We start from the raw sequence: 130,349 nt of genomic DNA, 5'->3' as shown, positions 1-130,349 counted from the left end.
CCCCAAATACATGAACTCGTCGACTACCTCAAGCTCAACGCCGTCTACGAAGCCTTTAGTTGGAAGGCTGATGTTGTTCTCCTTGGAGCCTCTTGCTCGCATGTATTTCGTTTTCGGCGCAATTATTCGTAGTCCGATTCATCTTCGCTTCGTCTTTCTGTTGGGCGTCAGTTTCCCGGGCCGTCAAAGTCGTCCGTGAAGCCCAGCAGCTAAACAGATTTTGTGAAAATCGTGCCCCTCGTGTCGAAGTCCGCCTTTCGGATAATACTCTCAAGGGCGATGTTAAACAGTAAACAGTAAAGTCCATCATCTTGTCTTCACCCTCTGCGCGATTCAAAGCGGCACGCACGCACGTAGCACAGCACTTGCGCCATGGTGACCTTGATCAATCGAGTCAGTTTATCTGGAAATCCGTTGTCGTACATGATCAGCCATAGCTGTTCTTGATCGACTGTATCATAGGCCGCCGTGAAATCGACGATGATGTGATGTGTGGGCACGTTGTACTCGCGACATTTCTGTAAGATCTGTCAGATTGAGAAGATCTGGTCTGTGGTAGCACGGGCTTCCACAATGCCCGCTTGGATCTGGCACACATACCTCCAGCTTGTCGCTCTTCTTTCTGGCGGCCACCTCGCTGGCATCCGTGAGGTGGTTCTCATCCGCGTCGTTACACATGTCGGCTTAAAGGACATAGCCTCATTCTGGCTGGTTTACCTTCTCATAGAACTTATCTCTCTTAACTCGCGTATCACTGGCACAGTACAGCTGCTGCAGCTCCTCGTGTTCACGATCCTCTTGCTGGCGCTTTTTTCGTCTGAGAATCGTGGTCATGTCGTTCCGTTCCCGTTTATAAATGGACTTATTATCTCTCTTTGACATGCCCAGGTATATCGCCCAGGTTCGGTTCTTCTTTTCACCGCTACCTCGCACTCCTCGTCATACCAGTCGTTTCTGCCACTCCGTGTTCGTGGGTAGTACCGCTTCGAGATGTGCGCGTATTTCTCCGCAGCCTGGAAGTCCCGGAGCTTTTTGATGTTGAGCCGCAGGGATCAGCGATGTCGCGCGTGGTATACGGTCGACAGTTTTGAGCGCAAAGATACCGCAACTAGGTAGTGGTCTAAGCCGATATACGCACCGAGATTGGTGAATGTCCTTTCTGGGAAAGACTGCCGTTGACGTATCGTGGCCGTTGTCGTTCATCACGGTGTGCAGGCTGTGCAGACCGATTACAGGCTTGTATATGTTTTCCCCACGGAACTAAGCATTCATGTTCCCGATGACGATCTTGACGTTTCTACGCGAGCAGCTATCGTAGAGTTTCTCCAGCTGTGCATAGAACACTTCTTTCTCTACATCAGGTATTCTTTCATGAGGGCAGTGCACATTGAGGATAGTGTAGTTGTAGAATCGGCCTTTTATTCTCAACAAACACAACCCGTCGCTGATCGCCTGCCACTTGATCACACGAGTCTGCATCTCTAGCCTCTCTGGTCACGAATCCTCCGTACCTTCTCTCCTTTCCGGCAATGCTCCTGGAGCACAACGATGCCGAAGTGGTGGGGTTTTATCTGATCCAGTAAGATCCGGTTGTCACCCGGGGCGCTCAGCGGTCTACAGTTCCATGTACCGAGCTTTCGATCGTCGTCCTTATTTCGTCGCATAGGTCGTTGCCAATTGTACTGGTTTGAATTCAATTCTTGACTGTGCGTAGTATTTTAATTTTTCGGCATGCGGTCTCACTAGGGCTGGGGATGCCTAGTCTCGCAACGGGACTGCCGTCTTGGATGTAGCTGGCGAGACATTTCATAATTTAGCCGTCCGCTTCGGATTAGACGCTGTTGGAGTAGTGTTGTTAGTCTCGCTCATAAACAGCATGCAACACCTCAAGTGAGGTTCTTGTTGTACATATTACACACTGGACTATTCTCCATTCCAGCTATTTCTCGTTCTTTTACGTTGACTTTTTTGCTCGCATTCGCATCCGAGATCATATGCACATACTCGCGTCTACTCTCCTACTCGCGTGTACTTCCCTACTCTCGAGCAGAGACAACCGAAGACAATTATTTCAACATGCATTGCGATGGTTGCGGAGGGACAGAAAAATATTTCAAATAAGGTATCGGACTACTTCGGTAGCAGTTTGCTACGGCTGGTTTTGCAGTAGACTGCTGTAAAAAACTTACCAAAGCGGTCCGATACCCTACCCGTCCAGTATGCGATACTTTACAGATTCTACGCCCACTTTCGGCTGTCACAAAGCAAAACCGGGTAGATGAAAAAAGCATTTTCGTTTTCGAGCACATTTTCCTGAGCACTCCTTTTAGTCGAGCAATTTTAGTCGAGTACTCCTACTCGCAAGCAGAAACTCGCGTACTCTATAACATTCGCTGAGAAACAAAACAAAAGAGTTTTTGCGTGCCGGTGAAGCAGCAGCAGCTACTCCGGCGAGTGCATGAAGAATAAAGAGTATCTCGAAAGCGTGTATGCAAAAGACTTGAGAAGCGTAGCATATGTCTCGTTCTCAAGCAGAAAAGAGAAGAATGGTTTTGCTTCTCGCTCGCGTTGCAACGCTGTGTTTGTCATACTCTAGTAAAATATTCCAAGACAGGGGGTACAATTGATTTGGAGCACATCGCCAAGGAGTACGCGGAAGAAAAATGGCTGGAATAGCATAATATTCACCGCGAATATTGGATGAATATCGCAATGAACATGGGCTCTCATACTTCAGCCATATAAGTTAGAGCATTGCACTATTCGGCAAACTTGTAGCACTATTTAAAGACTACAATTGTTTTTCAAAATTGTACTAGTAAAGTGAGCTATCGGCTCGCGGCGAAGGAACACCCAAAATTCAATATGCAAACTTGAGATACGGTATGTATTGGGTATTTGAAAGGTTTTTTTTTTCTTCATCTATAATTTATTTGACACGGCACAAATACAATTTAATGTTTAACGGCGCCAATTATATCTGGTAGCTTACTTTCTAAAGTATCTTAATAACTAAAGGCAAATTTTTTATCCTCGCTGCCGACTACGAGCTGAAACTAAATCTTACTTTAAGCTAGAATGTTTTGCATTAAAAGCACTGATTTGTTGTTTGATGGTTTTCCATCGCCATAGGTAAGCAGCATATTGAATATGTTCCGCTGCTGGGCCAAGATATTACCTCGGGACCTGAGAGTATCGTGCGGGTCTAGTTGCTGTTTCCGGATCCGGGGTCTTAACGTTTTCTTGTCGTTTGGTTGAATGTAGGCGGAAGGGAATTGGATTAAACTGGGGCGTGGATGGATTTCAGGAAAACGTATATAAGGGACATGTAGGATAGGTCACGGCTCGCCAAGACATCACGAACAGGAACAGCCGGCTGCCTACTTTAGGCCTGCAGGGAAGCTATTAATTTAGACCTGGCGTCACGGTGTACAGGGCATGACAAAACCACATGCTCTATGTCGTGATAACCCTCACCACAGGCACAGATACCACTTTCCCCGAGCCCAACACGACGGAGATGCGCGTCAAATCTATAGTGATTGGACATAAGCCGGGACATCACGCAAATGAAATCCCGACCTACATCCAACCCCTTGAACCACGGGTTCGTCGATACTTTGGGGATTATAGAATGTAACCACCTTCCCAATTCCCCTCTGGTCCAAGCATTTTGCCAACTGATGATCGTATTCTGACGTACAAGTGCGAAAAATTCATTAAAAGCAATTGGTCTTTCATAAATATCACCGTTTGTTGCGCCCACCTTAGCCAAAGAGTCCGCTTTCTCATTGCCCGGTATCGAGCAGTGAGAAGGGACCCACGCTAAGGTAATCTAAAACGATTTTTCGGATAAAGCACTCAGATGTTCCCGTATTTTCCCCAGGAAATACGGAGAGTGCTTAACATCTTTCATCGATCGGAGAGCCTCAATGGAACTGAGACTGTCCGTAAAGATGAAATAATGGTCCTTGGGCATTTTTTCGATAATCCCTAGGGTGTACTGAATTGCAGCTAATTCTGCGACGTAAACAGAAGCAGGATTATCGAGTTTATGGGAGACGGTTAAATTGTTATTGAAAATACCGAAGCCAGTGGACCCATCAAGAAGTGATCCGTCAGTGTAGAACATATTGTTGCAGTTGATGTTTCGATATTTATTGGAAAAAATTTTGGGGATCTGCTGCACGCGTAAATGATCCGGGATTCCACAAGTTTCTTCTATCATGGATGTATCGAAAAACACAGTAGAATCAGAAGTATTTGATAAGTCGACACGATTTGGAATATTCGAAGAAGGGTTAATATTTTGGGACCTGTGATGGAAATACAATATCATAAAACGGGTTTGAGAATTAAGTTCGATTAACCTTTCAAAATTTTCAATCACGGGACGGTTCAAGACCTCACATTTGATAAGAATACGAGAAGACAGGATCCAGAAGCGGTTTTTCAATGGTAGTACTCCAGCTAAGACCTCCAAACTCATCGTATGGGTCGACTGCATGCAACCTAAGGCGATACGCAAACAACGATATTGTATTCGCTCCAGTTTGATCAGATGTGTGTTTGCTGCGGAGCGGAAGCAGAAACACCCGTATTCAATAACAGACAATATCGTTGTTTGGTAAAGCCTTATAAGGTCTCCTGGATGGGCTCCCCACCATTGTCCGGTTATTGTACGAAGAAAATTCACTCTTTGTTGACATTTTTTCATCAGATACCTCACGTGACAACCCCAGGTGCCTTTAGAGTCGAACCATATACCAAGATATTTGTGTACCAAAACCTGAGAAATCGTTTTACCCATTAATTGTGTTTGAAACTGAGCAGGCTCATGCTTCCTAGAAAAAACTACTATCTCAGTCTTCTCCGGAGAGAATTCGATTCCTAGCTGTAGAGCCCAAGCAGACAAATTGTCCAAGGTATCTTGCAATGGTCCTTGCAAATCGGCAGCTTTGGCTCCTGTAACAGAGATTACACTGTCGTCTGCAAGTTGTCTTATCGTGTATGAATTTGCCAGACATTCGTCGATGTCATTTACATGAAAGTTGTAAAGAAGGGGGCTTAAACATGAGCCCTGGGGAAGACCCATGTAGCTAATGCGAAAAGTTTCCAAATCGCCGTGCGTAAAATGTATGTGCTTTTCGGACAACAAATTGTGCAAAAAATTGTTTAAAATTGGAGAAAATCCTTGTCGGTGAAGTTTACCCGAAAGAATGTCAATAGAAACGGAATCAAAAGCCCCCTTAATGTCCAAGAACGCAGACGCCATTTGTTCTTTGCGAGCATACGCCAGCTGAATATCTGTTGAAAGCAGCGCAAGACAATCATTCGTCCCTTTGGCACGGCGGAAGCCAAATTGAGTATCCGATAGTAGGCCATTTGATTCGACCCAATGGTGTAAACGACGGAGTATCATTTTTTCCATCAATTTCCGGATACAGGAGAGCATTGCAATCGGCCTATAAGAGTTGTGATCAGAAGCTGGTTTCCCTGGTTTTGGGATGGCGATCACCTTCACTTGCCTCCAATCCTGCGGTACAATGTTTTGCTCCAGGAACTTATTGAACAAGTTCAACAAGCGCCTCTTGGCATTGCCGTGAAGATTCTTCAACAAGTTGAATTTGATTCTATCTAACCCAGGCGCGTTATTGTTACAGGACAGGAGGGCAATTGAATCGTAAAAGGTGATTCTATCGCGTCGTGGCCCGGAGACGCATCACGAACAATATTTTGCTCAGGAACAGAGTCCGGACATACTTTCCTGGCAAAATCAAATATCCACCTACTTGAAGACTCCTCGCTTTCGTTGACCGTTACGCGATTCCGCATTCTTCGGGCTGTGTTCCAAAGAGTGCTCATCGATGTCTCCCTCGACGTCTCGTTCACGAACCGACGCCAATATCCGCGTTTCTTTGCTTTAGCCAAGCTTTTAAGCTTGGTATCAAGCTCCGAATACCGTAAATAGTCGCCAGGTATACCTCCCTTCTGGTAGGCCAAAAACGCGTCGGATCTTTGCGTGTAGACATCGGAGCACTCTTGGTCCCACCACGGAGTGGGAGGCCGTTCTTTAATCGTTACGCCGGGATATTTCTTCGTTTGGGCTTGCAACGCGGCGTCGAGAATCAAGCCCGCGAGGAGGTTGTATTCTTCAAGTGGTGGATGATGTTGAATCGAATCGACCGCTTTTAAAATCTTTTCCTCGTATAACTTCCAATCGACATTCCGTGTGAGGTCATACGGAATGTCAACTGGTCGCATGCGAGTTGACCCGTTATAAATTTAAATAAGAATAGGCAAATGGTCGCTACCGTGAGGATCGAGGATTACCTTCCATGTGCAATCCAACCGTAGCGACGTCGAACATAAGGATAGATCCAAAGCGCTTGGGCGCGCTGGAGATTTCGGGATACGTGTCATTTCGCCGTTATTTAAAATAGTCATGTCGAAGTCATCGCAAAGGTTACAGATTAAAGAGGAGCGGTTATCATTGTAAGGGGAACCCCAAGCCACACCATGAGAGTTGAAGTCTCCCAAAATCAAACGTGGCGAGGGAAGAAGTTCTATTAAATCAAAGAGCAGCCGTTGCCCAACCTGTGCTCTGGGAGGAATATATATTGAGGCAATACAAAGCTCTTTACCTTGTATTGTCATTTGACATGCGACAACTTCGATGCCTGGAATCGAGGGGAGGTTAATACGATAGAAAGAATAGCACTTTTTAATCCCTAAAAGTACTCCTCCATATGGGGTGTCTCGATCAAGGCGAATAATATTAAAATCATGGAAGTTGAGATCAATATTTGAAGTAAGCCAAGTTTCACAAAGGGAAAATTCATCGCATTTGTTTTTATTTATCAAAACTTTAAACGAATCATTTTTTGGTAAAATACTTCTACAATTCCACTGTAAGACAGAGATAGAATCCTTCTTATACGCAGTTGAATTAGGCATCGAAGGATACAATCGCTGCAAGGAGGGGCCATTGGGCAGTCAACTGCTTCAAAAATGATCTAACTGTTGGGAGGAATGCTGTAAGAAAAATTTTAATTGGATCGGGTACATGGAAAGTTTCAAAAATCCAGTCCACAATGTCAGAAAATTTCACTAATCCAGAGTTTGTTTCATCAACTGGGAGTGCAAAAGGAACAACTGGGGTTTTAGATGTTCCTGGCAGTGCTGGGAACTCCTTCTGGGACTTTAAATTTGCAAGCCCAGGAAGAGTTTGCTTCGGTTTTTCCGCAGCACTGTTTGGTTTGCTTGTAACTTTCATTTCACTTTGAGAAATCTTAGAACCTTTTCTGGGAAGTTTAGGAGAGGAAATATTTTTCCTCTTTCTAGACTCCCCAGGATTGGCGTAAGATGTTCCCGCTGGTGAATCGTCAGAATCGGTTTCATCAGAGGACAACAGATCATAAGGGTTTGATGTAATGGGAGAAGTGGTAACGGTCTTCTTCAGCATCTCAGCGTAAGAACGCTTCGAACGCTCTTTGAGAGACCTCTTTATTTTATCCCTGACTGCATGTACACCGCACATGACGAGAGCTCATGCTGACTCTCCCCACAGTGAATGCATTTTTCAGCATTTTTACTGCAGGAATCATCCGCATGATTCTCCCCACACTTGCCACAACGTGCCTTATTGCAGCAGTAGGCGGCGGTGTGGCCTAACTGCTTACAATTCAGGCAGTTCATGACGCGAGGCACATATAATCGCACAGGGAGACGAACCCGGTGGATCGAGACGTGGCTTGGTAGCGCTGACCCGGCGAACGTAACTCGAAACGAGTCTGACGGGGTGTATACTGTTTTGCCACCGATGATCGATGCTGACCGCAATTGCTTGCACGGATCAAAAGATCATTAAGGCTCTTTGAGGGTGATTTAACGGGTCATCTAGGTATTCTAAAAACTATTTGTATCAATCCCCTAGTGATAAACAATGAAGACCGGATGGAGAAAAGATACAATTTGAAAGACGATTTCGAATGTTTGAACCTGAGCGTGATGTTTGGGAACGCGGTGGTCCTGATCTCCGCCCAGGATCAATCATTTTCTACACAGATGGTTCAAAAATGAACAATCGAGTGAGAGCAGGAGTAACTGGCCCAGGAATAGACCTGTCAGTTCCAATGGGCCAATGGCCAACTGTCTTCCAAGCTGAAGTCCAAGCAATACTAGAATGTTCTGAAATATGCCTACGCAGGAAATACAGAAACTCAAACATTTGCATGATGTCCGACAGTCAAGCAGCGTTGAAGGCTTTGAAGTCTGCGACATGCACATCAAAACTAGTTTGGGAGTGTGTTCAATCACTCCAAACACTGGGTTGTAATAATCAAGTAGACTTATACTGGGCTCCTGGTCACTGTGGAATAGATGGGAACGAAAGAGCCGATGAATTGGCAAGACTTGGATCGTCTCATCAGTTCATAGGACCAGAACCCTTCTGTGGTCTATCCGCTTGTTCCCTTAGAATGGAACTAAAAGCATGGGAAACTCTGAAAGTGGAATCCAACTGGACAAACACCTTCATCGGTAGGCAGTCGAAACGGTTCATCACTCCGAACGTTTCTATGACTCGTAAAATACTGGATTTTTCAAAAAAAGATCTAAGCACGTATACTGGTTTAATAACAGGGCATTGTCCGAGCCGTTATCATTTGAAGGTTATGAAAAAACTTCAAGATGATACATGTCGAGTATGTGGCATGGAAAAAGAAGACTCGGAACATCTGTTATGCCGATGTCCGGCAATTTTTATCAAAAGATATAAGTTCTTCGAGAGAAGTCTTCTGGAACCCTCTGAAATCTGGAGAACAAATCCCAGTACGGTTGTGCGCTTCATACGAAGTATAATACCGGACTGGACTAATGCTATTGGCCAGACTATAACGACCACTTCCAATAGTGATACGTTATCCTGACTAAGCAAAATTAAAAAGGGGGAATATGTCACAAAATATCAAAAAATTGGTCGCAGTGACGAAAATACCCAACACGGAAAAAAAAATTGCTTGCAGTCGAGCACCTTTACATCGGGACAGGTTTTGTTCTTTAAGCACCCTTTGGCACTTTCCAGTATACACTCGACGGACAGACTCGAATCGGTTATGACACCGTCGATCTCCACGTCTCGTGCGGGTATGTAAACGCGATACTCGCGTGTGAAGAGCTCAGAGCAAGCTATATCGTTGGCCTCTTTCAGGTTACTGACCACGACACGGAGCTTGTTAGGCCGGACCTTGGAAATTTCGGTCACGCCCTTGTACTCCTTCGTCAGGTCTTTAGAAAGCTGCAAGAGGTTCAACTGTTTCGATTTCGGTCCCGCCTTTGGCCGAAAATAGACAGTATAGCTGCCCTGGGCTCCGTCTGGGTAAAGCCTGGAGCGAGGGGGGACTGAAGAATGAATAGGGCAGGGGGTAACAGAAGGGTAAGGGTCAGAGGGGTTCGGGGATGGTGGCGCGGGAGGCGAGGGATCTACATCCATCCCGCTAAGTCTAGCGCACTAGCGCCGACAAGAGCACGTACCTTTTTACTTCTCCCTTCCAGTAAGGTTGGTTGTCCGATCGTTCGAAGTTGCAGCCGTTACAGCCAGCAGCACCAATACAGCAGCACCAAACAGCCACCAGCAGCGAGCCAGGTGTGAGATCACTCCACACAGCGATACAACTCAACTGTCAACTGATGGCTTCTTCTTTTTCCTCTTTTGTGTCTCGTCCACTGCTGTAGCACAATTCAGCCAGCAGCCAAATCGGCTTACGCACCAGCTGGCAGTCACGATGCGAAACAGTTGCACAAAGGCGCGACCTTGAACCCGGATTTATTTCACTCGACCAGGCAAACAATGCCAACACTTGTTCACACGAGCGATCACCAAACACGTCCGATACTGATGCGTGTTCGGCACAGAATGAATTTGAAAGGTTGTTCTTATAAGATGAACGTATAAATTAGCTTAAAACTCGTCATTTTCGGATGATTTTTTAGGAGTTTTTGTTTATTCGCTGATCAATGGACAGTAAACACGGTGATGTCTCAGGAGTGAGCTGGTCCGATCATGATACAAAACAGGCCTTCGTGTTTCACCAATAGCTCCAATTTTAAAGCAAATATTTTGTATAAAAAGTAAACCTACATTGAATTCAGATGTTACAGAAGCGTATTACTGGCAAATATACTGCAATCTTTAAACATTTGATTCTAAAATCTTTGTTTGAGAACTAGACTTGATAACAATAGTAAGGGCAAATTGTGCACGAAATAGTTTATTTTCTGAAACATTTTTAATAATAGTAATACTTAAGCAATCTGCATTAAACCTTCTTAACATCATCAAGAGAAGTTGTTTGACGATGATGCTACATATCTGATACAGTTTTTTATTCAATAGGTGAGAAATCTCGCATACAAAAAATGGTCCGATCATGGTACATTTTTTTGTTTTTTACAATTGATAATAACTGATTAAAGAGAAGAGTGAAACTTTTGATCTATAGTAAATGCTCAAAGCAAAGTAGTTTTTAAAATACTTTTGAAGCAAATCCGACAACAGCTAAGTGAGAAGGTGCGACGCGATCATTGGCGCGTAAACCATATTCCGGCGGTAGAGGAAATGCTTCGCCATCCTGAGCGTCTGTTCACCAAGATGGTGCGGCTCAAAACAGCGTCTGATCTCCATGTTAGGAGCGGCTGATCAACGTCCTGGTGGCAGCGTGGGACTCTAAACAGAGCTGACACGATGGTCCCCCGGCGAGACAGGGGGTTGGGGAAGGCCCAACAAGCCGCCCCGGAAAACAACATGTTACAAACAACGTAAGAGATAATACGAATCGGAACAATCGGCATAGACCTAGGCAACGAAATAAGGACTACGATTGGAAACTTGGGACATGGAACAGCAAATCGCTCTGCTTTCCAGGATGCGACAGGATAATCTATGACGAGCTACACCCACGCAACTTTGAAGTCTTAGCGCTGCAGGAACTTTGTTGGACAGGACAGAAGGTATGGAGAAGCGGGCACCGGGCGGCTACTTTCTACCAGAGCTGTGGCACAACCAGCGAGCTGGGAACCGGCTTCATAGTACTGGGTAAGATGCACCAACGCGTGATGGGGTGGCAGCCGATCAACGCAAGGATGTGCAAGTTGAGGATAAAGGGCCGGTTCTTCAACTACAGCATCATCAACGTGCACTGCCCACATGAAGGAAGACCCGACGACGAGAAGGAAGCGTTCTACGCGCAGCTGGAGCAGGTCTACGATAGCTGCCCGCGACGGGACGTGAAAATCGTTATTGGGGACAAGAATGCTAAGGTAGGCCGGGAGGCAATGTACAGACCGGTAATCGGACCAGATAGCCTACATGCCGTGTCTAATGATAACGGCCATCGATGCGTGAACTTTGCGGCCTCCCGTGGTATGGTAGTCCGAAGTACCTTCTTCCCCCGCAAAGATATCCACAAATCCACCTGGAGATCACCCGACCAACAGACAGAGAACCTAATCGACCACGTTCTAATCGACGGCAGGTTCTTCTCCGACATCATCAACGTTCGCACCTACCGCAGTGCGAATATAGATTCGGACCACTACCTAGTAGCTGAGTGCATGCGCTCAAAACTATCGACGGTGTATAACACCCGCCGAAGTCGAACGCCGCGACCAAATATTGAGCAACTGCGGGACGCCGAGGCTGCACAGGAATACGCGCAGCAGCTGGAGGCAGTGCTACCCACGGAAGAGCAGCTTGGCGCAGCTACCCTTGAAGATGGCTGGAGGAGCATCCGATCCGCCATAGGTAGCACTGCTATAGCGCTACTAGGTACAAAGGCCCCGAATCATAGAAATGACTGGTTGGACGGCGAATGCAAACGGTTAGTCGAGGAGAAGAATGCAGCACGGGCGAAAATGCTGCAACACCGCACGAGAGCGAACGTGGAACGATACCGACAGGCACGGAACAGCCAAAACTCAGTCCTCCGAAGGAAGAAGCGCCAGCAAGAGGACCGAGATCGCGTAGCGATGGACAAGCTGTACCAAGCTAACGACACTCGGAAGTTCTACGAGAAGCTGAACAGCTCCCGTAAAGGCTTCGTGCCGCAAGCCGATATGTACAGGAGCTTGGATGGCAACCTCCTTACTGACGAGTGTGAGGTGATCGAAAGGTGGAGGCAGCACTTCGACGAGCATCTAAACGGCGATGCAGTAGAGCGTGAGGACGGTATGGCAACTGATCTTGGTGCACGAACAGAAGACATCAGAATTCCAGCCCCCGATCTTCTGGAGGTGGAGGAGGAGATTGGTCGGCTGAAAAACAACAAAGCTGCTGGAGTGGACCAACTTCCCAGCGAGCTATTGAAATACGGTGGAGAAACACTGGCTAGAGCTGTGCACTGGGTCATTGTCAAGGTTTGGGAGGTAGAACGAGTACCGGAGGAGTGGATGGAGGGTATTGTGTGTCCCATCTACAGAAAGGGCGACAAACTGGAGTGCTGCAATTATCGGGCAATCACTCTGTTGAACGCCGCCTACAAGGTACTCTCCCAAATACTTTGCCGTCGACTATCGCCATTTGCGAAGCAGTTCGTGGGGCATTACCAGGCGGGATTTATGGGTGCCCGCGCCACCACTGATCAGATATTCGCGGTTCGGCAGGTTATGCAGAAATGCCGAGAATATAACGTGCCCACACATCATTTGTTCATCGATTTCAAATCGGCGTACGGCACAATCGGTCGGAACAAGCTATGGCAAATTATGCACGACTACGGTTTTCCGGACAAACTGACGCGGTTGGTCAAAGCGACGATGGATCGAGTGATGCGTGTAGTTCGTGTTTCGGGGGCACTCTCGAGCCCCTTCGAAACCCGAAGAGGGCTGAGGCAAGGTGATGGTCTCTCGTGCCTACTGTTCAACATTGCCCTGGAAGGTGTCATTAGAAGAGCGGGGATTAACTCGAGTGGCACGATTTTCCAAAAGTCGGTTCAACTGTTTGGTTTCGCCGACGATATCGACATTGTAGCTCGGACCTTCGTGAAGATGGCGGATACGTACATCGGATTAAAGGTTGAAGCCAAAAAGATTGGACTGGTCATCAATGCATCGAAGACGAAGTACATGAAAGGAAGGGGTTCACGTGAAGACAGTAACAGTATCAGTAACCTCCCACCTCGAGTTCAAATTGGTGGTGATGAAATCGAGGTGGTCGATGAGTTCGTGTACCTGGGCTCACTGGTAACTGCCGACAACGATACCAGCAGAGAAATTCAACGGCGCATTATGGCAGGAAATCGTGCAAACTTTGGTCTCCGGAGGACGCTTCGATCGAGTAGAATTCGCCGCCGCACCAAGTTAACCATCTACAAGACGCTGATCGGACCGGTAGTCCTCTACGGGCATGAGACATGGACTATGCTTGTGGAGGACCAACGCGCTCTTGCGGTGTTCGAGCGGAAGGTTCTGCGTACCATTTCCGGTGGACTGCAGATGGAAAACGGAGTGTGGAGAAGGCGAATGAACCACGAACTGCAGGAGCTGCTTGGGGAGCCATCTATCGTCCACACCGCTAAGATAGGCAGGCTGCGGTGGGCTGGGCATGTTGTAAGGATGTCAGACGACAGCCCGGTAAAGATGGTTCTTGAAACCAATCCGTCAGGGACGAGACGGAGAGGTGTACAGCGGGCAAGGTGGATCGATCAGGTGGAAGACGACCTGCGGACCCTACGCAGACTGCAGAGCTGGCGAACTGCAGCCATGGACCGAGTGGAATGGAGACGACTCTTACGTACAGCAAAGGCCACACCACGACTTGGGACTGTTTGGTAAGGTAAGGTAAGGTTTTAAACACAGTGTTGCATTCATTTAGCAAAAATGCATTTAACTTCTTGATTTTTTTTCAGTGTAACCAAACTGCAAATAGTGTATACAAAATCGCACATTTTAAGGCTTGATATTGTTAGAAGAGTGCATCTGGAAGGCTACGCAACAAAATTGTTATATAACACTGTGCTACAAATGAAAAAAAAAATGCAAGAACTTCTGAAGTGACCTAGTGTAGGTTGTAGGTCTTGTTAAGTGTAACATTCGCTCATACTAGAAATTTTCCAAACACCCCCAAAATCTGAACTTATGGTCAAAATACGGTTTTTCGGACCTCAGCGCATATAATATTTTTTAACTCAGTCATTTATCAACCGATTTTCAATATTAAAGCAGTTTTAGAAAGAAGACAAATAGAACTTTCAAAATATATACAGGTTTGTTCTAATATCAATAAAACATGTTAAGTTATTTGAGTGTATATCTAATTTTATAGACTTTTTTACGCAATTTTTCAATTTACTTTTAAATTTTCCGTCTTTTTTGTAAGAAACATACCACAAATACACTATAATTTCGAAAGTATATTCAATTCCGAATCAAATGAAAGTAGTTTAGTTGAAATCGATTGATGTTTGGCTAAGTTATATATTTTATAAAGAAAACCAAAATTTTTGGCTTCTATCGTACATTTATTTCACGGTGCTACAAATGATGAAAATATGCAAGAACTTTTGATGTGACTTAGTGTGGGTTATAGCTTTAGTCAAATGTTACTTGCGCATTTGAAGTTTTTCAAATGCCCCGAAAATTATAAGTTATGTTCAAAACCCTGTTTTTTACCTTAGCTCACATTTTTATGTTTAATACGGTTATTTTTCAACCGATTTTTTTATATTTTGGGTGTTTTGGAAAGGCGAAAAATAGAGCATTTGAAACATATAAATATGTCTAAAAAGTTTACCCATATGTGATGAATAGTTTTAAAATAAACAAGATGTTTTATGTTATTTTCAAATTTTTCCAAATTTATTCGCAATTTTTCACACATTTTTGTAATGATGGAACTTCAATTGCTGTAAAATTTGGAAAATTCTTTTTAGTACCAAACGAAAACAATAGGTGTTGTTAATTAAAATATGTTATAATTATGCTGAGAAATGATTTGATGAAATCTAAGTATATGGTGGAAAACAACGTTTTCGTTTGGCACTAAATGTACTTTTCAAATTCTTTAAAAATAACATAAACTATTTTATTTTATTTTAAAACGATTCATCACATATAGGTTAAATTTGAAAAAAAAATATAAATCATCTTAATTTATTGAATATAAATCACCTTATTTTATTTAAAACTATTCATCACATATAGGTAAACTTTTTAGACATATTTATATGTTTCAAGAGTTCTATTTTTTGCCTTTCCAAAACAGCCAAAATATAAAAAATTGGTTGAAAAATAACTAAATTAAACATAAAAATGTGAGCTAAGGTAAATAACAGGGTATTGACCATAACTAATTATTTTTGGGGTTTTTGAGAAACTTCAAGTAAACGCGCAAGTAACATTTGACTAAAGCTATAACCCACACTAAGTCACATCAAAAGTTCTTGCATTTTTTCATCATTTGTAGCTCCGTGAAATAATTGCGCGATAGAAGCCAAAAATTTTGGTTTTCTTAAAAAATGTATAACTTAGCCAAATATCATCCAATTTTTACAAAACTACTTTCAATTGATTTGGAATTGAATAAACTTTCAAAATTATAGTATATGTGTGGTATGTTTCTCACAAAAATAGACGGGTAATTGACAATTAAATTGAAAAGTTGCGTGAAAAAGTTTAAAAAATTGGATTTAAGCTCAAATAACTCAACATGTTTTATTGATATTAGAACAAACCTGTATATATTTTGAAAGCTCCATTTGTTTTCTTTCTAAAACTGCTTTAATATTGAAAATCGGTTGATAAATGACTGAGTTAAAAGTATTATATGCGGTGAAGTCCAAAAAATCGTATTTTGACCATAACTTCAGATTTTGGGGGTGTTTGGAAAATTTTTTGTATGAGCGAATGTTACACTCAACAAGACCTACAACCTACACTAGGTCACTTCAGAAGTTCTAAATCGCTGTAGCACAGTGTAATTGATTTCATATCCTATTATAAATTTATTAGATAGTTCATCTCCCATAGTTTATTGCTTCGTCAAGTGGTTCATTTGTCGTGCTCTATGCGCTGGAGACCCCCAAGCGAGATTCAAAGCCTTTTGCATTTCATCGGTCAGTGGTGGGATAGAACCACGAGGAATTAGGAACGTGGACAAGTTGAATAGATCGATAAACACTTTATAACGATCACTGAAATATTTAACGTTAGCTTTAGAACATGTTATTGTTCATTTTCTTCGTAAACGTACCTGAGAGTAGAACGCAAATACTGATATCCGGACGAACCGCCGGTACCAAGTTGCTGAGAACCAATCATTCTTTGTACCATAATTACATGATTGTCTGTAATGTCATAATCGATTGTTTAATGCTGTAAATCACATATTCAATGTAGCCAACTTACAACGCCATTTCGTAATAAGGGAATCGATATCCATTAAGAGCATAAGTAGCTGATGCGGTTGGCTAAATCTAGGCTCGTCACGGTAGAACGTGATCATGATAGCTCCTTGGAGAGCTCTGTGTGTAAATCTACGATCTCCACGAGTGACGAGAGCGCCATGCACGCTTGAGTCGAAAATCGATTTATACACCTCTCTACGTTTCTCGATATCCATCAAACGGTAATTTTTCACGTGTTCGAACTCTTCTTTCTGTATAGAATTAAAAATAACAATCATCGAGTTTCTTAATAATACTTGATTTTGAGTACCATTGCGCTTGTTTCCTGATCTGCCAGTAGTTTTTCCACACTCTCCTGAAATTTTCCCCAGAAATTGAAGCCGTCTTCCTCCAGTCCGGGCGTACGCTCGAGCCATTTTTCAACCAAATCGGCTAACGACGGTTCACTTTCGGTCGCGGCAATCTTTTCCACTGCCTTCGGATCACTGGCGAACACTTCCCAATATTTCTGGTTGTACTTCACGCGGTGTTCGGTTTTTACACCAAGCTTATTTTCTAGCAGCCGAAATTGCAAACTTTGGAAGCCCGATGCTGGTGATAGATAGTCACGAAAATCCATAAAGTCCAGCGGTGTCATCGTCTCGAGGATAGGAACTTGATCTACCAGGAGCTGAGTATTGGAAGAAACAATTTAAAACGGGTAGGATGGATCGAATTTTAAAAAGTACAAATACCAATTATTATTGGATAGACGATTAAAGCATTTTGTTCCAAGAGCTCCGAATATTTCCAAATTTCCAATTTGTTTGCTTTTGAAGAATTTCTAGTCCGAAAATCTATACGCAAGAATACTGACTAGTACTTAATTGCAATAGTCTTAAGAACCGTAAAACTTTTTTATACTCTATTAATCTCACTAGAGCAAACTTTGGGTTTTTGACTCGCCGGAAGCTTTCATTTCCAGAACAATAGCGTCTGACCCAGAGCGGAGCTAAATCATGAGATGCTGTATCTCGCCAGCTATACCTAAGATGGCAGCCCCATCAGCAGGATTAAGGTATCGCGATCCTGGTAAGGTTGCATACCGAAACCTCTCCTAACCACGAATAATGAAATTAGAGATGCGGAACGGAACAATCGCCAAAGACATCAGGCTACGAACACGGAAACAGAAAACTGTAAACGATTGGGAATTGGGTACTTGGAACATCCGATCTCTCAATGAACCGACGCGAGCTGGTTTGCTTGCTCGAGAACTACAGCGGCAGGAAGTCGAAATCGCAGCGATAAAGGAGGTTCGATGGCCAAATTCCGGAGAAAGGGAATTTTGTGCAGTAGACCCTGTTGCACGCACTTCTTTCAAGTACCACATCTTCTACAGTGGCGACAAAGTAGCGAAACGGTAGTGCTAGGAAATCAGAAAACAAGAGTCATTCGGTGGAGGCCCGTAGATTCTCCTTAGACTACAGTTTAATCAAGCACCGACAAACGACAAATCCGGTGACGCCCAAGATGAGTTCTATGAAAAGCTGGAACGAACCTATGACCAAAACACGACGTAAAAATCTTCATCAGAAATGCAAACGCGCAGTTTGGGAGATTGGAATTCTTCAGTCCTGTCATTGGAAGGCATAGCCTTCACTCGTCATCAAATGTAAACATCCTGAGGCTGATAAACTTTGCCGCGGCCAGAAGAATGGCCATATGTTCCTATTTTCCACGTTTAAATATTCGGAAACACACCTGGAGGTATCCAGGTAACGTCTATAATGTCGCAGTGTTTGTTGTAGGCATTCATGATGCTCTTAATTGGTCCATGTTTGGCGCACAGTGACCGGTAATTATTAATAGTAAAAATATTGCGCGTTCTTAAAGGACGAGAAGGAGCATAAAAGTTAAGAGTTTCCAGCAGATTTGGTGAATTGACACGTTGTGAGATTATATCGTTTACAAAGGAAAAGGTAGTCGACAGATTTCCACGCAGATTACTTCATAGATTTCGCGCGAACCGAAATCAGCTATTTATAAGCACTCAAAGCCATTCCTCGCACGGTGGTTGTGTGTATTTTATCCCGACGAGTTCTGGTTTGGGTGACTTATAGCAAAATTTGCTTGGAGCGATTCCACACATTCTGCCTCTCATGCACAGCGCTTCATATAGAGAAGAAACAGCTGTGAAGTCGGATACGGGGGGTTATTAGTGGCAATGGACATTGTTCAGTGTCATACCAGCAATGGGAGAGATTGATTCCGGACGAAACCATTCCTTTGAAGAAAAACTCACGTATAATTTGATTCTTACCTCTGTTAGAAGGTATTTCCTCAGTATTCGCTCTATATTCCCGAACTGGGGGGCTATACCACTATATCATGCGTGAAGACAGACTACCCACCCCCAACTCCCGACAGTACACTGCTTTTTTCGGGTGTAGTCCAGGATAGAAAAAGTGTAGTCAGAGACAGAAAAAGTGTAATCCGGCAAGCAAAAAAAAAATCATTTACCGGGTAAAAAGTCCGAGTGTAGCTACACCACGAAAACGAATTCGACATAAGATTCGCGCACGGTTGTCGAACGTGCTGAAATCTCACACATAGTGAACAATGCGTTTCAATATACAGTGGCTAAAATCTATTCTACTTACAGCGGTTGAAATCTATCTAGCTATCTCATAAATGCGCTGAGGAGCAATATTTACAGTACCATTGAAACGACTGCGAGAGATGTGGTAGCTACGACGCGTGGAAAACAGCATAACAACTGGTTTGACGCTGAGCTGCCGAAGAGTTGTTGAAAGGCGATAAGTGAGCTGAAAACGGTAAGGCTGCTGGGAAGGATGGTCCCGGCAAAACTTTTACAAGTCGGAAGCGAGCGGCTGCACTATGCGATCCACCAGATTATATTAAGAATCTGGGTGGCTGAACAAATGCCGAACGACTAGTTGGAAGGCTTCATATGCCCAAACTATAAGAAGGGCCATCGACTGGATTGTTGCAACTCTCGAGGCATTACGTTGCTCAACTCCGCATACAATGTACGCTCCCGTATTTTGTTCTTCAGATTGAGACCGTTAACGGTATCCTTCGCCGGCGAATACCAGTCTGGTTTCCGACAGGGACATTCCACAACGGGTCAAGTTTTAACCCTGTGACAGATCCCCGACATTTTCCGGGAGTGTAACTTGCAGACTCACCATTTGTTTGTTGATTTTAAGGCGGCATACGACTCAGTAAAAAGAAACGAGCAGTGGCAGATGATGCTGGAACACTGGTTCCCGACGAAACTAATTAAGCTGAGTCGTATGACGCTGGAGGGATCGAAATCATGCGTGCGGATAGCTGGCGAGACATCAGTCGCGTTCGTAACGTTACATGGATTGAAGCAGGAAGATGCGCTCTCCAACTTACTGTTTAACATCGCCCTTGAAGCTGCAGTACGAGGAGCAAACTTGCAAAGGAACAGTACGATCATCACGAAATCTCACACGCTAGTACGGTAGTATCGACCGTAGAGCCGTGAAGGACCCGAGCAGGAGAAAATATCATTATAATATAACAACCAGATATTGAAAATTCACCTCATTTTGATCTTAATATGGTTTACATAGTTGGTAAAATAACAAAAAATAATACCAAAATATTGTTCCTCCAAGACAATATGAATAACAAACCTTGATATTTCAATAACAAACCAATTATTTGCATTAGAAATCACGAAAATGACCAATTCAGATATTTTCAACTTATTGAACCTTGAATGTATAACTGAATATATTATAAATAATAAATAACGAACAATTTTCACTTAAAAACTTACTTTTTATGAGATATTTTAAAATCAACTCAAATATGTTATTGAAGGTATAGCGAGATATAATATCAAAATTTTATGATATTTTCATATGCATGTTTGAAACGTAAATATCTTTCGAATAACACGATAAGTCTTCACAGCTAAATATGTTATTGATGAGTTATTATTTTGTTATGCTCTCCTGCCCGGGGAGGCCTTTTAAGAGCCAGTTCGCGAGAACCGCAACCACCTTTACAAGGGAGGTTGTATCGGGGTTCTCCGATCGGACTGAAACTTTCAGGGTTTGTTTATCCATATAATAGAACAATGTTTTGCATATTATCAGATTTTTTGAAAAGGGGTAAGTGGGATAAAAAAGCACGTCAAAAAATGGTGTCCAAAAACTGCTAAAAACGTAAAATTGTTATAACTTTGTGAAAACTGAAACGATTTTCATGAAAATTGGCATGTTTATTCTACTCTATAACGGAAACGAAATGAGGGTTATTGGAAGTTGCTATCGTGAATACATGATGAGATATTCGCATTTTTTTTAAAAAAGAAGGTGATTTTCACAGCAGTTTTTTTCTTGCCAACAGATCTAGGATCAAAACCCAAATAATACGTTTTGTAGTGCAACTCAAGAGCATCCATTAGATATATTCAAAAAATGCGCCGTTATAAAGATGCCTGAGAAAATCCATTTTTTCTATAACATGTTATTGACCATAATTTCGAACCCATTGTGCGAGAAGAGAAACTCCGTTTTGTGTCATTGTTCTTCCATTGAGCTATAATTTTCAGGTTATGTTTGTTTATGCTTTAATGCAATAGTTTGCAAAATTTTAGATTTTTGGAAAAGGGGGTAGTGGGGTAAACAAGCTCTTCAAAATCTTATATTTAGAAACTGCTCAAATCGTAAAATGACTACTCTCGGCTTACATTCGAAGTTACTCGATGGAATGAGTGGTTACATTTGGAGCCAACAAGAGAATGAACAAGTATCAATAAAACCACGAGATACTTTCTGTTGAGCCTTTTTTAATGTAGGGCACATCAAAGAATCAAATTACCATAAGGAAAAAAGTTTCACCGAAAGATGCTCATAAAGGAATGAGGTTAAAAGTACACCCTTCTGCAGGAATTAGACAATTCAAACCGGAAATGTATTTATCTGTAAAACAAATAAAATCGTTATTCGCCCACTTTTCTACGTTATATAGGCAAAATAAGCTTTTGCTAACACAGACAGTCTGTATATAATAAACAGAAAATCGAGCTCCGTATCGGAATGTAGCACCAAAGCTTTGCTTTTTTTCAGCTTGAGCTAATTCAAGTTAGTAAAGATTAAGCATTGATAAACGTACGAGAGCGTCATGAATATTGGTTGTTAATAATAAAATCAATCAATTCTCAAACATTGTTTTTATAAGGTTTGTTTTGCTTATACCAGAGCCACAGGAAAAACTGCATTCTTTGAAAATACATTGAGTGCAATCACTAATATGTTCGATGAGTGGTTTGATGATGATAATTCAGAATTGAAATAAAGATAATGAAATATAGAGTTTATTTGATTTTATACTACATTCGACCCCTTGGTTATTAAATTAATCAAAGGAAATACTAAAAAAAGTTCAACAAAAAGTATCGCAGGGCTTTGTTGGAATTCATTCTACTTCTGTTAGCTACAAAACTAACCTTTCATTTCATCGTGTAACTTCGGGTGTAAGCCGATTCTACGGTTTTAGCAGTTTCTGAATACACGATTTTGAAGAGTCTGTTTACTCCACTAACCCCTTTTCCAAAAACCTCAATTTCCGCAAACTATTGCATTAGTGTATTAGTGCATAAAGAACAATGACACAAAACGGAGCTTCTCTTCTCGCACAATGGATTCGAAATTATGGTCAATAACATGTTATAGAAAAAATTGATTTTCTTAGGCATCTTTATAACGGCGCATTTTTTGAATATATCTAATGAAAGCTCTCGAGTTGCACTACAAAACGTATTATTTGGATTTTAATCCTAGATCTGTTGGTAAGAGAAAAACTGCTATGCGAAAATGCGAATATCTCATCATGTATTCACGATAGCAACTTCCAATAGCCCTCATTTTGTTCCCTTTATAGAGTAGAATAAACATGCCAATTTTCATGAAAATCGATTCAGTTTTCACAAAGTTATAACAATTTTACGTTTTTAGAAATTTTTGGACATCAATTTTTGACGTCCTTTTTTACCCCACTTACCCCTTTTCAAAAAATCTGACATTATGCAAAACATTGTTCTATCATATAGATGAACAAACCCTGGAAGTTGCAGTCCGATCGGAGAACCTCGAAACAAGACCTAGTTGCGGTCTCCGCGAACTGGCTCTTAAGAGGGAAGCGGCGAGGTTGGGGCTCAACGTTAACTCTGCCAAAACAAAGTACATGGTAGCTGGCAAGAAGCGCATGATTACCGGTGGTGTTGATGCTGAAGTGGGAATTGTGGGTAACGATTTGAAGAGATTGATGAACTCGTTTATCATGGTACGCTTGTGACACGTGACAGCGATATGAGCCGCGAAGTGAAACGGTGAGCTGCAGCTGCGGACAGGGCCTTCTACGAACTACGTAACCAGCTGAGGTCCCGTAGTTTGCAAACTCACACTAAACTAGTACTGTATAGGACGCTGATCCTCCCGGTGGTTCTTTACGGACATGAAGTTTGGACGCAGAAGAAGGCTGATCGACGAGAGCTCGGAGTATTTGAGCGCTAAGTACTGCGATCGATACTTGGCGGTAAATTGGAAGATGGGTTGTGGCGCAGACGCATGAATCACGAGTTGTACCAGATATACAAACATGCTGATACAGTGAAGGTAATACAGCGTTGCAGGCTTCAGTGGGCTGGACATATGGCCAGAATGACGAGAGAGCCGCCAAAACTATATTCAGCAGAGAACCAGGAAGAGGCCATCAACTCCGTGGTAGGCTTCGCACTCGGTGGATGTGCGCAATAAAAGAAAATGTACGATCTGCAGGTGTACGAGGTGACTGAGAACAGCTGAGCCCAAGACAGAAAATGCTGTAAAGCTCTAATTCGTAAGTCAGTCAATTTGATGAATGCACAAATGACGATGATGATCAAAATAATTGCTAAAAATATTTCTAGTATTATTTTCAGAAACAACCTTTTGTACTGGAGTAATTTTTAACCTTTTTGTACTCGAGTAATTTTTAATTTACGATGTCCATTATAATATTGAATTTCCGTGCAATAAAAAATGTTGCTGATTGAAACAGGGGGTGACCCGCTATTTTTAAAATAATAAATAAGAGCAAGAAAATTATAACTAAAACAGAAAATTTAAAAAATTAATAAAATCTGAACCAGTGGTACTACATATAAAGAGCAAAGAGAAACTCGGCCATTCGTGACGAGATATTTTTCACTGTCTTAGTTTCCCTGAAAGTGCTATTAAGCATAGGTGATTGGATGAAATTCACCTCACAAAATTTCATAGAATTATGAGAGAACGCTGCTTAGAACAGTCCGGAAATCGACATCAAGTGCAAAATAATTTCTTTATTAGATCGATTCACATTCACATTAGAAGAACGCTTCTTATTCGTGCTCTGTTTGATTTTTTTAACTATATGGATTGTAGTAGACCAACGAGAGATTACCATGAACTACTTGTGGCTTTCCGTTGTCCTACATATAAGATATCTACCCACAAAGAAATTAGCGGTTTGCATCAAAGCTGTTATAATACCACACTCTAGATCATGATATGAGAAACAGTGGGTCATATTTTATTTTTACATACCAATGTAAAATCATATAATCATGTGTAAAGTTAAGGTACGAATGAAACCCTGCAGCACTATAACGACGAATAAAGCCCAGAATCGCTTTTCAACCGCCGTTCGCAACACGCCGAAACATTCGACTTCATACATGGGCGGTAAACTTTTATGTTAAGATATGCTCGAATGAAAAGATTCCATAGAAGTGCGATGCTTTCAAGTCACTTAGAATGAACGTCGTTGGCGTGCTGCCAAGCAATGTACGAAAAAATACTGCAGCGAATGTTGACATCACGGCTCGCTTTTTAGGAAACTTCAATTTCGAGAATCCGAAATGTTGTATTCTTTTGGATTGACTATCCAATATTTATGGTAGAATTGCTAAGGGTATGAAATATGACACCCTGTGGAAAGACAGCAGCGATGGGCTTCTTTACGGCCGAAAAATGCCATTGGAAAGAAACATGAGGAACAGCCAAAGTGCAACAAATTTTCAAGTCATTCACTCCAGGATACTAGAATGTAAAGTTTATACTTTCAAAAAAAATAAAAATACTGCGATATTTGAATGTGTGAAACGGTTAACATTATTCACGATTTAATTATAACCTACCTTCAGTATCAAAACGATTCGATTGAGACGTTTTAATATTTCCAACGTTCTCGACTCTTCCATGTGCTCCGTGCTGAATAAATATCGGATAGAATCCAGTTCAAAAATAATCTGCTTGAACCACAACTCGTAAGCTGCAATTAAAAAAACAGATTTCCAACCTTGCACTTAGCAGTTAAAGTAGAATCTTGGTAAACCTTGATGAGTAATGATGAAAAGGTGCTCATCGTGAACTGGTTTATTACTTTCGACCGACAGCATTCGTTGTGCGCTAAGGACTTTATCTAGCATTAGATACTCCCCGTACAACATTCCGGCTTCTGAGCCCAACCGCTCACCACTCTGGGCATCGCTGCAAAAAATCACAAAAAAACACCACTGGTTTAGCTCGTTTTCGAAATGGACCATCTACATTCTATATGATCAATTCACATGCGGCATGGTTTCCACGAAAGGTTGTTTGTAGAGTTTATCAATGTCAATGTCAACAAGACTAAATTAAAAATATTTTTGCAGTAGATCACTTGATTACACTTGATAAGACGGATGTTACTGCGCCTCCAAAGCAAGATTTTCAAATCGCAATTGAAAGCAACCAATACAATTTCAAAATATTACATGGAGATTAGTAGCTTCTGTTGCAACGAAAAGAATTAGGTTTCACATGGCCACTAACGGGTAGTTGAAAATGTCTGTACTCACCCGTTATAGTTTCCCATGGGGCAGCTCATGCTGGAGGATAAGTTCTTCTCTAAAGTTGGAGCCACTAGATTAGCTACAAAACGAACTGAGCACGACGGCTACCAAATAACAACTGACGCTAAGGTAACATAATCCTTCTATTGGTGCAGAAAGCAGTACATATAGCATGATAAGGAGAGAAAAGACAAGGAAATCTTCCCGCTCGTAGAGTTTTGCATGACTTCGTGTACTCAGCAAAGAGACATGTTCCAATCGTGGAATGAATTGTAGCAACAACAAAAAAAAAACAACAAATAGCACAGTTTACGGAATTATGTAATAAAACTTCTGAATGAATTACGTCGGAATACTCGTGGTACACTAGCCCACTCGTAGTTGAGCATTGAACTCATCGTACCTCGACTAGAATTGAAAAACAAACTAACACAAGGTGCATTTTTTCAAGTCCATGATTCGAATTTCGATTTTCAATTTCCAAATAAAACTTCAGATGCGTGAATATCGATACTCTTTGATATTATTCTGTTTTATTGAGGTTTTAACTGGCAGTCATTCGCCTCAGCATTGATAAATAATTCGTCAACTTTACAGAATTGTAAGATACAAGATCTGTCTAAAATATCACAAAGCCATCGCCAGGGTATGAGCGACGTTTAATTTTTTTTAGATATTGGTTCACGTAGACATCCACCTTCATTGATCCTGGCACGATGCAGTAAAAAAAATTTCGCACGAGAGCAAACTGTGTGCCGAATAGTCAGCAAAAAATAAATGAATTTGCTACATTTACGTTTTTAAGTTTACAGGGTATATAGTCAAATCAATAACCGTTAACTGAGAAGCAAGGAGAAACTCTCCATATTTCTCATGATCACCATGATAATCATGTCACTTTCATTCTAGGGAAAAAGTATATCATTGGCTTTACGTTAGGAGCCTAAGCAATTGGAAAAAATGAATTACGACTAATTTTCGAAAAAGGTTTTTTTGTGGGCCTGAACGGCATTGGACATAAATGCCAATGCGACAAGTGTAGTTGTCTCTTGTAGCTGACCCTGATTTCTGTACACAGATTACAAGATGCTCGAACTCATTGATGGAGTTGAGCTTGTTGGTTGCAAACCTGTGCTCGATCCTTCATTGTTCCACATTGAGCGAAGAAACGTCCATGTTGGGCTTCGCTTCCATTCAGTAAGAGACTGTTATTACTAAAGGTGTTAGCTTGAATTCCTTTAGGATTCTGAGGTGACCCGTTAGGTTAGGTCGCACCTGCTCCTCGTGCTCGCGATTATTCCGACGGTGAGCTCTATTTTGAGGAGCTCTTGCCTCCCTGTATCTCTCTCTTTTCTGACGTGTGGCCACAATGAGCACGCGGTTCCTGGCACGGTTTTTCTCATCCGTCGCTTCCTGGCACTCAGCATCAAACCAGCTGTTGCGCTGTTTTCCACGCGTCGTACCTACCATCTCTCTCGCAGTCGTTTCAATGGCACTGTAAACATTACTCCACAGCCCATTTATGTCTTCCACTCGTTCCTCCTGCTGTTCTGCTATCCGTTGATCCAGCTCTCTGGCGTACACTTCTGCCAACCCATCAGCTTTCCACCGCTGTATATTGAAAAGCAACGTCCTGTCTGTGCAAGATTTCATCACGCTCGACAACTGTGCGCAGATCTTGCAAACGACGAGATAATGGTGAGAGTCTATGTTTGGACCCCAAAAAGGCCTAACATCAGCAACATCCGAAAAAAACGACCGTCAATCAGCACGTGATCGATTCGGGAGCAAGCTTCCTTATTTTGATGCCTTCAAGGGTGTTTCCGAGAATTAAACGTGGAAAATAGGAGCTACACATGACAAATTCTCTAGCCACGACATAGTTTATTAGCCTCAGGCCGTTTTCATTGAGTGACGAGTGGAGGCCATGCCTCCCTCCCAACCTTGCATCTCCGATTACGACTTCTACGATGTGTTTCGGGCATTCGTCATAGGTTCGTTCCAGCTTTCCATAGAACTCATCTTTGACGTCATCGGATATGTCGTTTGTAGGTGCGTAGGTGTTGATTAACCTGTAGTTGAAGAATTTGCCCCCAACTCAACACACATTTACGGTCATCTTCGGACCTCCACCGGATGACTCTTAATTTCTGATTTCTCATCACTACGAAACCGATACAGGTTCCGCCGCTTTGCTGCCACTGTAGTAGATGTGATACTTGAAAGGAGTGCGTGCAATAAGGTCTACTGCACGGAATTCCTTTTCTCTGGAACCTCCTAAATCGCTGCGATTTCGTCTCCCTACCACTGTAGCTACCTTACCAGGATCGCGATACCTAAATCCTGCTGATGGGGCTGCATTCTGAGGTGTAGCTTGTGGGATACAGTATTTCACGATTCAGTCGTTCGCTCCGGGTTAGAAGCTATTATACGCCACCCCTAACACGGGAACACAGTCGCGTACGATATCCTTTCCTAGTCAGCGATCGGGTTGGTTACCCAATCTTCACTAAGGTTATTCCCCAAGCAGCACCTGCAACATATTTTGAAATGATACTAGTCAATATTTATTGTTTAACGGTGCAAGAAACTTTTTCGGTTGCTTTAATGAAACTCAAAAGAATTGAGCAACATTGCGTTTTTTATGTGTATCCATCTCGTGATTCAACACAAAATGTTGCTTAGTAGTTTCCTGCAATCTACTTCCAACTGCATATTTCATGACGCTTTTGAATAACGATAATGTCACATGATATTGCGTATTGTTGTTTCACAGATGTTTTCTTTTAAGGAAAGCAACCTTGTGATGAAAATGTATAGCAACATCGTGTTGAACAATGTATTTGCTAAAAATGCCACAAAGTAAACAGCCATATTTAATATAAATAATGATACATGGTTATTGTTGGAAATATGGTTCGGTATCTTATATTTCGCGTTTAAAACACTGCATGTTCACTGAGCATGGTTTTCTTAACGATCTTTGTTTATAGTTTGAACTTTGGACTAATGAACTTTGTGTATAAATTGGCGAATTTGAATCATAAAATTTAGTTTAAAACGCTTCATAAGATGAGCGTGAATAATTACGAAATAAAAACATTTTCTGCACGGTAAATTTTCAATCGCAAGTATAATTGCATAACTATCAGGAGTGAAAGTAGAGAAAAATTCCAATAAACTTGAATGATTTAGATTTTTTAGAATATGTGTAGTCAGATGAATCTCCGCGACACAACCACCAAAGAGCAATGAGAATTAAGGTAAACAAAATTAAGTTTTGTTTTTCCTTTCTTTTCCTCCTATGCTGCAGCGGTAATCGATGCTGATGATGATTTCACATAGCATTGTTAGTTGCTTATAGGCTCAACCTCCTGCGCTTTTTCGGTTACATACAAGTTGATTAAAAGTAACGGATGCGAATAAATACAATCTGTGAATGCTACATTGGGAGTTGCATTTGCTGCATTGCAACAATGTGTGCTGCTTGGGTCGTATCCCGGTCGGCACCTCGTGGAGATTGAGATAGGAGATGCTGGACAAATGTGAGTGACCATATTAGGGTCTCAAGTCACACGTGTCCAGCCATTTACCACGCTCGTTCCCTACATTGCATACATTACGGTGTTAGAAGTAAAGTATTCAAGCAGGTACTCACCTCATGTGTTGACATCCGAGCTGCCCCAAACTGTGTGGTGCGCGTTGGCATTGCAGCCGACGATGAGTGGCTTGTTGATGCTTCGGCAGTACCGCACAAGCGCTGTGACTCGGAATGGTGACATGTCGTCTAGGTCCCCCGGGAAGTAAGCGGAGGCAACAACCATCTCTTGTGTGAAACCGACTGACTTCCCAACACTTACGGCTGGCAAATGTTGCGGCAGAGCAGGCCCTATTGCTGGTATCGCAGGGTCGGCTAGCTACCGGGTAATCAAGGTACAAGTAAAAGTACAAAAACCAAGAACCTTCACTTTACTTATATATTTCGTGTATTTGTAGCGTGTAAGTGTAACAATGGTGTGGCGTGTAGTGTCTACTCACTAGTATTTGCCGCTTAACGTTGTTTATGGTGACGCAGGAGTCCTCTCGACTGCGCAACCCGATCTCGTACCGGTACAAGGCGGATGGCAGGATAGCGGGAACTTAGTTATCTCGAACCGAATCTTGCAGGCGTCTTCCCTCCTTGACGTAATCGGCCTGACCGCGGCTGACCGCAATGGCCAGAACCGAGAGGGGACCCTCCTTAACGATTCGGACCTAATGTCCGAGGGTGTCGAAGCTCCTTTACGGGTTAGGCGCGGAACCTTTCCAGGTTCACAGGCCGAACCGTGTGCTGCGCAGTTCTCCTGTAGCTGCGGGCCAATCTGCAAACGCACTACCGGTAGCCCAAAGGGGGGTGGGTCCAATCTCTGGTCTAACTCACTGCTGAACAGCACACGAACGCCTGATGTAGAAAAAAGCTCCCGAGTCTGCAAGTCCACTTCCTTTTATAGTCTCAGAAAGTCCACCAGTTCCCTCCAATAGTTTTGCGCCTAATTTAAGTCTTCATTTTTGAAGCAATTTGCGCACCTTTTTCCCTTCACATGGTGGAGATTCGCCTGAACTACGCCTACGCTCCTCACATCGAGGTCAACATTTCTTTTATCGAGTCTGTTTAACCCTCTAGTTCCCAGTGCCGCCTTTAGACGGGCTTCAGTTGAACCTCTAAAAAGCTTCAATCAATAATTAAAAAATGTTTTTAAAGTTTCAAAGTGATTTTTTCGAAGCCCGTCTGAAAATTAATCTGGGCACTAGAGGGTTAAGATCCTTTTCTGCATTTGCACCAGAGTCTTTCCCGCCTGTATTAGAGGACTTTACGCTAACCTGCCACATGCGTGCTTAGCCGTACCCGAAGCTCTATGCCGCTAGCAGACTGTTGGTCCAGTTCGACAATCCAGTAACGTTGCGATAGCATACTCACCATGCACGTGTGGCGAAACCATTGCTCTGGTATTGGAGTAGACGGAGATTTATATCATTCATGGTGTCCACATTTTTTTGGAAGAACTATATGAATTCGGGAGATCCTTCGTGCGAAACACTTGAAAGCGTGCTCCCTCTCACGGTTTAAGAGAAGACGCCGTGATCTCCAGCCATCTAACGTGTCGTTGTTGGTATAGATGAGTTGTAGGATGCCTTTTTCAGGTGGCAACTCCTGAACATGGACCTGGTGGTAGGTGAGTCCTGGTCCGCAATCCAGTCCGAATGGAGTCACGAACAGTTTTTAACTGTTCAGGGATAGGTCATAAAGCTAGATAGTCGAACGAGGTGATCGACAGGCTTGTGGCCTCCAGCACTTCTCTATAGGTTACCCCTGATGTTTGTCGCGGTGCAGATGACAACGCGCTTGCTAGATCCCGAAGCCTTTTGCTGATACGGCCCTAAACGTTAGAGTTTGGCAAGGTCGTGTAAATCGGCCGAGGTCGCTTGTTTGCGACCTGACCCGAACGGTCAACCTGGTCGACTGCTTGACGAATTGAGTCGGTGGCCTCCTCGCGTGGGTGACCCCGTGCTTCTCCGGATCGGGAAGACTGTCCGTCGGGTTCTCCTCTTTCCGACTTGGCGAACTAAGGATTAGTGATGAAACTGAAGGCCCTTTGTCCAGCGAGTCACCGTCAAGGTTGAAGTTCTTCTGCAATTCCATCGCCTTGGTCTCGCCTGTTGCGTGCAATCTTGTCAGGCTGCACGCCATGGAGTGTGTTAGCTGAATTTGTTCCGGCAAAGTAAAGTTGCCGGGATCCGGGTTTGAGGCTTGTTGCTTTATTTTTATTTGAATCCAGTTTGATCCCACGAGTTTGTCACGAAAGAACGGAATCCTCTGCGTGTTACGGCAGAAGGCTTGAATACTGTGGTAGGGCTCATTCCACAGACTCCGTTTACGGCTGTACGTAGAATCGTATAGAAGAATACTTTACTGTATTTCGCTTACACCACAAGCGAAAATGTAAATGTTAAGTATATATTTTGGCAGTTTCGGTGAACGCTGTGCAGTACGCCCGATGATGGCTTTATCTACCAATCTCTTACAAGAAGGGGGATTCAATGTTGTTTTGAAAAAGGTGATTAATTACAGTAAAAAAGAGCAAATCTATTTTAATGCTTTTTCGGGTGCCAAACAACTGTACAAAATTTGAAAACCGTTACTATACGGCTTTCCGCATTGTGTTTGAAAATCACGTATCCATCATAGAAAATTTCAAAAACTGCGTTATAAAGCAATGTGCAAATGATCACGAACTTACTATTAGAGATGACCTAGCCATCGGTACCTATAATTCATAGTAGAGCCATTCCACGTCACTTCGAAAATCGTTCCGAAAGGATTATTCCCGATTCAATTTTCACGGTTGTTTGGTTTTAATTAAGATGTCATTTTTGATATCAATTTATCGTTTAAGATCAGAACTTTTTCCAAAAAAAGAACTGTCAAAAATAAATTTAATAGAAAAATTGTGAATTCAATTATTGGTGTTTTCGGTAAAGTTGTAGATAATAGCATTGTAGTTCTGAAGGTAAATATACACTGAAATTAGTTTACCATAAGCAACCCCAATCCACTGACCCAGTGGAATTAAAAAAATCGAAATAATCGTCGTTATCAGTAGAATTTATTATTCACCACAGAGAAATAAACAAAGGAGAACTTTACCTTGAAAGGTGACTTTCTTTTTGTACTAAATAAAGTGATCATTTGTAAAAAGTAGGAAGAAATTGCATAACTGCATTATTATTACATACATGTCTATGTGGAGAGCGATCTACGTTTTGAAGCATCATAAAACTTATCATGTAAACGATTTCCAGTTTGCGACGATTTGCCTCTGCTTTTTATTTTTACCAACAGAGCAATTTTAAGCAGGCTTCTATTCATAGCATAAATGTAGGCTGCGCTAACTACGGCCAGACAAAACAAAAAGGCAAACACTGCTGCCAGTGCTATCCATATCCAATCGGTTGCGTTCGCTTTGCTTGGAGGCGATGCTGTGACAACCGGTTTGAATGTAGAAGTCATCGCTTGGTTAGCTGACGATGTGCTTTCGTCTCTTGGAGAATTTGTTGTTGAACTCAGAGTTGTGCTCTCAATGAAAGCAGTTGTAGAAGACGCACTAGATGAAGATGTACTGGTTGTAGTAGAAGTAATGGTAGTAGTAGGATTGCTTGTAGTACTCGTTGCGTATGTAGTAGAGGTAGTAGTAGAAGTAGTCGTAGTAGTAGTAGTAGTAGGGAAGGTAGTAGTAGGGATGGTAGTAGTAGGAGTAGAAGTAGTAGTAGTAGTAATAGGATGAGTTGTAGTTGTAGTGAAAGAAGGAGTAGTAATAGTAGAAGTTATCATTGTTGTTGCGAATTCATCTAAGGATCTGCAATCATCTGTTTCTATTTCATAGTTAAAAACGGTGAAATACTCAATAGCAAGATCACTGCCAGAATTCATATTAGCTTCGATTTGTATCTGCAAGAAAAAAAACATGTGCCTATTAGAGAAATTGGTTATCATGTTGTATCATCAATTAGTGCAATGATGGACTGTTTACTAATAAAGCAGTATTAAGGTATGAATATTGCACGTGTAAAAACGTTTTACTCCAGATGTTAACTAGAGTATCATAGTATCATTTTTTTTTTTTGTACGTGTTGCATTATTTCAGTACCTCATACTAACCATTTATTATTGAACTGCAGAAACATAATTTATATCATAAGTTAATATGGTATACCATTTTCATAAAAAACCATCATTAAGCACTTGAAATTACCTTAGCGCGTTTGATAACCAAATCCATCTTCTGTTGAAACAATCCCCAGCCGCGGGTAGCCTGTTCGGTTTTCCATCGAATGACAACCGTCGGGTTTCCTTCGCTATCAATACGATCTAAGTCCAATATCCTAACCTCCAATGACGCACTCAAATCAAAAATTAAATTGTACACCATCCTCAGTTCAGTTTGTTCATTCACACTGAAACTCTGCACTGTTTCACCACATGTCAATCCTTGCCACTGTTCCGAAAGGTAATATTCAGCAAAATCCCGGTACGGAGTAAATACCGTTGATGCGTGATATGGCTTTACGGTAAATTCCTGAATATAGGAGCAACGTGACAAATACGTCAATGTCGCTTGATCAAAATCGATTCTGGTACAGGAAACATCCTCCGCCAGAATGCACACGCTAAAGCTAAGCACGATACCGGCTAACAGGAGCCAAAATTCCGGTAGGCCGAACATTGCGTGGTTCCTTTCAGTTTTGCGCTTGACGAAGATAAATCGTGACTGCTTTCGATCTTGTATCAACGGAAATGTATGACCGTTTACAAACGGCCCGTCAATCAATTGTCATTCACTGTGCTCTGATTATCAGCTGATACAAGATATATTAATGGTTTATTGAAAAGACATAGCAATTAAACCTCAGTACTGCTCTTGGCTGCAGACGACGCAGAGCTTTACGCTTTGAGGTTCAATGGCTGTGTTGATGACAGTGTAAATTTTAGGATTATTGAGAGCCATTCTATCAGCTTACTAGTCAAGTGTCAGACGCATAGTTTATTGCATTAGAAACAATCTGCCGATGCAAGATATAATACTGTTATATGTCACTTTATGTTATCACAGACGGAATACTATCGTGCTCTAACGCCACAAACAACGAAAATTTCGAAAATAAATAATACAAATAACGCTCGTTGGCCAGCAAGTTTCTTTTTCAATCTCTCAAACTCTCTATCTTCCTATAACTCCATCTGTTTAGTTTTTCTTATAGCCATGTTTTTACCTATCTTTATCACAGTTCGACTCTTTTTTATCTCTTTGTTTTTAACTTTTTCTCTTTCATTAAGTCTTCCTTTCTTTTTTTTAAATTGAATAAACAACATAGGGAAATATTTTTCAATTGACGTATACTGCCGCGCATAGCAAGTCAGTCCCATTTGCATTTTCAGTAAAATTGAGTTATTACGCGTAAATGGTAGCTAACAATGCATAGTTTCGTAACAATGGATGAGCTCAACAACTCTGTTCTGAAAAGCTGCTGGAAAACATCCAAACATATTGTCCCATCTCGTAAGAAGCAATGTTATAAAATCATATAAAAACGCGTTTTTCTCGGCTTGCTGAATATGCAGGTGGGACTGACATGCTATGCGCGGCAGTATAGGTACGAGGAAATATGTTATAATTTCATCTCTTTGGTGAAAGATTAGTGAATCAGCAAAGTATATATTAAATACCAAAATGATTAATCTTCGAAGCTAGTCCAGATTTTTTTGAGGCACCCTTCAATTACCCTAGAATACAGATCAATCGTTTCGGCGTAAAATTTCGAATTCTCTATCATAACTGAAAAAAAAAACACATCAATATATCAAACGGATTAGTGACCCCGGTATGTGACAAATCAGCATATCTATAATTTATCAATTTTTATATCTCAGACAAAGGAAGCTTAAGGTGTGTTATCAGAAACGTTCGAAGGCTCCCGCTACTCGTCACCGAAATCAGTACCGGTTGAGTTTCGGCGATTATACGTCCCCATGCAGGCAGTATCGCTTTCGGCATCTGAAAGCTCTACAATAACGAGCGAATAACATTCCACCAAACAATTATGACATCGTTTTCGGCTCCAAGTACCATCATACTGATAATACTTTTAACATTCCGCGGTCTCTGTTCTGCTGGTCCATCATCAAGAAGGTTACACATGGTACTGACAGAACCGTTACAAGCTGAAGAAACACTGATAGCAGAGCAAGCTGGCAAACAGTTCGAGGCAGCCATGGTAGAACCGTACGCGTCAACCCCGGAGCAGGTCGCCTGGATGGTGACGGCAATCATATTTATCGTCCTGTTTTCCCTGTCAATCGTCGTGATCGGATATTTGTGGTACTTGCGAAATTCTAAGCTCAAAGAATTAAGGGCACTGCAGATGGCCCGCGACGATAAAAACAATCGGAATGTGTGGTACGGTGGTTCGTACATGTAGATAATGAAATTGGTAGTGATAACTTACTGGTGGTGTAAATATAACTCGTACTGTGACTCACAGCGTTTAGTTTGAATCTAAAGTGAATGATATCATCAGCTTTGATTTTCGATTTAGCTATACTTACTTTAGCTATACATATTTTTACAAACTTTAGAATTATTTCAAAACTGCTCAATAATAATTTTACAATCACTCATACCAAAGTTTACATCCGCTAGTATAAACCATCGTGCCGAGAAAAATTCGTTCAAATTAGATTCATTTCAAAGTTCTTGTGAATTCAGTTGTTCGGTTCAAATAGAAGAAGCTTTATTTTTTTGTCAGTGAAATTAATTTTGCTTAAAACACAAATCTCATGGACTTAAAATGAGCGGCAGTGTTAAAATAAGCATTCCAGAATTAATCAGTAAAATACGTTATATAAAATACAGTGTGAAATAAAAATTGTCATTGATGTTGTTTTCAAGGCCGAAGAAAAATATTTTGTACACGTAAAAGAGGCTGCCGTGCTATGCAAGAAACTATTGATTACCTTGTATCACACTTGTATTATATACTAAATTAATTCAAAAAAAGTTAACGAAACCTTTTGTTTTTATAAATAAAAGTTCAATTGTTTTCAATTGTCTCGAAAAAATGAATAATGTTTACAAGAGCTGTGCAAATACTTTAATGTTTATATTCGGCGAAATGACACGCTCAAAGTTTATTCAACATATTTTGTTGAGCACAGATTATTGTAATGTCAAACGATGCACTTACATTCACTTGTAACTGTGAAAGTGGACGGGTTTCCTACGAAAAGTTTCTTCAACCTTCGTAAAAATAGAATTAACAACTTGCCTTCAGAACACTAATGCCTTCAGAACACTAATTGCAAGTATTCGTAAATATGCTGGACTCATGTTCAGTTGTTGGGCATCACTCTGCTCCTGTTCACGATACTCTGGTATAAAATTCATTTTCGTTAAACTTCTATGAAGTCTCCTTTGAATAAAACTTCTGCTATCAATCGTCGCATCGAAAAAAATCTAAACTACCTAGGTATATCTGAAATTTATTTGTGAAAGTATTGCCATAAACCATCAAAAATAATTAATTTAAAGCATTGCATATTAACATTTTGAATGCTTATAAACACCTTGCATTTTTATTGTGCATCTTCATTTTACGCAGCCAGTTTTACGAACTCTTACGTATTTAATTCAGATAAAAATCCTACGAAAAAATACTAACAATGTTAAAGACAAATTATGAGTGTTTAATGAAATTCAAATGAAAAATTGAAAAAATAACATAATATAAAATAACATGGTATGTTAGACACACAATGAAAAATACCAAAAAGGTAAAAACATATCACTTTGCAAACAATTTTGACTTCAAAAAGCTAATGATGCCTCACAGACTAACAGACATAACACGTCGTACAAATTTTCAATAAAATCATCGTTTGGATGATTCCAGTACTTTACGTTAGTAACACTAGCACCATCTGCTGCCGTGTTCGCGCTGCGTCATGTAATTCGACATCAGCGCCAGCGTTACTGCATGTGTCAAATGGGGAACTACAAAATATGTATGAGATTGCTTGACAGCGCCTTAGACGACGTTTGCGCGCGATGACTGTTATTCGATTGAACATTTGAAATGAACGTTTTTTGCGGCGATGGAGCTAGGTTCCAATGTTACGTCTGTTAGTCTGTGGATGCCTTTTTATCCATTTGTGTTGGGGCATGTAAATATGATAACATATAGCATTCCCCAACACATTTGATCATATCCTAAACCAGATTGGTGCATACAGACTTAATCTCAAGTAATAAAACGATAACTGTTCGAATACCTCGATAGTTGCTACGATCGAGTCGAATCCTTATTTTAGATAAAGCAAGTCAGGTTTTCCAAGCAGCACTTGGAACTTTGTATACGTTGCGCGAATGGTTGCGATGGTTGCACAATAAGGCAATCCACGAGTGACGTTTCTCTGCTTGTACGTTTGTTATTGTTGCTGTTTTTCAAGCTGCAAACCCAAAACACGACCAAAACCGAAATCTTTTAATGTCGGCAATAATATCAAAAGTGATTTTTTAATGTTGTATTTAGAATTGGCACTCGCGATACTAGAGCTACCGATCAGATAACATTTGATTTTCACGCTTCTGGATCTGGATTGTATCCAAGTTGCGACTGATCAAACATACATAAAGCTGTCATAAGTTAAAAACAGATTGAATCAGCTGATCGCAACTGTCTCGTGGATTGCCTTTTTCGAATTGTCACAACACGAGTAACTTTATGTTATTTACACGTTACGTTATCGTTTTTCAACTCCTGCCAAAGTATCAATTGCTTAGTAATGTTCTATACTCTACCTCCAACTTCGTGTTTTCATGATGTTTTTAAATAACGATAAATAAAAAAAAGGAAAACAATATTTTGCTTAAACACTGCTTCCATATGTTACTGGAAATATTTTTTGGCTTTTTTTTATTATATTCTATTTTATAAATAACAAATACAGGTTTTTGTAATTCTGATAATATCAGCCGATGATTTGGAATACCCTCAATTCAAATATATCGATGTTGTAACCTCCAGTTAGGCTACAAAACTAGTTTTTCTAGCATATTTAGCTAAATACAATACGATACATCTTATTATTGCAACTTTTCATTTGTTTTTAGAATATTTCTTGTTTATTTCATAATAACTGTTGTACGTTATTCCAGTGAAATTAGAATTTGAATTTCTTGTATAAAGATTCCCAAACCCCCTCTATCCCTGGACCGTAAACATTAACCATCACAAGCTGGGCGCATTTCACATGCGAGTTGTCAAATCGTGCTCAGATCGTCAGATGTCAGCTCGACCCAGCAAGTACATCACGGTATATAATACCCTGGACAGGCCGAGGCCTCTTATATCATCTACTTTTGGCCAAGTAGCACCGCCCGGTTTCAAACCTTCGGGATCAGTATCCCCGCTCGCTAAAAGTTGAAAGTAAAGTGAACCGTTTTTGGACCAGTGTGGTCAGTGTCTCCACCTGTGGACGCGTGAAGTGTTGGGATCCCCGGCTGGACCGTTCCGGGTTAGAAAAGGCCCTGCTGCTGACATTCGTAGGGCTGTGTACGTCAGCTGGATCCTGGGATCGTGACGGACAAACTCCGAACCTCGACGAGTGAAATAGCCAGGTGCTGTGACCAGCGTTTCAGACCGTGGACGACTCGCGAAAAATGGCGGTGCTTATTCCGTTTCGATCGTGGACAACAACCGCGCTAACTCAAGGATGTCTGGTACTATCATCGTAGAGCCGGCCGGTAGGGTGGTGCGCGGCGTCATCGATAAAATGTAAAGCGGCTCGTAAATCCCAAATTATACTTTCCAAACCATTCCTTTCCAATTGTGTAAAAGTAAATGAATAAAATTGATTTTGTAGTGAAATGAACATTAGCTAAGAATTAATGTATCTAATGAAAGGTCACTTGATTAAAATCTTCCTCGTATTGCTTTTTTTTTCGCCCTGAGTGGTTCCTAAAGGAACAAAGAGAATACTTACAATGTCCACGCGAATATTTCCAAAATATCCTTTGATGTTGCTAATATGATCTGCCGAAGAAAACTAAGAATAGTATAAAACTTTATTATTTTCATTCTAAGATTAATTCAATATCTCTTGCAAAAAATGTGTGTATATGTGTGTGGTTGAGTATCAATAGCATTTCCAACTTTTAGAATACTTTTTAGAATAAAAATAGCGATCCACTAGTGCAAGAGTCTGCACAAAAAAATCAAGCCCTAACCAACCAATGTGTCTTTTCTTACTTACCTTAATACTAGCGACAGATCCAAATATCGCGCAGATCTGTAAGCTGCAGGACCTAATCTGATTACGTTTACGCAATTTGTAATAAACCATATTCGGTGTCGCAATCCGTCTCTTCACTTCGTTTTCACGCGGTACAAATGTACTAAAAATAACCACTTCGAAAGTATTCCAATCTACCCGTCAAGGGTCGCACGACTCATCTCGATCAGTTTGCTTGGAAAACCATGTTCAAGAATGATCTGCCACAACTTGTTGCTTTACACTGAATCGTACGCTGCCTTGAATTCTATGAACAGATGTTGTGCCTGCCACTTTCGTTCTCAAAACTTTTCGAGGATCTGTCTCAAGGTGAACATCTGGTAGGTTGTAGATCGTCCTACTCGAAAACCGCACTGAAATTCACCAACAAAGGCTTCCTGCAACGGCGTTAGTCTATTATTCAGGATGCGGGCGAAAACTTTATATGCGGAATTGAGAAGGGAATATGCCATGATACTTGCTACAGTCGAGTCTGTGTCCTTTCTTATAGTTAGGGCATATGAGTCGTTACAACCAATTTATAGGTAGTTTTTCCTCGGACCATACCCGATCAGCCAAGTGTATCAAGATTATAACATATCCTGATATTGTGTTACGAGCCATTTTTGTATCAACTTGTGTTCTAAACTTGGTCTCGTTAATAGTTAAAATACCAAAAATTCTATCAAGTTTGTTTAGTGATTATTACAAATTATAGCAAGATTTGTTAGGTTTTCTGCAGAAAAAGATCAGAATTAGTTAGAATTTTTAAACAAATTTTGTTAAAATTATGCTACAATATTATAACAGATTTTGTTTCAATCGTGTTATTTAAATATACATATTAAAAGGTTTTCTCAAAATATATAAATTCCTTTTTTTACCATCCTCATTGGAGTATTATTTATTCTCTTATTATAAAGATATGTTTAATAAATTTAAGTAAAGAAAAATGAATAAAATGACTGTTAAAGGTGATCATTGTTAGCCACGACATTTCCAAAACATTAATCTTCAGTGATGACCGCTTGTCACTTGCTTTCCGTGATAGGAAATCACACGTGACATCAATCGATTACATTCTTCTGCATTTATTCTTGCTACGGCTGGAGAATCGCCCATATTCAGCCTATGTTCATATAATCGTCCTGAAAAAAAAATATTCACATGTTCTATCCTTAATTAACTTGATAAAGAAGGTACCTGCAATATATTCAACTTTTTCCGGCTCCAACGCAGTCTTGATTGAAAAGCGATCCTGCTGTGAGCTAGCTGAAGACGTATGGAGTCCTCTACCTAGCGGATTATTCGACATGCGCCCCGTTACAGAGCGACCGCTCAGACCATCTGGCCAAACTTCGAGCATGAGAAGTTTTATAAAAACGTAGTCACTCTTATATCCAGCGGTAGAGAATTTCTCCAACTGATCACGTCCAACAAATCCTGGAACTTCGGTAAAAATTGATTTGTTTGTTGGGTTAAGCAACTTGCTGCTAAGAGCTGCTGTTCCGGAATGCCTATTTATTATGGTTTCGGAGTAAACTTCACACAAGCACACAGTTTTAGAGAGTTCTTTTCATCTTACCGATGCGCTGAAATTCGTCAAATACATTTTTACCTGCAACTCCATCAAAACTAACGGAACACTCTGATTGCGTGGACAAAGATTCGTTGCTTGGCCGTCTGCGACGAATTACTTTCTGTAAAGATTCATATTGGGGCTATAAACTCTGGACACGATATTGTTGTGGACTGTGGTATACTTTTAGACAACCAGCGGCGATTGAAGCGGATTTGCGTGTACGGTTAGTGACACCTAAACGTATGGAGTAGAGGCCGGACACTTCGAAATCGAACAGTGAACTACGTGACTAAAATCATTCTTTATTTCTAGTGAGTTCTCATCCAAAACGAGTCCTTCGGAACTGCTTCCTTTTCGTTTTTCATTCCAAACGACTTGTTCATGGTGCTTCCGTTCACTAATTTTATTGGCCTGCGGGGGAACGATACATTATAATCTTTTGCTCAAATATGGATGCTATAAATACTTACGGGCTTAAGCACAGCTACTACTTGTTTCTTCTGTCGCCGAGCACTTACCATTTTACTCTTTTCATTTTCGCACTTTGTATCCGAAATGAAAGTCAAATTGTGCACACGATAGTAACTTTTTCTTTAACGCGCTTCTCCGTCCGGCCATTTTGATAAATACAAGACACAGTTCAAAGTAATGAAATTTAGGTACTTGATTCAACCACCTCGAATATCACACTTTCATAATATTTACCAACATTAATTTGTATTTCACCGTGTCAAATAAATGTTGTTTAAACAAAACAAAATAATATTGACTAAACTTATATCACATTGTAATGAACTTAATTGCTTCAATTTTAAGAACTAGCATCACACGAATGGCATTGTACGAATAAAAGACAAAAAAGGAACGCAATAAATTTTCCGTTTTCGTTTCGGTTGTTGCTTTTAAGGACTTTTAAGAACTTTAATTGAATTTGTTCTTCCGCGTTTGCTGGCGAAACGGGTGCAAATTTTAATTAGATTAAATTCAATGTACCAGGTTTTAATCTTGTTGTTTTGAAAATTTGTACAGTATTAATATATCCTGTGCTCTGTGTTTTTATTGCAATCACAGTTTCATACTCATTCAATTTTTGACAATTAAAAATGTAGCTCGCAATAATAGACCTTTAGAACATTACATTGAACAAAATCAGACATAGGGAGGCAACATCGCTGTCAAATTACGTATCACTTACATCTCTTGACGTTAGCGATACATGAGAAAAGTGCATTTGTCTTCAAAAAACTTGCCCTCTGGTAAAGGATTCAGATGTTAGTGTTACCTTTCGAAAGCGATAACTAACACCAGAATTCACTTCTAAACAGCTTACTGATTTCCAATGAAACTTGTACGATGAAAAATCAACTTTGTTTTAAACCTGAACTTTTTTAGATGTCACCCCCTCCGGCAAACATCATGTCCTCGAGCAGAGTTGCTAGTAATTCGAATCACGAACCACAATTTGTAACACATCTATTTGAGTAAAATACAAAACTCTTTGAAAAACTCATATATATTTTCAACTTTCCAGGGGTAAAACTCTCATGAATTATTTTCGGAAAGCTCAGAGCGCAAATAACCGATGTCATCTTCAATGCACGAAATCATATTAGCAGCAGTGGGTAACTTCACGAAGGGTAAATGTATAATACTTTGCACAAAGCATTACCATATATTCGTGCGTCAATCATCTGTTGTATAGCTGATGCTGGCGAAAAGTTTTTGTATCTTGTTGTATATGAGTAAGACAGATTTTTCAGTATGTTTGGCAACTCATATACCTGACCATGAATCCATATAATTGCCATTCATGTTATTGTCTGAAAACCAACCCACTGTCATATAGTTGGGATTTTCGTAGTCAATTTATGTGCATTTCTTGAATTGGCTACAGCATTAAAAGTAATAGTATTTTTGCTGTTAACCTGCAGCTACACGCGAAACTAAAATTTTGTTGATTGAATTTGGCTATCGTTTGTTATTAATTTTTCGTCATTTAAAAAATAAGCTAAATAATTGCGAGTACATATACTCATTCGTTATATTGATATGGTTACCAGAGGGATGGTACGCTGTCATGTTTTTAGTTTGTTTTTGTTATCGCACCCATCGAGTCACGACCGTATATAGTTCGATTGATTAATATATAGAATGAATCATAAACGACCCGTCATCACTATTTGATCAGTCCTTGGATCAACAAGACCTATATAAAAAAGGTTAGCATCATATATTTATCGGTTAACTAACATTAATTGTTGTTTCACACCTAGAATCCTGCTACAAAAGCAATAATCACGGCAACTGGTATGGCATCACGAAATTTATCAGATTTTGATTTAACTGTTCGTGGAGCGACCGATATTACCTCAGAGCATATTCAAGACAAAAGGGCCACTTTGTTCAACGGAAGTTCTTGTGAATCTTTCTGCAGTGGTGATAAAAGTTTTACTGTAACAGTATGTGCAACGGTGAAAAATCGGGCTGGAAGATGACATTCAATGTTTTTCAGAATATTAATCGAGACGATGTTTTGAATTGCAACGAAGTACATAATACCGATAGTAACTTCGCCTCCCAGATGATGCTAACAATGAAGTTGAAAATTCTATAGAAAGTTTACCTCAACTTGAAGAAGAGGATGTCGGAGAGTTTTTAGACGAAACGGTAAGACAAGTTAAAACGCTGAATGATATGTGTTTTTAAGTCGTATGTATCATAACATAAAAACATTATTGTATACCTTTTGTTTCAGATTTTTTTTGACGGCAATGATTGCATTCAGTTTGCAGAAAGTTTGTCTGTAATGGATGTTTTACTAATGGTTCTTAATTATAACATAGAACATAAACTCGCACAAATTGCCTTAGAAGATCTACTTTGTCTATTGAACGTCTTTTCCAGGTTCATATAATATGAACAAAAGCTATTTTTGTACTAACTGTTAATATGGGTGAGTTTGTAGACGAATAAACTATTACCAGAGTTAAATGTCATATGGTCGGCGTGCGACCAGATTAAACCAAGCCCCAATTTTTTAAAAATTGAGTTATTAGTACCAGTGGATAATGATCTTATAACAAAATTATGTAAAATAAAAACACAGGTAGATTAAATTATATTATCCTAGAATCTAAAATGTTCTTTGATTGATAGAAAACACTACGAAATTTTCCATCTAACTTGTTATCGACGAATATCACTCAAAGCAGCCTAGCATCTCTAATTTCTGACATAACTTAGTTGATTTGATATGCTTAGGACAGTACTTTCCTTTTTTCTTCAAAAAAAAAACACCATTAAACATTCAAGTTAATGATTACAGAATTTGATATAATTCTGTTCTTATGATTTATCTGTGATATCAAAAATATTACACGATTTGATATTTCTATCAAATTCAGATATATTTGTGTTACCCGTTTGTTATAATCGTTTGATCGGGTACTCTCAGGATAATCTAGTGAATTGCAGTATGCAGCCGCTTGCTTCGACTTTGAAAAGTTCGGACGGTAAGCCGTCCTCCTCAGCGGCTTCGTGGCTCTTCAGCTCTCTGCAAGCTTCAGACGCATCTTCCTCTTTGGTCGTGAGCTGGGCGCGAATCTTTCCTGGCACGAGATATTAAATTGAATCCACGTTTGGATCCGTAAAGATATTGATGATATTTGGAAAGTACCAGCCGTCAATCAGCATGTGGTCAATCTGGGAGCAGCCCTTTTCATTGCGATGTCTACAAGTGAGCTTCCCAATGTTCTAGCGTGCAAAATAGGAATTACAGATAGTCATACCAAGGCCGCAGCGAAGTTTCCTAGCCTCAAGCCGTAGAGATAGAGTTCCTTACCAATAACGAGGCGAAAGAATTCCTCCTGCACGACTTGTGCGTACATATCCCCATATATCGCGTTGTGAACACTCTCCTTTCGTTTTTTAAAGGAGCTCGTCGAACTCCTGCTTTACGTCATCGGTTTTATCGTTTGTAAATGCGTGCACGCCCTGCACCTAATGACACTTGATTTGGTTCCCTAGTAACACTAGTTCACGCCGCCCCGATATAATAGTGGTGGTACTTGAGCAACGTGCCCACAGTCGAGTCTACCGCCCAGACACTTCGTTTTACATATACCGTGCTGGATCGAAACCCGTACAGTATCGAAATCCGTACACCTTCATGTTTTTCTTCAGTTTTAAGCATTATAAAAATGAAAATTCATATGACAGTTACGTGTACATATTCGTTGAGCTGTTGGCCTTCTGTTAAATTAAACTATGCACCATTAGGCCATGAAATAAAAATATTAAAAATGAAAAATCAATCGTGTATCGGTTTTAGTTGTCATTTCGTTGTATCGTTAGAGAATTTACTAAGAAAACGTTCTTCAGATAAAATCGATTTTCAAATGGGATATAAGTGTTTTACTCTGTGAATCTTTTTGAAATTGATGAAAAAAGTAAGTCTTTGTCATTTTCGAGTTGTATATTGTCTGGTAAATAGTGTAAATTGTATTTATTCAACAAAAACTGTGCCGTGCGGATTTTGATTCTTGTTATTTGCTTGAATCGAAATCCGTACAGCGTGTGTATCATGCATATATTGTTGAACTTTCTTCTTGTTTTCAGCATATAATGGAAGAAAACAAGTATATGTATACGGCAAACAATTTCGAAGGAGCTGTGACTGAGGTGCGCGAGGGAAAGTCGTACCGGGAAGCTTCGAGAGGTTCCGGCGTTCCGGTTACTACGAAACGCTACGCAAATTGCACTATTTCAGCTGATATAAAAAATTAGAAAACCGTGTAAAACTTCAGGAAGCAATTGATCCTCAAAATTTATTTATTCGTAAATTTAAAGATAAATTATAAATAAAAGATGTTCATTTTTGTACTTCTATATCTATACGGATTTTGATTTATTGTTGTATGAACTTTGATCCAGTCTATATCGCGTGTGTGCGGATTTCGATTCAAAAGTGTACGGATTTCGATTCAGAACATGTTCTATTTAAACATGATTTTTTCGAGTTTCGGAGTGATTTGAATCATTTTGCTTGAAAATAGTGATAGAATATAAGTAGACCTATAAGTAATCATGTCAGTTTAAAGCAATATGTGATTTCTTGATTTTATGTTGACCGGCGAAGATTATCATGTGCTTAGGTGTACGGATTTCGATCCAGCACGGTACAGCTATTGAATGAGTAACATGCATATGATTGCTCTATGCAGCGTTAATCATGCTATTGTGCCATGGAAATGCCAATAGATGGATCGCTCCATGCTCTTGTAGATAGTCGGATGTGTCTTCCCGCGGGATAACAAATATCAAAATCCACAACAGGAAGCTGTTTCTACTAATGGTTACGCAGCCATGATCACCACCCAAGCTATCGAGGTGCTCTTTGTTCTTCAAATCGAAATGCTATCGAAAAGTATCAGTTGCTGAAAAATAGCTTCATAAGAGTTCACTGCGAGAACAGTGCTGAACCATACGACTTCATACATGCCAGCTACCCAGACATAGTGCTTTTTGTTAATTGTAAAGAATATCCTAGGGCAACCGGTCCCCGTGGTTCTGTAGTTAGCAATGTCGGTCGGCTAGCTCTCCCACACGGTTGTGATATCGGGTTCGATTCCCGATCGAGTCGAGGATCTTTTCGAGCTGGAAATTTTCTCGACTCAGCACTGGGGCACGGTGTATCGTTGTACTTATCCTACACATGCAAAATGTGCCAAAAACAATATCGATAACGAATTCTCTCAACTAATCTAGTTGATCGAGACCGCTATTAGCCCCAAGGCTAAGCGTGCGATATTGTTTTTTATCCTAGGGCAACCTAGGATATCCTAGGGAAACGATTCATACCCAGTGCAACAAAAAAAACATATTTGAATGTTTCAATTTGCAGTATAACTTTATTGCTCTTATCTTAAACTATCGTTAACCTTTTGAGTGTACATTATGTAGTTTCGATGGATAGTAGTTACATTAGGAATAAAGACAACAACAACATCTAGCGTTTTTGTAAGTCATACCTACCAACGAGTAGAAAATGTTTCACTATTTTCATACAACATCTGTACATGTAGTGCAAGCTAGTATCACATTCTGATTTGGTGTTTCCGATCACTTCACTTGGCATCTCTTTTTTTTTTGTCGATCATGTATAGTCACTCAAATCAGGCAATTTTCATTGTACCAATGGGTTTATTTTTCATTGTGCTCGAAAACGTTTACCGCTATGTTTGGAAGACAGCACAACTGCATGGGGAATGATTGTAGAGTTTGTTGATTTTGCGCCAAAAAATCCGCAACTAAACTAATTGCAAAGTCAAACTATAGAGCTATCGCTGAACAAGCGCATAATGTTAAATGAGTTGTAAATTCTACAGTAGGTAAGTGTATGTAATAGATAATATTTACGTAAGCGTCAATTCAGTATTAGAAATTCATTAAATCTTAACCGACACAGGTGAACACTCCTTATTTTGACTTCTTCTTCATTTGATCAGTTTGATGTTTCATGGCATAAGTTGCATTATCTGCTTTCGACAGTAATGAATCTAGTTTGTCGAGTTGAGATGTCATTTTTTTACCCATATCTTGAGCTGCTGACTTGGCAATTTTTGCATCCGATGCTGCCTCCACATCCTTCATAGTATCTAATGCGTCCAGTGCGTCATTGATGGTGTTCGAAGAGGCTCCTTCTGCAGCTTCGTTGGATGAGGTTCCTGCGTTTGGTGTCGCCGGGCGCATTTTGAGCAAACTAGTAAGACTGCCGCAGGCAACCTACGGTTTCATCCTGTCAGAATATTTTACAAAATTTTCTATAGAACAAAATACCTTAAATTTGTTTATCCGTTGTTGCGTTATTGACAGTATATTGTTCAATTCATCCATCTTCCCGGTAGTTCCATGTAGTTGTTCGTCGTGCAGGTCAATCTCCTACGAGAGATCAGAAATTAAACCCATTATCCTATATAATGAAGTTATGACGACTCAACCGAAACAATCGTACAATTTCAATCATGCTAATTTATCATTATTTGTTTTCAAGATACCAACCTGCATCTCCTGCGTTAACGGTTCTTCCTGTTCAACCTCCCTTCGAAGCTTCATACTCGCTTCGAATTCTTCGCGATTGGGCTTTTCGACACCCAACAACTCAGCCCTCATACATTCGTATTCATACGTACCCTCGGCCATTTTGATTGCAATGAATAGGACAGTCTTTGTGCTAACGTAAAGTTTCAAATGGCAACTTGTAACTGCTAATGTTTCTACACTAGAAGATTTTTATCGAAAGAATGCGTTCTTAAAACAGACACCAGATGAAAGATTTGATTGTCAGAATTATTGATTTTCGAGTATTAAGGGTGGAACCAGTCATTAGTGTAACCTTTCATCGATAACCCAAAGAGGAGCATGCGCAGTAAAAAAGGTTTCGTTTGACTGTTTGAAAATGCGGTTCTCTGAACCCCGGGGTTTCACAAAGAATCATTTTGTATAGAGATATGTTAACAAATGATATAATTTCATGTTTAGAATTGTACATAGCACAAACACAGATTTTACTGTATCTTGATCCAAAATTTTTAAATACAAAAAGCCATTCCAAAAGTTACATAATCCATTATTCTATACAAAACAAGTTGAAAAATTGTTTACAATCTCTGATGCACAAAAAAACGAAGGAAGAGAGGTAGCAGGGAATAGAGCAAAATAAAAAGTACCCACACAAAAAAATCGTGATAAGCTGTGTGAAAAAAGCATCAATAAATTACGCTTCGCTAGAAATTGAAAATTTTAATCTGCTTTCGAAGAGACTAGAAATTTAGCGAAAAAAGTTTTCTGCAGTAATATTGCGAGCTTTAGCAAAAGAAATTTTAAGGCTTTTGGGTTTACGGAACATCTGTAAAACTTATTCAATTTTATCGAAATATTTTGCTGTCATTGTGATAATTCGATTAGTTGTAGGAAATTGCTCAAATGACAAATTAAGTAAATGACTTCAAAATAATAAAAATTTCCCAATGCAACAGTCCTCCTCCTCCTCTCCTTTTTCAAAATCTTCTGGCAAGATATCATCCATATCAGATTGCAACCACGATGTTAATTAGTCAAAAATCCAAATCAATATGTCTGGCAGTGTGATCTTGCTTTTCGCAGAACAAAAATGTGAGCAAGAAATTTAACTTTCACAAAGTAACTCAAAGCCACCTCAAAAATGTTAACAAAATAAATAAAAGAGAAAACTTCCAAGATTCTAAATGATAGGCATTTGTTAAAAAACGTGAATACTTAGGGAAGTTCTAAATTCTTTTCTCTCGTGTTTTCAAACCAACAGACCTGCAGATAGGCTTAAGTGAAGTGGATCACATAGAAGTCCCGAATCATACCGATATTACAGCAACGTTGTCTAATACCAATCAATTATTGCAAATTACTCTTAGCAACAAATTTCCCGTATCAATAAATCTTGGAATTGGATCTTTGATTACAATATACACGATGATACACATTTTAGCAGGAAAGAACCCTGTCCGTTATGATAAGTGCCGATTATAAATAAAATTTAAAATATGTATCAATATTTCATATCACAAAAATATCAAAAGTCCATAGGCGTAGCCAGAATTTCGAATAGGGGGGGGGGGGGGGGCAAGCTCTTCAAAATTTTAGAAGTAAAAAAATGGTACACTAAGGTCGCTTTTAACGCGGTTGTTTTTACGCGGGTTTTTTTACACGGTTTTTTTTTGCGTGGATTCCGGAATTTACGCGGTTTTTTAACGCGGATTTCGAAATTTTTTTACGCGGATTCCGGGATTTACGCGTTTTTTAAGCGGCACGTATCCCTCACGTAAAAAGCGACTTTAATGTGTTTTGAAAAATAGAAATAAATACTAGTCGTTAGTGATTGTTACATCAAGGCAACCAGTGAAAAGTTGTCCTTAACATTAGAGTGGAACATCATCGAGTTTGTCTTCGACGAAGAAAACGGAGTTACGTTCGGACATTGTTGTTTAACCGCTACCAGGACCTCTTCGAGAACGATGCAGGCCAGCTGAATGATGCGGCGAAGATACGTTTACTTCTCCGAAAGCTGGACACCCATTCGCACAGCCGCTAGCTCAACTACATCCTGTCAAAGCTTCCCAAGGACGTCAAGATTGAAGACACAGTCAAGATTCTCAATAAAATCTTCGAGCATCAAACGTCAAACATTCCGGAAGCGGTTCATGTGTCTTTTCACGATTGTTGTTGACCATCTGCCGATGAACACTCAGCAAGCAGAGAGCACTCAACCGCTGTTCAAATATTGTTGACCTCAGCCAGGTTTTTACCCGACGTAATGTGCTGAACGAGCGTTAAATCGTGCATGTTTCCATGGTAGAGCAAGTGCAATTTGAACTGCTTTCTCAGTCACAGGGTAGAAAGAACGGACTTTAGCTAGCAGGTCTATAAGATCCAACTCTTCCAAGTTCTTACGGTCTGCTCTCATACTGCTGCAATGTTAATGCAAAACTTCCACCTCTCCAACAAAATTGTCAACTTCATAAAAAATTACGAAATTTTTGGTTTTGCGCGTGAACTCTTCCAACGACATGCGTATTACGTTAGCGGGATACAGCAAGGACAATGCGTAGGCAGGTGCACTATCTTCATCGAACCGTGTTTCCAGTGAGGTTACAAGAGAATCAAGGTAAGGAATTGTCACAGCTCGGTTCCAATACTCCAAGCTAGTTGATGCAGGCCGCTGCAATATCCTTGGTGGATCAACTGAAAAACCTGTGCAATTACACACAACAGCGCAAGCATTTCAATCAATTGTTTTTGATCTGGCTGGTACTTAACACAGGTGTTTCTATGGGCTAAAGATGTCGTTTTGTGCTATTAGAGTTATTGAAAACAAAATTTTGCACCAATGTCAACATTTAGGGGGGGAGGGCAACGCCCCCCCCTGCCCCCCTCTGGCTACGCCTATGCAAAAGTCATCGAAACATTATAAAACAACCAACTGAGACTACCCTCTTAATGTTTAAAAAAACGTCACACCGGTTTTCTTCTCAATCATTTATTGTCAATACATCCAGGTTTACAGCAGACACGTTTAAATTTATTATCTGATTATTGCTATAAGGCACTTCAAAACATGCAAGTATTCCATTATTCTACGTGAGCACGGGCTATATAGTTTTCGCTATGTAGTTCAATCTGTTGCAAGGGCAGCAGCAGTGCACCCTGCATTGGATAATTAAGCACATTTATATTACAGTCGGCCAACAGATCAATGTAACCACACCGTTTTTACATGAGTATCTGCAGATGAAGCTATGGTGTATTTAATATGGATTAACCGCAGCCAACCCAACTCGACCACTGCTTCGGGAAACTGGCGGTGGCCTTGGCTCTGCGTAGCTATGGCGATAACCTTTGTTCAGATTTCCAAGGCTTTTGGCTGGCATTACACGAGCTGGCATCGATTCGTGTTCCAACACCGGATAGCGATCGCTGGTATCTATCTCACGATAGCCAGCACTATTGGTTGACCGGGGATGTCCTCTTGGCGAAATTTCTTCCTCATCAGAGCTCCAATCGTTGCTGTCACGCGAACTCACGACAACCGCTTCGAGGGAACTTCTCCGAGGAGCCTCAGCGACTCGCTTTGCATGAAGCATTTGTTCACGTTCTTGACGTTCGCGTTCGATGCGTTCCTGCTCGTGTCGATCACGTTCCATTTGTTGGAACTTTTCTTTAGCATTTTGGAACCTATCTTTTGGTGATATTTTACGAATCGTAGATTCTGGTGAGCTGGTTTTGATTTCAACTGTCTTCATTCGGGTTTCAGCTTTCTTCATAACGGGAGACTGTCTGATATCTTCACGATAACGAGGAGCAACATCTCGATATTTATCATCCCCGACATTGTCTTCCGGATACATGGGCTGACGTTCCCATCGATCATCATACCTATCCCGAATACGTTTGGATTCCTCTGAAGATTTATAGCGTGTCATTGGCAATTTGCCATTCTTATCAACTGGATCTGGGCCACCAACCGGTTCGTTTTCTCTATACGGTCTACGATCATTGAATCCCGCTCTGTACCGATCATCAGGACTATCATCCCGCACGAAGTGATGTTCTCTGCCCGACGACGTTCGTGGATGATCACGTTCGCGGAACTCACGTTCAATCTTGAAATCTCGATGATCATCATAATTCGGTGAGTATTTGCCTCTACCATGTATTCTTTCAGGGGAATACTCTCTATATTCGTCTCGATATCCCACCCGCTTGGGAGACGCATCGCAATATTTCGAACTTTCGGAAATGATTTCTCGATACTTTTGGCGATCAGTAAGGTTCTCTCGATAATGAATTTTATCGTGATCATATCCATCGTAGTACTTTCCGGTTGGCGATAACTTCTTGAAGTGATAGTTTTCTTCTTGTTCGTTCACGTGATATCTGTCGGAATGGTTGGATTTTCTTCGAAAATCCTCTTGCTCGTAGCGCTTCTCATCGATGGTGATTTTCTTTTTGCGATCTTCGACCGCGTATTGATCAGCGTTGAATGCATCTCGGAAACGACCATGCAAAGAAGTTTGTTTGGTGATAATAGGTTTCACTTCCTCCTCACGAGAATTGACAGATCCACGGAGACTGTTATCTTCTTCTCTACTGGAAGAACGCTGGAATCTACCATCTATCTTATCTTGTCGTACGTTCGGATACAAATAAGTTGTTGGAGGATCACGATACTTGCTAATGCGTGACATTGGCTCTTCCAAGTATTTCTCCTTTGCTCTGGTATTCGAAACACGTTGATGTGACGAACTAACTAAAGAAGCTTCTGGTTCATTCACCCATTCTTCTTCTGCAAAAAATGTGTATTAGTAGGTTTTAATAGGGCTAATCCAACTCTTACCGCTAGAGCTATGAGCATCCTGCCGCTCTGGGCTTGGTGCCAAATCGGATCCGATGCCAGATGACCCACGTGACGATACTCCTTGCTTATTACCAACCGATGTTACAGATCCAACGATGCAAGGATTTCGACATCTAGAAATGAAAGTTTGATAAACATTTATATGCGAGTTACTCAACATCGGAAATGTTGTACCTCCTCGAATCGTTTCCAGTTGATTTATCACAATCCTTGGCCGGTAGCAGTAAAGGAACGCCTCCACTCAGCTTTTCCCGCAGCTCCGCGGCCAATGAGTCGTATAACTTAGACTGGCAAGAAATTGGTGATAAAGGACTGGACGGGGAGTGTTGCTGCTCCTCACTACACTCTGACTCCCGAGTACTAGTACCGGTGTCGCTTCCGTGGGATGAATCAAATCTACGTGGCGAATCGAATCGTCTCGGCATCTGCTGCTTCGATTGCTTTCTTTCTGGAGCCACAGCTACCACCGATGTTGCTAATTGCGCTGGTAAACCCAATCTGAAACACGGGAAAGACAGTTTTGGTCAAACAAGTTTTCAAGAGAAATGTGAAAGCTATGGATCAGAATATACAAACAGACGAATGAATGAAATAAACAACACAGTCACATCGCTATGCTAAATCGCTAGCTGTACCTCTCATAAGTAAACAACCGAAAAAGGTATAGCTCAAGCCACTTGTGAGAAGCGCACCAATGATTACACCTGATCTACTCTATCCCCAGTGAACAGCGGCTTCGAGTGGTGCGACAACTCAATTTTTGACAGCACTGTTCGAAAAACATGTTATAAGATTCCAGCTTTTATTTTTTTAGCACATGTTGATCACAATGCAAAATCCTAATCTCTCTATTGACTCAATTCTTGAAAAAATATCTATGCATATGGGACAAGTAAATAAACCACATAAATTTTTTCATAGTGTAGCATAATGGTATTCAAGCAAATGATCCACTGCACAATACCTCGATCGCAGGTTTGCACGCAGCAGCCGAAAATATCTTTGGTGACCCAAATCACCTAGCCATAAGACTGCTACGCTATAGCGGGAATGCGGGATAAATGAGAAAAAGTCACAAACCGCTCAATCGCTGAATGCTACGATTGCAATAAATGACATTCATTTCGTCTGCCATAATAGTCGCTAATATGTCGAACGGTACAAACCTGTGTCGAAACGCGACAGCTCGGTAAAGGAATGGAAGTCGAATCAGGATTCAGGCAATGAAAGGAAGAGTGAAACCTTTAGTCAGACCAATATATTTATTTATTTTGACGAATTAAAACTTTCGCTTTCGGGTACGGTTATGACGTTGTCCACGCCGCCGGCCGTATGTATGTGTGCGCTCATTCTGTGGAATGTTGAATCAGGCTACGTGGAAGTGGTGTTAATATTACGTATAAATCGAATGTGCCCTGCAGCTATTCCGGCAACTTTACAGCAATATAATCTAATTTGGAGATATAATTATTCAAAAGTATGGATAATTGTACAATAACTAAACTGATTGATTTCTAATATTTTCTTTTATGAAATGTAATGTCCAAAGTAAAGGAGCTTGATAAAGAAATAAATTTTGTGACACATGTCAACTGAAAATACAAAGTAAAATGCAACATATACATAGTTCAATGTAGTCAGAATAACTCGTGTATGATTTAATAGCATTTTCATGATCACAATGAGCGTACAACATACATGTGCTCTATGACATGAATTGTTGTAGCAGGTATAACTGACTCGATCTGCCTGAAATGAAACCATTTGAATGTGAAATAATTACTCAAAAGCTTTACCACGGATTGGGAAACGGACAGGGGTTTCGCGGTGGATGTCGACAACGAGCAGTGGGCAATCGCTGGCTATCGACCCAAGAGCGAGCCTTGGATAGCCTTGAATTTTGATAACGTTCGAGAAAAAAATCTCTATCATTGAATAATGTATAAACTTACCAAAAGACGTAGGAAGTCTAGGTGAAATATTTTTTTGCGTGTCATTTCAAAATTCAGCCAGAACGGTGATGTCTTCGGTATTGTTGTAGTGCAAAGTGCATTATGATAAAAAATTGTTTTTTGTGCAAAACCGGCTTATTTTGATTGGTATAGTATCGACAGCAAAGTTGTAGATAATGATTTTGTCCATCCAAAAAAATTATACACAGTAAAAAAATCTTTTGCGAATATTCATTTTTTGTTTCGCTAACTTCGTCAACCGTCAATGTTTAGCTAACATTGTGTAGTTTTCGTACAAAAAAAAAGATTTTTAGAAAGTGAACATTTAATTTATTTATTTTTTTTTTCTATTTCAAAAATGGTTCTTCTCATAATATATAAATACACTGGAAGCACAAAATACTATCTACAACTTTGCCGAAGACATTACACCAGTCAAAAAACAACGCTAATGTTTTTCTAAGCGAGAGTTTTTGATGAACAAATAAAAAATTGTTTTCATTCAAAACCCAATTCGGACTCTGCATTCCAAAACAACATGCGAATCATATATTTTCTCGTATTTATGAACTTTTGGCCAGTATTGCTCTAGAGTCTTCCCACTGTGCAGCGGATTGACTTGGTAAGTCGTTTGCGTTTGCGTGCTCTACAGATGGGAGACGAAAAGAAACGGCACCGATGAATTAATTCGGTCGCAGCGCACTCATTGTGTCTTATCCAATCTGCTGACAAATCGAGGCCACCATCACGACGTCAAGCAACACGAACAGAAGACCTTAAGCGCGCCTTAGGGCCAACTTTATGCCAACCAGGTTGACTTAAACCCTGCAACGCCCACACGGCTTGTTTTTTTTTTTTTCTTTCACATTACTCGCTTGTGTCAAGTTCACAATCCATTGAAAGTGAACGAATCCAGGCGACCTCAAAATTGTCTCACATAACGTGTTATTAAAATGTCAGCAACTCATATCATCAATGCCAGACTCATCACGCAGTGAAAGTTATTCTAACAACCATGTTGTTTCTCGCTACTCTCCCGATTTCTTAAATTAAATCAACCAAACCAGTTTGAACCCGGTTTCAATCATGTCCGTCAATAAATGCGATTCAGAAGAAGCGAAGCTTGAATTGTCATCATGGATGACACACATTTTTTCTGCCACCACGCCTGCTAATCAATAAGTTATAAGATTAATGAACACTTTGGTTATGTACTACCAGCTGGTTGAGGTGGGAAATCGCAATTCACAACTGGACAAATATTTTCCGTATAGTGAATAATATGTTGTTGAGTATTGCAGAAGCACCATGCTCTCATTAAGATAAAGTGAAAGTATCAAAGAAAACTATCAACTTCATTTCCTACAGAGAATGAAAACTGAGATATGTGAAGGATCATTGTTTCAAGTGTCAAAGATCGATGAAACATATAAATGAAAAAGAATTTCTCAGTTCATGTTCATCTTCTAGTCGAAGGAGACGTAAGTGCTATTTGACCGCGAGAACCATACACTTAATGGAACCCTTTGTTTCATCGATTGCCGAACATTGTGCTTTCATTTATTCATATTCCGAAGTGTTTTTTTCTCGTCTTGTGTGAATAATGGACGCTAATGTCGAATTCATTTTTGCAGCTATGCTCCGAGCAAAAAAATTCAGAGTAGTTGCATCAGTGTGTGTAACTGTTATTTTTTGGTATAACATTTTACGATATGACATTTACAGCCGAACAGCTTTAGACACCAAACTGGTCGGTGGTAAGTCAGACCAGGCCAAGTAACATTTTGATAATTTCGAGAAAAACGAATTTAAAGTGTACTACCCCTGTGAACCATTTTAAATTCTGGGGCAACGGTAGAACCACAGACTAACAGACGTAACACTGGAACCTAGCTCCATCGCCACAAAAAACGATCATTTCAAATTTCCAATCGAATAACAATCATCACGCGATAACGCCGTCTGGGGCGCTGTCATGCAGTCTCATACATATTTTGTGGTTCCCCATTTGACACATGCAGTAACGCTGGCGCTGATGTCGAAATACATGACGCAGCGCGAACATGACAGCAGATGGTGCTAGTGTTACTAACGTAAAGTACTGGAATCATCCGAACGATGAATTTATTGAAAATTTGTTCGAAGTGTTATGTCTGTTAGTCTGTGGTAGAACTATCGAATATTCACGAAACAAGACACAACACTTCCCGGAATCAGTAGCAGAAACAAAGAGAAATAAACCAACAATGATGGAATAAGAAAATGCAGCATCACAGATGACAGCCAGAGCAAACCCGGCTCCTACCACTGCCCGATGACTTAAATCGTGAACAAAATGGAATAGACAAGTTCCAACTCAACAGAAGAACGTTTCGAAAAACAGTAAAGATTAGAAAATCGACTCGGAAGCCCCGGAAGGCGGTATGAGCAGAAGTTTCCTCACCTTCCCGAGAAAAGTAGGTACTTACTGAGGCAGTCCACACTACTTCGCATATTTTTTAGAACCGTAATTTTATTACCTACAATTTGCTGGAGATACCATATCAATCAAACAAACCGTTTTCTAATAAAGAAAAGTTCATGTTGTGAAGAAAAAAAAAAAAGTTCATCCATCAGTCACATTTTTGAATAGGCCTTTTTGAAACAGCAGTCGTGAGTCTACATGTAGAACTGATAACATAAAATGATCTCTTTTTTAAAAAGGAAACAACTGTACAAAGTTTCAGCGAAATCGGAAATGAATTTCTACACTATACTAAGGTACATTTTGGGAAAACTGGATTGAACATGTAACGTTTTTGGTTGGAATGGAAGATTTCAAATGCTAATAGCGCTCAAACAACTGTTCCGATTTCAATAGTTAATATACCGTTGGAAAGCTAAAACATACAAGATTTGTATAACATGATAATTTTAGTTGCCATTTTCTCAATACTCCGTGAAAATTGCGGGAAAGTTTGAAGGTTGAATATCCACATACATTTTTCATACGATTGGCATATTTCCCTAACGCAGACTTCAAAAACATAGACGAAATGATTTCACGCATTCAGTCATTGGCTAGCAATGCCAGCCAATTGGCATCGCATTCATCACCCAACGTAGGCGACGAAGAAAGAAAGCAGAGATGCTTCCACGTGATTGGTTCTTCCCCCAATCACCCATGTTCCCCATACTGAGTGACGCTATAAAAGGACATTCCGTGTTGAGAGAAGATCATTCCCTGGTCGACCGTCAAAGCGAACAGTTCGGCTTCCCTTCGATCTGAGTTGGACCCCACCAGTGGTAATCTAACTCAGATATCGATGTTGGAATACAACCCGAAACTGGACGTGATCGGCACTGGGGACCATTGGAAGCCGTTGGAAGGGACCATTGGAAGACTTGGAAGCCGTTCGGATGCTGCCGATAGTAATTTGTGTAGGTATAGTGTGTTGTATACCAAGTGTGTGTGTGTGTGTGTATGAGTACCGTTAGCGTGTGTATGTGTGTGTGAATAGCGTTAGCGTGTGTGAGTAGCGTGTGTATGTGTGTGTAGGTAGCGTGTGTATGTGTGTGTAAGTAGCGTGTGTATGTGTGTGTGTGTAAGTAGCGTGTGTATGTGTGTGTATGTGTGTGTATGTGTGTGTGTAAGTAGTGTATGTGTGTCTCAGTTGTAAATGTGATTTTATGGTGTGAACTATTTCTTCTTCATCAAATACAGTGCAGATCAAAAATACCGTTATAATATTCAAAATTATATAAAATATTTAAACACCCAGGGAATTTATGTTTGATTAAACATAAATAATAAATTTGACAGTAAATTATAATCAATAAATTTATCATTCAGTTTCCTTAAAACAAGAAAATCGTTTGATTTGATCGGCCATGATTTGTTTCAATTCTCTTTTTTGTCTTGCTCAACGATCTTCGGTTTTATTATTATTATTTTGATCATCGTTAATAAGCTCAGATCAATGTTTGAATATTTCTGTTTTACTCAAATTTCAAAATATATTATTTAATGCGTGGTTTAGTTAGGAGAATTTTTATATTATTTTCTCTACTACAATAATCAAGATGGTGACGGCGATTTTTTTTATAGATTGTAGTAGCTTTATATAGCCTTGCTTAATTGGTTTCACGATTCCATCTCCAAATTGTGGCAGAAATTACTCCTCGCTTGGTTTGCTAAAAGAGTAAGAAAGTTCAAATAATTAGTACATAGTGCATGACATCTTAGTTCACCTTGATGTTTCAATGTTCATTTTTTTCAATTATTTTGCGATATTTTTACCGAAATAAACTTTATAGATAGTGGTCATATAACGGACAAAATCTTTGGGCAATCGGTGAACCCATTCAACGAATGCTAATAATCAACATGCTGTCTCGTTAGCGCAAGCGGCGTGCTAAAATAATATTCAACACCATTTTTCTGTGCTAAAGGCACGTTTCATAATATAATCCTATCGAAAATGTATACCTGAGGCTCATTCCTCTAGATTTCATCTGTTACTTTTTTCTTTATTTCAAATTTAAAAAAAAATATGATATTGATTACTATCATATTGTGGTTTTTTCGAAGCGCGTAAATTTTAACGAAGTACATGGCAAATATTCACGACAAATCTGAAATCGCACGTAGATTTATTGTATTTAATCAATATACCAACACCATATATCAATGAATTGTATTGTTAATTTCTCAAATGAAGAGCCATGATTATTTTCGTGGGTCATCTGTTTTGTATATTTGTATATGTATTAGAAACAATCATCAGCGAGTGAAATTTCAACTCATTTGTTTATGACCTATTAATAACAGGCCACCATTTGTTGGTACTGGAAATGTAAGAGTGGTGGTTATAGTCGTTATAAAGTTGTTTTATATAAGTCGTGTGAACAATTCATTTGAAGTTGAATATATGTTTTATATTGGCTCCGCCCCTTGCGCTTTTTAAGTTGTTAACAAGTTGTATACAAGTTTATACGTTATTGTTATAGTGACGAGATTTGTTATATATCAATTACCTAAACTTATTAAAGACTAACCGTGTTACTTGGGGTGTGTGTGTGAGTTGCATGTGTGTGTGAGTAGCGTGTGTGTGAGTAGCGTGTGTGTGTGTGAGTAGCTAAAGCTAAAGACTGTTCCGATAATTATGAATACACTAACGACTAACCGCCATTTCAAATAACGTGCAGTATTCGACCAAAATTTGTCTGTGTCCCGCTGTTTACATCCAAACGAAACAAATGTTGTCTTTTTTAAATATTTTACGCAGAAGTTTAAAAATGTGGGGCCTTTGTCCCGACCAAAAAAACGAATTGTGGAAAAATGAAGCACCGTGGGCGGAATTTTGATCGAAACAAAAGAAGAAGGTGTGAGTGTCGGAGCAGTTCAAACTGCATGATGGAAGTATGGTGAACAGTATACGTTAGGGAGCATGCATAAATGACGAAGCTTTTTTTAGGTTTTGTGAACCCCCCACCTGTACCATTTCGTCGCAAAGTTGCAGACCCCCTCTATATAACAACGTAGTTTACCTTGAGTTGAGCTTTTGGAGTGCACCTTTGTTGACCAGTGTAATCAATTTTACTCACCCTTACTCGTACGGGTTCCCGGTGATTCCAATCTAGACGAGATTCGCGTTAGTGCGAATGGTGTGTGCGAATAAGCTTATACCGTGCTGGATCGAAACCCGTACAGTATCGAAATCCGTACACCTTGACGTTTTTCTCAGTTTTAAGCATTATAAAAATGAAAATTCATATGATAGTTACATGTACATGTCCGTTGAGCTGTTGGCCTTCTGTTAAATTAAACTATGCGTCAGTAGGCCATGAAATAAAAATATTAAAAATAAAAAATCAATCGTGTATCGGTTTCAGTTGTCATTTCGTTGTATCGTTAGAGAATTTACTAAGTAAACGTTCTTCAGATGAAAATGTTTTTCAAGTGGGATATACGTGTTATACTCTGTGAGTCTTCTTGAAATTGATGGAAAAGGTAAGTCTTTGTCGTTTTCGAGCTGTATATTGTCTGGTGAATAGTGTAAATTGTATTTATTCAACAAAAACTGTGCCGTACGGATTTTGATCCTTGTTAATTGCTTGAATCGAAATCCGTACAGCGTGTGTATCATGCATATATTGTTGAACTTTCTTTTTGTTTTCAGCATATAATGGAAGAAAACAAGTATAAATATACGGCAAACAATTTGGAAGGAGCTGTGACTGAGGTGCGCAAGGGAAAGTCGTACCGGGAAGCTTTGAGAGGTTCCGGTGTTCCGGTTACTACGATAAGCGGTGCCGCAACGAAACGATACGAAAATTGCACTATTTCAGCTGATATACAAAATTAGGAAACCGTGCTTAAGAACCAATTGATCCTCAAAATATATTTATTCGTAAATTTAAAGATAAATTATAAATGAAAGATGTTCATTTCTGTACTTCTATATCTATACGGATTTTGATTCATTGCTGTATGGACTTTGATCCAGTCTATATCGCGTGTGTGCGGATTTCGATTCAAAAGTGTACGGGTTTTGATTCAGACAAAAAACTGTATACAGATTTCGATTCAAAACATGTTCTATTTAAACATGATTTTTTCGAGTTTCGGAGTGTTTTTAATCATTTTGCTTGAAAATAGTGATAAAATACAAGTAGACCTAAAAGTAAACATGTCAGTTTAAAGCAATATGTGATTTCTTGATTTTAGATTGACCGTCGAAGATTATCATGTGCTTAGGTGTACGGATTTCGATCCAGCACGGTAATTATGTTTCCAAAGCTGTCGTCGGCACGACAAAATTGTTTCTGTCAGCAGCAAAAGCAACATTTATTGTTTTTATGCTTTAACTTGTTACTATCAAGCTGTCAATAGATATCGGTAGTTATCGATAAGGGCCGGAAACTGTCGGCTACTATCCACAGTCACTTTTATCGGTATTTCCCATCCCTAGTGTGTGCTCGAACACTGTCATTCACTGTTTTGCTTCTCTCCCTCTCATGTCGGAGTCATGCATATTTGACGTTTGCTCCAAAAAAGAGGGCAAAGAGAAAATCTGTGATAGTATGCATGTGCATTAAAAATCGTGCACATAGACATGAGTTATAGGCAAAAATTGACATTTTTCCTCAGTTTCATAATTGCTACGTAGATAACGTAAAACTGGAAACTTCTCTCTGCTTCGTCATTTATGAAAGTTCCCCTAACAGATGCCCCAACATGAGATAGAAAACCTGGACCTGCTGATCCTACAAAGGACAAAAAGTTAAGAAATCTTTACAAGCGGCATCTTTCAGCTTTAGTACTAAAACTAGGTACCTCAACGACTAAAGCTATGCATGCCAAAAAAAGGATGGGCCTGCATACTAGAGATGGTCGGGTATGGAAAATTTGTTACCCGTACCCGACCCGTGCCCGACCCGTACCCGACTAATCGAAAATTTTCAAACCCGTAACCGACCCGAACCCGAAGCCTGGTTTGATTAAAATACCCGTACCCGACCAGAACCCGAAAAATATCTATTCCAACTACCCGTACCTTCGCCTACGTCTCCGCCAACCACGCTCGACGCCTGGGTTCGAATCCCACCGCCGACTAAGGGGTCGATGGTTGTGAGGTGGCGTGATCCACTCACAACCAACCCAACTGGTCTAGATTCAATCCTAGCCGACACCGGGAGATTTTGTGGCGGAACTAGGCCGACGGAAAATAAGCGAGAATAAAAAAAAAAAAACTACCCGTACCTTGAACCCGACCCGTACCCGACTCGTCCTGTATTTTTTTTAATTTTTATTTTTTAATTTTTTTTTTTTTTCAAAATACCCGGGTACCTCGCATGTTATATGCACTGATTACGTGGTTTCTCGAGATGATGGCCGGAGTTAGACAAGAACCGAGTGTGAATGTGAACAAATGTTAATGAACCCAGAGTTCCAGGCGAATGGTCCACTATAAGGAAGGGGTCCACCATGAAAAGTGCATGTCTGGCAAAGTTAAAAAACGACGAGTTCTATGTGAACATCGCAGCAACCTGAAATCTAAATATTATAAAAAGGTCAAAGTTAATATTGTTTGTAACTTGAGAAAAAATTAATAGTTCATTTGCATTTGCCAAAAACCTGTAACTTTTAAGTACAGATTCGATTTCATCGATTCAATCTGAAAATCGATATAACACAGATATTTCTGTACATACGACATTCCTGGTCCCAGTGCAAACCAAGACTATGCTATCGCTGTCATATCTTATATACATATTTACTTCGTACCAAACATCTGAATGCACAGTGGGGAATCGGTGGCCATCCGCCTGAAAATTTTTTTACGTCAGCTGTTTCAAAATATTTTTTCTTTATTGCTATAACATTCAAGTGCTTAAATCCAAAATTTGGGTGCAATATCATGAGATCTGATTTTTTTATGACTTTTCGAAGTTTGGCATACTGACGTTTTTTTAACATATGTTTAAAAAAAAATCATTACTTTGAAACGCCCTTGTAGCTTCAACGATAGCTTGGATTTTTTTGGCGTTAGAGAAAAAGTGATTTGTAGTTAGTTTGTATTATCTATTTTGTTTTAATTAAAGTTTCTGTTAGGAGGGCGCCCTGTGGCGCTGCTCGTGGTTGAAGATATAATTCTATTTAATAAAAAAGTAAGAGGAAAAGTGCCAAAATCATTAAATATTAGGTCACGTGCTTTATGGACGGCCTCAAATAAAAAATGGAATGGAGATTAGTGTTCAGCATCCCAAAACTAAGTGAATACCATATTTTGTTGCATTTATCTACTTTTTTTTTGCTTGACCAGCCTTTGTAATAAGTTGCCTGACTGCGCAATGCTCCGCGGTTCCCCTGACAGATATGAAAAAAGGAGGAAGAACTATTCACTTTCACATTAAAGAGAGATAGCATGATGTCATTACCTTGGTGCAAACACTGCCGACAACTGTCAGAATAGGTATTAGCCGATCTCTCGTTGAGTGAGAATGGGCAATTTCTTCTCCGATCTTTCCGATTATTGACTCTAAGAAAACACCTTGGTTTGAAATGTTAAAAATTAAATTTTCATACTGCACGAAAATCGAATTACCCGTACCCGACCCGAACCCGAAGGCTTGGTTTTTAAATTAACCGTACCCGACCCGAACCCGTAAAATATTTTTTGGCGTTACCCGAAACCCGAACCAAACTAGTCGGGTACGGGTTTCAGGTAAAAATACCCGTACCCGATCATCTCTACTGCAAACTAGTCTGTAGAATAAGCAGCCAAAACGAAACAACAAACAGGTTGAATCTATGAGCCCGAAAGCTAGAAAGCTTCATGACAAACTTCTAACCAAGAAAACGAGGTGTGTTATTATGTATGACACAACCTACATAAAAAATACTCTACCAGGACTGACATTTTTTACCGCACCGATCGAAACGGATGTCCCTTAATCAGAGAAAGCCATTCGGAAAACACCGAAAAATTCGGAATAAAGATTATGGTTTGGTGGGCTATTTGCAAATATAGGAAAATATCTCGTCTATTCTTTACGATTAACACAATGATTAGCTAAAACTACGTAGGAGAGTATTTGCAAAAAGTTTGTTACTCTAGATCAAAAAGCACAACAATCGTACAATCATTAGGCCCGTTCTTTCTTCCAGTCATTACTCCAAGGATGCGGTAGAGTGGTATAAATCCAAAATGTCACATGTGTACCGAAGGAAATGAATCCAACAAATTGCCCTGAAGTTTTCCCCACCGAAATTTTTTAAGCATTGACAACGGTGAAGTTGAGGATACATATGAAACCAACGGACAATGTTGAATAATATAAAAGAGATAATCCAAAAATGGTAAAAGAAAGCACTGTACAGAAGCTTATGAGTGGTGTTAAAAAAAGTTGGAGAGATCGAAGTTGCCAAAAATAATGCGAATTGAATTCAAATTAGAAAGAAAACATCATTATTAAACATATACTTGAGAATAAATGATCGAAAAACTTTCACATTTTTTTGAGAATGAAAGTGTGTTTATAGTTTTCGGAACAGTCTATACATAACTTTGTGCCGTGCGCAAGCGAAATAAATGAGTTTTTGAAAGCATATCACCCTCTTACGTGTTTGTCAGGCGCATCAAAGTTTTCCAATTCCAAAATTATTCGTCGTTCATTCTATACCGCACATTTTGGCTTTGTTGAAATTACAAATAAATTTTAGTTCACCCTCATTCACAGCTGATGCTTTGTCAACTTATATTCGAAAGCGTAATCCAATCAAGCGATATAAAAGATTTGACGAGGTCATCGCGATTCACGGATGCTAAAAAGTTGATTTGAAAAGACCCACTTCTAATGAACATGAATATTCATCTCTGTTTTATTATAGAACGACCGTATTTCAAAGGTGACCTTTGCAAATACAGACCGTAACTGGTTGCGAATAAGCGATCAGAGTTAGATATATGGAAAGTCACTACGAAATACTTGAACACCGAGATTAAAAAAATATAAAACTTAGTTTTATAGTCAAACGCCGAACTAATTTCAAGAAAAAAATTTAATATATGTGTATTGTGCTGTAAATATGTACTGCTTTCGATTTTTAAAATCTTATTTTCGAATACAATTTTTTTACAACATCGAAAATCTCATGGCAAGACAAGGAAGGTTACAATACATGATTTAGTCCCGATCATCTTGTCTTTTAATTACCATGAGATTCTGTTACGACGTTCAAATTGATTTTCAAAATACTGTTATAGCTACGATTATGAAGCTAACAGCAGACAGTTGCGGTGTTGTTGTGTCTTCGAAGACGATTCGCTGCAAAAGAGAATAGTAATGAATAAAAGCTGACCCGAAGCTTACATCATTGACGACGAATGTTGATTGTGGCTAATGGAATTGCTTATGATGAATGTACCATGAAAATGTCCCCGTTAAGACTTAACATTTTACTTATAAATTTAAAAGGATTTTGTTCCCGCAATTGTTTTGGCAGCATCCATAAATTACGAAACGCTCATAGGGGGAGGGGGTATCCTTGAGCTTTACGATTTGTTACATAGGGGAGGGGAGGGGAGGTAAGATCAGCGTTACGTAACCAAAAATCTCTGGAGAGACTCTTCAAAAACGAGAATTTTTATAAAGCAAATTCTTCTACAGCGTTACGTAATTTTTATGGGGGGGGTGTTGGCGTTACGTTTCGTTACATATGGGGAGCAGGGGTCCAAAAACTGGGTTTTTTGCGTTACGTGATTTATAGATGTCGCCTTTACGAGCTAAAATATATGAGTTAGTTTACATCTTTCACATACCTATTTAATTTTGATTCAAGTAAATAACATTCTCTGGCATAAACCATTAGCTAAGCAATCAACAAATATTCGAAGTACAGCACAAAACTATCATTCTACATTTTATAACTTGATATCGTGAATTATTGCTCTCAGTTAACAACTGCTGATACCGGCAATCAGCAATAACTGATCAAGTTAATGTGTACAATAACAACTCGAAAATTACCAACTTAAGTCGAATAAAACCTCACAATTATTCCATTATCGCGTTTCCATTGGATTTCCAACTTCCCATCAGCGAGTAAATTAAAAGTGAAAGTATTTTGCATTTCTATCTTCCCGTCCCCCCTAGGTCAGGTTTTCGTATGCTATACCCAAAACCGGGCATCGAGAGGTGTACCGTACTTCAACACTATTAATGTACAGCAACAACAACAAAAACAATTAAACTAATAACACAGCAGCTCTTCATCAACGTTTTATCGATAGACCTTTACCTTTTAGGTTACACTTGTGCGCGATCATAAACTGCGTTAAAAACTCACCTACGAAAGAAATGATAGGCCGAAAGTAATGATCAAGATAGCTTTATTGAACATTTACTTGCAACACCGCGAGCGGGTAGTCCGCCTACGGTAATTGTTTCATAATCGTTTTGAGATATATCTAAAACTGAGAAAAGCTTTTTTTTTCAATCAGATATGGAGAAACAAGCAGTAATTAACGCATGCTTGTTGTGACATGGTAGACCAGTAATGAGGAGGTTGAATTAAATCTGTTGAATATACATTTGAAGGTTGATAAACGTTTTTTTGATTGAAAATCGATTTTTATTTATCTATCTATTCATTTGTTTGTTCGTTTGTTCTTTATTAGTTATCAGTTTGTCTGACATGATATATAATATAATGGACAAAAAGTTTGGCATTAAAACTTGGTACGTTGCCTGGTACGACACAAACTTATTTAAACGTTTGAAAAAAAAAATGGAATCTACCTGAAAAGAAAAGATCTAGACCAGCCTCAAAATATAGTATCGTTATAGACAATTGTTAACTTCCTCGTGTGGCGTCCACTGTTGGCTTCGACCCTTCGAATTCCGTTAGGGCTCTCAAAGCAAACAACAACAGCTATCCAATCGGAGAACTGAAAACAGAGATTAGTGGTATACGGAACCGTCGCATTTTATTGGGCTCTTTCTCTATCAAACATAACTGTTTACTTAACCCAGTTCAATTTACTTTTTTATTCCCCTATTGCGACCGTAAAATAACAGAATCCACCGTCGGATCGACTCGCTTTCCGTCGACAGACAATGTTAGAGACTATTTTCACACCAGCTGTGCTCTCAGATTAGAGTGCGACGATGTTGATTTACCGACGATATGCATCAATCCTCTGATCTCGCTCTACCGCGAAGAATTCAAAAGATCCAAAATCACGATCGTTTGAACCAATGATACCTTAAACCGGCGAATGTCACCGGAGCCACTTAGCCATTTTCGAGACGAACCGAGCTTACATAATTAGCTTATTTCGCTTCGCGACTAAATTCGATCAGCTCCGCTGACGGAATCAAAGACAAGGTGTGAGAAAAAACCGTGTGTAGGATAACTTACCTAGTTTCTAGCTCGGCGAACCGTTTCTGATTGTCGGGCCTATTGATCAGTATCTGCAGCTGGTCGTTCAGGGCCTGAGCGGTTGCCTCCGAGTCGCACCGATATGCGTGCACGTGAAGAGGACACTTGGTGGCCGGGTTGTACAGCAACAGTATGCACGCTACAATATCCTCTGCCTGAACAGAACAAGTTATAGCACCGTGGGGGATGAAATGTTTGGCCGAACCCTGAAATAATACCGCAACGATATTAATTAATAAATTACTTATTTAACGTTTTTTTGTATACCGGAAGAGCATTGAGCAAAAAAACCACTGTGACAATTCGTGGGATGTGCCCCAATTTTTGTACACAGTTGACTAGCTGCTCAAACCTATTGTTAAGGTTCTGATGTCTGTAATATTGTTTCCCAACCCGGTACTACATGGAACTAATGATCTTTTCGAGTTTGGTTCTCCATACCTGATATAGAGTTAGGAGGTAAATTCCGAGGAAGTTACACCTAGCTAACGTAAAAGCCCCGCAGTAACAGCCCAGAGTTGTAAAAACGACAAGTGTCCGTTAAAACTTTGGAGTTGAATTGAGAAGCTTTATGACGACTGCGGGGCTTTTTCTTGTTTATAACCCTCTGCTTGTTGTAGTTGGGGTGCTGTTTTAAAATTTTCTCATGTTCTTATTTCACTTTAAATGGCAGATGTTAGATACGTAAAAATGGCAGTCCATGTCTTACTAGTTGGTTGCCCATAAAATACTTAAACAAATTACATAAAAACTTACCATGTTATCAATACTTTTTGACTTTTAATCTCATGATTTTTGGAATTAGTTGTATACTAGAAAAACAACCAAGAAACCTCTCAATAATAATAATCATTGATAAGAGCCTTTAATTCCTTATAGGTTTTGTTTCGACTTGATCCGTAAGAATTGGTTTGAACAGCAATTTGTTTCTCGAATAAATTCTCATTTTTTGTAAAATGTGAATTGGGAAAACTACAGAAAATCACTATAAAAGTTATATTTAAAAAAATGATTTCAAGGGACATTCTATAGAAAACTTCACAATAGTTCATTTATAAAGGCAGATAGAAGAGTGGTGTGCTCGGCAATGTTGTTTCTTATAAAATGTGCAACAACTTTGCCAAACAAAGTAGATTTTTAAATGTGAAAAGTAAAATTCATTTCTCATTTTTAAGTGGATTAATTACAAAATTTTAACTTATATAAATGGAAAATAATCAATAGAGCAATTGTACTGCAGAATTCACGGTTCAGAAATCAGTTTTTTCGGATCAAAATAATGTCGTTCACTTTTTTGTAGCTTTCGAAACAGCGTAAAACGATTAAAAATTGATAATCTTTAATTCTCTGACGTAGAATTACGTCCTACGGCAACAAACATATAAAGGGACACAAATTCAAAAATCCGAAAACATCGAGTACGTTACGAAAATTTTCTTTCAAATGTTTAAAACTCAATCAGTTTCCATAAACTATTTGTTGTTGTTGTTGTTGTTATTGTTGTTGATGATGATGATGATGATGATGATGATGATGATGATGTTGTTGTTGTTGATGATGATGATGTTGTCGTTGTTGTTGTTGTTGTTGTTGTTGTTGTTGTTGTTGTTGTTGTTGTTGTTGTTGTTGTTGTTGTTGTTGTTGTTGTTGTTGTTGTTGTTGTTGTTGTTGTTGTTGTTGTTGTTGTTGTTGTTGTTGTTGTTGTTGTTGTTGTTGTTGTTGTTGTTGTTGTTGTTGTTGTTGTTGTTGTTGTTGTTGTTGTTGTTGTTGTTGTTGTTGTTGTTGTTGTTGTTGTTGTTTTAATAGCTTCAATTCACAAAGACACGTCTTCATTGTTAATCTGATCACATTTCAAAAGAATGATTTACTATACCGGCAGCAAGCGGCAGAACAGCCACTGGTTTTAGCGCAGAAAGACTGACCAGGCGATACAATCGATTACAGCATTACACAACACTGGACCGCAGCACTGCATAGCATTGCTGGACATGTCCGGACATGTTAGTAATTCCCGTATCCCAGTTATTGTGTTCCCGTATCCCAGCACGCCACGATGAACTGCACACTGCCCTGTGGGAGTTTATTTTTGTAACTGAGTGAATGGTCTCTTCACGCACACTGTGTATAACGACTTATTATACAGCGACGCACAGTGGTACGAGAGCTCAAAAACGTGAACTTAATTCATTTGCTCTTCAAATAATGGTTTTATTGACATACTATCTTTCGAAGATATTTAGTAAAAAGGCTCAAATCATGACAAAAAGTTTTAGTTCGAAACTCAACCGCTAGTGGCGCTGCAAAATCTAACTGTCTTCTAACTAGTCTTACACTTTAGAGAAATGGTGTCTTCAGCAAAGTTATGGATAAAGTTCTTACAAAAAACTTTGTCGAAGACACTTTCCTTCTAACTCTTTTTGTTTTGTATATATAACATTTCTTATTAGACTTGTCTTTAAAATTAGTTTTTTCGAATATACAAAAAACTGTAACATTTAGAAGGTTATAATGTTCTACATATATCATTAAAACACACAACTTTGTAGAAGATACAAAATGGATAGCTTCCACACAAACCGAGTTATTGCCAAAAAATGTAAAAAAACATCATTTTTTGTATACACCAAGAACACAAAAATGCAAAAACTAGCAGACGAAATCTGCATAGAATGAAATATTATCATTATCAAGTTGTGTGTTTTGATGATATACAAATATATGTAGAACATTAGAACCTTCTAAACGTTACAGTTTTTTGTATATTCGAAAAAAAACTAATTTTAAAGACAAGTCTAATAAGAAATATTATATATCCAAAACAAGAAGAGTAAGAAGAAAAAAGTCTTCGACGAAGTTTTAACTATAACTTTGCTGAAGACACCATTTCTCTAAAGTGTGAGACTAAAAAGTTAGATTTTGCAGCGCCACTAGCGGTTGAGTTTCGAACTAAAACTTTTTGTCATGATTTGAGCCTTTTTATATACTAAATATCTTCGGAAGATAGTATGTCAATAAAACCATTATTAGAAGAGCAAAAGAAATAAGTTCACGTTTTAGAGCTCTCGCACCACTGTGCGACGCAAGCGATGAGACACTTCAGTCGGTGGCCAAACCCCAAATGCGTGGTTTAGGGTGAGTTAGCATCGTAGCCGCAAGGTTACAGAGTCCGCTTTGATAAGCGATTGATGATAGGTTCGAATTTTAGTAGAACCAAGCCACTCGTTGGCAAAAGGACTTTAGGTATGAGTTTATTCTCAGGGTCTTCGACACAAAACTTCCCTCCAGACTTAATAACCACTGGTCTAAAGCTTCGATAACATCATAGGCGTCGTACACAAATTACAAAACGCTAAATATCTAGATTTAAGATCCCCTCCCCCTCCCCTATGTAACATTACTGTTACGTAACAGTCTCAGCTAGCCCCACTCCACCCTATGTAGCAATAAGTAACGCAGACTCAACCACATCTCCCCCCCCCCCCCCTTCATGCGTTACGTAATTTGTGTACGACGTCATAGAATAGAACACGTTATACGCTTAGGTTACTAAGTCTGAAGGAGGAGACAAAAAAGCACTATAACTTCCCTCCAGACTTAGTAACCGCTAGTCTTAAGCTTCGATAATATCATATTACAGAACGTTATACGCTGTTAAACTTAAATTTGACTATTAAAAGTTATTGAAATATGTTAGAAACCAATACACAGTGTTGACTAGCCCGTAATACTGGTTGGCCCATAATACTGGGATGACTGTATATACGGACGGTACGCAAGCTATGGTTGGAAATCTTTCTAAAGTCGTTGCAAAAATTAAAGAAAAGGCAAAAAAATTATGATAGCAGTCACCGCATTCTTCATCGCATTCGCTATTAAGAAACTATCATCATCGTTGAAAGAAAGTCTTGCAGGAAAGTGTTGAAATAATAAATTTCATCAAAGCTCGACCTGCAATTTCAAGATAATTCAAAGCGTTGTGTGAAGAGATGGGAAGTCAGCATTCTACGTTACTGATCCATGATGAAATACGATGGTTGTCTCGCGGAAAGACTCCCGCTTGTTTGAATGGAAAGTGTTGTAATAATAAATTTCATCAAAGCTCGACCTGCAATTTCAAGATAATTCAAAGCGTTGTGTGAAGAGATGGGAAGTCAGCATTCTACGGTACTGATCCATACTGAAATACGCTGGTTGTCTCGCGGAAAGACTCCCGCTTGTTTGAATTGAGATCGAAAATGATTGTGCGTTAAGGAGTAATTTTATTTATGGTAATTGACTCAACAAGTTACAGGGTGCGCCATAATTATTGCAACAAAAATTCAAAGTCGGTTTGCGGGTCGATATTTGTCGGACTCAGGAAACGAATAACAATTAAAACTGAACCTTCATGAAAGACGGTGCCCCGCCGCACACATAGAAGACCGTCCAAGACTAGTTGCAAGGCCTCTAACCACGCCAGACGTCAACGTGATGGACTTCTCGATTCGAGAGATGCACATTGACGTCAGACAAATTGAAAAGTCTGATTGATTTGACATTAGATACGAAGATAAAGGAGAAACTTAAATACAAAAAATCGCTGGAAGAATTTTGGTTTCGAATGAAAAATGAATTAACAATTTTGCCTGATAAAGTAAAGCTTATTATCCTATCATTTTCAACCACATACATTTCCAAGTCCGGTTTTTTTGACATACCTAGCAACAAAGACTAAGTATCGATCTCGACTTAATGCAGAACCAGATGTCCGGCTTACATAGCATGCGAAATCTAAGAAAGTTTACTTGTTCAATTAAACAAGCCATTTCTAATGATAAATAGTTGCAAAATGGAAAGGAAAATTATCAAAGAGTAGATATTTGTTACTGATTTTAATAATTACAATGACTACTAATACCACATCAACGTAAACGACAAAATAGTGTGAAGTCCTTGGGCTCAAAATTTGTTTGCTTTTGTCGACCAGTGTAATTGTGTTTGTTCGTATACGTTACCGATTAGACGATTAGATGATTTTAACTGTGAATATTAAATACAGTTGCACTGTTGATTGCCAAAAAATGAATATTAAACCAAAAAAAGCCGCAAAAATTATCAAGCTATAAATTTACTGGTCGACAAAAGCGAAAAAAATGCTCTACAGATAAAACTGGAAAAAAAAAACAAAGATAGCTTTTCAACTATTCCTGTGAGTTTTGGTACCCCTAGCAAGCTCACAAGTGCGTAAAGGCAGAGACAAGCAAACGTCGAAGCAATGAACCTGGCGAACAGTTACTCTGCGACCTTTTGACGCACTTCCAAGCTGACCGAGGGAACCAAAATTCACAGAAACGGATAAAAGGCCATAATCTTTAATTTTTCTACAATTGAAGCTCTAGAGCAAACCTGTGTTGGCAACTGGTCGACAAAAACGAAAAAAAGAGGCTTGAGCTCAAACTGAAATAAGTTGAATAATAGCGCTTTTAACTCTTCCTATTTATTTTGGTGTTCCTAGTCAAGTGTCTCCCACATCTTATTCCATAGCAGGACGATCTACAAATTCCGAGAACACGCATTGCAAACACAACATCTGTTCATAGCCTTCAAGATGGCGTACGACTCAGTGAAACATAATAGGTTGTGGAAAAGTATACTTGAACATGGTTTCCCAACTAAACTGATTAAGTTGAGTAGTGCGACTCTTGACGATTTCACATCAAGCGTATTGTGGCCAGCTAAGGTCCCGCAGCCTTCGGTCCGCACGAAATTGGCGCTTTACAGAACGCTGATCCTCCTGGTGCCGTTTTGTAGACTTTGAATCGTGGACGTGGAAGAAGGCTGAAGGCGCTTGTGATCTTCGAGCGTAGAATGAATGGAGCGTGACACAGGCGCATAAATCACAAGCAGTGCGAATTATACAAATACGCTGATACTGTCAAGCTCATGAGACACGACATTTAGATAGACATTTCAAGATATTTTCTAACGCAGAGTGTCCAAAGTATTAAACTAAACAGATTTTGTTAAACTTATGTCAAAACCACTTGGGAAACATATAAAAATATGTTTTTTGTAAAACATCTGGTAATGCGCATACTAAGCATACTTTAAAAGCGTTTTATCTAAAATGGCTGAAATTTCTACAGTCGAACGAAAAAGCATTGCAGCCCTAAAGTTACTATAGTTAATCCGCTTTTACTAGTGAATAACCATGTATGTTAATTATAGTAGAATCATAACATTCAGGCTCCAGCAGTGGCTTTATTCTCACGTTCCCTTATAAATCCGTTCTTCATGCTGTATTTTAAAATGCCCATATGACTTCCTCTTGTCTAACCACAGAAAAATAGAGAAGAATTTAGAATCTCCACGATCTTCGATACACTTCTCAAGAGATGGAGATCTGTACATAAGACTCCTGCCAACAACCATAAAAAAATAATCCACGCAAGCATACCGAATCCTATAGATAGGAAGTTAAACCCTCATTCTAAGCCTCTCTGATCTTCAAATAGAAAACAAATCTCTGTCTTTTCTTGTCTCCTCCACCATGGCATCAATTTATGTAAGCTTAAGCTAAGCACTTAAGCTCATCTGTTTTTATACCAAACATTTCAATCGCTATTGCTAGCTTAGCTGTTTCTCTTCTATTTGAAAGTAAGCAAAAGTGATCACTGAGCTCGAGGTAAAATATATTCTCATCAAGTTCATCGTTTGTACTCCATGTTAAGAGCATTTTACGACCGTGCCGGATGCGGAAAGGACAACCGAACCAAACAATGTAGTGTAAATCTTCGTAAAAACAAAGAAAGAATAGTGGCCTCGGACAAAGCAGTACAAACTTTATTTTACAACTGAGGAAATTAGGAACTTGACTTCTGTAAAACGACCAATAGTGTAAGCGCTGGATCTAGCCAATTTACATTATTAACAAAATTGACGTGGAAATGCGACAACATTTTGTGTGTTTGCCGATAACAAATTTTGATTTTGATTTCACTAACATTTTATTTCAAAATATTCTTTGTGAATAAAGTATTATATTTCTTTTTACTGCTTACCTGGATAATCTTCAATCCCTTGTGGGAAATTTGCAAGGTAATCTTGAGTGGTTCATGTTCCTTGGACTTCTCGATCAGCCTTGGGATTATCGGCAAGAGAACCCGTGAACCTCGGAGTCCTTTGGCTTCCTGTGCTCCGAGAAACCACACGTAATAGGATGCCTTCTGAACATCCTTGCGTAATCGCAGCGCCATGGTTCGGGTTAACGCATACACCAACGCGCACCCGGTAAATCTAGCGCATCAGCAAAGGCAGACACTGACGTCGATCACATGATCTGGAATGAGAAAAAGTAAACAATAATTATAAATCCAAACCGACACACGCAGGCGATAATTAATGTTATCGAGCATTCGGACGCCAGAGGATTACCGAATCACGCCATATTGTACCGGCGGTTCCGAAGTAATCGAATTTTCACATCGTCATTGTTGCGGCCACTGTACTGACAACTGATGAACAAATTTTTTCGATCTTTCTCTCCATCGTAGTGCCACATTGGCCCGGGGAAGATTCAATCTCTCGAATGAGTAGCTTTACTCTTCCACCCATTTGCAGTAATTTCACGCCAACTTCACGATTGATGCCACCGATACAGCGGCGTTAGAGCGAAAAATGCGTTTCTTTGCTTAACATGTATGCAAGCACGAGGAAGTTACCTTTTTTTACTAATACAAGTATTTAAAAGTGAAAAATTGGCTAGCTAAGTTTTCTTCCTAAACTTTTATCTTTTTATCATGATATAGTTAATTAAAAAAACTAAAACGTCATTTTTTCTAGAAAAGATATTGTTGAGAAATAATCATCAGTGAATATTTCGCATGCGTTTCCAAAATGATTCTTTTGCCGACTTCAATGGTTTTATACGATGAAGTCCATCGCGAAATAATTATTGTTTTTGTGTATTTCTCTCTCTTTGTTGAAACTGTTCATTAGGCTATGCGCTAAATCCAACCTCCGAAGATCGGCAAATTATGCTTGTGCAAAAGTTCAGCAGTCGTGCCGCGGATAATGATGATGAACCTGTCCTCCAAACTATAATTTTACACTTCAAACTGGCCATAGCGAGCGCCTAACTAATCGACAGGAAGGCCATCAGGCATCAACTCTCGTCAATGTAGTCTTTCATTTTTGCTTGTTGCGCATAAGCAGCGTTGTGCGTTATTTTACGACTTGCTTACAAAAATACTGAAAAAAAAACTTCGATACAGTGACGTTAATTGGCATGAGTACAACTTCTAAAAAGAAAATCATTTATTTTATGATATTCGTAACAACAATGAAAAACGATACTAATCTATAAATAAAATCTAAAGTAAGTTCAACAACTGTAGGTACTACTATGGTCAGTTGAATGAGCGCACAATAATAAAAGTATTAGATTAAAAAATAGAAGGTCACTGTAAACCCCCTCTTTTAATTTGCATGGAAAATAGCAGCCCTTTATTTGTAACCATTTGTTATGAATGATTCTCATGAGCGTCAAGCCCAGACCATTGTGGCTTGAGAAAACCTGATTTATCTGCAAGAAACAAAGGCAACAATTTACCGATCGGTAGAAAACATTAACTTGCTCAACCTGCGCACAGGGAAATGCGTGCAATTAAACTGCAAAAACAAGTCTGCTGTTGAAAACTAAAAGCTCTACGCACCACATGTGATTATCCCGAACAAGATCTACAACGATATACCGATCCCTCTTTGTTGTGAGATATGTATGTGTTAATCGCTTTAATAAAAACTTTCAAAAGTAAGCCCTACTTATTGAGCAATTTCTGATTTACACGATACCATAAAACATACATACTATCTATCACATATTACACAACGCTATCGAGGATGCAAAAACATGCCCCTGATACAAGCGACAGCCATAACGATTGTTGCAAAACCGTAAAACGCAATTTGCCCCAATTCCATGTTTTATAGCCAACATAGCCTTGTTAACATGCTGTGTTTTTCCACACCTTATATTAAGAATAATTTAATTCAATTTTTTGTTGATTTTTCTGCAATATTACATAGTGTTGATAAAAAAAAGTTACAATAATAAATGTTTTGTAGTATTCCCTTATTCATTGCAACGTTTACGCAATTCACTTAATTCTACGGCCAAATTAACCAACATAGTACCATAACGACTATCCAGTACCTAATCGAAGACGTGCCGTTTAATGGAAACACGAATAGAACACAAACACCATACGGTACTGGCGCAGTGGCCGATCTACAAGAGCGGCTGCACCTGCTGCGCACCGAGTACGTCGCATAAGAAAATGGACACTCTGATGAAATCGAACCCGAAACATAAGCCGCACCGCCGCCGTGTGGACGATCGCAACAAAACATGTGCGAAGTCATGTTTAACGGCAAAGCCGAGCCGCGAACGTTTGTTCAAACAGCGGCATACAGCGGCAGCGACGATTCAGGCCAAACCAAGCCCGAAAAGCGCGTTTCAGTGCGGTACGGTTCTGCGGCTACAATTGCATAATGTCCCCAAGCGATTTTAATTTTTATAGATAGACACATAACAATTAATAAACGTGCCTATTGGCAGCGGTTCAATTCGAAAGGAATTTCACCGCGTGCCACAGTTGGTTATGAACCTATGATGTGGGACACCTCAGAATTTACGGATCAATCATATTTCTGCTCGTAGCACTCGTGCCAAATGGAATATGTTCAAAGAGCACAAGTTGTGACATAACCAGCAACAATCAATGCAGCAAATCTAGATTTTTAATATTCCTCAGCATATTTTTGCTTTGAAACTTGGATGCGTATAAGGTATAAGCTACAACGCAATTTTCACAAAGAGTCTAAGAAAACCATGATACCAGCCAGATATTTACATGCATTAGTATCATCTTGTTTGTATAAACATAAGAGGGAATTTCCAAAATTTCTGTCAAATATACTTCAAGTGAATTCCTACATTTTTTGTTGAAGTTAAAAGAACGCGATTATTGACTAAGTCTTGAACGTTTTAGTGTATTGAGCATTATTTACTATTGAGCGGTGAATTCCAATATATTATTTATCCAGTTGAAAATCGAAATAACGCCTCGCGACTTTAGTATTTTTCCCTTTATAGACAATACGCATCATGTCGCATCTAGTGCGCTGTGTAGTAGAGATGGTCGGGTATGGGAAATTTGTTACCCGTACCCGACCCGTACCCGGCTCATCGAGAATTTTCAAACCCGTACCCGACCCGAACCCGAAGTCAGGTTTGTTTAAAATACCCGTACCCGACTCGAACCCGAAAAATTTTTTTTTCAGCTACCCGTACCCGATCCGTACCCGAAAGGAAATTGCCCTGAAATTGCCGGTACCCGACCCGTACCCGACCCGTTTAGGATGGATTTTTATTTTTTTTTTTTTTTAAATACCTGGTTACCTCGCACATTTCATGCACTAATTGTCATATGTGGTTTCTCGAGATGATGGCCAGAGTAAGGCTAGAACTGAGTGTTCATGCGAACGAATGTTAATGAACCCAGAGTTCCAGGCGATGTATTGGTTCACCTAGAATCCAGCGTAGCATCTGTCACTGAGTACGTCCGCTCGTCTGTTGTAAAAAATTTGACCATTTTATAACGCAGCGAAATATCTATTCATAACTGTGTACGGAGAATTCGGGCTCCATTTTTCCTGTTAGTTACCTCATAATAAAATTGATCAGGGGTTTCAATTATTTATTTTGTATGCATACGTATGATTCATATGAACTGTTGAAATTTTAATTTTGTTTTCGAGAGATTAATAAAAATTCAATAGAATTTTTTTGAAAGATTCATTCAACATTCAAACGTGATGAAGTGTATAGTTCGAAATTGTTACCAAACGATTTTTTTTTGATTTTTTTTTTGATACCCGAGTAATAATTACAAAAGCGTCGCTTGATAAAACAAAAGTTGGTTAAGCAATTTCTCAAATTTCAAAAGAAAGCCGGCTTCAACCGTAAATCCAGAAAGCTCAAGTTCAATAACCGAAATGCGCTGGCAGGATTATTACTGAAAGTTTATGAAATTTATTATTTCACGTAAAAATAAACCAAAATATTTTGTATAATCACACTAAATACAAAAAGTGCTTGCGTGGAATATTTTTTCAAGTAAGACAATACTTTCAAGTTATTACAATACCTGCTACTAAAAGATGCTTTTTTTTCTACTGGTTCAAATTGACAGCTCATTCTGGTTCATTTGACACTCCCACAGCTCGTACCCGTTTCTCCCTCCGAGACCAAAACTATGCTAAAACACCGAGGCTTGGCAAGTTAATAATTAAATTCTCATAATGCACGGAAATCGAGGTACCCGTACCCGACCCGTACCCGACCCGTACCCGACGAGTTGAGAATTTTTCAAACCCGTACCCGACCCGAACCCGAAGCCTTGGTTTTTAAATTACCCGTACCCGACCCGAACCCGAAAAATATTTTTTGGCGTTGCCCGAAACCAGACCCGAACCCGTCGGGTACGGGTCGGGTACGGGTATCGGGTAAAAATACCCGTACCCGACCATCTCTACTGTGTAGCGCATCAGATGCGCTAAACAGCGCACTAGATGCGACATGATGCGCATTGTGCATAAGGTAATAAAATCGAATGTCGCAAGCCGTCTTTTTCGATTTTCAGCTGGAACGGTAAAATGTTCTACCCTTAAAATGCGTTCAATTATCTACAGTTTCGTATTTGAAGTCATTTTGATCGGACATATAGTTTTCGAGTAATAAATTATTTAACAATGAATAACAGAGTTTCGTTTTTTTATACAAAGTTAAGCAAAAAAGTACACACAAACAGGTACAGATTGTTTTTAACTTGTTCACATGTCAACAGTATAAACTGATTATTTCGTTATGTTTACAAGGTTATTTTCAAAATGTCACGATTCGCGTTTCTTACTAAAATAATAGTTTTGCACATCTAGTGCACCGACAAGGGAGTAACGATCAATCAAATCGCAAAACGAATGAAAATTCGTCCAGTAAGCGTAAAGCGGATCATCGAAAAGTTTAATATGGAGTACTCCCTTAAGGATCTACCAAGAAGTGGTCGAAAACATGCTTTGAGCAACCCTTAATTGAACCGGAAAGTCGGGCATTACATTTTGGAAAACAGGGGTGACATTGCGCATTTCGTTTTGAGCATCTCGAACAAAACTAAATGATCGGTGGGGGGCGCTATGTTTCGTTTTTCGTATTTTTTTTCGACTTTGCGGGTTTGATGAGCCGCAGGACAAATGACAATGACAGCTCCTTTTAAGCTTAAAGCATAACTGGCAGTATGTGAACTACTCGAAAAAAGCGAAAATCGTTCGAATCGAGCTGAGCAAAGCCACCCCAGATCTGCCTCTATTCGTATTTCGGCCAAGGAATTTAAGACGAGCATCGGAATGGTCCAGCGGAGATTTGGCTTGAAAACATAAAAATGGAGGAAGTATCGAAACAAACTCCTGAGCAGTAACATCGCATCAGCAGTGTTGCCAAAGGTACAGAGAAATTTGGAAAGGTGCAGATTTTTTCGTTTTTTTCTAGATTCTGTACGGACAGATCACAAGTTTTTGTGAAAAGAAGTACCCATGGGCACTGATTTTTTTCAAGTGTTCATATATTGAACTGATTTTTTTCCCTCAGTGTATTTGAAATAACTTGACAGGCACCACTTGTCATGAATGAAAACAAAACAAAACATTTCTGTGGAGCTTGATGTGAAGAGCCAAGTCGCGTTTTCATGCAAGATGTTTTTGTTATCCTGTTTCCTTTTTCGGAAAACTTCAAAACTAAGTCAAAATTTTATAAAAATATATATAAGCATTATCAACTTAATAAATAATTAGGAACTTTTGTAATTTATTTTAAGGTTTATAAAACTGATCTCTATTTTCACCACAATTTCTACAGGTGCAAATTTTGGTACAGATTTTCGAAAGACAAAATACAGACGAAAAAGATTGTTTCCTTTCAGTACAGATGAAAATGAGGCAACACTGCGCATCAGTACCAAAGCTCGAAGGCTATATGAGCGTATTTTGATAAACCCAAACTAGTGCACCCTCATGGACGACAAGACATGTGTGACTTAAGAACATTGCATTGGAGCAACCAACAAACTCGGAACGGGTTTTTGTCTGCTGGGCTGAATGCAGGATCGCGTGATCAACTGGGAAGTGATCAACGAGAGAATATGTTTATTGAGGAATGAAGGTCGTTTATTCGACTTAAGCATCATCAACGTGCACTACCCGCACGAAGGTAGAGCTGACAACGAAAAGAAATCCTTTTACACGCAGTTGGAGGCAATATACGACAACTAAATGCTCGGGTTGACAGGGAAGTGGTGTATAGGCCGGTGATAGGGCCTCACAGCCTACATACCGATACGAACGACAACGGCCAACGATACATAGACTTCGCAACTTCCCGAAGCTTGGTGATTAAAAGCATCTTTTTTCCACCTCAAGATATCCAAAAAGCCACCTGAAGATCATCTTGCCAGCGAGCAACAAATCAACGTTCACGGTTTTTCCCGAGCATCACAAACATGCGATCTATTCGGGTGCGGATATAGACTCTGACCGCCATCTAGTAGTAGTACATGTGCGCTCCCGTAGATAGTAGATTTCACACGACAAAACCGCCCTCTTCGGCCAAACGTCCGGTGGTTACACAACCAGCAAGCTGCCGAGGATTACCTGATTAAGCACTACCTTCCACGGAGGAATAATGTGCCTCGACTTTCGACTCGGTCAGCGAAGAGGCCGCAACAGCGGCACTAGGTGAGGTAACGTCGAGCCTACTACTTGAAGAGATTCCCATTGTGCAACTGACGCAGGTCAGAAAACTGCGATGGGCCGGACATGTCACGAGAATGCCGGACGACAGTGCAGCTAATTGGCACCAGAAACAGAGACAAAAATTGCCGGTTTTTCATGGGTTTACCTTTAATCGCACTGACGAAACTACTCCTGCATCATCAATCATAGTAACCCATGAGTTGGCAAAAAAAATTGACAGCTCTATCAGTCAAACTCTAACTGTGATGACGAAATTAACTTACTCCGTTAAGAAGTGTGCGCGTTCAAAGAACGGTACCCCGCCGCGTCCGAAACGAACATCGTGCGGTACTTTGTAGACGTCGGGTATGCCCGTTCCGGCATCTACAACATCTTGACACTATTGGACAACGATCAGAGCATCGAAAGAAAGCCCGGTTCCGGACGGCCAACCACCCTGAGCGACAAGAAGCTTCAAAGGATGCTGAAGAGGAAGACCGAGGGAAAAGTGACTAAATCGCTGCGTGCACTTGGCCGGGAGGTTTGTGCATGCTCTAAAACAGAACATGTCAGGAAGCGGCACTGGTCTTGGAGCTGCAGGCAATGACGCAGCGACAGCGGTTCAATAAGATTGTCAAGTCGATTTTCCCGGCGAATCGCGACGTGGCAGTGGTGATGGACGACAAGACCTATTTCACCCTGGATGGCAACGACTGGCAGGGTACGTCGTATTTGACTTCTCCAACGAAGGAAGTGAGCTCCGAGGTGAAATTTATTTCGCACACCAAGTTCCCCAAGAAAGTGCTGCTGTGGCTGACAATCAACAAGAAGGGGATGTCAAAGCCGCTCTTCTTTCGCTCAGGGCTGGCCATGAACGGGGAAATTTATAGTACCAAGTGCCTGCCAGAAGTTGCGTCGTTCATCAAGAAATACCCCGAAGACACGATGTTCTAACCAGAATTGACGTCGGCAAACTACTCGAAGCGATCGTTGGAGGAGATGGAGCGGCTGAATATCGATGTGGTACCGAAGACGGCGAATCCGCCCAATGTCCCCCAGCTGCTTCCCATCGAGCATTTCTGGGCAAACTCGAAGCGCAAGATCCATTCCAACGATTTTGTCGCGAAAACGGAGGGGGAATTCATAAAAAACGTAGAACGAGCATAAAAACATGGCTACACGCATGTTTTCGTCCGCCATGGCGAATGTTCCGGCTAACTGCCGGAAGGTCACACGCAAGGACGTAATATTTTTTGCGAGGAAGCTAACATGATTACCTTCCATGGGAAATTTATCCAACTCAATTATCTGTCTTAGGTTTTTTTTCATCACCATCAGAAAAAGTTCTTTTTTTTTACCGCAAACGTTAGCTCGACCAATATACAGTGGATCTACGAGTATCAAGACGCCTAGGGAATTGGCGACGAGTAACCCAGGGCTTAGGAAAGTGGAAGGAAATTCTCGATACGACACGAGCTAGCAGACCCTGAGCTGCTGAAGTAAGTAAGTAAGTAAGTTATGCATGCTCAATTCCGTTCAGAATAGCGTCGAAACAAGAAGCATTACGCAAGAGCATTGTACTGTTCTTTGAACTGCATCAAAATCTGGGCTCACGGCAAAAACGAATTTAAAAGTGAAAATCTTCCAGTTTCGACTGTGTACTCTGTATAATTCACAAGACAATGAACGGAGAAACGGCCAAAGTGGTTGTTGCTTTTGTTTAAATCATGGTTCAAACCCAGTGGTTTATCTATCAATCGAGATGTGTACCAGACAGAATGTTGAAAAAAATTTTTGATTTTATTTCTTCAAAAAACATTATTCCAATGCAAGGTTTGTGTTTTGACCAGATCATCAAGTACATCACATTACGCTAAAAAACAGAAACGTTCCTGCACATCTCTCGACCCCATTGAGGACCCAAAATACGCAACCCAACGAATGTGTCTGAGTGTCATTCAATAGAAGATTTCTCTGGGATTTTCAGTTCCTTGATGTACAACATTAGCTGGAGGAAACAAACTGTAAGCAGTTAATAGGGACACGCAAAACTTTTCCTTATTACTTTAAAAGCAATAGCGCAAAATTACCCTTTTAGGTAACAAATCCATTACTTAAAAAGCAATAAAATTCTTCCCCAGTTAAGTAACCACACATACTGTCATATATTTAGCACGTGTTATGAGAGTACGACTATCTAATAATGGTCGTTTCAACCACATGCAACGTTTTTTCTGTCGAAAAATGCTCCCTTTCCACCTCAAGTAAAAAAAAATCACACACCGTCGCATAAGTTGCACATGTTACAAGTTTTTTCAATCTCCAATTCATCCGGTGGGCGTGTATTAGTTAGCTCGTTGTATGCATACGGAGTAGCGAAAAAATATGACAAGAGCTGCCAAGCAACATTTTCCCCGTCATAGAGTATGCAAACGTTGATGATTTCAAAGACTTGAAATGCGCCTTAAAATAACATCACGATCTGTAAACTGCGTTAGAGAAAAATAAAAACATTCGCTTTCTTGCAAGCTATTTACAGCACATAATCATTGGTTCATGGAAACTCATTTGGACCTGTTTGAATATACAAAACTCGTGCCCATCTAGAACAATATTCGCAACTTCGGCAACTCTGGTCAGACAGTATTACATATTTCCATTTCAAGTAAACACTGGGGGACGAAACGAAAGTGTTTCTAATTAGACATTTGAGATTGACGGGTGAGATTCTCATTATGTGTGGATGAAGGGAGACAAAAATGAACCAGATCGTTGCATCAATACAAATGCAGCGAGTGAAGTCTCGCCAACACATGCATTGCGGTGCTTGGCTGTATGTTCTCCTGCAGAAACACATACAAGCGTGTGGCCGTCATAATTTTTATTACTTTTTGTTTGTTACTTTTTGTGTATAATGCGCAGTCATAAGACACAAAAAGTAATAAAAAGTTGCCCAAAAGTAATAAAATATTCCCCGTTTGCGTTGGGTGTAGAATCAATAGATGCATTCGAAATGTCGACTTGAAGGCCGTACACCACTCTTGTTCCGGCATTTAAACTTTGATCAAAGTTTAACAATTATACTTAAAACTTTGAACCATGAAACAGCTTAATACGGTTAGAGAACAGATTGAACTTCAATATTCAATACAGTTTGTACTTATTGTGCATGTAGTTGATGAATAATAAAAGATTGAAGGTCATTTTACGAGCTAAAAATTGGTTTCTCTCCACGGGGAGAGGGTTAAAACCCTGCTCGTTGTTATCTATTCTACCATCTATTTCAGACTAAATACTTCATAGTAGTTAATTAATACCTTCCTATCGCAATCAGTACCGTACAAGTCGGTTACAATACCTTCGAGAAACAAGTGCTAAATTTTTCGTTACACACGATCAAATTGTTGAAAGCTCGCCATACAAACTGCAACTCTAATTAACATTATTTTTCGCTAGTTGTGTGATTATGTTTTCTATCTGTTTACTTCGTAACCGCAAATCAAAAACGATAGAATCACTGTCGTGATGAGCTTAAATATGCCAGTGACGAGGTATCCGCTCAATTGACTTTTAATTTAACCTCTAACCAGTTGATGTCATCGCGATTGCGCAAAATAACTAATGATTTGCTTCATCACTAAAACGATAGTCATTATTCCGTCGTCCCATCGCCAAATGGTGTTGCAACAGATTTCAAACCTCGATTGGTTACAAGAACCAGTATAAAAACCATCCCTTTAGAAAAACAACACCGTGTAAATTCATTTCTAATTTTATCACACACAAAAAACACAACACATGACACAGGCTTTGGATATATGAGGCAATGAACCTCCGGATGGAAAATTGCAGGAAAAATAAAAGAAAGCAAATAATCAACATAGCCCTGAACATGACATTGGAACATAGTCACACACGTACGGTTCGCAAGTAAGCAAAAGGATAATGACTGTTATTGCATTAAATTTCCACTCAATCCGGACCGATGTCATTTAAATCTCATTATCAAGCCCTGCCATTACGGTGTAGTCGGCGGCGATTGATATGAGTACATACTGTGGAATGCTCTTGCACCACCCTGTCATTTTCGAATTGGTAGGGCTTGTTGGTGTTTTTTTTTAACCAAAAGTATCCACAAGAGCCCATTGATTATAGTGTAGCCGTTTTATACGCACAATGAGTGCTCATATACCTGTGCGACCGCAGAGGCCATCAAGGTGAAAATCGCTTGCAGATGACCGGTTGCCGAACAGGGTTTGCACGTTTTCACTCTTCATGAGATTGTACCGCTCCGGGCTATGCAGCCTGTCTGGCGATGAAATTTATAATCATGTTTTCAGAGGAATTCGATAGCCTCGGGGTTTACTCTTAATCTTGTTATGCCAAACGTAAGCCATACACGATGCTGCGATCTTGTACATGCGGGGACTGGGATAAGGTAGCACTGTGGGATTGATGCTCTTTTCAAAGCGGGGGTCAGTTTCCAAATACCGACAGTGGTGCATTTCTCCGATGGAATGCAACTACGCGACGCATGCTAATTGTGCGTACCTATCAGATTTAAGCTTAACATCAAGAAGATTCATAAATCTAATGATAACGATGACGTTTAGTTAATTCAGTTTACTTAATTCACCAGTTTTTGTATGAATTTGCATCTATAAATTTACATTATTTTGGAACCATACCAGTGTCAACTTTTTTATTCAACTACCGCCATCCGGGGTGAGATTGTGCCAAAAAATGATGCTTTTTTATTCTCAAGCTTGTAACGCACACATTTAAGCAAAGAATTCGATCCAAAATACACCAATGCATTCTAGAATGTTTTGTTAACAACTACAACGAATATGGTTAAGTTACAATAAATTATAGTTTTGCTAAAAATACATGAACTTTGGTTAATCTCACCCCTTCTATGGGGTGAGATTGTGCCAAAAACAAAAAGTTGAATTTAATACCTGTTAAATGAACAGTAGTGTGTCTACGAACAATCCACATGACTAACATGATAAAACAGTAAGTATAGGGACGACCATAAACAACGTGGACTATTAAGGGGCTTTAGGGGGTTGATCAGAAACTATGTTTCATATGTATAAAAAAAAAATGTATGGCTTTTAGTCATTATTTCAAAGAATACCATAGTTAGACAACATACCTTATGCTGTGGGGAAAAAAACATACCCTATGTAAACAATGCAAGTGTTTTGGTGTACAGTAAAGTTTTTTTTACACGATCCTACGTACCGTGCAAAAAAAAATCGTGTAAAAAACCGCGTTATTCGGAAAAACGTCGTAAATAAAACCGCGTTTTTTGGAAAAACGTTGTAAAAAAATCTTGTAAAACAAAAACCGTGTAAAAATGAAACGGTGTAAAAAACAGCCTATTATAGTTTGTTACCGTTACTGCTACTTACTGTAACAATTTTACGCGAAGACGAAAAATCGTGCAAAAAAAACCGTGTAAAAAAAATCGCGTTATTTGGGAAAACGACGTAAAAAATTCGTGTTATTTGGAAAATCGTCGTAAAAAAGAATCGTGTAAAATGAAACCGTGTAAAAAACCGTGTAAAAAAGACTTTACTGTATACTGATATAATTTTGTTTTGAATGTGAATTCCGCACACTGTGCCGTTCAATATAGCTTGGCACAATCTCACCCCAAAAGGGCTCGAAAAGTGTACAGTTTAGAGAAACATTATTGTCTGAGCCGGCACAGATTCAATGCATAATATTGCTTCAACACATTGGAGACGACATCCTAACGTACCAACTGAGCAGTAAGTTGATGTGATTACTTGATCGGGTTGGTTTTCCTGGGACATTTTTGGATAACGTTATTTGCGCATGTTTTTCACCCTGTACTTTGAAACATTCTTGAAGCGAAACAGTTCACTGATATTATCTATATTCCATTTTAAGTTGTGAATAAATATGTCATGCAGACTTCCTGAAATCTCGCTCGCACAAAGAAGAGACAGTGTGCTTTGCGCTACAAGTCTCGTTTCTCATTCAGTCGCTTCGTGCTGTGTGCAGCGTGCGAGCCAGAAAACTTACCATTCGTACGAGCCATGTCTCGTCGCATGGGAATTTTTATTGCGACGTACACGAAGATATCTCGTCTCTCAACTTAACGAGTGCGGTGCATGGGCGTCGCGTACCGTGCTGGATCGAAATCCGTACACCTAAGCACATGATAATCTTCGACGGTCAATAGAAAATCAAGAAATCACATATTGCTTTAAACTGACATGTTTACTTATAGATCTACTTATATTTTAACACTGTTTTCAAGCAAAATGATTAAAATCACTCCGAAACTCGAAAAAAATATGTTTAAATAGAACATGTTTTGAATCGAAATCCGTACACAGTTTTTTGTCTGAGTCAAAACCCGTACACTTTTGAATCGAAATCCGCACACACGCGATATAGACTGGATCTAAGTCCATACAGCAATGGATTAAAATCCGTTTAGATATAGAAGTACAAAAATGTACATCTTTTATTTATAATTTATCTTTAATTCTAAGAAAATATATATTTTGAGGATTAATTGGTTCCAAAAGTTTCACACGGTTTTAAATTTTTTTATCAGCTGAAATAGTGCAATTTTCGTAGCGTTTTGTTACGGTACGCCTTGTCGTAGTAATCGGAACGCCGAAACCTTTCGAAGCTTTCCGGTACGACTTTACCTTGCGCACCTCAGTCACAGCTCTTTCGAAATTGATTGCCGTATATTTATACTTGTTTTCTTCCATTAAATGCTGAAAACAAGAAGAAAGTTCAACAATATAGGCATGATACACACGCTTTACGGATTTCGATTCAAGCAATTAACAAGGATCACAATCCGTACGGCACAGTTTTTGTTGAATAAATACAATTTACACAATTTACCAGACAATATACAGCCCGAAAATGACAAAGGCTTACCTTTTCCATCAATTTCAAAAAGATTCACAGAGTAAAACACTTATATCCCACTTGAAAAACGTTTTTATCTGAAGAACGTTTCCTTAGTAAATTCTCTAACGAGACAACGAAATGACAACTGAAACCGATACACGATTGATTTTTCATTTTTAATATTTTTATTTCATGGCCTACTGGCGCATAGTTTAATTTAACAGAAGGTCAACAGCTCAACGGACATGTACATGTAACTATCATATGAATTTTCATTTTTATAATGCTTAAAACTGAAGAAAAACATCAAGGTGTACGGATTTCGATACTGTACGGGTTTTGATCCAGCACGGTACTTGAGACAGCTTGCGTGCAAATTCTCGTGAGCTCGTCTCGCGAGCTTGCCTCGCATGTTGCTTTGCGCTAATGGTGCGAGAAGGAAATTGATTTTGCGCAGAAGAAAACAGGCAGGGGATTTTATGTTTTTTTCATTCACGGTGTTATAGCAGCATCAAGGGGATGGCAACATGCTATCTCTTTCTATGTCGAATGAGTGAAGAGTCTTCCCGACAAAAGTGATAAGTATATGGAACTTTTGCTGGGCGTCTGCCTCGGGGCTTTATTTTGAAATAAAGCCCCGATATGTTGCCTACTGTCAAACGTGTAGAGTTTAGTCAGGGCTGCCATCCCCTTGAGCAGCATGCATCAAAACACCGTTAGAATTATTAATGATATAACCATTTATTTATCGATTCAAAATTCTATGATTAATTCATCCGACTTTTGTTAACATGAATTAAGAACGTTTTGTTACTATACTTATTATGCTAACGGTACGAAAATGCACCGGATGCAGAGTGTTACGTTGGTTAACAGACATGTTCCTTTCGTCGGTTTAGATGTCATTGACTATCTTATGATAGAACTCTGTTTTGTAGTTCTAAGGATTAAAAATGTGGTTTGAAATTACGACATAAGTTTTTCGGGAGTTAAAAATAGTAAAACCATTGAAATTGTTTATATTTTCTAGTACATGTTGATGTTGGATAGAATTTTCGAATTGAGTACACTAAAGTCGCTTTTCATGCGGGGGATACATGCCGCGTAAAAAACCGCGTAAATTCCGGAATCCGCGTAAAAAAAACCCGCGTAAATTCTGCAATCCGAGTGAAGAGGAACCGAAATCCGCAAGAAAAAAAAAATACCGCGTAAATTCCGGAATCCACGTAAAAAAAACGCGTAAAAGCGACCTTAGTGTATAGATATTGCAAATCAGGTTCTGAAGGTTCGTGATAATCTGATCGTAGTATTATAGTTTTGTGAATTCTTCCGATTAATACACCTTCAGAAGGGTCTGACGGCATATATCGTATGTAGGTACGGTAGGCAGCCTATACACCAGAGAGACGCAGAGACACTCACCGTTAAGGCAACTGTCAACATCAAAACGGATAACGGCAATGCAAAATTATACAGCTCGCCCGTTTTGATGTTGACAGTTTCCTCAACGGTGAGTGCTTTGTCATTTCTCTTATATACAGTTTCACTAAGGTACAGTACGGGCGTCTCGCTCAGTTCGTAAAGCGATAAGACAACGTGTGGTGCGCCGCCAGGGGGGATTTACCGCTGTCAAATTTCATATATGTGTGCGTTATCGCAGATCAACTCTGGTCCATGAAGTTTGTTGGTCCATGACGTTTGATAAATTACCAATGTGACGATAAAACATCACCAATTTTCGTTAAAAACTTGTTGCTGTCTTAAAATTTCACTACGGAACGCATTATTAATAAAAGTTTTCCGCGATTTCTCGAGTTTTGTTAAAAGAGAACGTTCCATTCAACTTCGATCAAAACGACAAAAACCAAAACATACAGACGCTTTGTTGCCAAATGTGTTGGTCACGGTTTCACGATATTTGACAGATAGATTCCCCCTGTGCGCCGCAGTCTCTTACCGAAGAAAAAAAAGAAAAGAAACCTCTCGTCGTTTCAGCGCGTGTACAGGAAGTCTGTGTACACGAGAAAGTCTCACGAGCTGTAGCGCACGAGCTGTATCAAGTATGTACAGTACGGGCGTCTCGCTTAGAGGTGGGCAATCCGCTCACGAACTGATCTAAAGAGCTGGTTCTTCAAAGTGAGTGAGTGATCTATCGCTCTTTTTTGAAGAGCGGTAACTCACCCCTTACTTCAAGCAAAAAGCTGAAGCCGATTTTGTAGATTAGACACCGCAAGCGAGAGCCATATGAATGTTTTACACCCCAAGCGCAAAGCGGCGTGCGACACTGCAATAGAACTCCCAGAAAATAGCTACCGCCGGCTGCCTGCTCTCCTATGCATAACCATCCACCCGCCGCGGGAATAAAAAATAAAATCTACTTGCCACAGTTCACACACAGCACACGGGCTGGCTAACGCCGGGACGCAAACGAGAAGTGGAACGAAAAGAGCGAAAGAACTGGTTCACTGATCTTTTGAATCTATGCAGACAACCCGCTCCCGAGCTGATCAGAAAATCAGTTCTTTGAAAGATCGAAATCTTCTGATCGCGAGCGGATTGCCTGCGAACTGAACAAAAGAGTCATCGGAAGAACCAGTTCTTCTGAGAGCGAAAGATTTCGCTCTTTCAAAGAACTGAATCTTTTGATCAGCCTGCGAGCGGATTGCCAGATCAGTGAATCAGTTCTTTCGTTCTTTTCGTTCCACATCCATTCGTGTGCGTACTCGGCGTTAGTCAACCCGTGTACCTGTGTATGGACTGTTGCAAGTTGTTTTTTTGCATGCTCTTGCGGCTGGCTGGTGGCTGGGTGATGAAATATGCAAGTCAAGCATATCAGGGCAGACGTTTGGTTGCAGCTTGTTTCTGGGAGTTCTATTGTAATTTTGCGCGCGACCTTGCGCTTGGCAAATCGGGTGTAAAGCTTTCACCTGGCTCTCGCTTGCGGTGTCTGATAATTAGCTACACTGATAAAAACCAAAAATTATGTAGGAACGAAAAGAGCGAGTGAGCTGTTAAAAAGAACTAGTTCATCTTAGTGAGCGGAGCGCTCTGATCCGCTCACTATAGTGAACCATTTTTCCCACCTCTAGTCTCGCTCAGTTCGTAGTGCGATGAAACATCGCCTTGCGCATCGCAATTCGAACCGAAAGAGAAGCGAAAGAGCAACCTCCAAATTGCATGTGACGTGTCTCGTAACGTCGCACATGCATGGAAATTCTACGAGCGAGAGAAAAATTCTCTCGTCGCTTGAAAAAAAGTGCGTGCACGGGAAGTATTGTCATGTTTCATAAAGTATTGAATTTGAGGTATTAGGTTTTGGAAATCGCAAGTAATTTAACATACAAACATTTCCCGTTTTGGCTCAATCTCACCCCCGTGGCTTAATCTCACCCCGGCAGACGGTATATTAGTAGTTATCTTCCATAATTTAACCAAGAAAAATATCTTGTATGAAAATAAAAAATTAATATAATTTTTTATTGTTCCAGCGAAATTCAGTTATATTTTTCCTCTTTTCCGTGCACACATGTTTGCAAAACTATAATAAATAATGAACCAAAACAATATAATTCAAGTTTGGGTATGAAAAGTCGAAAAAAACGGAATTTGCAAAAAGCTTTAGGCCCAAAAATTTACGAAGGACGGTCATTGCAGAGAAAAGTCAATTTAGGAAATCCTGAAAAAGTCCCTTTAGTGCGTTTATGACACATTTAAAACTAAGCTTGTTATGTAATAATTTTTTATTTGGATGTTCAATTTTCAAAAAAAAATTTTATGTAGAACGCCTGCAAGTAACACATTTTTCACTTTTTTTTCGTGCATAATCATGTCAGTACAATTGTGAACAGTAATAAAATCTGCGACAAAATTAAAGCAATAATCGTATGTCGTAACTACTTGAAGATTTACATAGTGAAAGTATTGCAATTGATTAACATATCGAGCGTGCGTTTCGATAATTAATCGCATAATTTGCATCATTCGAAAATAACACTTCCAAGTCAGAAAGAGTATGCATACCATATCATCACGGATGCAGGAAAAAATATCAAAGTTCAATGATTACAGATCAGTTTCTGCATCGAAACGATGCTTTGCGAATTACGGAAACAAATCTTTTCCGAAGTCGTAGGTTGACTCTCGTCTGACCAGTTAGCAATACACTAAACAGTGCGAAATAACTGACTGGAATGCGTGTTGGACGATTATCATTTGAGATTTACGGCTATAGGTCTAATTGACAAGCTATTATTTTATCTTGTTTCTCCACGTAGCAATATCGACGGAAACAATTTGGCGCTCTTGGCAGTTCTGCCAATCCAAAGCGTCTTCCTGAGCCGTAATAGATCGACAAATACGTAAGCAGAAATATATACAAACCACAGCCCATCGCAATGCGGCGGAAATCGTTTTGATTTGAGCGCTTTTTTTTCCTATTTTCTCGATACAAACACGCAAGCATCGAGATGAACTGATCTTGAGAAACTGTATCGTGTATCTAATGTCTGAGCTGTTTTTTCGACTTCAAACTGACAAAGCACGTAATCGCTGCTGAAGCAAAACTCGCCGAATGATTGAATTGGCTGCTTTCGGGTATTTACTTTCTTCAGCCAGCGCCTTGCAATCTTGAAAGAAGGTGAATCTTTGCTCTATCTATGTGCTGAGTTGATGATTTAAGTCTGGTCTAGAGAGTAGCATGGATGGCTTGAATTACTTGTTGATTGAATTTCCCGTTCACTCATGCTAGAGTTTTAGGTATTTTGGGTGAGACCAATACAGTTACGTTATGTCATACTTGGTATATTTTCCCTCAAAAATAATAGTCAAAAAATATTTTCTTCATTCAAAATTGAGTAATCAATTTCATCCATCACGTTTCGGGAATGATTTGAAACAATTTGGAAACAAAATGATCGAACAATTGGCTTGGAGAAACTTCGATGCTGCACTTTTTTAAATGCAGCAGCAAACAAAAAAATATGCAATAATTACGTTTGTCATGAACCATTTCGACTATCTTCTGAAATGTTCAAGAGGAACAGTCCTTATCCTCAAACAAAGTATTTATCGGAAAGTCTTTGTACAAAACCGTATCAGGTCGCACTATTGGTTTCATCAGCTGGCGTAGCAATTCTCGCACAAGAAATTTGAGAGCTCCAAAGTCAACGATGTTCATGATTAACCACGCGCAGATCCGTCAACCGGCCTAGTATTCATTCACGGTTTCAAGGTGGATTGCTTAAGTGTTTCTGCTGCTTGGAAATCTGTATGGTCAACCTTTACCTATTGTGAAAGACACTCATAAATGATGTATGGTCGGATGAGCTTTATTGGCACAGCAACATTTTGTAGCTTAGGTATATTTTTTTCTTAATTTTTTATGGTTAGTCCAATCATGGAGGATGACAGCTGAATGATTTTCTTTTACTGAGCAAAAAAGTGCATTGCATTCTCGTCAAGCTCTGAACCTAACCCTAGAAAAAATTGAACCATGTAATTTGTATGGATGTATACCTTTTTCATCATTTATGACCTAGTCAAAAAAACCGCTAAAATTTCTTTGCAGCAGCCAATAGTTTTTTACGTTACGCAAGCTATTTTTTTAAACATCTACTGTCCCTACTGAGGGTTTATAATTTGCATGTGGAGCCTTATATTATTAGAATGTTTTTCAAGTTAGCGTTTTAATTTACCTTTACAGCGAAATGCAGAGTCATCAGCTTCTGAAACAAGGATAAAAGTATGAATTATTGAGTGTCTTTCATGATGCTTCAGCAACGAGTAGGGCAATATTAGGCAATATTAATACCAGGAAGTGAAGGTATAAATTTGCAAAAAAAAATGAAATTCACAAGGCCACACAATCTAGTCGGTTCCAACGTAAAAAAATAATTAAAAGTAAATTGAAAAGCAAACAATGAAAAATCCAACTACATAGTTTAAATTATATTCTGTGGTCTAATTAAAGCAATTATTGTGTTTATGGTTGCTTATTTTTAATGTACTGTAATCTTGATTCGCCTTGGCAATTACAGTACTAAAACCGCATCGTGTCATTTCAAATTTACAATTCAAATGATATGGGAAATAAACATGTTTGTTTTGAATCAATTTATTCTGGTCAAATAATTTCAAAATTGTTTCGAACAGATGATTTATCGTTTTAACTAAATATTTGCATACTAAAGACACTATAGAGCATTCCCACGCCGAATAGCAAATTATTTGAACGTGATTGTCTGCGATTCAAATATCATTTTCCTGATGCAGAAACCAAACTAAATGAGGTAGTTTTTACTATTAATCTTGACTTGTTTTCTCAAAAGTAACTCAGGAAGTTTCGGTTGGTATACCCGAAATAATCGGCTTAATCTCTATCTCTATCACTACCTCCACGTGGTACCAACTGGGATACGAGCAACCAAGGGAAGATCGATGGGTACTTACTAAGTACTACTTAGTCGTATGCTGAAAGGGAAGCGGGAGGTGTTCTCCTTGGAGAGCAGCTTGTCTGAGCGTCTGTTCCCTATATCAAGGGTGGCTTAAACAGCGGCTGATCTGAAACAGACAGCTGAATTATGAACCGGACCTATTGAGGCAGAATGCTAAAGAGCAATTTCACAAAAAACGGGTAACCAATTTAATCGACCTTTTTATATGGCTAAAACTTTGCATAGATGTTTTTATAGGCAAAAGATGCCATTTTTTGCTGTTTGTTTATTTCTTTAGAATAGGTACGACTTATTTTTGAGAAGCTATTGAAAATGCTATTTTGGGAAGGTATGGATGATTACAAATATTGTTAGGTTCAAAGCGGTTTGTTTGATCGGTATGATGTCTGCGGCAAAGGTGTAGATAACAATTTTGTCTTTCTAAAAAATATACACTCAAAAAAAATTTTTTTTTGTTAAAAAAAGTTAAAATAAAAATTTAAAATTGATTACCTATCATGAAAAGCTCATTTTTTTATAAAAACAACAAAAGACTATCTAAACAATCCAAAAAATTCAACAACAACTTCTTCGCCTATTACAACGTCTATGCAAAGTTTCAGTCAAATCAAAAATGACAATTTAAAAAAAAATATTAAAACTGGGATATTTTTTGTGGAAATGCTCTAAAACCACGAAAAATCCGAAAAAATCCAATGTGAATCGGAACAATCGGTATAGACCTAGGGAACCATATGGAGCGGGTCATCAGGTGGAGGCCAATTAATAACCGTCCATGCGTGCTAAAGATGAAGGGCAGATTCTTCAAATACAGTCTTATGAACGTGTACCGACAAACGATAAAACCGACGACGCACAGTGCGTTGAATGTAGGGTAAGACGGGACAAAAATCAAAACTACACGATTTTGTCGATAAAACATGTTGATGTAACAAGAAAAGTTATTCGTTACCTTCAGAGTTACTAAATGCATAAGGGTCTTATGTGATTCACTAAATCACAAAACTGTCCCAAACGCCAACGCACTCATCCTGTACCAGAAACCGTTAATCTCTTTGTAAAAGTTGTACATTGTAACGAAAACTGCGGTTTCTATGTTTTACTTAGTTTTACATAGTTGCAAAAGTGACTTAAGTGCAATTATAACGAAAAAAAAAGATTATTTGAGGTATTCTTTTAATTATTATTTTTATTATTTTTTATATATTTAATTACCAGAGTAATGAACAATTTTGAAATTCTTCACGATGCATATTATATTATCAAGTCAAGTTTTAGGTCATCTCCAGACGAATTGGAATAGTTGTTCGAAAAGGTAGCAGCAAATACTAGTTCTACTGGGGAGTTATTTTCAACGAGCTCAGCAACTCGCCGTTTTTTTATTCTGGTGGGCAGCTTTCAAAAAGTTTCTGAGGACGCCCACTAGAAAAACTGTTGTTTTATTCATAATTATTATTCTCACCGAATCGAGGAAGAGCAAGCGGTGATTCCAACCAAATTTCATGCTTTTCCATGAAATACTTTTTTATTCAATTACATTTCTCCCATTTCGAGTTCAATTTCGAATCATATACAGCAGAAAACTTGTGCATTTTTTCATTAACATGCTCAACTGTGTCTTCTGGTAGAGACGATGTCAAATATCGAAATACACATGATGTACTTTTGCTTACATTGCAGTTAAATCACTTCTCAAAAATCTGCCGGTTCACGAGCGATCGGCATTGACATACGAAAAATAAAAAATCTCGCAAAGTTGCAGGAAGTTGCAGCTAATTTTTATATATTTTGTAGAGGACACTTCAAGCAAACTTTTGATATATGTTTTAGAGAGGAGCTCGGTGGAACTTTTTTTGAAACGCTAACGAAAGTTTGAGTTCGCGTTTTTTTCAAAGATTAATACCTTCACCAACTCATCATACCGATTAATCATACACGCAATCGGAACCAAGTCTCTCTACCAATGAAATATATTGCACTAACCTTGATTGTTATTTTCCATTTTATTTTATTGAAATACACGAAGTAATTAAGTTTTACCAACGTTTAGAAAACGCGCGACAATTCAGCACGAAATGTGAAACTAATGATTGCTCTGGACGCTGACGCTTGCTATGCGTGTATTAGTATTTGTGATGCTTCCCAAAGCTCACCAATACTTGTTCACAACCCAGGAGACATCTGTTAACACTTCTGGGTAGTTAATGCATCCAAATAAAAAAGGAAGAAAAACGATTTTTGTCTATGGCTCAACGCACTGTGCGACGTAGAGAAGGAGTTCGAAGGGCTTCTTGAGAAGCGTACGGAGAGTACCCACAACACGACATAAAGATCGTCGTCGGGGATATGAACGCACAAGTTGGACGGGAGGAATTATTTCACTCCGTTATTGTGAAGGAAAGCCTCCACTCAACCACCAACGACAAAGGCTTGAATCAAGTGAATTTAGCTGCGGCAGGAGTATGGCCATCTGCAAAACCTATTTTGCACGTCGAAACATTCAGGAGCACACATAGAGACTGGAGAGGGTTGCTCTCAGATCGACCACCGATTGATGGTTATCACTTTTCAGGCGTCATCGACATGCGGCCTTCTCGGGGCCCGAGCTTCGATTTAGATCACTACCATTTGAATTGAAAGCTCCCCCACGACGCGACGCGATCAGTGACACACCTCGAGCGGTGATAGGCATGGCAGTGGGAACCGCGCGTAGTAGGTAGTGGGATGTTCCATGTCTAGAAGTGACAGTGGAAAAGAATCAGGCCTACGCTAAAGCGTTAGAAGCAACAAACCGTGTGACGCTTAAGTTGCGAGAGAGAAACAGAAAAGCTAAAGCTGCCAAAAAGAGGCTTCACCGTCGCAAGAAACGTGAACACTACGATCATGGAGGCGGAGAACTGCTTCACCAGACACGACACTAGGAGCTTCTACAAAGCGATTAACGGAATGAGAAACTAAACCGTGCGAGTATCGTCCAGTGTAATAACAGGGAGGGGAACCTAATTACCGAAAAGTCGTAGGTAGCCAGGCGGTGAAAACAGCACTTCCAAGTGGTGTTGCTGTTACCCATGCTGAGCAACCTTAAGCTGGACAGCTAAAGCCCTTGGTCTACCCGAGACCGCCGTTAGGCATTACTTCAGGGAGAGGGCCAGTCGTGGGTTTTAGCACTTACCTATACGGGTAGCAGAGCAGCCTATACGGGCCAATTAGTTAACTACCACCTAACTGGGGCATGTCGATGGTTTCCCGTCGATTGGTGCCTTGCAAAATGTTTACGATCTGTGATGCGGCATTGATGACCGCACTCCATATTTCCCTATTCTCGCACATCCTGCACACAATATTCTCTGTCCCACTTATTGCCAGCATTTCGTACCTTATCCGCTCGAAACGCGGACATGGGAAGAACACATGCTCCGCGTTTTCTTCCGCACCCGTACATGCGGGGCACATAGGGGACTCGACGTACCCGAACCTATGCAGGTACTGCCTAAAGCAGCCATGGCCTGACAGGATCTGTGTCAGATGGAAGGGTACTTCCCCATGGCGCCTATTAATCCAGCATGCTAACTCTGGAATGAGTCAGTGTGTCCATCTACCTTTCGTAGTGTTGGACCACTCCCGCTGCCACCTAGCTATTGAAGATGACCGTATGGTGTTGCGTATACTCCTCGTGTCGCGTTGGTCGAAGCACTCTACATCCTCTTTGACGCTGATGCAGATGGGCATCATGCCAGCCAAGACACAAACCGCCTCGTACGACACTGTTCGGTATGCGCACGCGACCCTTAGGCACACTAGCTTGTACGTACTCTCGGGTTTGCCACGATGGCACGAGGTACCCAAAACCTTGGACCACACTGGCCCTCCATACCTGAGTATGGACGTGGTCACGCTAGCAAGGACTTTGCGCCTGCTGCTACGGACCACCGAGCTGTTTGCCATCATGCGAGATAACGCCGCTACAGCCATGGAAGCTTTCCTGCAGGTATAATCGACGTGGCTCCCGAATGTGAGCTTGTCGTCGATCATAACCCCCAGAAGCTTCAAGGAGCGTTTTGAGACGATAGTGCATAAACCAGCACTGATCGATGCCTCCTGCTCCGACTTCCTGTTATTAACAACGATAACCTCTGTCTTATGGTGCGCTAGCTCCAGTTTTCTGAAGTGCATCCAATCTTCCACTAAGCGTATGGATAGCGCGACCTTAACCTCCACCTCTCTAATTGATTCGCCATAGACCTCAAGAGTTATATCGTCGGCGAAGCCTACAACCCCTGGAGGAAGTGTTAGTTTTAACATGTCGTCATACATGGCATTCCACAATACCGGGTCCAGGATGGAACCTTGCGGTACATTTGCGGTAACTGGGACGCTTTTCTGACCCTCGTTTGTGTTGTACACTAGCACTCGATTCTGAAAGTAGTTACCCAAAATCTTGAACAACGGCGCCGGCACTCAGAGGCTCTGTAACGCTAAGGCTATGGAGTCCCAGCTGGCACTGTTAAACGCGTTCTTCACGTCGAGCGTGACGATCGCGCAATAACGAATGTCCCTCCCTTTACGTTGAATTGCAACCTCAGCCGTTCTGGTGACGGAGAGAATTGCATCCACCGTGGACCTACCTTTTCGAGAACCGAACTGGTTGCTAGACCGTTCTCACTTTCTGTGTATTTCATCAGTCCATTGAGGATTACCCTCTCAAGCTCCTTGCCTGTCGTGTCCAGCAGGCAGATTGGTCTGTATGCCGATGGGTCACCTGGTGGTTACCCGACCTTCGCAACAGCACCAGCCTCTGGCGCTTCCACACGAAAAGAGGCAGTCGTCAAGGCATTTTTGCATGACCGCCTTGAACAACCCGGAGGTGGTTCAAGTGGTTCCAAGTGGTGCTGAACGGTGAAGAAGGTACAAGAGTCTCTCTGTTTATACAGAGTGTTCAATAAGTTCGAATACAGCTTTTCATTGTTTATAGGTGCGCATCATGTGCGTTCTGTGCATTGGTATTGGTGTCAACTTTAACCTCATACATAGGTTAACCGACTTGCCGCATTTGCTGTGTGTTTACCGAGCACGATGAAGGAGTATCGCGACACGTAATAAAGTTGTTTGCGAGAGGTGAGCGACTCGACGACATACTCCGATGGTTGAAATCCCATGGGGTGATGCGGAATTTCATCTATACCATCTTCAGTAACGAGACACAGGCTCCGTTAAGAACCATGCGAAATCCGGGCGTCCGCGTTCAGCGAGGACGCCAGCAGCCTACAACATGATGCGGGAGCGAGGCCTCCGAAAAATGAACAGCGCGATTTGGGAGACCGCAGCTGACCTGGATGTGTCGGACGGGACTGTCCACAGTATAATGACGAAGGACCTGGTATACAAGCCGTACAAGAAATGCAAGATTCACGGATTAACGAAAAAGAGGCTGGACAGAGCCAAACTGATATATTCGCAGCACGCAGGTCCGGAGTTCGTGTTTTCTAATGTTTGAAATGATTGGCCGACGTTGGCCAGCATCTCCCCGTCCCACAAAAGCATTCCGCGGTTCAGAAGGACCCCGTCGGTGATCAACGCCGCGCACTATAAGACCGAAATTCTAGAGAAGGTTGTGGCCCCGTCACTTCGAGACCTCTACGCAAAGGATCATTACGACCTTCAACAGGACGGCGCACCGGCCCACACGGCGAAAACACACACGGTTTGAAGCCAATTAAATAAACTGTTAGGTCCGCACACTAGTCATTTGTTATATCGCTAAATTTAAGAAGAAACGATAAACAAGTGTTCAAAAACTGTTGACTTTATTGCGCGAGTCTGCAAGACAATGTGCCGAAATGTGCTATATTTCTTTCCACGAGATGAGAACAAATATCACAGTCAACATCGCTTTACATACTTTCCGCCTGTTTCTACGTAGAATAGGTTTTTTATACCTTGCACTGGTGGTACAATACACTATTTTTTCTAAGTATCATTGATTAACCTAACTGCTGACAACTAAAATTTGGAATTAGTTTGAGGCTCTCTTACTCCAGTACAAACACGCTTAGAGAGTAATGAGAGTCTGTATATGAAAGCTCTCTCTCTCTCTCTCTCTCTCTCTCTCTCTCTCTCTCTTTATACCAGTTTTTTTTTGTTTTGTTCATGTATGCCCATTTCAGTACAAAATGGCGTCGAAACAAGAAGAACTCCGTAAGCGCATTATACAGCTCGTTATGAACTGCACAACGACAAAGAAAGTTAACGGTAAACCGTTTCAAAAGCGAAAACCTTCCAGTTTCGGCTGTGCATAACTTCCTGCAAACCACAACAATAATCCGCCAGGAAGGTTGTGGAAAACCCGGCCAGAGTAGTGGACAGAAAAGGACTATTCCCTTTTTGTCTAAACCATGGTTTAAGCCCAGTAGCTTGCGGAGCTCCGTAACCGCAAGGTTACAGGGTCCGCCTTGGTAAGCGGGTGGTCGTGGGTTCGAATCTTAATAGAACCAGACCATTCGGTTGCCAAAGGACTTAAGCGAATTTATAATAAAACTGGTTTGAGAAATGTATGAAAGTTCTCTCCAGGTGATTGTAATTAGGCGTTATTGTTAGGATGGACAGAGGCTCGGTATAATAGAGTAGTAAGCATAAAACGGAAAAGTAAAACTTACACACAAGCACGGAAATGAATGATAAGCGTATCACTTACTTCAATAGTGATACTGCCAATAATATGAAGTGCGGAGTACAGAAAACACCTGGGCAATATCACAATAGATCTAATCTCTGGTCGCAGTGATGAGTCCACACAGGAAAAAAAACAGCCTAGTAGCTTGGCTATTAATCGAAATATATACTAGAACGAATGTTTAAACAAAATCATTAGTTCATTTTTTCCAGAACACCATACCGATGAAAAGTATATGTTTTAGCCAGAAGCCACTCGACTCCATTTGTACCCCAAATTCGCAACCCAACAAATCTACCTCAGCGTCGTCCAATCGAAGATTGGTAAAATCAAGAGACGCATTCGAAAAGTCGACATGAACGCTCTTGTTCAAGCATCATAAAATAGCTTCGTCGGAAGGCCGGAAACGGACTTTCCTTAAATGTACATTTTTTTTGACGTAGGACTACGTCTTTGTTTTCTATACTAGATTACATTTTGTGAAATTGAAAATGAAAGTGGCAAATGTTGCGTCAGATTTCAAACGATTATAGCAAGCGAACGACTTAATGCATCTTAGTCATTTATATGTCGGTGGATAGATAAAATGTGTAACAGTTGTTTGATATAATGTTTAACATTGTTGCTTTGCTGCTTAATGGTGAAAAGTTCCAAGGTCAAGCTCTCCCAAACATTTCCCTCGCTATAGGCTTGCTTCCCGAGCACGGATAACAATAACATGGACGGAATAAATTCCACTGCCTACATATTTTGACTCAACAAAGTGTTTTGTTATTCCGCGTCGAACACTCGACAGAAACGGACGTGCAAAGTGGTCGTTCTATTACAATCCGGTCCGTGTGTACGAATAGCCAAACAAAAGAGTGTATTATTCGCGCTAAAGGCCAACTAGATTGTGAGTTGTGTCGCTACGTTCTGTACCCGGCTCGCAACTTTGGCTGTATTGGTGCAAAATACCAGCTGCAGTTTTGATCTGTGCACAGTGAATAGATCTTTCTAATTCAAGGCCATCAGTTGACAGTCGAGCCGTGTCACTGTGCTGAGTGATCTCACACCCGACTCACTGCTGGTGGCTGTATTGGTGCTGCTGTACTGGTGCTGCTGGCTGCTTTGGGTGCAGCTTCGAACGATCGGACAACCACTGCTGGAAGGAAGAAGTAAGGAGGTACGTGTTCTTGTCAGCGCTAGTACGCTAGTGCGCTACATTTAGCGCGATGGATATAGATTCCTCGCCTCCCGTGCCACCATCCCCGAACCCCCCTGACCCTGACCCTTCTGTTACCCCCTCCCCTGTTCATTCTCCAGTCACCCCTCGCCCCAGGCTTTACCCGGACGGATCTCAACAGGGCAGCTATACTGTTTATTTTCGTCCAAAGGCAGGAGTGAATTCAAAGCGATTAAACATACTGCAAATTTCTAAAGACCTGACGAAGGGGTACAAGGCCGTGACCGAAATTTCCAAGGTCCGACCTAACAAGCTCCGTGTCGTGGTCAGTGATCTGGCACAGGCCAATGCTATCGCTTGCTCTGAGCTCTTCACACGCGAGTATCGCGTTTACATACCCGCACGAGACGTGGAGATCGACGGTGTCATAACCGATTCGAGTCTGTCTGTCGAGTGTATCCTAAAAAGCGCAACCGGTTGCTTCAAAAATACCGAAACACAGGCGAAGATTTTGGATTGTAAGCAATTGCGGTCCATGTCTCTCGTCGGCGGTAAAAGAGTTTACACTCCTTCAGACTCGTTTCGCGTTACGTTTGCCGGATCTGCACTCCCTAGCCACGTCTCGATCGACCGGGTTCGTCTGCCTGTGCGATTGTATGTACCCCGTGTTATGAATTGCACCAATTGCAAGCAGTTAGGCCACCCAGCCGCCTACTGCTGCAATAAGGCACGATGTAGCAAGTGTGGATTTCTTGAGATTCTTGCAGTGTTAATGCTGAAAAATGTATTCACTGTGGGGAAAACCAGCATGAGCTCTCCACATGCCCGGTGTACATGCAGCGCAGAGATAAAATTAAGCGGTCACTTAAGGAGCGTTCAAAGCGTTCTTATGCTGAGATGCTGAAGAAGACCGTGACCACTTCTACCATAACATCGAATCCCTTCGATCTGTTGTCCTCTGATGAAACCGATTCTGACGATTCATCAGCGGGAACATCTTACGCCAATCCTGGGGAGTCTAGGAAGAGGAAAAATGTTTCTTCTCCTAAACTTCCCCGTAAAGGTCCTAAGATTTCCCAAAGTGTAATGAAAAGTACGAACAAACCAAGCAGTGCTGCGGAAAAACCGAAGCAAACTTCTCCTGGGCTTGCAAATTTAAAGACCCAGAAGGAGTTCCCAGCACTGCCAGGAACATCTAAAACCCCAGTTGTTCCTTTTGCACATCCAGTTGATGAAACAAACCCTGGATTAGTGAAATTTTCTGACATTGTGGACTGGATTTTTGAAAATTTAATATACCCGATCCAATTAAAATTTTTCTTACAGCATTCCTCCCAACAGTTAGATCATTTTTGAAGCAGTTGACTGCCCAATGGCCCCTCCTTGCAGCGATTGTATCCTTCGATGCCTAATTCAACTGCGTATATGAAGGATTCTATCTCTGTCTTACAGTGGAATTGTAGAAGTATTTTACCAAAAATTGATTCGTTTAAAGTTTTGATAAATAAAAACAAATGCGATGCATTTTCCCTTTGTGAAACTTGGCTTACTTCAAATATTGATCTCAACTTCCATGATTTTAATATTATTCGCCTTGATCGAGACACCCCATATGGAGGAGTACTTTTAGGGATTAAAAAGTGCTATTCTTTCTATCGTATTAACCTCCCCTCGATTCCAGGCATCGAAGTTGTCGCATGTCAAATGACAATACAAGGTAAAGAGCTTTGTATTGCCTCAATATATATTCCTCCCAGAGCACAGGTTGGGCAACGGCTGCTCTTTGATTTAATAGAACTTCTTCCCTCGCCACGTTTGATTTTGGGAGACTTCAACTCTCATGGTGTGGCTTGAGGTTCCCCTTACAATGATAACCGCTCCTCTTTAATCTATAACCTTTGCGATGACTTCGACATGACTATTTTGAACAACGGTGAAATGACACGTATCCCGAAACCTCCAGCGCGCCCAAGCGAATTGGATCTATCCTTATGTTCGACGTCGCTACGGTTGGATTGCACATGGAAGGTAATCCTCGATCCTCACGGTAGCGACCATTTGCCTATTCTTATTTCAATTTATAACGGGTCAACTCGCATGCGACCAGTTGACATTCCGTATGACCTCACATGGAATGTCGATTGGAAGTTATACGAGGAAATGATTTCAAAAGCGGTCGAGTCGATTCAACATCATCCACCACTTGAAGAATACAACCTCCTCGCGGGCTTGATTCTCGACGCCGCGTTGCAATGCAAACGATCAAAGAACGGCCTCCCACTCCGTGGTGGGACCAAGAGTGCTCCGATGTCTACACGCAAAGATCCGACGCGTTTTTGGCCTTCCAGAAGGGAGGTATACCCGACGACTATATACGGTATTCGGAGCTTAATACCAAGCTTAAAAGCCTGGCTAAAGCAAAGAAACGCGGATATTGGCGTCGGTTCGTGAACGAGACGTCGAGGGAGACATCGATGAGCACTCTTTGGAACACAGCCCGAAGAATGCGGACTCGCGTAACGGTCAACGAAAGCGAGGAGTCTTCAAGTCGGTGGATATTTGATTTTGCCAGGAGAGTATGTCCGGACTCTGTTCCTGAGCAAAACATTGTTCACGATGCGTCTCCGGGCCACGACGTGATAAAATCACCTTTTACGATAGCAGAATTTTCAGTTGCCCTCCTGTCCTGTAACAATAACGCGCCTGGGTTAGATAGAATCAAATTCAACTTGTTGAAGAATCTACCCGGCAATGCCAAGAGGCGCTTGTTGAACTTGTTCAATAAGTTCCTGGAGCAAAACATTGTACCGCAGGATTGGAGGCAAGTGAAGGTGATCGCCATCCAAAAACCAGGGAAACCCGCTTCTGATCACAACTCTTTTAGGCCGATTGCAATGCTATCCTGTATCCGGAAATTGATGGAAAAAATGATACTCCGTCGTTTAGACCATTGGGTCGAATCAAATGGTCTACTATCAGATACTCAATTTGGCTTCCGCCGTGCCAAAGGGACGAATGATTGTCTTGCGTTGCTTTCAACAGATATTCAGCTGGCGTATGCTCGCAAAGAACAAATAGCGTCTGCGTTCTTGGACATTAAGGGGGCTTTTGATTTCGTTTCTATTGACATTCTTTCGGTTAAACTTCACCGAGAAGGATTTTTTCCAATTTTGAACAATTTTTTGCACAATTTGTTGTCCGAAAAGCACATGCATTTTACGCACGGCGATTTGGCAACTTTTCGCATTAGCTACATGGGTCTTCCCCAGGGCTCATGTTTAAGCCCCCTTCTTTACAACTTTTATGTAAATGACATCGACGAATGTCTGGCAAATTCATGCACGATAAGACAACTTGCAGACGACAGTGTAATCTCTGTTACAGGAGCCAAAGCTGCCGATTTGCAGGACCATTGCAAGATACCTTGGACAATTTGTCTGCTTGGGCTCTACAGCTAGGTATCGAATTCTCTCCGGAGAAGACTGAGATAGTAGTTTTTTCTAGGAAGCATGAACCTGCTCAGCTTCAAACACAATTAATGGGTAAAACGATTCCTCAGGTTTTGGTACACAAATATCTTGGTGTCTGGTTCGACTCTAAAGGCACCTGGGGTTGTCACGTGAGGTATCTGATGAAAAAATGTCAACAAAGAGTGAATTTTCTTCGTACAATAACCGGACAATGGTGGGGAGCCCACCCAGGAGACCTTATAAGGCTTTACCAAACAACGATGCTGTCTGTTATTGAGTACGGGTGTTCTGCTTCCGCTCCGCAGCAAACACACATTTGATCAAACTGGAGCGAATACAATATCGTTGTTTGCGTATCGCCTTGGGTTGCATGCAATCGACCCATACGATGAGTTTGGAGATCTTAGCTGGAGTACTACCATTGAAAAGCCGCTTCTGGAGCCTGTCTTCTCGTATTCTTATCAAATGTGAGGTCTTGAACCGTCCTGTGATTGAAAATTTTGAAAGGTTAATCGAACTTAATTCTCAAACCCGTTTTATGACATTGTATTTCAATCACATGTCCCAAAATATTAACCCTTCTTCGAATATTCCAAATCGTGTCGACTTATTAAATACTTCTGATTCTACTGTGTTTTTCGATACATCCATGATAGAAGAAACTCGTGGAATCCCGGATCATTTACGCGTGCAGCAGATCCCTAAAATTTTTTCCAATAAATATCGAAACATCAACTGCGACAATATGTACTACACTGACGGATCACTTCTTGATGGGTCCACTGGCTTCGGTATCTTCAATAACAATTTAACCGTCTCCCATAAGCTCGATAATCCTGCTTCTGTTTACGTCGCAGAATTAGCTGCAATTCAGTACACCCTAGGGATTATCGAAAAAATGCCCAAGGACCATTATTTCATCTTTACGGACAGTCTCAGCTCCATTGAGGCTCTCCGATCGATGAAAGATGTTAAGCACTCTCCGTATTTCCTGGGGAAAATACTGGAACATCTGAGTGCTTTATCCGAAAAATCGTATCAGATTACCTTAGCGTGGGTTCCTTCTCACTGCTCGATACCGGGTAATGAGAAAGCGGACTCTTTGGCTAAGGTGGGCGCAACAAACGGTGATATTTATGAAAGACCAATTGCCTTTAATGAATTTTTCGCATTTGTACGTCAGAATACGATCATCAGTTGGCAAAATTCTTGGACCAAGGGGGAACTGGGAAGGTGGTTACATTCCATAATCCCCAAGGTATCGACAAACCCGTGGTTCAAGGGGTTGGATGTAGGTCGGGATTTCATTTGCGTGATGTCCCGGCTTATGTCCAATCACTATAGATTTGACGCGCATCTCCGTCGTGTTGGGCTCGGGGAGAGTGGTATTTGTGCCTGTGGTGAAGGTTACCACGACATAGAGCACGTTGTTTGGTCATGCCCTGTACACCGTGATGCCAGGTCTAAATTAATAGCTTCCCTGCAGGCCGAAGGTAGGCAGCCGGCTGTTCCTGTTCGTGTTGTCTTGGCGAGCCGTGACCTATCCTACATGTCCCTTATATACGTTTTCCTGAAATCCATCCACGCCCCAGTTTAGTCCTATCCCCTTCCGCCTACATCCGACCAAACGACAAGAACACGTTAAGACCCCGGATCCGGAAACAGCAATCAGACCCGCACGATACTCTCAAGGCCCGATGGAAACAACCCAATATGCCAGTCCGTAATATCTTGGCCCAGCAGCGGAACAAATTTAATATGCTGCTTACCTATGGCAATGAAAACCATCAAACAGCAAACCTGTGCTTGCAATGCAAAATATTCTAGCTTTAAGTTAGATTTAGTTTCAGCTCGTAGTCGGCAGCGAGGATAAAAAATTTGTTTTTAGTTATTAAGATACTTTAGAAAGTAAGCTACCAGATATAATTGGCGCCGTTAAACATTGAATTGTATTTGTGCCGTGTCAAATAAACTATAGATGAAGAAAAAAAAGTGTTTTGTTCCGTTTGTCTTTCTCAAAACTGAGTGGCCACGCCCTCATGGTGAAAATCTATGCTGAACTCGATACAAAAGACTGCGTGTAGAAAATTCAGCTTCAGTCTAGTTTGTCACACAATAGCGAGTGGAGTATAGCTGTTAGAGGTACGCGACATTGAGAAACGAGAGCTGCATACGAGTCAACTTCCAGACATTGCGGAACATGTTACCTTTATTTTGCATACGGCAGCAGCGGTTGCCATCGTACGCTACAGGATATTTTGCTGACACAGCTACTGGAGGGCACAGCGGAGAGCAAATTTTATTATACGCGACCAAGCAAAATATTCAATGCTACCGGTGGTGGTGCGATCATCAGCGTTCTGTAGCACACATTTCGAGCTGAAGATTATGGAATCGGTTCTTTTCAGAACTATAAATGTTTGAAGATAAGAGTTATGAGAATTTTCACAACTACTTCTAGTGTGAAATGTTCATCTTTTTCTCAATAATCATTTTTACGTCGTTATTGTAACGTTGTTACGTTGTTATTGTAGGGCGCACCAAAGATAAACGGTAGTGTTGCCTATGAATAGTTTATCACAGCAAGATATAACCCTCATTTCAAGAATTTTCACGCATAAATTGAGTTATTTTCCGGTTTAATTGTTTCTTTGTGCCCACTCGAAGAACACCGTTATCAGTCAAATATTAGTAACGAAAATTAGTTAACCTAAGAACCAGAGTGATTTTCGCATCGGGAATGCAAAAACTTTCTTTTGGTGCTTATGAAAATCACTCAGTAGTATCGGAGGTTTTTTGTTTTGTTTCTCTTTCTCTCAACTGCGTGGCCACGCCCTAATCGCAAAAATCTACGTAGAACTCGATACAAAAGACTGCGTGTTGAAAATTCAGCTTCAGTCTAGTTTGTCACACAATAGCGACTGGAGTATAGCTGTTAGAGATACGTGACATTGAGAAACGAGAGCTGCATACGAGTAATCTTCCTGGCACTGCGGAACATGTTACCTTTATTTTGCATACGGCAGCAACAGTTACCATCGTACGCTGCAGAATATTAGCTGGCACAGCTACTGAAGGGCACAGCGGAGAGCAAACTTTATTATGCACGGTCAAGCAAAATATTCAATACTACCAATCACACTGGGAACTACAACATATGTAAGATTGCATAACAGCGCCCCAGACGGTGTTAGGGGTCGTACACAAATTACGTAACGCTTAAAATCAAGATTTCAGACCCCCTCTCCCCCCTATGTAACTCCCCTCCCTAAAATTAGGTAACGCTGATCAACCTGATCCCCCCCGAAATTTTCAATTTCGAGCCAATATCACAGTTACGTAACTGTCTCTACTAACCACCCACCTCCCCTTCCCCTACGTAACAATGAGTAACGCAGACTCAACCCCCCTCCTCCTCCTTCAGGCGTTACGTAATTTGTGACGACGCCTTATCGCGCGGTGATTGTTCTTCGACTGGAAATTTGAAATGATCGTTTTTTGTGGCGATGTTAGTCTGTGCTATAACTATCCAAATATAATTCCTCGGTTTATTTCTAGTTGTTTAAAGTACATTAGTTATAGTATGACGTGGGAATATGTAGTCCGCTTTGACAAAAGTGAAAAGGAAACAAATGATGAGCACAGGGCCGGATTTAGGCGCTGGGGGGCCCGGGGCAAATTTGTATGTGAGGCCCTCTTTTCTTAAAACATTCAGAGATAACGTTCTGGATGGTGACGAGCAAAAAAAAGTCGCCCCAGGACTAAGGGGGATTTTCGAATCGGGAGGCCCGGGGCATTCGCCCCTTCCCCCCCCCCCCCCCTTCAAATCCGAGCCTGGATGAGCAGACCAAAGTAGTAATTGGTCAACTATAATCAAACTTCAAAAAGTTTTTGCTCGCTCATTCCACATGAAGCTCAATTTCCTTAATGCCCACTAAATTGAACTAGTTGAATAGCATATTAATCGCAATCAACACTGTTACAGTTCTTCCGTTTACTTTTTATAACATGATAAAAAGTTCCCATCGCTCATTACCATACGTACTTTTATTGTTTATTAGTATAGGTACGTAGTTAAAATTCAACTTGGCCACAAACGCACGAGTGCAAACTAAAGAAATGTAATGCCCAATCGAATTCAATTCACGAATCTGCTTGGAATGCAGATTGAAAAGCGTTATTGCAGCTACATGCAAAGGTGAGGGACAATGAAATTAATTATTTCGATTTTAACAAATCGACGAACATTGTCAGGCTTTACCAGTTAATTCAAAAGTTGAAAGCGTACCGGACAAAAAGCAAATTATTCGTTTGATTTCATGGATATTTATAAGATAAGAAAGCTTCATGCCCGTTAGTTTGTCATGAAACGAAATGCAACTAGCCTGTCTCTGACCTTAACGGTTCAAAAGATCGTATAATAATGCATTTAAAGTGCAAGCTAGAGGTGAAATTTTACCCAATAAAATCCACGATTCATTCGTCACAAAGCGTCAACCAACTTGAACAAATGGCTCCGGAAATGTAATTAAGCATCGTGCAACCGGTGGTCTAAGATGAGTTTATTGTCCTTTAGCTTTCACGCTTGAAAATTTAATTCAATATCAGTAAGGTCATTCCGGTCGTAAATTACACGAAAAAAATTCATAATGCAACCGAAGTCATGACAGAGATTTCCGAAACGGTATGGTCGAGACAGAAAGCGCTACCGCAACAGGCCCCACCGCCACTGCAACAATCGGTTCCGGTCAATAAACGCTTGATGTGAGAAACAAAAATGCGCCGTCAACAAAGGCAGCACAAGCCAAACCTGCCCTCGACCTGAGCAAAGGCTGCCCGCGCGACGCCACTCTGGAGACCCGCTGGCTGGATGTCGCATAACTTTCTCGAGGGTGTCGTTCGACCAGCGCAACGGAATCCACAAGCAGGTGAAAGGTGGGTACGGCCTGTTTTGGGGTGCGGTTCCACTTCACTTGCTCTTTCTGACCGGATGAACTTTCAGCGGGTCTACTTGCGAAGAGAAGTTGCACGATCGGGCTGTTAGGGATGTGGTGACACAGTAATTTCCATCCTAAGCTCAAAAATTGAACATTAGCGGTACTGACTGAGATTCTATATCGCTACTAAATTAATATTTTTCTCTGCAAAAATTGGTTGAAATCATCATGTGATTCATATCCCCCGTATTTTGATAAAATCGGGTATTGACTTCCAATTGTTTCAATATTTTCAATTAATTTGATTTCATGTTTTTTTTTAACATTTAAAGATAGTAATTTTTGACTATAGAAATTGGACCCCGTAATACTAAACGTTACGTTTCCATACACTATGTTTACGTGCAGACCCGAACATGTAGCGACACCGGTAATAAACATAAAAAACTAGGGCTGATTAAATACACTTAGCTAGACTCTGAACGCAGCGCGGTAAGTACTCGCCAAGCTTGTTCTCTTTCCGTGTAGTGTCTGTATGTATCTGTTTCATTCACTCTCATTAGGCACTTTCAACTGTGGTGACCTCGATTAGTCTCCTTCTGAGGCATTGTTTTGTTCGTCCCATTCTCTCTGTGTTACAGAGCTCGCGCGATATTATCATGAGTCATTTTTCTAATTTCCCGAGCGCACCGCGATTATTTGGGACCCACCGTAATTGTAGTTGTGAAATACTAGAGAAACTTAAGGTGTTGTGAATGAAGTGTTGTTAGAAAAAAAAATTCCGCCATACAAAGCAACTGTTTCACACCGGTTTCGAAAACCGGCAGCAGCGCTTTGTTCAGGTTTGTACCGCAAGCATCTGCCTATCCACTAGAGTCAAATTAAATAGAAAACGAAGAAAGTTGATAACGTTGAACGATGATGTATTCAAACTCATTATATCGTAAAATGCTGGGTTAGCTACGTTATACTTGCAAATGAGTAGAACATAATAATTACCATACAAGACACTAAAATTAATCGCTCATCAAATTTGTAGGCAAGGTTGAACTAATTTATTTTGTGACTATTTTATTATAAGAACACAAATAAACCAGCAAGTAGCTGTACGATAGAGAGAATGGTTAGAAGAAGATATTTTGTCACAATTTCATGGGTACTCCTGCTATGACCACAGAACAGGATTAAGGAAAAAATCACCAACTTATTTTTTCATACTATATTGCACATTTTCATTTAATTACAAAAAAAGTTGAGCATCAATCTCGATTCTTCAGTGATTTAACCATACTAACTTGGATACAGCAGTACTCATAGACTCATAGCCTAGCTATGCATATTAATCGATAATAATCATAAATCATCGAATGATGTCAACTAAATTTTATGCTTTACGAACTAATTTCATTTTTTGTCATATGACTTTACATTTTAAGTTTAGTAAAGCGGGCAATGTATGCAGTTTGCGAGGATGCGAAAATGAACGGGAATAGAAGGTGTGACTTTTAGGCTTAGAAACGGACGAGGGAAAATTTTTTCTAAGCCTAAAAGTCACACCTTCTATTCCCGTTCATTTTCGCATCCTCGCAAACTGCATACATTGCCCGCTTTACTAAACTTAAATTTTATGCCTCCATTATATTAACAATTGAATTAACCATATGTCAGGGAACGAATATTCGATCGATGCAACGACACAACCGACAAATGCTCCATTGTTATACAACTCCGATGGAAAGCAGGAAGCATTCGTTCACAAAAGCAATACAATGTTCGAAACATTTTTTTTTGTATCATCAGTCAGTAACCATTTCGAAACACATTACATGAAAGATATGCAACAGCAACTTATGATCCTTAGCATCGGCCCGGCCTCACGGAGATGAAGAGGACACGAATTCCACTTCGGAAAATACATAAAACTATAGCTGGGCTGTCCAGTCAAGTTGCATGCATTCCTGAGATGGTGGCTTCAATAAACGGTGCAAGTTTTACTGTGTACAAAAAGTGCACTTGTCTGCACAAGATATGCCCATATATTGGCAACAGAGGTAAAACGGCAAGTGATATTGCGTATCGTGGTCAGCTTTTGGTAACTTGTTCCACCAGTACCGGCTGCTGCGAAAGAAAGTTTCCCTCTCACTAGACTAGCCGGCAGTGCCCTGGCTGGCTGAGGCTGCAGGGTGCTGCCCGTATATGATCACTGCAAACGACATGTATGTAGGAACTCCCGAACCGGACCGGACGTGCTGAGAGTGGCAAAGATACAAGTGCAGGTCTCTGGCAACAACATGGAAGCCGCTCATAAAACAACGGCAGCAATGGGTATAAACTGCAAAGTAGCAGTAACTAGTATAACATTGGTGAACGAAAAAAAAAGATGCAAAATTGAAAGAGAAAACAGTAAAAGTTGCTTGCGACCACTTAGTTTACGGCTTGGAGACAACAGCCGAAAGCGGAATTGCGCCAATCATGGCCGTAAAGGGTGCTTTCCGATGAATTGTACTTCCGGTGAGACGAGACTCTTATTCACACGTTTTTTCTATTTGTGTTATGTGAGGTCCACTAAAAACCCCAAATAATTCAATAACTGCTGTAAAAATGTACACTGAAATGTCGTTGTTTGAAGTGCATCAAAAAAAATAATAATTATATTATATTTGTTGAACAATACTTAAAGAAAGATTGAAAATTAACACATGCCTAACAATTGTAGATTAATTGATGTACCTGCAAATCGTTCGCAGAAAAACATCGTATTATTTGACGCAATAAACATATAGTTTAGTGTGGCAGTCGTGAATGTAAGCAACATTCAAGTAACTTTTTAACAAATTATTGTTGCCTTAAGGTGAAAGTGGACGGGGGCGTTTCTACATAAAATTTTGAGGTTAGATTTCTTTACACTTGACGATTTGAGCATAAAATCTCAGCTTCCACCTAATAAATAGCGCTTGAATTGCTACTCTATGCATGCGTCAGTTGTGCAACAATCGATCAAACACGTAATTTTGATGATTTTCGAGAAAATTATCTTGCAAAATTCGGACAAAATTCGGGCACGAGGTTTCACCTTAAGAAAACAATTCAAGAGATTTACTATATGTCAAGATAAATTATTTTGTACAAGTGAGGTCTTTGATTTTCAAAATTTTTGTTTTAAATATTAAGGATCTGCATTACTGTTCATTAGGCTGCCAATAGTATATATGAGAAAAATTTAACCTTCGAATTCCGTCTAGCGGTACAGTGCAGAAGCTTTGTCTGCTAGAATAAAGTCTCCATGCAAAATTCCAGCTCAACCAGAATCTACAAAGACACCGATTTGTTCAACCAAATTTCATAGAAATGCATATAATTTCAAGGTCTGGTGTATTTTGAAAAGATCGAGTTTCTGGTCCGATTGAAATGGCTAAATCTATCTTCTAGACCTTTTCCAGGGACTTGTCATACATAAGTCCCCGTACGTGCGGAGAAAATAGCGGTCTGCAATCAAATTTGTCGCTGGCTTGAACTACGCAAAGGCTTATCTGAACAGCATGTGCGTTGCACGGTAAGCGGTATCGCAAATGATAGTAGAAAAACACTGCATCTTTAACGTTGATCTCCTATTGTCCCTCTTCAATATTCTCCTGCACTCACGCAAAAGTTGTAATGTGCGTAACAACATCAATATTGCGTCTTTTAAGAGCAGTTTTTGTACTGTTTCAGAACCAGTACAACGAATGTGTGTTGTTCCGGTGCTATTATTACCATGATGATTCGTACTGGTATTGGTAATATTTTTCAGAATGCTGCTATCGTTAAAGCAGTGCAAGCAGTAATCAATGCTGATTATTTTGGTACTGACTAGGTTAATGCAAATATGAACTGATCGATTCACTATCATGAATCCGGTCATTCAAAAACATCATCGAATCAATAACAATTAAAAATACATTAGATTTGTTTAAAACATTCTGCATTTAACGACGACTCTGGATTTATTCATATGCATTCGGTACCACGTTACTGGCAACAGCGTCAGTAAATTCTGTTGCAACGAGGCTCGCTATTGGTTGTTTCGGTTGCTGACGGTGATTAGGGATGCACGAGCTTTTGATACGCACCGTTTGCCTAAAACCGAAGTCTACCGAAACACTACGATTTTGTGTGTATTATACATATCCTGATTTCGATCTCTGTCAATGTATTCATTACGCAACTGTTGCGTTATCCTTTTGACACATCAGATGTGCAAAGCCAGAGCATTTAATGTGCGTTTTGAGATGACACATCGGTTGATGTAAGCTTGAACTTTTGCGTACTCATATCCCTACTATTTACAACGAAACCCGCATTGAGAGTGAGTGTCGTGAGCGCATCAACCCCATTTTTTAATCCCGTTCTCCTACAAAATAGGCATAGATTTATACTCTCTAAATGAGACTTGAGAGCAAAAGTGGTACATGTGCCATTAAGTAAATTTTTCAGGAGACGCGATAAACGAAAACACTCAAATAGTAAATTATTTTCAACAATTTTTCCCAACATAACTGCACTCAATCATTGCTGGAAAGGTTTCAAAAGACGGTACATGAAAGCATAACGAGTTCTGGTTGAGAAACTTACACATACTTCAATGGAAAAATATACCACTTTTGTTCTATGGGAAAATAATGACAACCAGATATCGTTGAGAGCAAAAGTGGTACATGTCCACTCTAAGCATGAAGGATGCATTATAGCTCGCTAATCTCAAAACATAGAAGATTCATGTCTTCAGCAGAGTTGTTCAAGTGATTGAGTACTATAGAATGATGATCTGTTTGTTAAGGAATTCTGTCACTTTGTGGCGCTAGTGTATATGTAACAGAAGACATTTTAAATAATCTAGATCGACTGGGGCCAATTCAAAGGAGAATACCCTGGTATCTTCAGAATTGCTATTTGGTCGATAATAACTACACGATGGACCCAGGTTCAACTTTCGGTAGACTACCGGTTGGCCTCCGGATCCAGAAATACCGTAGAAAAGGAAAATTGAAAATTATTTTGGCTATAACTCTGGTATAAGTTATCAGATCTCGGCTTTTCGTTGATATTATGGTATATTTTTGCATGTGATAGTTTCAAAAAAAAAAAAAACACGAAGAATACTAGGACCTGTTCATTAAAGCAGACAGTGTATGTAGTTAGAGGAGCGACAAATGAGTGAACTGAAAATATGATACAACCTTGGAAAAATATACACCGTATCCAGATGGGACTAAGACCTGTTTTTCAAAATTAATCTCGTTTACGGTAACTCCGGATCTTTCGGAGGGCTATCTGATGGTATATTTGAGTAACATTCTGTCATGAGATCATTCATTTTCGTCTGGGAGTGGTTTAGAAAAAAAGGGGGATTTTGGAGCATATTTCGCTAAAAAAAAATTTCCTTCTAGAATTGGTCTCGAAAAAAAAAAACAGGAAGCTTTAGTAACACTTTTGAAAATTGACATTTAACGCTAGTTCCGGATCTTTCGGTGAAATCGTTTCGTTTCTAGTCAAACCCGCAGAAGCAGTTTCGAAAAAATTAGGAAGCTCTAGAATCACTTTAGAAAATTGACCTAAATAACGGTATTTCTGGATCTTTCGGAAGGCTATCGGTGGCCTGCCTAAAGCCAAACCTGGGTCCAGTGTGTAAATATATATCTATATCAGAGACCTCAGAGAGTTATCTTCTAAATTGGCCACAGCATACGAGTTGAAATAGATAAAACTCTTTCTGTTACAAAATAGTCACGGGTACACTAGCGCCAGGTAGTGAGAACATTCCAAAACAGACAGATCTTCTCAAGTACTCAATCACTTGACCAACTTTGCTGAAGACATTATTGTTCTATATCCTAAGATCTTCGACTAACAATTCATCTAATATGCACAGACTGGACATGTACCACTTTTGCTCTCAACGAAATGGTGATTATGTTAATTACCAAAAATTGTTCTGGCTATAACTTTGGTTTAGGTTATCAGATCTCGGTTTTTCTTGGATATTCTAGTAGGTACGTTATTGCGTTCTGCATCAATTTATGCAAAAAAAAACAAAAAGTGTAAAAATGGCACATGTACCACTTTTGCTCTCAACGGCTCAAATATCCTCGATATTCACTTTTCGTCAACGCGGGTGTTCGAGTTGATGATGAATGATCAAGGAAACCTGATGAGAAGGAAGCATTCTACGCGCAGCTGGAGCAGGTCTACGATAGCTGCCCGCGACGGGGTTGGGCTAGAAAACCTGACGCGTTTTCACACATCATCTATGCATTGATTTCAAATCAGTCTACAACACAACCGATCGAGATAAACTATGGCAGATTATATAAGACAACGGATTTTCGGGCAAACTAACGCGATTGGTCAAAGCGACGATGGGACGAGTGGTGGTTAGAGTTTCAGGGGTACTCTCGAGTCCTTTCAAAACTCAAAAAGATTTTGAGGCAAGTAATGGTCTTACGTGCTTACTGTTTCATATTTTTCTGGAAGGTGTGATAGGAAGAGTTACTTGTGCTTACTGTTTTATAATGCACTGGAAGGTGTGATTAGAGGAGCAGGAATTAACACGATTGGTGCGATATCTCAAAAGTCGGTTCAACGGTTTGGTTTCCCCGACGATATCGGCATTGTGGCTCGAACCTTTTCGAAGATAGCGGTACGTACATTGGACTAAAGGCCGAACGGACTGGCGGACGAAGTACATGAAAGGAAGAGATTCAAGACAAGACAGTGCTAACCTCCCCCCTCGAATACAAGTCGACGGTTTTGTGTGCCTGGGCTCACTGGTAACTTCCGACAGCGATACCAGCGGAAGAATTGATCGGCACATTATGACAGGAAATCGTACATACTTTGGTCTCCAGAGGACGCTCCGATCAAGTAAAACTCGCCGCCGGCCAAACCAAGTTGACCATCTTCAAGACTCTTAGCATATCGGTAGGTCTCTTCAGCCATTAAGGAAGGTGTTGCATACCATCTTCGGTGGACTGAAGATGGAGAACAGAACGTGGAGGAAGCGAATGAACCATAAACAGAGGAAGCTGCTTGGGGAGCCATCTAACGTCCACATCACTAAGTTTGGCAAGTTCGGGGGAGGGGACATGTCGTAAGGCTATCGCTTGTTACAGCTGGTTCTTGAAACCAATCCGACAGAGACGACGGAGATGTCCACAACGGGTGAGGTGGATCGATCAGGTAGAAGACGACCTACAGACCCTATACAAACTGTAGAGCTGTCAAACTGCAGCCATGAACCAAAATATCTCGAAATCGGTAGCTCTTGAGAAGATTATCACTATCTAGGATCAGTTAGAATTATCCATATTTTATTGCGAACAGAAAATAATATAAACAGGCTTTAAATACAAAACTTTAGTAACTATTTCAAGCATCTCCATCTAATACTATTTCTAAAATAGTCACTATCCTCCAACATCTCACAAATGAAGTGAATTTAAAAATATATGAACAATTTTCTGTAAAACTGTATAAAATAAACGCGTATTTTTGAGAAAAATTAATAGACCATCGTTTTTCCATTCTTTGCTAACAATGTGTGGTATATACCGAAGTCGTGTGCAAAGTTTCATCTAAATCAAAGATTACCAAGCAGAGATTTCCAATAATTTTGACTCTTTCTGGGTAAAATTAATCTTTTCTATACTTTTGATTTGTGAGCTGTAGCTAAAACTGTTATTTTTGGAAGAAAACCATGCTGCACATTTTGCATCCAGCACATTAAAAATGGTTCGTAACATCTAGCTTACCGATATTGGAAAAAGAAAACTATCAATATAACTGTGATTAACCTGCTCGTGCAGGTTTCATTAAAAAAAATTAGTTAACACGGGCACGGTGCTGGTGTTTTTGAAATTTTGACCAGACATTCTGGATGTCATAACGAATCGAATGGTGTACTCAGATTCTTTGGTGCATTTTTTTTATAATAACGATCTGTGGGAGCACCGTGCGGGTTTATTAAAGCAATCCGGAGACTTTACACATTCTATTCTTCTAGCTGAATAAAAGAGCTCTCTGGTGAAACTCCACATACAAATCCTAAGTTCACACGCGAAAGTATATAATCAATGATTGTGTAATTTTATTCTGTTTTGCTCTAGGCCTGAAGGATGTGTGTTTCAAATTTAATAAAAAATATACTACCTACTTTCACACAATATTTATGAAGCTTGAAATTAGATTCTCACTCTGCAATTGCAGTCGGCTATCAAATCCATCAGCAAAGGTTAAGTTTATGAGAGATGCAAAGGCTCATGCTATGCTTTTTCATGGTTTAGCTAAAAGGAAAAGGTAATTCCCTTGCAAACGGATATCATGTATTGCGCTGCTCACGATCATCATTATGGTTCCTTAGACGATAGATGGATAAAAACAGCGATGACACGACAACACAGTCACTCCGCAAAGTGGTTACCTGCTCACATTGGGTCATGAACTTTGCGGTAAGCCGAACTTCACTTTGACTCGAACAAATAGTGATCGAATAATCATCATCAATCCATGTTATAGAAAGTAATATTCACTTAACAAGAACATTTAGTTGCAAGTATTTTTTTCTCTGAGTCGTCGGTGTAACAAACCATAGGTTGCCAAAAATCAGTCAGCCCTGGCCCCTGTTCCTCACGTTTTCTGCTTCTCATTGGCTTTACGTTCGAAATTGAATATTTATGACTTCAGGGCGTACACACGATTCAGCAATGATTTTGAGTGACTTGGGTAGCAATGAACTTCGAGGTGCAATATCACCATGGACTGAAACGTTCTAATTGGTAAAAGGTACACAAGAAGAAACTATATTCGAATTCAACAATAGTTCACAACAAACACCAAGCGAGTCTTTTTTCATAGATTACGTGAGTCGTGTGCAAATCGGTTTTAAGAATTCTATTTTCAGAATTTTATTCAATTATTTCTCTTCTTTCATTTCGGCTTTCTACAAACGTTCAGTCACCGCTTGGTAAGCCATTGAGTGTTTTATTTACCCTTCCATTGAATGTATACAGACGCCACCTTGCTGAGCTTGGTAAACAGCGAATCAACTTCTGGGGCCAAATTCGCACTATTTTTGCACTAACAGCAACTGTGTCCTATGGTAAACACAAACTCAGCTTTAAAACGAGAAAAAGTTGTTGTTACTACGCAATGTTTAGTCATGAGTAACAAGTTTGTTAAAAGATTTTAGTAAGGACTGTTTAACATATCAAAAAATTACTCGATGGTTTCCATTTAAACATAATATTAAAGCCCTCAAAGGCGTGGCAATCACGATATACCAAAGAAAATTAAGGTGTATCAATATCAAACGTTTTCACGTTAAATAAAAAAAATCAATCTACACAATCTACTTTTCTTGTAAATGATTATTTTGCCACATGATCTCTCCCACCGTTCAATTCCAACCTACCGATTGATTTATTTCGTATTACCTTGCTGCTTCGCACCTACGTGATCATTGAACTCTCTCGATTTACTCAGGTGTGTTGTTTACTTTCTCGTATTTTGTACCTTTCCTCAAACCCACAATCTATATAACGAGCCGAAAAAAAACCCTAAGATTGCCGCCAGCCGCAGCCTCAAGTCTATATACGTGCAGTTTAATAGGAACTTGAGAGCTATGCGAAACAATGCTGTAATATCCGCCAGTAGCAACCACGCGCTTCGTTCCTCGATTAATTGTTACAAAAGCTTGGGAAAATTAGCTACCAGGGCGTCTAATGGAAAAATTGGTTAAACAATTTATCAATAAACAGCACAATTCTGCACAGCAAGCGCCGATAATCTGCAAAGGCAATGATTGGCCTATTTCATTTACTAACGCATGTGGGCATCGTCGGCGACATGTACTAAACGTTTTTTTTTCGGTTTTTTGGTAGCAACTACGGATTGCATGGGATGAGTTGGATAATAAGCAGTTGCATGAAAAATAAATTCAATGTTTTTACTTTGAGATAGCAGACACATTAACATGAAAACCAATTATACACTTGGTTTCGACGGAGGAACAAGCCATATCTTTGTCATAATCCGCAATTACTTCTGTCCGCCGTTCCATGCTCCTAATGATTGTGTTTCTGATACAATTGATAAATTTGATTAGGAAAAGTAAAAATTGGAAACAGGTCATATTGCTTAATAGTTTGGCTATCTTTACGAATTGCCCAATATAAATACTATCGAATGCCGAATACTATTTGTTTTACTCCATAGCATAAGCATAAGTGTTTTACTTTCCTACGAGGTAAACACCTAGTTATTTACTTGCCTACTTTTCATTATAGTTTTTATACAACTTTTGGTCATTGAGCTCTTTCAAATTTAGAACATATTACCTACACTTAGTTTCACATTATCCAATGTTTTGATTTCAATACCTGATAGTTTGGCAAATGCTAATACCTACCTTCTTTCTTTTATCCACATCTAAACGTATTTTCTCGGATGTATTACCGTCGTGCGAGGCTGACATTTTTTCTAAGTTTTTCAATTTAATATTATTTTAACTCATAGTCTAGTAAATTGAATTCAATTGTTATTTATATTTAACGCAGATATGCATGAAACATTTATAAATTATTTGAATTGAGTTCATTGAGAAACAAAAAAAATGTTCATAAATTATGTTTGTTGGTTTCGACTGAGGGCAACTTTTGACAATGAAAAAATCGATACAAAAAGACAATTTTACTGAATCACTGAACTAAATCGAATGTCTTTTCAAAAAATGGCCCTTGAATGTATACCTGAAACTATAGTATATTTCCGGAAATTATTGGCCTTTCAGCGTAGGTTCGTAGTACGAACTTCGTAGCATACAAACACAAACATAACCTTGCAATGTGGCTGACTTCTTCACCATGTCATTGGCTCCAACTGCCTGCCGGAAGATTCTCAGCTTGAGGTAGCTAAGCACATAATTCAACATTTTTCCGGAGAAGCTCCAGCGTTCCAATCGTCTAATAACTTGAAGGGGATACTCGCTATTGTGACTTAATTGAATACTTGCTAGCGGCAGAGTTGCGTAGTCGATTTTGGCAGTGTGCCATCAACATCGGTCTAAGCGGAAGCAGTGTTGGTTGAGACGTTCCATTTTTTATGACTGTTGTTATATAAATATACATATAAATATATATACAAGTGAGTTTATTGATTAAACTGGTCAACACAGGTTTTGCCCTGCAGCTCAAACTGGAAAAAGGTTATAGCTTTTGTAAATTTTGGCGCTTCGAAGTCCGTCAAAAGGCCGCAGAGTAATTGCTTGCCGAGTTCGTCGCTTCTACGGTTGCTGAGGGGAAACCTTATTTAAGTCTCTAAAGACTTTACGCACTGCCAAGGCTACCAAGGCCACTGGCTAAGGGCACCAAAATTCACAAGAACGGTTAAAAAGCTATTTTTCATTTATTTCCAGCTTGAGTTAACAAATGGTCGACGAAAGCGATTTTTTTTCCAGCAATCTCTCGAGCTATAATAGCTTTTTAAGCGCTCCTCTAATTTTTAGTGCGCCTGGCCAATTTGGAAGTGCGAGATGTCTTCAGAAACTCAAATGAAGTTTTCCCGTAGGCAAACGTGGCGAGCAATCACTGCAGCTTCTTGACACCCTTATGAACTAGAGCATCAATACTCAAAAAATGGTTAAAAAACTGTAATCTTTCTTTTTTTTCAGTTTGAGTCCTGGGACCATTTTTTTTTTGCTTTTGTCGATCAGTGTTATCAAACTATCTTTTTTTCTTTTCTGTATAATAGCCAATCACTGCACCAGAAACATTGATCTATTGTGACGTTACCATATAATTACTTTTATTATCAATATCACTATTGAGAGTGACAAGAGCTAGTTACGTTTATATTAAGGGTTATATACCTTTTTAGTTTATGAAAAATCGAAAAAAAAATATGGCATTATCTCGAAGTACAACTTCTTGAGAACATTTTCCTAAATTTTCATAAAGATCTGAGCAATAGGGAGAAAGTTAGAGCGATTTGGAGCGCGCCTCGTCACGGCCGCATAATCTCAACTTGAAACTTTATACGCGTTTATCTCGGAATGGTGTTTCTAAGAAAATGACTTTGCTGTGTTTACGATTGCGGTCAAACTACTGAACCTATTTTCTTCTTCTTTATTTTTAAATGTTTGTTATTGAATTCCCCGGTCGTTGAGCGATCCTTTTTTTGATACACGAAGTTAAACTTTATTGAAAAAAAAATTATAAATGCGATTTTTAACGCTCAAATCAAGTTTTTTGGGAAAAACGTTCCTGTGAGCACTTAAAACCGAATACTTATGAAAATGATCCTTCAGATACCTGGCACACTTTTAAACTAATGAAACAATATGATTTTTTTTATTTCAGTTGATCTGTTGGGTTTTTACCGTAAACACCGCAGACCTCTGCAAAAACAGCGTTTCGGGGAAACGGCCATTACTCCACAAATAATTAGTACAGTAAGGTCGCTTTTTACGCGGTTGTTTTTTTACGCGGGTTGCTTTCCTCCATTTCTTAAAAACGGTACAAGATATCGACCTCATTTCAATCACGTTTTCCGTTTTAGGCCACGAGTGATCATATATCAGTTTTCAAAAAAATTCACAATTTTTGGTGTAAATACTCAAAATTTAAAAAATTGCATTTTGGTCTCTAGATTGGCCACTATCATATTCAAACGAGATTTGAACGTTTTAGGACGGTTTTCTTTTTTACATTTGCAATTCAAAAAAGTCGTTTTTTTACGCGGGCCCATACAAATTTGGAACGCATCCCCCGCGTAAAATACACTAAGGTCGCGTGTATTGCTTTTGAACAAATGTGTTTTTTGTTGTTGATTAAAAGTACTTCCAGAGAGTAACTACTTATATGCAATAAAAAAAGGTGCTACACGCCGAAAAAATCCAAACTCAGCTCTTCTTTATCGAGCAAAAAGGTACATAACCCCTTAAATTTGCTTGTGTGTATGATTTTCTTTTAAGTTTACTGATCTACAATACCAAGCGTCGTCTAAATGGAAATTGCTTTCTTTGTTCCTATAAAACTTGTGTTTCCAGTCGTCTACATTTATATGACAAATTTCAATTCACCTAACATTTTTTGTGAAACCTTTGTTACTATGAACTAATTCTTAAATCTTGACTTGTTGCCGATTTACTGAATTTATCTGGCTTTGTTGTCGTAAAGATCGAAAAGAAACCCCATATTTTCTTTTCAAACAGCCGTGTATGGACTTTATTATTTATATTATTTTTGTTCTAGTATAATACACGCCACCACGCTAACGAGAAGCTTCATTGACTTGCTATGGGATATTGAAGTTACGCCTGGAAATGGCGTTTGTTTGGCAGTATTATATAATTCTCGTTTTTTTGGCAATTGATCTTAAAATAGCCGGGGATATAAAGAGTCCAATGTTGTTATGTATTCGGCTCCATTTTTAATCAGTAATAATATTTTTCAGAAACCGGTCCATGGTACTAACCTGGTCCACAAAAGAAACTATTTCTCAAAAACACTATCCAAATCGACCCAAATCGCTCCAGTCTAGTTTATATTGCGAAACTGATTTATGGCTTGTATTTCGTTAGCTTTGGACGTTCGCACAATCAGACAGCCTTGGGGCTTCAGGCAGCCATTCAAGCAATTTGTATATTTTATAAGAATAAACAGAAACCAAAAAACAAAATGTGGTCAAATAAAATTACCTGCTTTTTATTATAAAACAATTTTTAAACTAGAACCACAAAAAATCTAAATCGTCCATCAAACCAAAACCAAAACTTTGAAATAAGTGCGAACGTTACAATATTTGATTCACTCAATGTGTGAAATTGGTGATTTTGTCAGAGTGTTAAGCCACCCACTGTCAGCGGATAATTGAATAAATGGCACCACCAGCTTTGCAATTTCTTTTAACCAGAAATTTTTTGTTTCAGTGACTTCAAAAGATGCTGGCAGAAGCTAATGATATATTGGTCTACATGCTAGGCTGCGTGGAAATAAGTTTGGCAAAAGATGAGCTGTAATAATTTCAGACAGGCGGCATTTCTTTGAAATAAAACCTCAACACTCGGTTATTAAGTCGTTAATATGATTTCCTATTATATTTTAACATATGAAATTGGTAAACGCTTGTGCAGATAATGTTTACCAATCCATGCAAACGTACATCAAACACGTTTTAGGAGCTCCGCAAGGCCAATCGAAGTTTCGAAAATAAAATTTCGGTACCTCAAATGGTTGGAACGAATTCTATTTAAAGTTTTTTGGAACATCACGCAACCATGCATAAAATAATTTCTTAAAGAACTCTTTATCCGTACGTGTAACTTTAAATACAAAATTTATCTGAATAGGGCCGAGTGTTGTTGTTATTCCCGCATGTGTGTGTAAGTATGTTGTTCATATGTCACAATCTAACACACCTTTCCTGCAGAACTGATTATTCAAATTCGGCGTTATCAGGCAAAATAAAAGCTCACGAGCTTCCTATGTATTATGCCGAACAGATTTTCGATTGACTGCTTGAATTTCTAGATATTGACCAAAAAATATTTAATAACATTGATCTTCTTGAGCATTTTTGAACTCTCCCAATCACGAGTTAATCTCTCTCTATTATTGGTCAAACTCTCTCTTCTCTCTTTTTTGCTCTCCTTCCTCACATCTCTTTGTCTTTCTCTCTTTTTTCTCTCTCTCTCGTTTTTTATCTCTCTCATACACACGCTTTATCTCTCTTTGCTTCTCCCTTCTTATTTGTAACTGTCTGTTTCTCTCTCTTTTCATATCTTACTCTCTCTATGTGTTATTATTATTATTTTTTTGATACTATTCATCTAACATTAATTGAGGACCTAACATTGATGAACATAAAAAGCCTAACTAGTCTACATAAAAACACTAACATACGTACCTACGCGTGAAGATGAATTTCGGCGAGAATGTTCAAGGCATCGATTCTGCTTTTTAGTAGCTTTGACACAAAAATCGCCTGTGTGATAAAGCGCCGTCGTTCAAGTCCAAGAAGCTGGCAGCAGTCTTCATTACGTGGCAAGTCGGAAGGATTGTTCCATGGAAGGGTACGGAGAACGTAGCGAACAAGTTTCCTCTGAACTGCTTCGAACCTAGCAGTCCAGTAAACATGATGTGGACACCAGGCGACAGCACTTGGTTCGAGGATCGATCGGACCAACGAGCATATACAGAGATCGAGGGCATAGTGGATCCATGTAATTTGCAAAAATTTTCTATTCGCTTTTGAGTTTACTTCAGTTCGTGTTTAAAGTGTGAGAGCACTAGCGAGCATAATACCCAGATCACGAACTTGAGTTACTCGCTGCAAAGGCTATCCTACTATGATGTAGTCAAATACAATCGGTGTCATTTTACGTTGGAAGGATATAAAGCTGCATTTGGAAATGCTAACAAAGCAGTTCACCATCCTCTAAATTTCGACACAGTGTCTAAGGCTCGTGATAATTTTATAAATTTTAACATCATCCGCCAGATTTAAGTATTGTGTCGATTTCATTGATAAAAAGTACTTATAGCAATGGTCCAAAATTGCTTCCTAGGGGCACTTCAAAAAGATTGAATAATGTCTGAGATTGAACAAAACCGATTTTAACATATAGCTCTCTACGAGATAAATAGAATCTAAACCAGGTGACAAAAGCGGGAGACACGCCAATTTTCTCCAATCTTGCTAGGAGAATACCATGATCCACTCGATCAAACGCAGCTTAAAGATCCGTGTAAAGAGCGTCATTTTGGGCACCAGCATCCATGGTTTTGAAACTCGTGGAGATGAATTGAACAAGGTTGGTAGATACAGACCGCTTCGGAAACAATCCATGTTGATCAGTAGAAACGTAGTGTCTGACGAACAAATAAAGGTTTCTCGTTTATGCCAGAATCAATGTGAAAACTCTACACAGAATTCGATCTTAATTCGTATGAAACTAAACAAGAGTATAGATTTCAGAGTATGTTGAATTTTGAGATATAATAACAAAGTGCAGAAGTTATAATTCATTCATATAGATTTTTTTATAGAACATAACAGAATTTCACATAAGCCCTATGTAGAAAAACTACAAACTGGAGTGATGTGATGGTATAACAAAGGTACTCTTCACCGCTACGAGTGTAAATCTGGTTTTTTACATATGAACTATTCGAAATGCAATATAGAATATAAATTAACTATTATAAAAAATAAAAAAAATACAAACTTCAATCGTAGAATCAAGTAAAGGTGATATTGTAAAGATTTGTTGTCAAGACTACGTTTGCTCTATCATATACATGAACTCTATCCACACAAAAAATGTATTAGACCTAACAATATGGTAATGAAGGAGCCTGCACCACATGGTGTATTGTTTTCGAACAAACCCCTTATAAAGATATTTTTGTTTTGAAGAGTAATCATGCATTCCATTATACTTCATTTCGATTTCAACCTGTATGAGTGTTTGGTGGTATTTCATCATACCGCGTTCCAAGTTTGTTTTCATCGAAACAAACTGAAAGTAAACCGAAACATACTTTTAGTGATGATTTTACTATTTAAAGATTTGACATGGATTTTTTCGCACTTTAAGTTCTATCATCAGATCAAATGTAGTCAACCGTGATAAATCACAATCATTAGTTTAATTATCACCAAAGCATCTATTGGGGGTTCTAAAACGTTTAAATTAAAAAAAAAAGAAAAATGTTACACCTTCATTGGAAGCATAGGCTTCATATTCCATCCGGTCAACTGCGCAGAATACTTGGAATACATGATTACCAAATCAATTTGGTCAATTTGATACTTCACTTCTCATCCCTGAAAATTGCCTAGAAAATGTTTTAACACATGTATGATAATTGTTAACTCAACCATCACATGCGACGTACAACCATGAAGTAATCATTACCAAAATTTACACAAAATCATACCAAATTCACACTTTTCGAAACGCAGCTTTGAAGAGGCAAAGTAATATCTGTGTAACTTTCAGTCTAAAGCCTCAATCACCCTCATCTCCCTGTTCTCTAATTTAATCTTAAAACGTCTAAAATACTAGTTTACAATCTATTTAGTTACGTAGCGTTAGTTCCCATGCATTGCAGAGAGATGCATGCCTATTCGATGACCCGATTTTTCAGTTCCCTCCAAGCATTCCAAGCACGTTGACTATCAATGACAAAAAAATGGAGCGCATCCAAACCCGAAACAAATCATAATTACCCCAGAAGACAACCCATGTTTGTAGTGGCAACCAAAATCGTACAGAAGTTTTCGGAGTATACAAAAAGTGATGAACGTGCTACCCAAAACGAGAGCACCGTATAGTAAGCGGATGCTCAATAACACTAATCGCAAAAGCAACAAGGTCAACTTGGAAATTGTCACGCATCGTAACCACGCCGAGAAATCAATCTGCGTGAAGCGCGCTTCCAGTTTTGGTAACGTCTTGAATAAAAATTAAACTGACAGCTTGTAAGAGTTGCAGGAATCGTTCGGCTGGCCATGTTTTTAAAAAAATCATTATTTACCTATTGCTGCTAAATTGCTTTATTCAATATTTCTTGAGCTCTTAGCTTGTGACAAGCGATTCAAACGATTGCCTCATCGTACTGCAATCCAATCACCTACGATATATTCTCATGCCATTAGCCTTCCAGTGAGCCGTAAGGCATTCATCGCATAATTTAGCGTGATGTGGAATGTGCTCAAAACGCTATTCAAGTCTGCGCTCGGCTCTAAAATGGTTGCAATCTTACAACTTACCTTTGAGGCCGCCTTTACTACATCATAGTTTAACCCGATCCAAACCGCTATGAACACTACGACAGATGGATTAGCAGAAATTCCAACCGCTCAGAAAAATCCTTCGTGGGCTACTTTTTTATGGTGTTTGTAAAGTTACCCGCACCAAAAAGCTCACTATATGCTGTGCGCTTATTACACGTATTTTAACGTTTTCTTCTTTGTACGCTGACTATCCCAGAGGAGACAAATTGGTGACGATCACTTCTATCACAAAAACAATTCGCTGCTTAACCGCACTTGAATATAACAGTAAATTATACCACAAACCACTGTCAATTATTACGAAGGACACTTGATTTTTCCTGCCACGGAAACTTACTTTCTGATAACTTCTTTTTTCTTTTCGTTCAACGACACACCAGCACCTGATAATCCCAATAAGAATTTATAACACAGTTCCCATGAACGCTAATAAGCTAGTCAATTCGACCTCTGCTAAAAAAAATCATCAACTGCACTTCATCATACTAGGACCCGACACAGCAGAATAAGATCCCAAACATGCCTAGACCGTTCAGCAACCACACAACAACTGGTGGTGAAATGGAACTTAAACTACAAAGGTGTAGCGCGAAGAGTCTTTTCGAGCATTTTTTTGTTCGTGCAGTCGTAAAAAACAAGACATCTTATAGCAGTCAACCCTCAAGAAAACTGGTTTTGCGGTAGACCAGCTCATGTGGTGGTGAGAAACATAAAAATACCTTTGCCCAGCATAAGTGTGTTCGTAAATGACAGGTCCAAACCACTCGCCACAACCCCCGGAACTAGAGCTATGTGTGTGAGCCCGTGCGCGATCAGACACCGTAAAACGAATGAACCTCACCTTGGCGATCGGATCGTACAGGTGAAGTCGCTGTTGTGAAAAACGCTTGGATGAACGTAGCTATGCTGTATGCTGCCAGATGGAGAGCTAAGACGTTTTTTGGCTGTCCGTTAAGTTACAGTAGATGCATAGTGGAATGGCCGCATAAGAGGTGCTCTTTTCGAGTTGCATTTTTTAATTTCATAATTTGCGCATTAATCAATTCTTCAGAATATATCACCTAAAATAAATTGTTTGGATACACGCCATTTAACAAATTGTTGTTATTAGGATTTTACAAGATTCAAAAATTCAATACATGTTGTAGCATGTTTCGGGTCATCAAACTTGCATGATATATTGAATTCTCTTAATTTGCAATAAAACTTTTTCATCAAAAACAATTGATGATTTGACCTTACAATAAGATTCCAATCGGGTTAAATCATGGCTGTTCCGATCAATTATCGAAAATTTTTAAATGACATGAAACAGTAAGAAATTTCAAATTAGCCATAACAAATCGAAATTCTTAGAAAAAAGAATTTCTCAAGCAAAACCATGTAAATCCTTGCATGGAATTTAGGTTAACAGTTAAAATCAGTTCTAAACATCAGCAGTATTTTATGTTTTGATTATGCATTCTTAGTTCTGTTCAAAATGGCATCGAAACAGAAAGTATTGCGCAAGGGTAT

General features: G+C 39.8%; 4 protein-coding genes and 2 long non-coding RNA genes across 8 annotated transcripts; 1 reads left to right on the top strand and 5 right to left on the bottom strand.

Moving 5' to 3' along the window:
* Positions 1 to 15,223: 15,223 nt before the first annotated feature.
* Positions 15,224 to 25,439, bottom strand: LOC129729735 (tryptophan 2,3-dioxygenase). Its single transcript, XM_055688528.1, has 7 exons — positions 25,306 to 25,439; positions 24,801 to 24,955; positions 24,604 to 24,737; positions 16,711 to 17,070; positions 16,402 to 16,651; positions 16,247 to 16,340; positions 15,224 to 16,187 (listed from the first exon to the last, which is right to left on the bottom strand). The coding sequence occupies exons 1-7, from the start codon at positions 25,332 to 25,334 to the stop codon at positions 16,025 to 16,027; spliced, it is 1,185 nt and encodes a 394-aa protein (XP_055544503.1). The 5' UTR covers positions 25,335 to 25,439; the 3' UTR covers positions 15,224 to 16,024.
* An 831-nt stretch (positions 25,440 to 26,270) lies between these two features.
* LOC129728899 (uncharacterized) lies at positions 26,271 to 33,590 on the bottom strand. The gene is made up of 5 exons (XM_055687373.1): positions 33,090 to 33,590; positions 32,118 to 32,785; positions 30,792 to 31,217; positions 27,243 to 27,371; positions 26,271 to 26,367 (listed from the first exon to the last, which is right to left on the bottom strand). The coding sequence occupies exons 1-5, from the start codon at positions 33,558 to 33,560 to the stop codon at positions 26,271 to 26,273; spliced, it is 1,791 nt and encodes a 596-aa protein (XP_055543348.1). The 5' UTR covers positions 33,561 to 33,590.
* Positions 33,591 to 40,145: 6,555 nt separating this feature from the next.
* LOC129729733 (uncharacterized) lies at positions 40,146 to 41,354 on the bottom strand. The gene is made up of 4 exons (XR_008728735.1): positions 41,216 to 41,354; positions 40,927 to 41,156; positions 40,367 to 40,863; positions 40,146 to 40,311 (listed from the first exon to the last, which is right to left on the bottom strand). It is a non-coding gene; the product is annotated as an uncharacterized LOC129729733 (long non-coding RNA).
* A 1,493-nt stretch (positions 41,355 to 42,847) lies between these two features.
* LOC129729732 (uncharacterized) lies at positions 42,848 to 43,833 on the top strand. Its single transcript, XR_008728734.1, has 4 exons — positions 42,848 to 42,964; positions 43,019 to 43,204; positions 43,258 to 43,412; positions 43,501 to 43,833. It is a non-coding gene; the product is annotated as an uncharacterized LOC129729732 (long non-coding RNA).
* A 2,799-nt stretch (positions 43,834 to 46,632) lies between these two features.
* Positions 46,633 to 48,114, bottom strand: LOC129729731 (uncharacterized). Its single transcript, XM_055688521.1, has 3 exons — positions 47,805 to 48,114; positions 47,583 to 47,684; positions 46,633 to 47,528 (listed from the first exon to the last, which is right to left on the bottom strand). The coding sequence occupies exons 1-3, from the start codon at positions 47,943 to 47,945 to the stop codon at positions 47,223 to 47,225; spliced, it is 549 nt and encodes a 182-aa protein (XP_055544496.1). The 5' UTR covers positions 47,946 to 48,114; the 3' UTR covers positions 46,633 to 47,222.
* A 2,684-nt stretch (positions 48,115 to 50,798) lies between these two features.
* Positions 50,799 to 129,402, bottom strand: LOC129729730 (uncharacterized). 3 transcript variants are annotated; one of them, XM_055688519.1, is made up of 7 exons: positions 128,811 to 129,402; positions 94,002 to 94,031; positions 74,613 to 74,890; positions 67,552 to 67,778; positions 52,867 to 53,190; positions 52,672 to 52,805; positions 50,799 to 52,620 (listed from the first exon to the last, which is right to left on the bottom strand). In XM_055688519.1, the coding sequence occupies exons 3-7, from the start codon at positions 74,805 to 74,807 to the stop codon at positions 51,083 to 51,085; spliced, it is 2,418 nt and encodes an 805-aa protein (XP_055544494.1). In that variant the 5' UTR covers positions 74,808 to 74,890; positions 94,002 to 94,031; positions 128,811 to 129,402; the 3' UTR covers positions 50,799 to 51,082. The 3 variants fall into 3 exon arrangements, with proteins under 3 accessions (XP_055544494.1, XP_055544495.1, XP_055544493.1); XM_055688520.1 differs by having other exon boundaries at positions 94,002 to 94,028; XM_055688518.1 differs by lacking the exon at positions 94,002 to 94,031.
* Positions 129,403 to 130,349: the final 947 nt, after the last annotated feature.

This window comes from Wyeomyia smithii, chromosome 3 (assembly GCF_029784165.1).
Source record: "Wyeomyia smithii strain HCP4-BCI-WySm-NY-G18 chromosome 3, ASM2978416v1, whole genome shotgun sequence".
Lineage (NCBI taxonomy): Eukaryota > Metazoa > Arthropoda > Insecta > Diptera > Culicidae > Wyeomyia > Wyeomyia smithii.
Note: the sequence above shows the minus strand (reverse complement) of the source record. Positions and strands in the feature narration are given on the sequence as shown.

Bases quoted from the DNA above. Each gene is read 5' to 3' on its own strand.
- LOC129729735 (XM_055688528.1), bottom strand. From the start codon at position 25,334: ATGAGCTGCCCCATGGGAAACTATAACGG. The intron at 17,071-24,603 runs GTAGGTTATAAT...TCCAATACTCAG, and splicing joins GAATCGTTTTGATACTGAAG to CTCCTGGTAGATCAAGTTCC. The intron at 16,652-16,710 runs GTACTCAAAATC...AATTCTATACAG, and splicing joins ATCAGGAAACAAGCGCAATG to AAAGAAGAGTTCGAACACGT.
- LOC129729730 (XM_055688519.1), bottom strand. From the start codon at position 74,807: ATGGCGCTGCGATTACGCAAGGATGTTCAGAAGGCATCCTATTACGTG. The intron at 53,191-67,551 runs GTAAGTTATCCT...CCCGTGTTTCAG, and splicing joins TTCGCCGAGCTAGAAACTAG to ATTGGGTTTACCAGCGCAAT. The intron at 52,621-52,671 runs GTAAGAGTTGGA...CATTTTTTGCAG, and splicing joins GGATGCTCATAGCTCTAGCG to AAGAAGAATGGGTGAATGAA.
- LOC129729731 (XM_055688521.1), bottom strand. From the start codon at position 47,945: ATGGCCGAGGGTACGTATGAATACGAATGTATGAGGGCTGAGTTGTTG. The intron at 47,685-47,804 runs GTTGGTATCTTG...GATCTCTCGTAG, and splicing joins CGTTAACGCAGGAGATGCAG to GAGATTGACCTGCACGACGA. The intron at 47,529-47,582 runs GTATTTTGTTCT...ATGAAACCGTAG, and splicing joins AACGGATAAACAAATTTAAG to GTTGCCTGCGGCAGTCTTAC.
- LOC129728899 (XM_055687373.1), bottom strand. From the start codon at position 33,560: ATGTTCGGCCTACCGGAATTTTGGCTCCTGTTAGCCGGTATCGTGCTT. The intron at 32,786-33,089 runs GTAATTTCAAGT...TTTTTCTTGCAG, and splicing joins TGGTTATCAAACGCGCTAAG to ATACAAATCGAAGCTAATAT. The intron at 26,368-27,242 runs GTTGGGAGGGAG...ATCTGTGTACAG, and splicing joins GTCGTAATCGGAGATGCAAG to AAATCAGGGTCAGCTACAAG.